Genomic DNA, 136,098 nt, shown 5'->3' with positions numbered 1-136,098 from the left:
ATATTTTCTTTATGGAGTCTTTCCTTCTTGCCCAATGTGGTGGGGGGGGGGGGGGGAGGTTGGATGGGGGTGAGAAGGAGGGGAATGGCGGGTGGTGAGAGGATAGGAGGAGGGAAAAGGATAAGAGGGTGGGGAGGATGAGGGAAGGAGTGGATTAGGTGGCTCCCAGAGTGGGGGTGGTGTGTTAGGCACCTGCATGCGTACTCCTTATGTGTTCCTGCCTTAACTCCAACCTGTGTCTTCTGCTTCCTTCCCAAAGCCCTTCCATGAGTTTAGCAAAAAATCTGGGGGAGTGTCAGTCTGGGGGGTCAGGGCAGTAGAGACACTGAAGTAGTAAATCCTGTGGGTTACACCTGCCCCCAACCCCCGCCACCTACTGTCAATCCTACACGTGTTAGCCACCCTCGGGGCGGAGCCCGGTGAAAGCTAAAGAGGGTATGCAAGCCCTTCCCGGAGCTAGGGAGACCCAGTAGACCGGCGGGGGAGGGGGAGGGGCCGCTCCGAGTGGCCTATAGACCGCACACCTGAGGTGGGTTATGTCGACTCCTCCCCCGCGACGGCTTGGAAAACGGGACCCGGCTTCTCCCGAAGATCGGTACCGATGGCGGGGGAATTGTCCGGCCCCGATTTTTCCCTCCTCCGGGAACTCCTGGAGCTGCCCCGTCTGGATGCGGATCGGGGGCTCAGAGGTGCCCACTCCCCCTGTGCCGCTCCATCACTGAACCCCGGTGCAAGGACTCCGGTTTCCGCGGCCCAGCTCCGGAGTGAAAGTGGTACAAGGTGGGTGAGGGGTCTCCCAGGCGGGACTCTCACCCGCCTCCCGCCGCCCCGCACGGGGACGGGAAGGTGCCGGAAAGCGAATCCCCTCATTACTTTGATTTCGCCCCGGAGGTGGGGGGGTTGCTTAGGATCAGGCCTCTCCCACTCGGGCGGAAAGGATGTCTTGCTCCCCCGACGGGCCTAAGCGGCCGGAGCTGGTGCCATTTCACTCTCCACTTTGGCCTGCTTTGGGGCGTCCCACCCGGGTTAGGCTTCTGCGGTCCTGGGCGCCAGGGAGAGGGAAGATGGCCGGGCATGCCAAGCCGTCCATCACCCCTTTCAGGTCCATGGCTTCGTCGCCCGTGCCCCTTGCCCTCCGCTTCCTCCAGGAGACAGCCGAGCTGCTGCCGAAGCCACCGGGCCCGGCCGCCCCGGGGACCAGCGACCCTCCGCCCGCCCTCCCCGGCGACCCCCTGACCCTCCTAACCCTCGAGTGCCGCAGCCTGGCCGTGCCAGGGGGGCCCAGGCCCTGCTACGGCCGGGCCGTCGACCCCCCGGCCCAGGGACGGGGGGCAGGCCGGGCTCCCCGAAAGCAGTCGCGACCCACCAAGGGAGCGGTGGGCCTGGACCCCGGCTTCGAGGGCGTGGCGGTGCGGATTCGCCTGGCTTTGGTGTGCGAGGAGCCGCGGCTGCTCATCACGTCGAACTACAGGTGGAAGGCGGGGGGCTTGCCACCGGGGCGGGGCGGGGACCGATTTAGGATTCACAGGAAGGATCCTAAACTCCCCTCCCTTTCTACTCCCCGGCTTTTCCCCTGCTTTACAGTAAGGGACGACGACAGCCGGGAGCCGGGCCCGACCCTCTCCGGAGATCCGAGGCCTATGAAGGGGGATCTGGAGCCCCTCGAGGTACGAGAGAAAGGGGTAGGGTAGCCCCTTCTAGACTGTGAGCCTACTGTTGGGTAGGGACCGTCTCTATACGTTGCCAACTTGGACTTCCCAAGCGCTCAGTCCAGTGCTCTGCACACAGTAAGCGCTCCGTAAATACGATTGAATGAATGAGGGGTCCGGGCCGGGGGTGGGGGGCTCCCCTTCCACCGTCATCGTCTGATTCTCGCCGTCGCCTCCTCCTCCCCCTCCTGCCCCCTCCGGGGTGGCCTTGGCTGCAGGGGGAAAGCGCTGCGCCTCCTGCCAGACCCAACGCACCCCGCTCTGGAGAGAAGCCCAGGACGGGACCCTTCTGTGCAATGCCTGCGGTATCAGGTGCTGGGGACTGGGACAATCGGAGGGGAGGGGAAGGGAGGGGAGGTCTCCAAAAAGCCGGCTATACACGCTCCCTCCCCCTCAGCAGCCGGGCCTGGGGTGGCGGGGAGAACGGAGGTGGAGTTCCCCACGTGCGTCTCTCCGGGCGCTGCCCCCGTTCCCCAGGTACAGGAAATACAAGATCCGCTGTGCCCGCTGCTGCTCCGTTCCCCGCCGAGGCCTCCGGGCACCAACCGTGTGTGCCAGCTGCGGGGGGGTCCTCTGCCCCCCCCGACCCCCGCTCGGAGCTCCCAGCCCGTGAGTGTCCAGGGGGATCGGCGACAGAGGGCCTCCCCCGGCCCAGGTGAAGGGTTACTGTAGTGGGGGGGTAGGGAATCAATCAATCAATCGTATTTATTGAGCGCTTACTGTGTGCAGAGCACTGTACTAAGCGCTTGGGAAGTACAAGTCGGCAACATATATATCCCTCCTTGCCCCGGCCCCCTGAGGCGCCGGGCTAAGTGCCCACCACTGCCCAAAACAATCACTCCAAGCTCCCTTCCCCCTAGAGAGCAGCAGGCTCTTAATCAATCAATCGTATTTATCGAGCGCTTACTGTGTGCAGAGCGCTATACTAAGCGCTTGGGAAGTACAAGTTGGCAACATATAGAGCCAGTCCCTACCCAACAGTGGGCTCACAGTCTAGAAGGGGGAGACAGAGAACTTCCTCCCCTCGCTACCCCGCTCTTCCTTCCCCGCCGAACCCAACTGCGCTGGCAGGGGTGGACAGCCAGGACCACCCCACGATTGGAGTAGTCGGTAGGAGCCTGGGTTCCCCTTCCCTCCCGTGTTGACCCCCCAGTGACCTGCTCCCCACAGCTCGTCCCCTCGGCTTAAGATCACGCTGTTTCGGCAGGTTGGGGTGGAGGGAGATGAAATTCTTCCACTTTTTGCTTTCTGCCTCCCCAGTCCAAGGTCAGGTCCAGTTGACTGCGGAGTTGCCAGTAAGTGCCGAACGAGAACTAGCCAGCCGTCAAACAGCAACGAGCCTACCTCCCTCCCTCTGCCAGCTATGGGAGAACAAGAGAGAGCTGAATAAAGCCCTCCCTGCCTCTTGGGAGCCCAGACAAGTCGGGGAGGCGTGTAAGCACGTGCGCGCACACACACACACACCCACACACTTATCAACATTGATACCATCAGATTGCACCTCTGGACAATCAGCCACAAACCATAGGGTTGTACGGGTGTGTGTCTGCCTGTGCCACTACGTGTCTCAGGGCCGGCAGGATGCGGGAATTTTGACCGACTAGGGTATCGGGCTGGGCTGATGGAGAAGTTGGAGTTTACTTGAGTTGGAGTTTGATCAGAGGAGGAGCCAGACCATGGGGCTGGTGTTTGAGGTGAAAATGAAAGGCTCTGTTCGTGTTTCTCTTGCATTTTCATTAAAGTGGCCATTTTGGAGCTTCGTTGGAGTTGTATCAGTGGGTGAGCAGAGAAATTGTATCCATGGGTGGGAGTCTTGCTTCCTGGGAAGCAGTGGGGCCTAACAGAAAGTCAGAGGACCTGGGTTCTAATCCCGGCTCTGCCACTTGCCTGCTCTGTGACCTTGGGTAAGTCACTTTGCTTCTCTGGGCCTCAGTTACCTCATCTGTAAAATGGGGGTTAAGACTGTGAGCCCCATGTGGGACATAGACTGTGTCCAACCTGATCAGCTTGTATCTACCCCTGCGCTTAGTACAGGGCCTGGCACAGAGTAAGCTCTTAACAAATACCATAAAAAAAAATGTCCCACATGGGGCTCACAGTCTTAATCCCCATTTTACAGATGAGTTAACAGGCCCAGAGAAGCAAAGTGACTTGCCCACCATCAAACAGTCAAGTGGCAGGGCCGGGATTAAAACCGAGGTCCTTTTGACTCCCGGGCCTATGTTCTAGTCACTAGGGCGTGTATTTTCTCTCATTTAGTGTGTGTGTGTGTGTGTGTGTGTTGGGGGTGGGCAGGAGCATGGACATGAATGCACACCCAACACATACCCACATGAACACTAACACCTAGCATGCCCCCATGGATGCTCATTCTTGTGAACACTCATGCAGCCCACACAATCAGGCACCTGTCAATCAATCAATCAATCAATCGTATTTATTGAGCGCTTAGTGTGTGCAGAGCACTGTACTAAGCGCTTGGGAAGTACAAGCTGACAACATATAGAGACAGTCCCTACCCAACAGTGGGCTCACAGTCTGGAAGGGGAAGACAGAGAACAAAACCAACCATACTAACAAAATAAAATAAATAGAATAGATAGGTACAAGTAAAATAAAGAAATAGAGTAATAAATATGTACAAACACATGTACATATATACAGGTGCTGTGTCCACAGTTCATGTGGACCTACGCCCATGTAGATGGGCACACCCCCAGAAGGACACACATGCACACATATACATAAACACTAACACACACACACACACACACACACACACCCTTGACAATTAATACAGACTCTTCCCTCTGGACACTCACTCAGTGTAAACCCCCCACCCCGGCCGACATTCAGTGCACGCAGCCCCTTCTCACAGACACGCCAATACTTAGACCCAGTGTTCCTGGACACAGACACCCACCAGGATACCCATGCATATGGACGCCCACCTAAACACATGCATGCTAATGTACACAGCATGTATAGATAATAGCAACAACAATTATGGTATTGGTTAAGCACTTACTATGTGCCAGGCACTGTACTAAACGCTAGATCCTTGCACACATCCTGTATGGACTCACATGCAAACAGCCGGTACAGACTCTCTCACAAACATATGGGAGGGTCTGGGAGAAGTCAGCTCAGCAGTGGGAGAGGGGAAAGGAAGAACTGGAGTGAGGGGAACTGGGAGAAGTAGAGGGGTGTGTACGAGAGAGATTAGGTTCCTGGCTCTACTCCAGGAAAGGAAGCCTCCAACCCTCACCCTGCCGGCCTTTGTGTCCCTCCTTTCCCACTTCCTAAAAATCAGAGGTGAGTTGGGAGCTAGGTCCCAGAGTATATGGTGGTGGGGCTGAAATTCCAAGCTGGAATTGGAGAGGGAAGGAGGAGGTCTGGGGTCGGGGGAGGAATGAAGGGAAGAGTCTGGCAACACAAAAATCAGGATTAGTAGAGTGGGAGGTGGTGGTCCGTGCTGCCTAGCCCCAAGAGAAGGTGGGCAGGAGGGACCGGCAAGGGTGGGGTGGGGGGGAGGAAATGATCACTGAGGAGTGTCAGTCCTTGGTCAGCAGCAGAAAAAGTCCCAGTAAGGCTGGGGCCAGGGGGGGGGGGGGGGGGGGGAAGCTCTGAGTCTGTTTTTCCATCTGGAAAATGGATCCAGGCACTCTCATTAATACTCCCCTCTCCTGCCAGCACTGAAAGCCAGAGGCGAAGCCACCCCCGCACCAGAAAAGCTCATCCTGGCCCCATCCTGAAGGGACCCTGGGGGAAGGGGGATGGGGCGAGGCTGTGACTAAGTGTATCGCTAGGGTCACTTTGCTGTAGTTCCCAGTACCTTGAGGAAGTTGGGGGGGAGGAAGAGGGGTGGAAGCCTGGCCAGAAAAGATAACGGAAGAGAGAGGATAGGCCCGGTGCCCAGACCACGGCAGCTCGTCCTGTTGCGTGCGCCCCCACCCCACACCCCGAATCAGATTGTTAGGATGGGGAGAGGAAGGTTGGGCCCCCTGCCTACCCTCCCTCCAGGAATAAGAGAAGGACCCTGCCCGCTGCAGTGATTTACCCATCCCTCTCTTGGACTGAGGGTCAGTGAAGTCCAGTCTGGCCCTTACCCCCATCCCTTAAGATGGAGTCAGAGGCTCTAGTCTTGTTTATTATGAAAAGTCTTTCACTGGAGTGGTTGCTCAAGGTTCACAGACAGATGAGGGTGAGGCGAGGGTCCTCTCCGCCCCCTCCCCTTCCCTGGATGGAATAGAAATGACCAAACGGTGAAACGAAGAAATGAACCGAAGTTCTGGTGAAGGGTAAGGATCCGCGGCCGGCCGACCCTCTCTCTCACTTGGCAGTGAGCTGGATGGCGTAGATCTCGTCCCCTGCCTCAGTCCCCGCCCCCACGGCCTGGCCGGCGCTCTCGGCCTCCTGCACGCTGTACTCCCCCGTCTTGCAGGCCGCCGACTTGATGTACCAGACTAGGGCAGCCAGGCCAGCCAGCAGGGCTGCACCTCCCGCTGCCCCGCCCCCAGCAACCCATGGCCATGGTCCTGGGAGTTGGGGGAGAAGAGGGAGAGAGGTCACTCTCTCTATTATACACACACACACACCTCCCACGCCCCTACCCCCCTACTAGCCCAGCCAGCCCTCCATCCCACTGGCCTAAGCACTAGAGCCCAGGCGGTGCAAGGCCTTCTGTGCACCTGCTCTTTCCTCTCTCCTCTCCTCTCTTTTCCTACTTCCCCACCCCCTCTTCTCTTCTTCTTATTCCCTCTACCTCCACCTCCCCCTCCTTTTCTCCCTCCTCCCTCCCCTCCCCTCTTTCTCTTCCCCCTCCTTCCCCATCCTTCCCTCCCTCCTTTCCTCCCCCTCACTCTCCCCTCACCATCAATCGTATTTATTGAGCCACTCACCAGCCACTCGCACGGTGATGCGCCGCACGTGGTGGCCGTGGGCATTTGTAGCCATGCACTCATAGACACCTCCGTGGCGACTGTGAGCCCCAGCCACGCTCAGGGTCCCGTTGTCCCCGGACAAGGAGAGGCTGGAGCCTCTGGCCCCCGGCGGGGTGTGCCAGCTTAGTTGGGCAGGTGGGGACCCATCGGCGCGGCACGTCAATGTGAAGTTGCCCCCAGGCTCCACTCTGCCCGTGGGGGTGGCCGCCAGCAACGCCACCACTGGCTTGTCTGGTGGAGGGGGAATGGGAGGAGGTGGGCACGTTACCCCCGCTTTCTCCAACCACTCAGGGCAGTCCACCCGTGACAGAGGAGCGAGGGCCTTCTCTCAGTAGCCCTCCCCAGCCTGAGGAGGGAGTGCTCCGTGGCCATCTGCCCCTGAGCCCCCCACCCCCCCGAACCTTGGTCACTCACACTCCACCCCTACAGTGACCGTCCTGGCGTCCGAGCCACGTGCGTTCGTGGCCTCGCAGCGGTAGGTACCGGCATCTTCCCTAGACACGCTACGACCCCTCTCCAGCCATTCTGGATCCTCCAGACCCTCCAGCCGCTTCAGATCACCGTCCCGGGCACACTGGACCCGAGGGGGTGGGCTACCCCACGCCCCGCAGGTCAACGCCGGCCCACGCGCCCCCTCCAGCCACGTCTGGTGGCTGGGGCAGCTGGACTCGTCCATCCACGGTGGGGCTGAAAGAAGGGAAACAAGAGGGCGGGTCAGGGCCCTACCCCGTGCCCCCCCCCACCTCCCGATAACCTGCCCCCCACCGTACACCTTTCCGCCTCTCTTCCCCACTCACGCTCGGCACTGCCGGTGAAGGTCCTGCCCACGGACCCATGCTGGTTGGTCGCGTTGCAATAATGGACGCCCATGACATTGGGTTGGGGGCTGGAGACAGGAGGGGCTGGGGGTGTGGGGATCCCAACCGTGGGATCCCCGGGCCCCCCCTCCCAGGTCCAACACATACCACGGCTGGAGCCGGGTCTCCCTCGGCCTCACGGGTGAGCAGCCGTCCTGTTCGCTCCACCCAAGCCCGGGCACTAGGGCTGCCAGACTTGGTCAGACTTTGGCCCGTTTGGGAGGTGCGGGGGTGGCGGGGGTGCACGCGGAAAAGAAGAGGAAGACGAAAGAGGATGGGGTGGGCGGCTTCGGGATTGCCTCTCGTTCCCCCTTTCTCTACCTCCTCCTGTACCTTCCACTCCCGCTCCCTGGAGGCCGAGCCACACGCGTTCACGGCGTCGCGGCCGTGTGTGCCTATGTGTCCCCGGCTAGCCCGCGGTGGTTCCATAAGGCAGGTAGAGAGCTTGTGCTGCCCCAGACCGAACACTGTCCCCAACGGGTGGCACGACCCCACCGGATGGACGTGGGGGGAAAGGAAGACTTAGAAGGGGAGGACTGAGGGAGAGATTCAGGTAAAGCAGAGGAGAGGGGCATTTCGGGCCCCCAGACCCTCTGCCCTCACTCACAGTCCACGGTCACGACCACGTCCCTGGCCTCGGTGCCCAGATGACTGCTGGCTGTGCAGCGGTAGGTGCCGGCGTGGGCTCGGGTGACCCGCAGCGGGGTCTCGGGGAGGAACGGGCCCTCGATCCCAGCGTGGACACACTGCACAGTCGGGGGCGGGTTCCCCCGGGCCCGGCAACGTAGAACCTGCTCCGTCCCCTCCAGCCACGTCCAGTTCCCCGGACAGTCCGAGGCATTCATCCGCGGTCCATCTGGGGGGATAGGTAATAGGGGGATTCAGGTCTGTGGCCAGTGGTGTCCTATGACCCCACTCTCCCCTCACCCATTGAGCAACCCAAGCCAGATCAGGACTAGAAGGGAAGTGAGAGGAGCTTAGGGATCACCGAAGGGTCAGGGGTTGAATGAAGGCGGGACCAAGGGGCGGGGGATCAGATATGAGAAGTCAACAGAAGGGGGCACGGGGGAGGCCATTTGGGGGTCATAAATCAAACAGGATTATCATCCGCTTTTATTGGGCAACTACTATGTGCAGAGCAGGGTCATCTAGATGTCGGAGTTCATACAGGATAATAATGTTGGCATTTGTAAAGCGCTTACTCTGTGCAAAGCACTGTTCTAAGTGCCGGGGAGGGTACAAGGTGATCAGGCTGTCCCACGTGGGGCTCACAGTCTTAATCCCCATTTTACAGGTGAGGGAACTGAGGCCCAGAGAAGTTAAGTGACTTGCCCAAAGTCACACAGCTGACGAGCGGCAGGGCTAGGATTAGAACCCATGACCTCTGACTCCCAAGCCCGTGATCTTTCCACCGAGCCACGCTGCTTCCCTTAAGGATCTCCCTTAAGGATCTCCCCAGGGTCAGGGTCTTCATGGAGTCAAGCAGAGTCAGGGGTGTCGGGGCTACCTTGCGGGCAGAGATGGGGGCAAGGTCATTATGAGGTTAGAGTTCAGAGAGATCAGGGGCCAGGCATCACAAGGGACTTATAAATTCCACATCAGAGAAAGAGACTCTCACGGAGGACATGGAGCTGGACGATCTGGCGCTTGACGAGCTGCACAGATTTCAGCGACAAAGTGGCCTCACAGGACAACAGGCGCCCGTCGTCCTCCTCCCGGGCGATCAGCTGAAGATGGGCAGGCTGTCCAGGGGGCTGCTCTGGTTGCCCCTCCAGTTTCACTGAGGCGCCGGGCCGGGCCCTACAGCTCACATTCACGGGGGTCTTCTCCACGGGGCTGCGCTCGCTAAGAGTCAGCTCGGGAGGGGGGAAGTCTGAGGACACAGATACACACACGCACACACACACACGCGCACACAAACACACGCACACACACCCCTGAGGGAGCCCCCTCCCAGGACCCACGGATCCCCCCTCCCTCCGTCTCCCCAATCCCCACTTACTGTAAAAAGTCAAGGTCTTGCGGGCTGTTCGGCTCTCGCTCCCCACGGCCACGGTGCAGTTCAGGTCCAGCTCCCGCTCGGGCCCCTCCGCAGCCTGAACCGTGGCCTCAGCCGTGAGCCGGTCTCCGTGCTGGGTGACTGTGGGGTTCCGCTCCTGGCCCCCCAGGGACAAGTGGACCTGGGCTTCCCCGGCCGGGAACACCTCGGCCTCGCAGCTCACGGATGTCGCAGCCCCGACCTCCAGGAGCCAGGAGTCACTGAGTGCAGAGGAGCTGAACCACGGGAGTCGCTTGAATTCTTCAACCAAAACAGATGGAGAAAAGAAGTCAAACATCCACGGACCACAAAGACAGATGCAGTCAGAGAAGGTGACCGCAGAAAGTTAATGAAAGTCCGAAAAACTCCCAAAGACTAATTCAGATACAGAGAGACACGAGAGGACAGATAGAGTACAAGTTCCTTGTGGCAGGGAATATAATAGTAATAATAGTATTTGTTAAGCACTCTATGTGCCAGGCTCTGTACTAAGCGCTGACTTCCCAAGTGCTTAGTACAGTGCACTACACCAAGAGGATGCTCAATACAATCTAACAGTGATCACTGCAGCATCTGTTCAGTGCTTCTTTTTATTCATTCATTCAATCGTATTTCTTGAGCGCTTACTGTGTGCAGAGCACTGTACTTAGGCGCTTGGAAAGTACAATTCGGCAACGGATAGAGACGATCCCTACCCAACAACGGGCTCACAGTCTAGAAGGGGGAGACGGACAACCAAACAAAACAAGTAGACAGAGTGTGTTAAGTGCTGGGGCAGGTACAGGAGAGTCAAATTGAACAGCCCCTGTCCCACATGGGTCTCCCCACTACTGCTATTATTTTTCCTTCTAAAGAAGCAGCCTGGCCTTATGGAAGGAGCCCGGGCCTGGGTTCTCAGCCTGGCTCCACTACTTGCCAGCGATGTGACCTTGGGCAAATCGTTTAACTTCCCTGGGCCTCAGTTTCCTCGTCTGTAAAATGGGGATTCAATACCTGTTCTCCTTTCTACTGGACTGTGACCTCCCCAAGCAGGACGGGGTCTGTTTCGGACCTGATTATCTCGTGTAAGCATTTAGTACAGTGCATAATACCAAAATGTATTATTACTACCATCACTACTACTAGGGAGCTCCAGGTGAGCAGGAAGCCCATCTGGGTCCTCATCCTGGGCCTGGATCCTTCCTGCTCCTTCATCCCATAGTAACACTGACCGAGCACCGGCTTGGCGTGGCGCACTGTACTAGATGCTTGGGGAGTCCAGAATCCATACCCACGAGTCACTTAGACCCTCCTTACACATCTCTCCCCAGCCCGGCCCGGCCCGGCCCGGCCCACCGGTGCTCACGGAAGGTACGAAGCCGCGCGGAGGCCGAGCGACCACGGAAGAGGTCCAGCCCAAGCCTCCGCAGGTCCAGTTCGGCCTGGCAGGACACGTTGGTCCCATGGTCCTCCCTGCGAGCCAGGACCGTGAACGTGGCGGTGGCGTTTTGGGTGCCCGGCGGCTTCCCGGGGAAGCCCTGGCGCCCCAGCTCCCGGCTGCCCTGGAGCAATGCCACTGTGAGGTTCTCCAGGGGCATTGCCTCCGGGACCCGGCAGTCCACGGTGTAGTTCTCGCCAACGGGCACCCAGGCTGGCGGTGGGGTCAGCTCCACTTGCTCTGGGGGCACTGCGGGGAGAAGGGAGGGCCGGGGATGGTTGGCGGGCTGGCGGTTCCCCACTTCCCTCCAGAGGAACTGGTGGGGGAGTTGGGCCTCCCCCCACCTCCCATCCCCCAGGGTTTCTTTCCACCAGTCCTCCCCGCAGCCCCCCAACCTCCCTCCCCTCCCCGCTAGGACCCTCACGGAAGGTGCGGATGAGGGCCCGGGCCTGCAGCACGCGGGGGCCACAGTGGAAGAAGCAGACCGGGCGGCTCTCGGGCTCTCGGATGTCCACGAGTTCGCGGGAGAGCCAGCGCGGCCCCCGCTGCCCCCGGGCCCGCCGCAGGGAAGTGTCCAGCCCTCCGCGCTTGGGCCGCGGGCAGTTGGTGCTGCAGTTGAGCCACAGGGCCCCGCCGCGCTCCACCAACGCCGCCCGAGGCTGCAGATCGGCCCAGTACGGCTCCCTCTCCGTCCCTGCCGGGGCAGAGGGAGGGCGGCTCGGCTCCGGCGGCCCCACCGGGGGACGAAGCGGGGTCGGGGAATCGAGCGACCGCCTCGGCCTCCGCCTCCCCTCTCCCCGCGCCCCGGAGGTTACCGAGCCCGGCGACGAGCCCCAGGACGAGGGCGCCCCACGAGACGAGCCGGGCCCAGCGGGGGCGAGGCGGGAAGCGGCTCATGGCCCGCCGCTGGAACCGGAGACACGGCAACCGACCGGAGGAGCCTGGACCCAAGCGCGCTTGGAGATGGGTTGAACGCTGGGAGCTCGGTATCCAAGGCGGGGGCGGAGGATGGGGTGCGGAGCCGGGGACGGGGGCGGCACGCTTCCCCGCAATCATCATCATCATCAATCGTATTTATTGAGCGCTTACTATGTGCAGAGCACTGTACTGAGCGCTTGGCATCTTCCCACGGCGAGACCCGAGTGGCCACTGCCCGCCCTTCTGACTCTCGTGGGTGGCCCGGAGGGTGCGGGGCCGATCCACGCCAAAGTACCGGACCTCCCCCAGACGGCGAGTTTCGTGCGGGGGGGGAGGGGGGCTCTGCGGGCTGAGCCATGTCCCGGACAAGAGCCTTCTCTGCAGCCCGCTTTCCCCGCCGGCCCATCCAGTTTGGGCAGAAGAGCTGGGAATGGAAAGGGGACACCGGGATCTGGCGGGGCAGGAACGTCCCAGCTCGTGGCCCCGGGTCCTGGCTGGGACCGGAGGCTTGTTATTCATCAATCGTATTTATTGAGCGCTTACTATGTGCTAAGCGCTGGGGAAGTACAGATTGGCAACATATAGAGACGGTCCCTACCCAACAGTGGGCCCACAGTCGGAAAGTTTATTCCTAAACTGCCCCTGCTCTCGGGGCGTTTTCGACCCGCTCTGGATGTGACAGGTGTGTGTGTGCGTGCGGGTGCTCGCATGCCGGGGCCGGGGGGCAGCGTTTCTCCAAACTCACCGTCCCTTTCCGCCAACTCCCCAGCAGCAGGAGGGGAACGATAGGAGGAATAGCCGGGGCGGGGGCGGGCTGCCAAAGCGCCCAGGCACCTCAGGAGACAGACACATGGGACTGGGACTCCGCGTGCTGCCGTGTGTTTGCACAGGCCGTGGGTGGCTGGAGGCGGAGCCGCTCCAGGCCGTGCGGGGGGCGGGGGGGGGGGGGCTCCAGACGGCAAGCACGTGTTTGGCCGTGTGTGTGTGTGTGTGTGTGTGTGTGTGTGTGTGTGTGTGCGCGTGTGCTCAATTTAGATCTCAATAGCAAGGTGTGCTTTTGTGGTGACCGCTCTCTGGCTATCGCGCCGGGGTGTCGAGTTCGTGTGTACGTGAATGTGACCGTCTGCGGTGTGTGTGTGTGTGCGTGCGTGCGGGTGGAGAACAAAGAACGAGAGGGAAAGAATAAGAGCGAGAATGAGAAAGAACGAGAGAGGGGGGGGATATGCCCACGTGCCAGGCACTGATCCCAACACCCCGGGAAGCCGCTATTCTCCGCTCGAGAGGGGACCAATTAAAGGGGCCGCGCTCCCGGAGCGGAACCAATCCGGAAAGCCCGCCCTGTCGGTCCCCCGGCTCCCCGCCCCCTCGCCGCCTTCTGCTCCCCGTAGATAAGGCGGGAGGGAACGTCAGGTCCATCCACGAAAGGTCCAGCCCCGTGCAGCCCTCTTTCCCATCCTCACCGTCCGTCCCCTCGGCTGACCGAGACCGCCTTGCGCTCCCCTCTCCCCCCCGGACCCCCGCGGCGGCGGGGACTGGGATTGGACCAGGTGAAGGGAAGTCGAGGCCCCAAACTGCTTTATTGGTATTGCAGCCCTCCAGAATACGGCAGGCCCGGGCTGTGTTTGGAGGGATCCCCTTCCCCACTCAGAGGTCCTTGAGCCAGGTGCCGTCCGGACAGAAACATGCAGCCGAGGAGCAGGAGGGTGACCAGAGCACCGATCGATGCCCAGGACACCAACTTAGCCTTCCGGCTCCCTGCATGGAGGAGGGAGGAAGGTCGGACCTTCTCCGGTGGGGAGTCCTCCCCACGATCCCCGGAGCCCCCCTCCCTACACACACGTTTGTCCTCCGGACCCTCTGGTCTGGCCCGCCCCGGGGCCGGGTCTCCGTGGACAAAGCGATTCCCCGGCTCCTGCACCCCCTTGGTCAGTGGAGGGGGACCGGTTTGGAAATTCCTAGAGGCAGGATTCCCACTCCCCGGGGCCCGACCTCACCTTGGACCCGCAACACCACGGGCTCTGAGCTGCGGCCCACCACCTGGCCGCCGAGGTCCAGCCGGGCATGGCAGGTGACGGGTAGGCCGTGGTCCCGGAGCCGAGCCCGGAGCTCGTGGGTCACTGTCACGTTGGCGGGCTCCGGGCGGCGGTGGTCCACCAGGTGGTCCACAAACAGGGAGCGCCCCCCGGCCCGCAGAATCACGGTCAGGAACCCCACGGGAAATACTCGCGTCACGTGGCAGCGCAGCCTGAACTTGGCGCCGTCTTCGAAGGGGGACGGCGGCTCCAAGAGCACGTGGCGTGGGGCCTCTGTTGGGGGGCGGAAAAGGGGGGAGCCACTTGGGGTGTCGAGGCTTAAAGGGGTGGGAGGAAGGACGTCTGGGGAGCAGTGGCCATCTGCTGCGAGGGCGGGGCCTGGGGCTGTAATCTGTGCGGGATTTGGGGTGGGGCAGGAACCCGCACCGAGCGCCTCTGCCTCGGAGGCTCCCGACCCTCCCCGATCTTTTTATTTTTGGGGGATGGGGGGGCCCTCCCTCTCCCCCGATTCTCCCCGGCCTCACGGTAAGTGTAGACCCTGGCCACGGCCTCCCGGGTCACCCCGGCGCAGCGGAAGGTGCAGCGGGGCTCGGAGCTCCAGGCCCTCACGTCCTGCAGCTGGAAGGCCAGCCAGCCGGGGCCCCGCTCTGTCCGGCCCCGGGACAGCTCCGTCCGGACCTCCCCACCGTCTGGCCGTGGACAGCTCGTGCTACAGTTGAGCCACACGGAACCTCCTGGCTGCACGGACACCTGCTGGGGCCGAACCTGCACCCGGAACGAACCTGGGGACCCTGAGGAGGGTCGGGGGAAGGAGGAGGAGGAGCGGGCTGAAGGGCAGGCAGCCCACCCCTCTGCCCCTCAATTCCCGGGGCTCAATTGTGGATCCTCCGGGGTTCAGCCAGGGCTGGAAGAGCGAAAATAATAATGATAACGACGGCGTTTGTTAAGCGCTTACTACGTGCCAAGCACTGCTCTAAGCGCTGGGGGTAGTTACAAGGTAATGAGGTTGTCCCACCTGGGGCTCACAGTCTTAATCCCCGTTTTACAGGTGAGGTACCTGAGGCACAGAGAAGTTAAGTGACTTGCCAAAGTTGCACAGCTGACAAGTGGTGGGGCGGGGATTAGAACCCACGACCTCTGACTCCCAAGCCCGGGCTCTTTCCACTAAGCCACGCTGTTTCTAAAATAGGAGGGCGGTGGGGGGGGGCGGGGGTATTCCCACCCACCTCTCCTTTCATTCATTCACGCAATCGTATTTATTGAGAGCTTACGGTGTGCAGAGCACTGTACTAAGCGCTTGGGAGAATACAAAGATAAAGACACATTCCCTGCCCACAAGGACCTTTCACTGGCCTCCATCCCGCCACTCCACTGTCTAATTGCCCCATCCTTCCCTTCCCAGCCGGCCTCTCACTGCACGTGTTGCGTTCCCCCTCTTCCTCCCTAGCATAACAACGGGGACCCGGGGGCAGAAGGGGCATCTCACTGGTGGAGCCGGAGGCAGCGGCAACGGTGGCGGCGGCAGCGAGCAGAGCGAGGGGGAGCGGTGGCCCCATGGCGCGGAGCCCGGGGCCAAGGCCAGTGACTACTGGGGCCCCAGGCAGCCAGGGAGTGGGAGGGAAGATAAAGACGCCCCGCCCCCCTCCCTTATCAGTCTCGGCCCCCCCTGCCCCCCACCCCACCCCCTGGGGCCCTAGAGGGAGGTGTCCAAGGACCTGGATTTACACTCGGTCCATAGTATTTATTAATAATAATAACAATGATGGCATTTGTTAAGCGCTTACTATGTGCCAAGCACTGTTCTAAGCGCTGGAGGTAATCAGGTTGTCCCACGTGGGACTCGCAGTCTTAATCTCCATTTTACAGAGATGTTAAGTTGAGCGCTTACTCAGTGCAGAGCACTGTACTAAGTGCTTGGGACAGTACCGACACACTCCTTTACCTTGCCTGCTCTTACCTCACGTCGTTTCTCTCCTTCTACTACCCAGCCGGCACATTTTGCTCCTCCAGTGCTAACCTCCTCACTGTACCTCGATCTCACCTGTCTCACAGCTAGCTGACCCCTAGCCCCAGTCCTGCCTGTGGCCTGGAACGCCCGCCCTCCTTTAAGCCGACAATTACTCTCCCCCGGCACCCGGCCTTCAATTATTGAAGGCATATCTCCTCCAAGAGGCCTCCCAGACTATGCCCCACTTTCTTCATCTCCCACTCATTCACTCATTCAGTCGTATTTATTGAGCCCTTACTGTGTGCAGAGCGCTTCTGCGTTGCCCTGACTTGCTCCCTTTGCTCTCCCCCCCCCCCCCCCCGGCCCCACAGCACTTATGTACATATCTGTAGTTTTATTTATTTGTATTGATGCCTGCCTCCCCCCCTCTAGACTTAGAACAGTGCTTGGCACATAGTAAGCACTTAACAAATACCATTGTTATTATTATTATTGTTAAACTGCAACCTCGTTGTGGGCAAGGAATGTCATTGTTTATTGTTGCATTGTACTTTCCCGAAGTGCTCAGTACAGTGCTCTGCACAAAATAAGCGCTCAATAAATATGATTGAATGAATGAATACAATACAACAGAGTTGGTTGGCACATTTGGTAGAGAGAAAGACAGCCATTAAAATAAATTACGGAAACTGGAGCTGAGGGTGGGTTGAATATCAAGTGCTTAAAGGTCCAAGTGCTTTGATGATGCAGAAGGGAGAGGGATAGAGGAAATGGACGCTTAGTCAAGGAAGGCCTCTTGGAGAAAACGTGATTTTAATGGTAGTGATAATAATAATAACAGCAACAACGTATTTGTTAAGCACTTACTATATGCCAAGCATTGTACTAAGCACAGGTTAATCAGGTCCCACATAATAATAATAATGATGGCATTTGTTAAGCGCTTACTATGTGCAAAGCACATAGAAGCACTGTTCTAAGCGCTGAGCTTATATAATAAGTTGGAGGGAAAGCAGGTATTGAATCCCCATTTGGCTGATTTGGGAGCTGAGGTACAGAGAAGTGAAGTGTCTTGCCCAAGATCACACAGCAGGTAAGTGGCTGAGTTGGGGGATTAGAACACGGGCCCACTGATTCCCAGGCCTGTGCTCTTTCCACTAGGCAACCCCGTGGTGGGCTGGCGTACGTGAAGGGGGAGCTCCAGGCCTGTGGGATAATCACACGGGCAAGGAGTCGGCAGTGAGATAGGCGAGATCGAGGTACAGGGAGTAGGTTGGTGTTAGAGGAGCAAACCTTGCAGGCTGGGTTGAACTAGGAAATCAGCAAGATAAGGTAGGAGGGGGTGAGCCGATCGAGTGCTTTAAAGGCACTGATGAGGAGTTTCTATTTGACGGAATGGGAAGCAACGCATCCTCGTGGAAAGAGCACAGGCCTGGTGGACCTGGGTTCTAATCCTGCTTCTGTCACTTGGCTGCCGTGAGACCTGGGGAAAATCACTTACTTTTCTCTGCCTTAGTTTCCTCATCTGTAAAATGGGGATTCAATCCTACTCCCTCTACTTAGACTGTGAGCCCCATGTGGGACAGGAACTGTTTCCAACATGAATATTTTGTTTCTACCTCAGCGCTTAGTACAGTGCTCGGCACCTAGTAAGCACTTAACAAATATCATTATTATCACGTGAAGGTGGATGGGCAGCCAGTGAAGGTTCTTAAGAAGCGGAGAAACACAAACTGAACTTTTTTTAGAAAAATAATCGGAGCAATGCAGGCCAAGATTTCCACCCCACGCTGAGTAATGGACCTGTGGAGGATCAGGACTGGGTCGGTCCCTTCCAGATCACTGGGGGCGGGGAAGGGAATTTAGCAAGAATCACTCATCCTTCAACCACTTCACTGGCCTGGGACAGGAAGTGGGACACCTGCCCAAGAAGAACTGAGCTCCCTGTCCACTGCAGCCCAGAATGGTGCCCCACTCACCCCGATCTCTCTCCCTTGCATTTCCTCTTGCCTTCAACCCATCTCTACTTGGATGTCCTCCTGTCACCTCAAACTTAATATGTCTAAAATGAAACGTCTTGTTTTCCCACCCAAACCCTGCCCTCCCCTTGACTTTCCCACCGCTACAGACGGCACCACTCATCCTTCCCGTCTCACAAGCCCATAACCTTGGCGTTATCCTTGACTCCTCGCCCTCATTCAACCCTCATATTCAATCCATCACGAGATCCTGTCGGTTCGATCTTCACAGCATCGCTAAAAATCCACCCTTTCCTCTCCATCCAAACTACCACATTAATCCGGTCACTTATCCCATCCCATCCTGATTACCGTCTCAGCCTCCTTGCCGATCTCCCTGCCTTCTGTCTCTCCCCGCTCCAGTCCATACTTCCTGGATCATTTTTCTCCAAAGACATTGAGGCCACGGTTTCCCCACTCCTCAAGAACCTCCAGTGATTGCCCATCTGCCTCCGCATCAAACAGAAACTCCTTACCATTGGTTTTAAAGCACTCAATCATCCTGCCCCCTCCTATTTCAGCTCGCTACTCTCCTACTCCAACCCAGCCTGCACACTTTGCTCCTCTAATGCCGACCTACTCACTGTACCTCGATCTCATCTGTCTCGCTTCCGACCTCTCGACCACATCCTGCCTCTGGCCTGGAACGCCTCCCTCTTCATATCCAACAGACAATTACTCTCCCCACCTTCAAAGTCTTATCGAAGGCACATCTCCTCCAAGAAGTCTTCCTTGAATAAGCCATCACTTCCTCTTCTCCCATCCCCTTCTGCGTCGGCCATGACTTGCTCCCTTTATTCACCACCCACCCTCCCCAGCCCTACAGCACTTATTTGTTTATATGAATGTCTGTCTTCCCCTCTAGGCTGTAACTCCTTGTGGGCAGGAAAGGTCTGTTATATTGTTATGTTGTATTTTCCCAAGCGCTTGGTAGACTATCCTGTATACAGTAAGCGCTCAATCAACACGACTGATTGATTGATTGCCAATAAGAGAGCCTGAAACAAGATATACATTCATGTTTTTTAATTGAGAAAATAGGCATAGGGGGCCTACGAGGTGAGTGATCTGTCCCATTACCAGGATGAATGGGTACCTACGTAGTCCTTAGGCCCAATATAGTCCAGTCCAACACGATACCATGTTGGGGCCTACAGTTCTCAACCTGAAATAGGGAGCAGCTCCTCTATCCCAAATCTGTAAGCTGCTGGTTTCGTCTACATTACTGTGTTACTGCGTGCGTGGTGTCAGTCTATGCCAGGGTGGGTGTCATGATTTATGTGTGTGCGTGTGCGTGTGTGTGTGTGTGTGTTTGTGGAGTATCAGGATGGCCCCTGGTGTACTATTGTGTCCCTGAGTGACCATGTCCATGTCTGCACCTGCAGCTCCCCAGACCCATTAAGTCCTTTGGGTCATTTCTCACTCCCCCTGACCTGACCTGGCTGGTTCCCAGTCCCCTGCTTCCAGCTCCTTGGACCATCCAGTCTAGCGTGATGTGAGGCTCTGGTTCTGGAGCCCCTGGATCTGGGGCTGTTGAAAGCCCCCATGGTCCCAGAGTTGCTGTTTTCTCCTGCTGGTCTGACCTTGGAGGTGGAAAAACGACCCCATCCAATCATTTCACCTCCACCTTCTGTTTGGTAGCCGCTGAAGGAGCAGCCGGCCCCCTCCCCAACCACCTGCCAGTCTGGTCCATCTTCTCAGGACCATGGGGACAGGGAGGGGAGGGTATACACCCATCTAGGAGATGGGCCTGAACTGGTGAAGAATCTGGCCACCTACTCCCCTTTCCCAACACCAACCCCATCCCCACCCATAGTCCTGCCCCTGGATTACTCTTTGGCTGAGTCCAGGGGCTCAGGGCCTGAGTCCCTGAAGGGTGGAACTCCTCAAGGCTGCCTGCTCCTGTGCCTTCTTTAGCTCATAGCGGCGGATGCGCTGCTGTCGGTAGTACAGGTAGCCAGCAACCCCCAGTCCGGCTGTCACGGCCGCAAACATCAGAACCAAGACAGTGATGAGAGTCACGTTCAGCTCGTGGACTGTCGGAGAGAGGATTGAGGGAAAAGATGGTGGGTGGTGGCAGAAGTTAGGTGGGAGGGGAGCCTGTGGGGGGGGCGGGGGGGAAGAAGGAATGGAAGGAGAAAGAGAGGAGCAACCCACACCCTTTGCCCTCACTCACAGTCCACCTTCACGATCACGTCCCTGGCCACGGTGCCCAGTTGACTGCTGGCTGTGCAGCGGTAGGTGCCGGTGTGGGCTCGGGTGACCCGCAGTGGGGTCTCGGGGAGGAACGTGTCCTTGATCCCAGCGTGGACACACTGCACAGTCGGGGGCGGGTTCCCCCGGGCCCGGCAATGTAGAACCTGCTCCGTCCCCTCCAGCCACGTCCAGTTCCCCGGGCAGTCCGAGGCATTCATCCGCGGTCCATCTGGGGGAGCACAAAACCGGGAGGGAGGAGGTCAGCTCTGGGGCCAGTGGTGCCCCGTGAACGCCCCCCCCCCCCCCCCCCCATCCAGCCTGAACTGGGTCTGGCCACTCACACGGCTTCATCAGCTACTACTTCTACGAGGCTGCTGACTCCAATCTATTTCACTAGCCCTTCTCTGCAATCTTGCATTTCCTCTTGTTTCACAGACAGTTCCACATGGATGTCCTGTCAGCTCCTCAAGCTCAATTTATTTCAAACCAAACTACTCACCTTCCCTTCCAAACCCACCCCTCCGCCTAATTTTTCCATCACAGTCAGCAACAACATCTTCCTGATCCCAGAAGCCCGTAACCTTGGTCTTTTCCTTGACTCTTCATGTGTTTCAGTTTCCCCACTCTGTCTGTCACTAACTTGCTGTCCTTTCCTCCACAACATTTCCACCCCTCCCGCTCCATCCAAACAACTACCATCTGGGTCCAGGGGCTCGTCATATCCTGACTTGACTTTGCTGTATCAGCCTCTTCACTGACCTCCCTCCCTCCAGTCTCTTGCCAGTATTCGTTAAGTGCTTATTGTGTGCCGGGCTCTGTACTAAATGCTGAGGTAGACACAAGCTAATTAGGTTGGACACAGTCCCTGTCCCACAGTCTTAATCGCCCTTTTACAGGTCACTGAAGCATACAGAAATGAAGTGACTTGCCCAAGGTCACACAGCAGACAAGTGATGGAGCCAGGATCAGCGCCCAGGTCCTCTGACTCCCAAGCCTGTGCTTTATCCATTAGAGTTAAGGTAAGGCTACTTCACTCTGCTTCCTGTATCGTTGTTCTTCAGTGTTGTTTGTACTGCTCCTCAAAAACCTCAAAGGGTTGCTCATTCCTCTCCGATCTAGCAGAAATTCCTGACCACTGGCTTTAAGGCACTCCAGCGGATCTCTCCGTCTTATCAACTGTCTTCTCCCACTCTACCCCAGCTTGCACTCATCCTCCCTCCAAAGCTCATCTTCTTATTGCATTTTGGTTTTGACCCTCCCATCTCCATCCCCCTTCAAATCTGCCCGACCACGGTTCTCTCTATCTTCAAAGTTCGCCTCAGAACCTACCTCCTCCAGAGGCACTTCCTGATTAAATTTCACCTTCCCAGGTCAGGTCCAATCAAACAGCCACCCTTAACATTCATTCATTCCAAAGTATTTATTGAGCGCTTACTGTGTGCAAAGCACCATACTAAGTGCTTGGGAGAGTACAATATGACAGCAGACACACTCCCTGCCCACAGCGAGCTCACTTATGCATAGTCTCGGCTCAGATTAACTGACATATTTTTCCTTTTGGACTTCCACACATTTGCTAGAAACAGCCGGAGCTTTTGTGAATGGCTTGGGGCTGTTGGTCCCCCAAGTTAAGACTGTAAGCTCCTTAAGAGCACTGTCCGCGTATCTTGCTCAGTTGTATTCCCCCAAACGTTGAGTGCAGTGCTCTGCACATGGTGGGCACTCAGTAGAGTAACAGCGATTGAATGATTAGAACCCAGTGTGGGAACGGGCTGCAGGGGAGACCGTGGGGACAGGCATTATTGCAGGATCAGATGAAGCAGGGGCTAGAGGGCAGGTGGGGGGTATGATCAAGCAAAGTCAGGGCCCATCAAAGGGTCATAATGGTCCATGGCCACCTCAAGGTCTGAGATTGGGCAGGGTCAGGTGACTGGAAAGGGGGAAGGGGATGATTTGTGAAATCTGCACCTGAGACAGTCAGAGAAAGAGACACTCACAGAGGACATGGAGCTGGACGTTCTGGTGCTTGACGAGCTGCTCAGATCCCAGGGACAAGGTGGCCTCACAGGACAAGATGCGCCCATCGTCCTCCTCCCGGGCGATCAGCTGGACAGGCTCTCCAGGGAGCTTCTCTGGATGTCCCTCCAGTTTCACTGAGGCTCCAGGCTGGGCCCTACAGCTCACATTCACAGGGGTCTTCTCCACGGGGTTTTGCTCGCTGAGGATCAGCTCGGGAGGGGGGAAGTCTAAGGACACAGATATACACACACGGCTGAGGGAGCCCCCTTCTCTTCCCAGGACTCACAGACTCCCCCCTCCCTCCATCTCCCGAGCGCTCCCCCTCCCGCCGCCCGCTTACTGTAGATGATCAGGTTTTTGTGGACCGTTCGGCTCTCGTCCCCCACGGCCACGGTGCAGTTCAGGTCCAGCTCCCGTTCGGGTCCCTCCTCAGCCCAAACCGTGGCCTCAGCCTTGAGCCGGTCTCCGTTCCCGGTGACTGTGAGATTCAGCTTCTGGCCCCCCAGGGACAAGTGGAACTGGGCCTCCCCAGCCGGGAACACTTCAGCCTCACAGCTCACGGACTTTGCAGTCCCAGCCTCCAGGAGCCAGGAGTCGTTGAGCACGGTGGAGTTGAACCAGTGGAGGCTCTTGAATTCTTTAACCAAAACAGATGGAGAAAAAGAGTCAGACATCCACAGACCACAAAGACAGATGCAGTCAGAGAAGGAGACCACAGAAAGGCAAAGAAAGTCAGAAAGGCGCTCAAAGACTGATTCAGATCCAGAGAGACACAAAAAGACAGATACAGAGCGTAGGTTCCTTGTGGCAGGGGATGTACTTCCCAAGTGCTTAGTACAGTGCATTACACCCAGTGGATGCTCAATAAAATCTAATAGTAATCGTAGCATTTGTTCAGTGCTTCCTATGTACCAAGCAGTGTGTTAAGTGCTGGGGTAGGTACAGGAGAGCTTAGAACAGTGCTCCAGTGCTTAGAACAGTGCTTGGCACATAGCAAGCGCTTAGCAAATACCATCATTATTATTATAAATTGAACAGCCCCTGTCCCACATGGGTCTCACTATCACTGCTATTACTTTTCCTTCTAAAGAAGCAGCATGGCCTTGTGGTAGGAGCACACTACCCTGGGAGTCAGGGGACCTGGGTTCTCATCCTGGCTCCACTACGTGCCAGCTATGTGACCTTGGGCAAATCGTTTAACTTCCCTGGGCCTCAGTTTCCTCACCTGTAAAACAGGGATTCAAAACCTGTTCTCCTTTCTACTAGACTGTGACCCCCAAGCAGGACAGGGACTGTTTCTGACCTAATTATCTTGTATCTACCCCAGAGTTTAAGTACAGTTCTTGTCAGTAATTGGTGCTCAATACCACAATTCTTATCATCATCATCATTATTATTATTACTACTACTACAAGAGAGTTCCAGGTGAGGAGGAAGCTGGGGGAGCCATTCATTCATTCATTCAATCGTATGTATTGAGCGCTTACTGTGTGCAGAGCACTGTACTCAGAATGCTGAGTCCTCCTCCTGGGCCTGAATCCTTCCTGCTCCTTCATCCAGTACTAACACTGACTGAACACCCACTTAATGCACTGTATTAGATGCTTGGGAAGTACAGAATCACAAAAGATAATATGTTTCACACCCACAAGTCACTCACATGCTCCTTACACATCTCTCCCCAAGTCCAGCCCAGCCCAGCCCACCGGTGCTCACGGAAGGTACGAAGCTGCACAGAGGCCGAGTGACGATAGAAGGGGTTCAGCCCAAGCCTCCGCAGGTCCAGTTCGGCCTGGCAGGATACATTGGCCCCATGGTCCTCCCTGCGAGCCGTGAAGGTGAACGTGGCGGTGGCGATTTGGGTGTCAGGTGGCTTTCCCAGGAAGTCCTGGTGCCCCAGTTCCTGAGTGCCCTGGAACAGTGTCACTGTAAGGTTCTCCAGAGGCATTACGCCCAGGACCTGGCAGTCCAAAGTGTAGTTCTTGCCAACGGGCACCCAGGCTGGCGGTGGCATCAGCTCCACGTGCTCTGGAGGCGCTGAGGAGGAAAAGAGGACAATGAGAGGGGCTGGGGGGTGGGCTGAGAGCTTCACGGTCCCTTTCCCACTGCTTCCCAGATCGCAGCGTGGCTCAGTGAAAAGAGCACGGGCTTGGGAGTCAGAGGTCATGGGTTCAAATCCCGGCTCCGCCAACTGTCAGCTGGGTGACTTTGGGCAAGTCATTTAACTTCTCTGTGCCTCAGTTACCTCATCTGTAAAATGGGGATTAAGACTGTGAGCCCCACGTGGGACAACCTGATCACCTTGTAACCTCCCCGGTGCTTTGCACATAGTAAGCGCTTAATAAATGCCATTATTATTATTATTATTATTATTCTCTGGGCCTCAATTACCTCATCTGTAAAACGGGGATTAAGACTGAGCCCCACGTGGGACAACCTGATCACCTTGTATCCTCCCCAGCGCTTAGAACAGTGCTTTGCACATAGTAAGTGCTGAACAAATGCCACCATTATTATTATTCTGGGGGGCAGCGACAGGGACGGCATAGGGCTGTATATCAGTAAAAAATGGGGATTAATAATAATAATAGTAATAATAATGATGGAATTTGTTAAGTACTTACTATGCGCCAAGCAGTGTTCTAAGTGCTGTGGGTGATACATGGTTATCAGGTTGTCCCAGGTGGGGCTCACCGTCTTAATCCCCATTTTACAGATGCGGTAACTGAGGCACAGAGAAGTGAAGTGGCTTGCCCAAAGTCACATAACTGAGAAGTGGCAGAGCCGGGATTAGAACCCATGACCTCTGACTCCCAAGCCCGTCCTCTTTCCACTAAGCCACGAAGAATGTGTGACCCGTGGGGGACAGGGACTGTGTCCAACTTGATTTGTTTGTATCCACTCCAGCGCTTAGTACAGTGCTTTGCACGTAGTAAGCCCTTAACAAATGCTATTATTATCATTATTACCCAGTGTATTTTAATTGATTTTATGGTCTATCTCCACCTCTAGTCTGTAAGCTCCTCGTGGGCTGGGAACATGTCTACCAACTCTGTGGTACTGTACTCTCCCAAACATTTATTACAGTGCTCTGCACGCAGTAAATGCTCAACAAATACCATTGATTGAAAGCATGTTTCGTATGGAATAGGGGAGTCTTCCAGCTTCGGAGTCTGGATCACCTTCCTGAGTTCAGCAACTGGTCAAGGGTCCTATTTCCCCTCAATCATCATCATCACCATCGTCAGTGGTATTTATTGGGTGCTAAATCAAAGGGTTTCTGCTTCTGCAGTGGCTGAGATAGGCTATGCCCTCTTTGGGCCTGGGTTCTGCACTGGCGGTGCAGGAAGGAGCAATGGCTCTAGAGCTTAAGGCAGTAATTTGTGGTTGTGTGGTTGAGGGGTTGGGGGTGAAGTATGGCTAACGATTTATCCGACCTCCATCTCCACCATACCCTTTACCTCTCCCCGACCCCACAACTCCTCACCATACACGGTGATATTCCTCGTGCTCGAGGTCTGGGTCCCATTGCAGTTAGCCCAGCAGTGTACCGAGCCTGAACGTTCAGGAGTCACGTAGAAGACCATCCAGTAATTGCCGGGTAGCTCCTGCTTATTCAGCCTCTGCTTTTGCAAAGATGTCTCCAGCCCTAGGCTCTCGTTTGCGTAGGGGCAGAGGGAGCTGCAGTTGATGTTCAGGCTGGTTCCGAGTTTGACCACGGGATCCTTTAGGTCGATCTGAACGCTAGGCAGCCCCTCCTCAGCTCCTGGGACAGCAGGACGACAGCTTGTGAGGGAGAGCTGGGGTGGGGGGTGGCCCCCAGCTTCCCCTGAAGATCGACTCTCCATCATCATCATCATCATCAATCGTATTTATTGAGCGCTTACTGTGTGCAGAGCACTGTACCAAGCGCTTGGCAACATATAGAGACTCCCTAGCCAACAGTGGGCTCACAGTCTAAAAGGGGGAGACAGAGAACAAAACCAAACATACTAACAAAATAAAATAAATAGAATAGGTATGTACAAGATAAATAAATAGAGTAATAACTCTCCACCCCCACTTCGGTGGCCACAGCAGAAATTCCCCAAGCCGTGGAAGGGGCTGAACTGTGGACTTTCCCTTTTGGTAGGGGGAAGCACTCGGACGTTTAGGGGAACAGATACTGGGGCTGATTTGCCCTCCCTTCCCCCCGGCCTTCCCCCAGTCGAGCCCCCTGGTCCCCATCCGATCCCTTCCCATCCCCTAAGCCGCGACGTCCCCCTTCCACCCCCCAATCAACCTGCTTCCAGTACGGGACCGGAGCCCGCGAGTGGGCGAAGAAAGTCCGGGCCCCCGGGCCTCCTTTCCGTCGAGGATCTCACCTGAGGTCAGGAGTAGGGGCAGGAGCAGAAGGAGCTGGGGGAGCGGCATGATCGGGCTGGACCAGGCGAGGAGGCGACGAGAGGAGTGACGGAGTTTGGACTCCGGGGAGGGAGGTTATAGCTGCGGGGGAGGCGGCGCTACTTTCTCGGAAACCCGGTGCCAGCCCCCACCTCCCACGGGAGCATTTCCGGACCGGACTGCGAGGCGAGGGGACGTGGAAGGCCCCGGGGGCTCGAGCTATCGCTTTTACACATCTCCCCCTCCCGCCCCCTCTTTTCTGGGACTTTCCCAGCTTAGAGGAGCCAAGCCCAAACTGTTAGGTTCACCCAGCTAGTAGAATTAGAGCCGCCCTCCTCCGATCTTCTTTACTTCACCCTCTCAGGGAACGGAATTAGAACCCAGGACCGGGGGCGTCCGTCGCCCCGCACCCCCAGGGCTGGAAGGCAGGACGAAAGTCCGGAGTCGCAATTCTGGTCCTGCCCCGCTCGAGGTTGGAGGGGACCGATTTAGTGGCGGGGAGAGTCATCCCAAGCGCTTAGGACAGTGCTCTGCACATAGTAAGCGCTCAATAAATACGATTGATGATGATCAAGGCACTTCGGAAGGGTCATTCGAGACAGCCACATAGGCTGATGGGACTGTGAGCCCACTGTTGGGTAGGCACCGTCTCTATATGTTGCCAACTTGTACTTCCCAAGCGCTCAGTACAGTGCTCTGCACACAGTAAGCGCTCAATAAATACAATTGATTGATTGATCGACGTGCACACAGTAGCCATAACCGGCTCCGTGGAAAGAGCCTGGGCTTGGGAGTCAGAGGCCGTGGGTTCTGATCCCGGCTCCGCCACTTGTCCGCGGTGTGACTTTGGGCAAGTCGCTTAAACTTCTCTGTGCCTCAGTTACCTCATCTGGAAAATGGGGATTGAGACTGTGAGCCCCACAGGGGACAACCTGATCTCCTTGTATCTCCCCAGCGCTTAGAATAGTGCTCGGCACATAGTAAGCGCTTAACAAATGCCATTATTATTATTATAACCGCCCCCGCAGCTCGGCAAAGTGCTGACCTCTCCAGGGTGGGGCACCCCTTTTCTAGTCGGAGCTGGGCAATCCAGAGAAGCGGCGTGATTTACTGGAAAGAGACAAGGTTTGGGAATCAGCGGACGTGGGTTCTAATCCCGGCTCCGCCTCTAATCTGCTGTGTGACCTCAGGCAAGCCACTTCACTTCTCCGTGCCTCGGTTACCTCATCCTTAAAATGGGGAATAAGACTGTGAGCCCTATGCGGGACAGGGACCGTGTCCAACCCGATTTGCTTGCAGCCACCCCAGCCCTAAGGGGTGTACGGAGTACAGCGCCTGGGACCTAGTAAGAGTTTAACAAATCCCATAATTACTAGTTATGAGAAGCAGCGAAAAGAGCACGGGTTTGGGAGAGGTCGTGGATTCTAATTCGGTCTCCGCCCCTTGTCTGCTGTGTGACCTTGGGCAAGCCACTTAACTTCTCTGTACCTGTTACCTTATCTGTAAAATAGGAATTAAGACTGCAAGCCCCACATGGGACAACTTGATCACCTTGTATCTTTCTACCACAGCGCTTAGCACATAGCAGAGCTCCTGGGGTCGGCGTGACATCATACTCGCAAAACCCCTGACGCCCCGGGGAATATCCCCTACGGGTGAAAATGGGGGAGGGGGGCGGCTGGAAATGCCGAGGTGAAGCAGCCGTGTGCTTCCCCGTTTCCAGCGCTCCTCCCCGTCTCAGTGACTCGCTACGGAGTAGCAGCGTGGTTTAGTGGAAAGAGCACGGGCTTTGGAGTCAGGGGTCATGGGTCCAAATCCCCGCTCCGCCAATCGTCAGCTGTGTGACTTTGGGCAAGTCACTTCACTTCTCTGTGCCTCAGTTACCTCATCTGGAAAATGGGGATGAAGACTGTGAGCCCCCGATCACCTGGTAACCTCCCCAGCGCTTTGCACATAGTAAGCGCTTAATAAATGCCATCGTTATTACAGCTTCCATCACCTCCGCGGGATGCACAGGTAGGGCCTTCAGGGCTTTCCTCCCTTTCTCTCCGTCCCCGAGCCGCTTCCAGCCCCGTTTTTCTTCAGGAAGCGGAACTCTGGCCATGAGGAAGCAGTACCCCCGCCCCGGTGACACAACAGCTACCCGAGGGCTGGGATCCCTGTCGGGCGGGACGGGACTCCGGCTGCCCAAGGCGCCTACTCCCATCCCCCCGTTTCCCGTTTGGGGGGCCACAGTCGCCATGGAGATGATCCTTCTAGCCCCTTTCTGGGAAACCCCGGCAGGGGCTCGGAACAGAAAGGGGAAGTTAGGGCGAGCCCTTCCACTAGGGAAGGGGGGCCCCTGCTTCCTTCCCTGAGGCTTCAACGTTTCGTAATCGGAGCACGCACCCCTTCCACCGAAGAATGTGGCTCCCGCCCTTGGGGTGGAGGGAAAGGAAATAATAAAATCCTGACTGTTTTCCTCTCTCCACTTCTGAGGAATTTCCAGCGGAGGGGGAGGGGACAGGCGAAACCAGATTGAAACAGAAAGGAATGCCACACTTAAGGAGAACAGGGTAAGGCAGGGAGGGGGTTGTGCAGCCCAAGTGGCCTGCACTTACTAAACAGGACGGCGAAGCAGCTGGCAAAATCTGGAGAATGTCAAGGGGCACGTGAGTGTTTGTGTTTGTTTCCATTTTGGCTTTTCGGCCAGAGTTGGCCTTTGCCCCTACGGGAGGCACAGGGATACCGAGTCCCTGACTTTGGCCCCCGGCCCTATTGGGGAGATCATAACCAATTTCCCAGGGAGAGGCCGTTAGAGGGGCACAGGAGAGCAGGGACTTTGGGAGCCACGCTGATTCGCGCAGCAGATTCTAGGACCAGTTTAATTCAAACTCACATTCCCCTTAGCCACAGAACCCAGCGGGTGTCCACCCTCTACTTCCAGGGGGCCAGGCCCTAATCCTAGGCTCAGCTGTTCCTGGTCAGGGGACACTACAGTGGGAAAATGGAAGTGGTAGAATGACTGTCCCCCGAAGGAAACTTCATGGGTAGGGCCTGAATTCCCTTTCCCCTCCCAATCCCCATGAACCATGATCACAGCAACTCCTAGCAGGAGGGGGCAGGGTACAGAGGCTTTGAGCGGGAGAGGTCCCTCCCCATCCCTGGGACACCCCTCTTCCGGAACGACCCAGCACTTCAGACCTAGCCAGACAAGCACAGGGGGCCAGGGAGGGGACTGGGCCTGAGAGATGAGGCGGTGGGCAAGGTAGAACAAATAAGAAGGGAGCGGGCAGGGGAATCTGGGAAGCACTGGAGAGGGGGCGGCCTTCCTAAGAGCAAAAGCAAAAGGGTTAGCCAGGAAAGACCCAACCCACAAAACTTCCTCCTGAGGTTGGCCGCTTCCCCCCTCTTCCCCCCATGGGACCTTCTGGGGTTGCGGGGAGACGGGCTGTAGGGAATTTACCATGGAAAACGGCTAAGAGAAGGAAGGAGTACAGACATTGACTTTAAGGTGTGGGTGAGGGAGGGTTTGCTTTGTAACACGGTGGTGGAAATCAGACCAGTTCATCCATCCTGCATCTCCTCTCCCCCTCCCTATGTGGGCTGAGTCCATAAGGGACGGAGGAATGGGGCTTAAGGCATGTCGCTGTAGGGCAGGTGGAAGGGGTAGAGGGGGCTGTAGCGGAAGTCGTGCCACAGCAGTTTCTCCTCCAGGAAAGAGACGGTGTCCAGTGTGAGGACCAGGGTCTGGAAACGGAGGATGCTGTAGACATTCAGGCCTGTGATGGGAGAGGGGGAAGAGTGTCATAAGAAGAGAGTACCAGAGGAGGGTGAGTCAGGGAATCAGGGACCGAAGCCTCCCACCCCAGGACTGACCCCAGTGACCCTGCCGGTCTGTAGGCCGTTTACACTGTCTACCGACAGCCCAGGCCCTGCCCGCCCTTGGGCTTCCACTCCTCCAGAGTGAGAGCCAAATTCCTCCCCCAACCCCACAGGGCCTGCCCCTCTCACCAAGGACATGCATCAAGTTGATCTTCTTCAGGCTGGAGACTGCGGAGACAATATTCTGGGGCATCTGCTCCTCCCTAGGGCGTGAAATGGGAGTGTGTAAACTTCAGCCCCTTCCATAGAAACCATCACCTCTTTTCTCCACTGTCCCCAGCGATTGGGGCAGAGATTCATTCATTCAATCGTATTTATTGAGCGCTGTGTGCAGAGCACTGTACTAAACGCTTTGGGAAGTACAAGTTGGTAACATATAGAGATGGTCCCTACCCAACAGCGGGCTCACAGTCTAGAAGATCCCTCATCACCCAGCCCCACCCCCAGGGCGAAGACACTCACACATCCACAATGAGCACCGAATCGCCCCAGTGTCGATACTGGACCAAGTCCATCAGGTACTGAGGATCTGACGTTGGCAGCTCCAGAGAGTCTACAATATGAAGGTTGTCCTGGGGAGGAGAGAAAGGTGGTAATGAGGTTGGCGTCCCTTCAATCGTATTTATTGAGTGCTTCCTGTGTGCAGAGCACTGTACTAAGCACTTGGGAGAGTACAACACAACAATAAAGACCCATTCCCTGCCCACAAGGGGCGGGGGGAGAGACAGACATTAATATAAATAAGTAAATTACAGATACGTACATAAGTGCTGTGGGGCTAGGAGGGGAGAAGAGCAGAAGGAGCAAGTCAGGGTGACACAGAAGCGAGTGGGAGGAGAGGAAGTGTGTGTGTGTGGGGGGGGGGGTGAGAGTAATTGCCTGTCGGATTTGGGGAGGGAGGGCGTTCCAGGCCACAGGCAGAATGTGAGCAAAGGGTCAGCGATGAGAAAAGTGAGATCGAGGCACAGTGAAAAAGTTAGCATTAGAGGAGCAAAGTGGGCAGGCTGGTTGTAGTAAGGGAGAAGCGAAGTGCAGTGTAGGAGGGGGAAGAGTGATGGAGTGTTTTCAAGCCAATGGTGAGGAAAGTGCCCCGATGCGCTCCTCAAATTAAGGACCCCAGGTAATCTACCTAGAGATTACAGTCTACAGCCCTAAACCCCAGCGTGAGCCCAGGTGTGGTAAAGGGGCAGGAAGGAGGGGGCTAAGAGAAAGCCCAGCAATAAGCAGCGTGGCTTAGTGGAAAGAGCATGGGCTTGGGAATCAGAGGCCATGGGTTCTAATCCTGGCTCCGCCACTCGTCAGCTGTGTGACTTTGGGCAAGTCACTTAACTTCTCTGTGCCTCAGTTACCTCATCCGTAAAATGGGGATTAAGACTGTGAGCCCCACGTGGGACAACCTCATCACCTTGTAAACTCCCCAGTGCTTAGACCAGTGCTTTGCACATAGTAAGCGCTTAATAAATGCCATTATTATTATTATTATTATTATTATTATTATTAATCATTACTATTACCTGTGCCAGCTTGGTTGTCAGCGCCACCTTGAGGCCAAGGACGCGGATTTTCATAGGCAACATATAGTAGTAGCTAGTAGGACCCCGGGGACCGTGGGCCACGCCACCTGAAACAGGTTCAGAGATTAATGATCAGCACAACCCCCTTCCTGCCCTAAGACTCCCTCCCTTCACTTGACCTCTGACTACAACCAAGGAGACACTGACCTCCACGCCACAGGGGCGAGCGGATACTGCCATGACGGGCCCGGCCGCTGCCCTTCTGCCGCCAGGGCTTCCTGCCGCCACCCCGCACTTCCGCCCGCGTCTTGGTTTTGGCGTAGCTCTGCAGGGGAGAGGAGGCACACGGCCGAGGGCCTGGGGTCCTAAATCTTCATTTCGACCAAAGGGGCAAACTTAAAAGAGGGGTTTGGGACGCTGTGAGATGCAAAAAGACACCTATAGGATCAGGGAAGAGGATGGGCAGACATCCACGCGAAGCTAGGGCAACACACGTGGAAGACGGATGAGGCTTAACAGGGAGCCTATTGCCAGTTCAAGACTGAGTTGGGAGTAAGCCACAGCTTTTAGCTTCCAGCCTATCTTCTTCCTGAGCTATGGGGCCCCTATCACTCTTCCTGGAGTGTAATGATGAACAAGGGGAGGTGGGAGAAAGTGAGAAAAATAGGGAAGGGGGCAAACCTGCCTTCCCTCTCTCCCCAGGGGCCCCGAATCACGCTTCACCCCATTCACCGAGACTCTCTCCCATTCCCTCCAGGACCCCAGGGTCTTAGTGGAGTTGGAACGGATGCAAACAGCTGGGCGCCTTCCTGTGTGGCTGCTGAACACTCACAATTCTCTTGAAATTCCTCTGCCACGTGACCACCTGGTGTAAAATATCCAGCCTGGTTGGGGGAGCAAAGAGAATTTGGATGGAGCAGGGCGGGAGATGAGGAGGGTTGGAGGAGCAATCGGATGGTCTGCAAAATTGTTTTTATGGTACTTGTTAAATGCTTACCGTGTGCCAGGCACTGTATTAAGCACTAGAATATCTTGGATTGCACCTTTACGCACCCCTCCCTCAGGCCCACCGCACTTAGGTACACATCCATACTTAATATATATCAATGTCTTAAAATCTCCAAATCATAATCTCCCTCAAAACCGTAAACTCGTTGTGGGCAGGAAACGTGTTCTACCACCTCTGTTTATTGTGCTCTTCCAAGTGCTCCGCACACTAAGTGCCCAATAAATAAAACTGATTGGCAAAGATAGAAGACAAACGGGTTGGACACGGTCCCTGTCCCACACGGGACTCGGAGTCTTAATCCCCATTTTACAGATGGGGTAACAATCAATCAATCAATCGTATTTATTGAGCGCTTACTGTGTGCAGAGCACTGTACTAAGCGCTTGGGAAGTCCAAGTTGGCAACATATAGAGACAGTCCCTACCCAACAGTGGGCTCACAGTCTAAAAGGCAGAGAGAAGTGGGGTGACGTGCCCGAGGTCACCCAGCAGACAAACGGCAGGGAGACAATTAGCAGCCAGGTCCCGACTCCCGGGCCCCTGCTCTTTCCAATAACCTCCCCAGCGCTTAGAACAGTGCTTTGCACATAGTAAGCGCTTAATAAATGCCATCATCATCATCATCATCATCATCCAATAGGCCACGCCGTTTCTCTGGTCACGGCTCGTGTTCTTATGGGCAGGGATCGTGTCCACCCTATCTTTGGCACTGTTTCCTCCCAAGTGCCTGGTTTCGTGCTGTGCACACGGGGACTGTCAGTCTTTATTGCTGTACTGTACTCTCCCCAACAATTAGCACAGTGCTTAGTACTGTATTAGTAAGTGCTTAATAAATACGAACGAATGAAGGCACACGGTAAGGGCTCAATAAATACCACTGATTGTTTGACCGGGGGAGCCGGGGTGGGGGGCGTTTCCTCTCCCAACCCGGACCCCCCGACCTGGGAGCTACGGCGAACACGTCCGGGTGAAGGTCGACCAGGCCCAGTCGCACGTCCGTGGGTTTTCGCAACGACTCCAGCCAGGCCTGCACCGGGGCGCGGTGGGCGGGGACCGGGAGGCTGCACGGCCGCAGGATGGGGCGATCCGGGGGGGGTTCTCCCGGAGGGGGCCGGGCTGGAGGAGTCCAACTCGAGGGCACCGGCCAGGGCCTGGAGGGGAGGAAGGTCGGGGTGGGGAGCGGCCGGGTGGGGAGCGGCCGGGAGGGGATCGGCCGGGAGGGGATCAGCCCCCGCCCCCGCCCCGGCTCCGGCTCGCTCGCTCACCCGCCGGCTGGGGCCCGCGCCCGCGCCCCAGGCCCGCAGTCCGCCCCGGAGGAGGAGCGACATGGCCACGGGTCCGGGCCGGGGAGGCTGCGGCGAGGTGGGCGAGCCCCCGCCCCGCGTGAGCGACGACGGGCTGGGGGGCGCCCGCTGATGACGCCACCGGCCGGGGCCCGCCTGCCGCCTTGAATTCTGAGCGGGAAAAACCGAGGCCGGCGCCGTTTCGAGGGCCCCACCCCGGAACGGCCCTTTTGGCAGCCGGATCCCGGGCCCCTCCCACGTGTGCGTGAGCAGACGGGCCGCTCCGGACTCCTGCCCTCTTTACTTTCTCCTTCCTTCCTCCTTTCCCTTCTCCTTCCCCATCTCCTTCCCTCCTCCTTTCCCATCTCCTTCCTTTCTCCTTCCCTCCTCCTTTCCCATCTCTTTTAGACCGTGAGCCCACTGTTGGGTAGGGACCGTCTCTATACGTTGCCAACTTGGACTTCCCAAGCGCTTAGTCCAGTGCTCTGCACACAGTAAGCGCTCAATAAATACGATTGATGATGATTGTGACCTCCCGGTCTTGGGAGCCGCTCCAGCCCCGCGCCCCCTTCCCCCCGTTTTCGTAAGGCCGCCAGGGGGCGCCACGGCCTCGGCCCACTCAGCCGCGGCCGGGTCTTCTCCGCTCTCGGCCTTCCCCCTCAGCCCCTCCAAACTCCTCTTCTCCGCTCTCGGCCTTCTTCCCCCTTCCCCCTCAGCCCCTCCAACTCCGACTGCGTGGGCGAGCGGTTGCCACCTGGATGGGTATGAGGGGGCCGGGAGTGGATTTGGGGGGGCAGACAGGACCCCAACTAACACACACCTGGGCGCTGGGGGGGGAAGGGACCCTGCCCCCCTCTTCCTCTGGAAGAGGCAGGACACAGACACACACCCACACAACGTGCTGGGCGCCGGTGGGAGGCAGGGCGAGCTGACAAAAAGGCTTATTGTTCCAAAGGCCGGTCCCGGAACAGGGTCGGAATCGCCCCATGAAAGTTTAGCATCCCTGTGGCTTGGGGGTCAAAGGTCGGTTTGTTCAGTTAGCTCTCCAGTGGGGTGGGTCAAAGACACAAAGCTTCAACCCTCACTCTCCCCATGCTCGGGGAGTTCCTGCCATGGGGGGAGGGCTTTCGGGGCCACAGGTCATCATCTCCAGCAGCGGCATTTACTGAGCGTCTGCCGTGTGCAGAGCACTGGACTAAGCGCTTGGGAGAGCACAACTGGAGCCTGTAGACGTGATTCCCCCCCTGAAGGAGCCCCGGGCCTGAGGTTGGAGAGGGCGGGGAGACAGATGCTAAAATCAACTACAGGTGTTGTGGGGGGGGGGGGGGAACAATAGACTATAAAGATTTGTACATGCGATATGGGTGGAGGGAGGGAGGGGCCTATCCAAGTAGTGGGATGACGTAGAAGTGCTGATGTGGCAGCGGGCGGAAAGTAAATTGGAGAGGAGAGAGATTAATCGGGGATTAATTAAAATCGTTGACGGCAGGGATTACATCTACCAACTCTATTGTATTATGCTTTCCCAATCAATAAATGCCTGTGATGGATTGAGAAGAATAAAGCAGGGAGAGGAGACTGGTGACAGACGCTTTTCATTCAGTCAGGCGTATTTATTGAGTGGTTACTGTGGGCAGGTCACTGTGCTAAACGCTTGGGAGAGTACAGTACGACAATAAACGGACGCATTCCCTGCCTAAAAGGAGTTTACAGTTTAGGCGGGGGCGGGGGGGGGCGCGCACACAATAAATAAAAACAATACAAATAAGTAAAGTACAGATACGTACATAAGTGCTTTGGGGCTGGGGGGGAAGAGCAAAGGGAGCGAGTTTGGGCGATGCAGAAGGGAGAGGAGATGAGGAAAGGGGGGGCTTCATTCATTCATTCATTCAATCGTATTTATTGAATGCTTACTGTGTGTAGAGCACTGTAGTAAGCGCTTGGGAAGTACAAGTTGGCAGCATATAGAGACGGTCCTTACCCAACAGTGGGCTCTCTTAATCTGGGAAGGGGATGTGCCTTCAATAAGGCTTTGAAGGGGGGAGATTAATTGTCTGTCAGACACGTGAGAGATGAAACAAAACACTAAAACAGCATAAAAGTCAAGGCCAAATACATGGTACATTTTTAAAAAGAAGTAGGGTGCTACTACTAGTAGTATTTATTAAGAATTTACTTTCTGCAAAGCTCTGGGAAGGAAAACATAGGTGAGAATTAGACAGGGTCCCTGACCTTCAAGGGACTCATAAACTAAGAATCGATCAATCAATGGTATTTACTGACTGCTTCCTATTTGCAGAGCACTGTACTGAGTGCTTAGGAGAGTACAATACAGTGGAGTTGGTAGGCATGTTCTCTGCCCACAATGAACTGTGAGAAACAGCGAGACCAAGTAGGAAGAGCACGAGGACCTGGGTTCTAATCTTGAATCTGCCACTTGTCTGCTGTGTGACCTTGGGCAAGCTACTTAACTTCCCTGTGCCTCAGTTACCTCATTTGTCAAATGGGGATTAAGACTGTGAGCCCAGCGTGGGTCATGGACTGTGTCCAACCTGATTAGCTTTTATCTACCCCAGCATTTAGTACAGTGCCTGGCACATAGTAAGCACATAACAAATACCATCAAAAAACAAACAAACATGAGCCTACGGTCTAGAGGGGGAGACCGACATTAATAGAAATGCTTTGTACTACATAATTTAAAAATATGTACGCAAGTGCTGTGGGGCCGAGAGTGGGGCGAATACCAAATGGTCACAGATCCGAGTACATAGACGCAGAAGGGAGAGAGAGCTGGGGATAAGATGTGACCTTAAACTGGCTTTGAAGTTGGGGAGAGTGGTGGACTGGTGTATATGGAGGGGGAAAGAGTTCCAGGCAGGGGGAAGGATGTGGGAAAGGGGTCGGCAGGGAGATAGACGAGATCTGGGCCCAATGATCTGGTCAGCAGAGTGAAGTATGGACCGGAGTGGGGAGAGGCAGGAAGCTGGGAGGTCAGTGAGGAGGCAGATACAATGGTCAAGGAGGGAGAGGATTAGTGCTTGGATCGGTGTAGTAGTGATTTGGATGGAGGGGACAGGGTAGATTTTTGCGACATCGTTTAGCTTGAACCGACAGGATTTGGTGGCAGCTTGACTGTGGGTTGAAATGAGAGAGATGAGTCAGGGACAACACCAAGGTTACAGGTTCGTGAGATAGGGAGGATAGTGGTATTGTCTACAGTGATGGGAAAGATGGGGAGGACAGGGTTTGGGTGGAAAGATAAGGAATTCTCTTTTGGACATGTTTAGTTTGAGTTGTCGGTGGGACATCCAGGTAGAGAGTTCCCAAAGGCAGGAGGAGATGCAAGGCTGCAGAGAAGGACAGGGCTGAAGATGTAGATTTGGGAATCGTCTGCATGGAGATGGTAGTTGAAGCCTTGGTAGCGAATGAGTTCTCCAAGGGAGTGGGTGTAGATGGAGAATAGAAGGAGACCAAGAGCTGAGTCTTGAGGGATTCCCTACTGTCAGAGGTAGAGGAGGAGCCAGCAAGAGACTGAGAAGGAGCAGTCAGAGAGATAGGAGGAGAACCAAGAGAAGCCAGTGAAGTCAGTGAAGCCAAGGTTAAGATAATGTTTCCAGGAGAAAGGGGGTGAGCCACCGTGTTGAAGGCAGTTGAGAGGTCTAGGAGGATGAGGATGGAGTAGAGGCCGTTGGATTTGGCAAGAAGGAGATCATTAGTGACCTTTGAGAAGGCGGTTTCTGTGGAGTGAAGGGGACAGAAACCAGATTGGAGGGGATCAAGTGGCGAACTGGAGGAGAGGAAGTGGAGAAAGCCGGTGTAAACAACTCTCAAGGAGTTTGGAGAGGAATGTTAGGAGGGAGACAGGGCGATAGCTGGAGAGAGGCATGGGGTGGAGGGAGGGGTTTTTTTAAGGACAGGGGATCCGTAAGCATGTTTGAAAGCAGTGGGGAAGAAGCCGTCGGAAAGAATAAATGGGGGGGTGCTGGTGATGGACACATAAAGAGAAAATAAAAACAAAATCAACATAAGATGAAGACAGGGATGGAGATGGTTCTGGGCAGGGAGGTCAGCAGCAGGGGAGATGAAAATGAGGCCTAGAGGGCGGGTATGGGGATAGTGATCCACAAATTCAATCAATAGTATTTATTGAATGCTTATCGTGTGCAGAGCAATCAATCAAAAGTATTTATTGAGTGCTCTCTCTGTTCTACCACTCCTCTTCAGCATCTAGAAGCTGTGGGCCTTCAGGCCCTTGGACTTCACAGTGCAGGCCCCCAGCCCCTCCCTGTAATCACCCCTCACGGTGGGTCCTTTCCCACCATCGCTTCAAACCCTCTGCCACCAGTGTCACACCCGCTAACTCACCATGCATGGCTCGTGGAACCCCCATTCCATCAGCCTGCTTTTGACCACCTAGTCATTGATCTTCCTAGCCATCACGGTAACCTGCCTCTCTCTCTCTCTCTCTCTCTCTCTCTCTCTCTCTCTCTCTCTGGGGTCTCATCTTCGCCTATTCCCAGAGATTCACTAGGAAAGGGGGAGGAGTTGACCTACTTCTTGCCCCCAATGTCACTTTTGCCCCATCCCACCCCCTCCTTCCCTCTCTTTCTCCTCCTTTGGAGCTCATGGCATCCGCTCCTACCACCCACTTTAACTATTAGTCGCCATCGATTACCGCCCTCAAGATCTGCCTCCAATTTTCTGAGTGATTTCGTGGTCTTTCTCAGCTTCCTTCTTTCTTTCTCCATCCCTACCCTGATTCTCGGGGGCTTCAATTGCCATGTGGATGTCCCGCTCCACTCTATCAACTCCGCTGACCGCCCCCTGCCCCCACCCACCTCACCCAGTCACCAACTTGGACACTCGCTCAATCTCATCATCTCGAGTCACTGTTTAATCACCAACCACACCAACTCTGAATTCCTACTGTCCAACCACAACTTTCTTATCTGCCTTCCCTTCCAAATATTCACTCCCCCTCACGGAGATCTCTGATCTCTTGGCCCCCTGCTGCCTCATTTGGTCTCCTTACCCAACCTACTTTCTCTTGACAGAAGACCTCCACTCCACCCTCTCCTCTGAACTCAGCTCCCTTGCATCCCTGTCCCTCTGTCGATCACTTACCATCAACCTGCAGCTCTGGATCACCTCTACGGTCTGCTTTCTCTGCTCTTGTGCTCGTGGCAGATGTCCAGGCATCAGGCCGACCTTGTCCTTCTGAAAACTCATCCTCATTTGCTTTAACTCTGCCCTCTCTTCCACCCAGAAACAATGCTCCTCCAGCCTTATCGACTCTCGTGCCCATTGCCCGTGCCAACTATTTCTGACTTCTAACCGCCTCCTTAAATCCTCAGTGCCCCCACCTCTCCTCTCTCTCACCTCTAATGACCTCGCCAACTACTTTGATAACAATATGGAAACGATTGGGTGTGAACACCCCCAAAATCTCCCCTTCATCTCCCTAACTCCCTCACACCACCCCATCCATTCTCATTTTTCTCAGCTGTCTCTCAGATCTCCTGCCACCTTTCTAAATCTACTCCTTTCCACCTGCACCTCTAAGCCCATCCCTTCACATCTTATTAGAACACTTGCACCCATCTTTCTTCCCTTCCTGACCACTCTTTCAACTGCTCGCTCCCAGAGAGTTCCTTCCCCTCTGCTTTTAAGTACATCCATGTGTCTCCTTTCCTAAAAAAAACCCAAAAAACTCCCTCAACCCCACTGCACCTCCCAGTTATTGCTCCTTTCTCCCACTTGGTATTCCTATCCAAACTCCTTAAACAAGCTGTTTACACCCACTGCCTCCACTTCCTCTCCTCCAACTCCGTCGTGGACCTTCCATAATCCAGCTTCCGCCCTCTCTGCTCCACTAAAACTGCTCTCTCCAAGGTCACCAATGACTTCCTCCTTGCCAAATCCAGTGACCTCTACTCCATTCGAATCCTCTTTGACCTCTCAGCTGCTTTTGATATTGTGGACCACCCACTTCTCCTGGAAACACTATCAAACTTTGGTTTTGCTGACACCGTTCTCTCCCGGTTCTCTTCCTACGTCTCTGGCCGATCCTGAGAAGCAGCATGGTTTAGAGGCCAGAGCGCGGGCCTGGGAGTCAGAAGGACCTGGGTCCTAATCCCGGCTCCGCCACTTGTCTGCTGTGTGACCTCGGGCAAGTCACTTCACTTCTCTGGGCCTCAGTTACCTCACCTGGAAAATGGGGATTAAAACGGTGAGGCCTTTCCTGACTGAGCCCCCCCTTTTTTCCTCTCCTCCTCCTCCTCCCCTCCCCATCACCCCCCCCACCCTACCCCCTTCCCCTCCCCACAGCACTTGTCTATTTGTACATATTTATTACTCTATTTTAAATGTACATATTTACTATATTTTATTAATGATGGGTATATAGCTATAATTCTATTTATTCTGATGGTATTGACACCTATCTACTTGTTTTGGTTTTTTTGTCTGTCTCCCCCCTTTTAGACTGTGAGCCCATTGTTGGGTAGGGACCGTCTCTATGTGTTGCCAATTTGTACTTCCCAAGCGCTTAGTCCAGTGCTCTGCACACAGTAAGCACTCAATAAATACAATTGAATAAATGAATGAGTCTGAGAAACATGTAAGACAGGGACTGTGTCCAACCTGATTAACTTGTATCTACTCCAGTGCTTAGAACAGTGCTTGACACATAGTAAGTGCTTAACAAATACCATATTATTATTCTCTGTCTCTTTCACCAACTCTCCCTCTGCCACCTCCCCCCTATGGTGGGGGGCCCTCTGCTCCCACCCCCATCTGTTGGGTGGGGGGGCTCTCAAGCCTGAGTTCTGGGTCTCCTTCGTTTCTCCATTTACACCCACTCCCTTGAGGACCTCATCTACTCCCAAGACTTCAACTACCATCTCTACACAGATGACTTCCAAATCTACCTCTCCAATAGCAATAATAATAATAATAATAATAATAATAGTTGTGGTATTTGTTAAGTGTTTACTATGTGCCAAGCACTATACTAAATGCTGGGGTAGATACAAGATAATCGGGTTGGACACAGTCCCTGTCCCACATGGGGCTCACAGGCTAAGGGAGAAGGAGAACAGGTATTGAACCCCCATTTGACAGGTGAGGAAACTGAGGCACAGAGAAGTTAAGTGACTTGCTTAAGGGAAGTGGCAGAGCCAAATTAGAATACCGGTCCTCTGATTCCCAGTCTTGGGCTCTTTCTACTAGGTCACACTGCTTCTCTCCAGCCCCAACCTCTCTACTATGCAATCTCGCATTTCCCCCCTCCATCGCTTCAAACTCATGTCCATGTTCAAAACTGAACTCATCACCTTCCCTACCCTTTCCTCCCCTCGATTTTCCCATCATCTTTAATAACAATGATAGCATTTATTAAGCGCTTACTATGTGCAAAGCACTGTTCTAAGCGCTTTGACACCACCACCAACCTCTCTGTTTCACAAGCCTGCAACCTTGGCTTCTTTCAGTCTAGATATTCAGTCAGTCCCCAGATCCTGTCAGTTCTGTCTTCAAAACAGCTCCAGAATCTGCCCCTTCCTCTCTATTCGAACTGCCACCACACTCATCCCACCCCTTCTCCCCTCAGCACTCATGTACCTAGCTTTGTTCTTGGCTGCTTCCCCTACCTGTTATCTATTGTAGTATCTGTCTCCCCATACTGTAAGCTCCTTGAGGGCAGGGATCATGTCTACTACCTCTATTGTATTCTCCCAAATGCTCAGTAATGGGCTCTACTAGCTCTAGCCAGGGAGGCCAACACTAAAATGAATTACAGGTAGAAGGAAGTGGGGTGGAAGAGGAAGGGGGCGGAGTTGAAAGTGAGAGGAAGCAGGCAGGTCTGAGGTCATCAGGCACATCCACGTGGGTACTTAAGTCCCATACGGGAGGAGGAGGGAGGAAAGGTGAGAAAGGCATCTAAGTCTCACAGAAAATTTGAGGTGAGATGTAGGGGATGGTAGATTAAGGCAAGGCGACTAGCAGTTGTTGTGGCTGGTAGAAGTTGGAGACTGTGGGCTTCAAAGGAAGAGGAGGTGAGCGATGGAGCGGGTGAGATGGGGTGATAGCCGCGGGGGGGAGGGGGTAAGAAGTAGGTCGACTCCTCCCTCTTCCCCATGAGATGGGGACAATGGGTGGTGAGGTCCCCTCAGGAGAGAGCAGCAGGGGGTACAGTGTCGAGTCTGTCCCCACTCCTCAAGAACCTCCAGTGGCTGCCTGTCCACCACCACATCAAACAAAAACCCCTCACCATTGGCTTTAAAGCCCTCAGTCACCTTGCTACTTCACCTACCTCACCTTCCTACTCTCCTACCACAACCCAGCCAGCATACTTCGGCTCCTCTAGTGCTAACCTTCTTACTGTGCCTCGATCGATCTAGCTCACTTCCCAAGTCCTGCTTCTGGCCTCCGGGCAGACACCCTCCCTCCTCATATCCGACAATGACCCTCCCCACCTTCAAAGCCTTATTGAAGGCCCATCTCCTCCAAGAGGCCTTCCCTGACCAAGCCCTCTTTTCCTCTTCTCCCACTCCCTTCTGTGTAGCCCTGACTTCATCCCCCCTCCCAGCCCCACAGCACTTATGTACATATCTGTAATTTATTTATATTAATGCCTGTCTGCCCCGCTAGACTGTAAGCTCATTGTGGACTGGGAACGTGTCTGTTTATGGTTGTATTGTACTGCCCCACGCTCTTAGTACAGTGGTCTGCACACAGTAAATGCTCAATAAATGCGATTGAATGAATGAATGAGTGAATCTCAGAAGCAGTGTGACCTAGTGAAAAGAACTCCAGGCCTGGGAGTCAGAAGACTTGGGTTTTAATCCTGGCTCTGCCACTTGCCTGCTGTGTGACTTTGGGCGAGTCATTTAGTTGTTCTGGGCCTCAGTTCCCACATCGCTAGAATGAGGATTCAAAACCTGTTCTCCCTGCCCGCTAGACTGTGAGTTCCATGTGGGACAGGAAATGCCTCTGATCTGATTGTCTTGTATCTACCCCTGTGCTTAGTACAGTGCTTGGCGCTTAGAACACACTTAACAAATACCACAATGATTATTATGAGGATGATGAATGATTGGAGTGAGCCAAAGGTGTGCATTGCAGAATACTGCATTCAGCACTGGAGAGAGTACATCAGAGAGAGTAGACAGGATCCCTGCCCTTGAAATCAATCAATGGTATTTATTGAGCACTTACTGTGTGCAGAGAGAGCACTGTACTAAGCCCTTGGGAGAGAACAATAGAACAGAGTTGGTGGAGGTGCTCACAATCAGGCGGAGGAGACAGGCCGTAGTCTAATTTACAGGTAGGAAGAAGGAAAGTGGATTTGTTGGTGAGTGAGTGCTTAAGTAATAGGGGATGTATGAAAGTGCTACGGGTGGTTGCATATGAGGGAGTGATTGGAAAAATGGGTAAAAATAAGCAGGGAAAGGAGACAGCTTAGAGATAGTTGGAGCGGCAAGGGGAGTCAGAGATGGAGAACAAAACAGAGCCCTTATCCATCCATTACTGATTTATTCCCTTGTGCTTATTGGTTAGCAAGCTCTTCTGTCTCCTCCATTGATCTGTGACCTCCCCAAGGGCGGCCGAAACTACATATTTGACTTCTGTCTTCTCAGCCCCCAGGATAGTGCCCTGCTAATTCAGGCACACGTCTGTAACAACTACAGACATGCCTGAACACGCACATTCAAATGTGCACTGTATAAAAGCACAGATCCAAGCACATTTACCCATGCACACACATGTGCACACATATAGCCGTGCCCTCATCCAGGCATACACATGCATGTGCACCTGGACGCTGTTACACTAAGACACCCCCCCATGTACAAACTCATAGACCCACACACAGCCACACAAAGGCTTACTGCTCAGCAGGGCACTGGGTGAAAGAGGGAAATTAAGAAGTTTCCCTTCCCTTTTCCCGTCCCCGCACTTTCCTTCTCTTCTTCTACTGTCCTATTCCGTGTTGGCACTGTTGTAAGCTGGCAGAGGTTGTTCGTGTAGGTTGCTGCTTGCAGCTTCCCCCCTGTGCCGGAGACCCTTAGCACCGGGAGTCCGGAAGTTACACGTAACATGGCGGCGGTGGCAGCAACGGGTTGGGGGTTGGTGGTCAGGAAGAAACTCATCTCTGTCTGGCAGTGCATATGTGCGGGTGTGTGTGTGTGTGTGTGTGTGCGTGCGTGCATGCGTTACGTGTCTGTCCATCTGACCCTAGGTCTCCTTGTCTGCCTCTGTGTTTCTCTGCTTCTTTGAGTCTCCCTCTTTCTCACTCTCTCTGTCTCTCACTCTCTCCCCTTCCCTTTTTCTATCTGCCGTTTCCCTCAGTCTGTCCCTGACTCTGAGTCTCTGTCTGTCTGTCTCTCTCTCTCTCCCACTCTCCCACTGTTATCATCACTTCCATTCCCTGGCTGGAAATTGGGAGGCGGTTTAAGGGGAAGGGTCCCAGCAGGGATTGAGGGGGATGGGGAAGAGAGAGGCAGGACGGGGAACTGAACTTGATGCCTTTCTGATGATCACACTCCCTGGGCTGATATTTTGGCGGGCAGGAGCTGAGTCCTTCCTGCTCCAGTACTTCCCCCCAGACAGGGAAACCCCCGGATCCAGACTCCTTCCTTCCCCTACCCTGGCAGTTCTCCAACATCGGAGCCCCCCTATCTGGGACCCACCTAGATCTCCCAGACTGCTGTCTCTCCCCTCTCCAGTCCGTACTTCACTCCGCTGCCCGGATTGTTTTTCTACAAAAATGTTCAGGACATGTCACCCCGCTCCTCAAAAACCTCCAGTGGTCGCCCATCCACCTCTGCATCAAACAAAAACTCTTCACCTTTGGCTTTAAAACACTACACCGCCTTACCCCCTCCTACCTTCTACAACCAGCCCACACACATCACACCGCTCCTCTAGTGCTAACCTTCTCACTGTGCCTTGGTCTCGCCTGTCTTGCTATCTACCCCTAGCCCACGTCCCTGCCTCTGGCCTACAGAAGCCCTCCCTCCTCAAATCCGACAATTAGTCTCTCCCTTCAAAGCCGTATTGAAGGCCTATCTCCTCCAAGAGGCCTTTCCAGACTAAGCCCCCCTTTCCTCTTCTCCCACTCCCTTCTGGGTCGCCCTGATTTGCTCCCTTTGCTCTTCCCCCCTCCCAGCCCTAGAGCACTTATGTACCTATCTGTAATTTATTTATTTGTAGTGATGTCTGGCTCCCCCCCTAGACTGTAAGCTCATTGTGGACCGAGAGTGTGTCTGTTTATTGGTGTATTGCACTCTCCCAAGTGCTTAATACAGTGCTCTGCACACAATAAGCGCTCAATAAATATGATTGAATGAATGAGTGAATTCTGCCTAGCCCAGGTCCTTAGTGAGAGAGTGGAGAAATGACCGACTTCTGTAGCTCTGGAAACGGGACCAGATGTGAGTGACTGTCTCCCTCTGTGGCAGGGTGCACATGTATGTGGATGTCTTTGGGGGTGTCTATGTGTCCATCTGGCAGGATGTTCGTGTGCGTTTGTGTGTCTACGTCTGTCTGTCTGTGGGCCTATTACCCTGAGTTCCTTTTGCGTGTATGTGTGCGTGTGTGAACTCGTTGTTGTCTGTGTGTACTCCTGGGTCCATGTGTGTGTGTGTGAGAAAGCGGTCCTTTGTGTGTCTGAGAAAGCGGTCCTTTGTGTGTCTGAATGTGTGTGCATGTGTGTGTCTGACCCCCTGGGTGTGTCCAGGTTTGTCCACGTGTGTCTGTCTTTATCTGTGGGTGTCCGAGACACTACTTGGAGGTCTGAGTCTGTAAGTTTGGGTCTGGGCCCGTTTCTCCCTTTCTGTCTGTCTGTGTCTCTGCTCCTCTGGCTCCTGGCTGTGCCCTCCTGGCAGGGGCGTGATAGGGGGCATCCACCCATGGCAGATCAGGACTCCTCCACCCGTTCAACTGGGTTGCGGGGGGCGGGGAAGAGACTGGGACAGAGATCAGGAGCTCCCCACAGTCCCCCCGCCCCACTCCTCCCTGTTCTTCTCCGAGGGGCCCGATGGAGGGGTGCTGAGGAGCAGGCCACGCAGCCGATCTAGTGGAAGTAGAGACGAGGCAGAGCTGCCTCGGCTCTGGCTCCTGGCCCGGTTTTCCCCTCCCCCCCACCCCAGCTGGGGTCCTGGGTGGGGGTGGGGGTCCCCAGAGAGTAGAGCAGAAAGGGTTAACAGGTCCGGGACTTGTCTGAGACTCGTCCAAGCATGACGCCCAGCGAGGGGGCCCGTGTGACATCACCGGTCGGTTCCCCCCAGAGACCTCCCCCCCCCCCCCGCCCCGCCTTCCCGCAGCCCCTCCTCCCCCGGCCCCGGGCGGCTCCTCCAGCTGTTCCAGACTTGAGCACATCTGGAATTGCAACGCCTGGAAAGGGGGAAGGGGCGGGGCGGGCGGGCGGGGGCGGCTGCTCCCCGCCTCCCGCTTCGGGCTCCAAAGCGGCCCCGACTCCAGTCCGAGCTGCGGGAGGCAACAGGCGGAGAGTGGCGGGGAGGGAGCGGAGCAGCACAAGTCGCAGCAGCAGCAGCAGCGGCGGCCCCTCTCCCCCATCCGACCCGATCCGGCCCGGCCCGCGGAGTTTGGGGGTCGGGACCGGTAAGCGCGGAAAGGAGGAGGCGCCGGTGAGTGTGCGGGGCAGTTGCGAAAGGGACAGAGAGAGAGTGTGTGGGTGTGGGTGTGTGTGGGTGGATGGGGGGCGTTTAGGACCCGGGAAACCACCTCCCCCTCTGCCCCGCATCGCCACACACGCACACAGAGACACGCACGCAGAGGCATGCACCCCCTCCCACTCCTTCCCGCAGTTTGCCGGGACGGAAGGGGTTAACGAGGCCCCTTTCACGGCCGCCCCCCAACTCGGGCTGAGGAACCAACCCGCCCCCACCCCCCCCCTCCTCTGCCGGCTCGCAGGAAGTTTCGGCGCGGCTTCAGTGCAGGGCCGGGCCAGGGCCATGCGGATCCCGTGGGACCTACGCGGCTGCGGAGGCGGAGGGGCTGGGAGGAGGAGGAGAAGGAGGAGGGGCGGCTAGGCGCTTGGAGATCCGCGGGGGAAGAGGCGGGGACGGGCCGCCGGGATCCGTCCATCCGGCTCCCTCCTGCGCTCCGAGGCCCCGCTCATCCCGCCCGAGCTGTTGGGTGAATATGTGTGGGTATGTGTGTGGGGGGGGTGGGGGCTTTCAATGTGGTTACAAATCAGGCTGTAGACGTCTTTAGGTGAGACTATAACATCAGCGTGGGTGCCCGGGTTGGGCCCGAGTGTGTACGTGGGTGGTCTGCAACTGGGTTTGCATGTCGGAATCTGTGGATTTCGGCATTGAGGTCAGCCGCGGCGTGTCGGTCTGAAAGTGTCTGCCCGCGCCCCCCCGGGAAGCAGCGTGTGTGCGTGTGTGTGTGTGTGTGGGTGTGTACCGGGGTGCCGGTGTCAGCATCTGTATGTGCGTCAGCGACTACACGGGGATCGGTGGGTCTGTGTGTCAGTTTTTGCCTTTGTCCCCGTACTCATGTGTTGCCCTCCGAGTAGCAGAGTGTTTGCGTTTGCATTGGCGAGCGTGGGGGAGTCCGGGGGTAGCCGGGCCGATATCACCGTCGCCGTATACCTGCATGTCAACGGACGAGGGTGTCTCGGTACTTGCGTACCGCCCCCCCCCCCCATTAAGATTGCCAGCTCCTGGAGAACAGGGACCCCATCCCTTCCCCAGTTGTACTCTCCCCAGTGCGTAGTTCAGTGCTCTGGACTCAGGTGCTCAATAAATACTCTTGATCAATTGTATGTGTCAGAGTGTATGTGAGTGCTGGCGTATGCCATGTACCCGTGTGAGTGTCAGTGTGTAACCGTGTCTCCGTATCTGTGCCTGCCGCCGTGTGACAGAATAGATGAGTGATCGTGCCTCTTTCCGGCTAAGTGCCGACCCTCCTTTTCCGGGGTCGTCTCTGCCCCGCCCCCACCTCTTTCGGGAGGACAAGGACCGGCCTGCCCCAGCTGCTCCTGCCCCCCTAGCAACCCAGGACCGACAGCTGCCCCGGTCCTTGAGGTGGCGTGGGCACACAAGATAAGTGGGACCAGGTTGTGCGGATACCATACATTCCAATGTTCTGATAAGGCGCCCAGGGAAGCGGGGGGGACACCATTTCCATGGAAACGCTCCCGGGTCCGACACTCGACTCCGGTCGGGACCCGTGGGGTGTGTGGGGAAGGGGGCAGGGGAGCCGGCCCGAGAGAGAACACGGGGCTCCCCCGCCCCGCTCGGCCTTCACTTTCTCCATCCGTGCCCAGAGATGGGCAGCGAGGCGCGGCCTAGAACACAGTGGGCCTTGGGCATCTTCGTGTCTGGCCATCTGCCTCCTCCCACAGCCCCGGGCCGCTTGGAAAGCCCCGGGCCACTTCACCCTCCCACCCCCCCTCAGTCCTAGCCTTGGCTTCCCTGGCAGCTGTAAATCCCTTCGGCCACCCGCCCCCGGATCACCCTTCCAAACCCGACCCTTGGGCCTCACCAGTCAGACCCTCCAGGAGCCTGATCCCCGGCCCAGTCCCCAGTGAACTCAGACCTATGGGCCCTGCCTGACCCTTGACCCCAGAAACACTCCCCCCCGCCCCAGCCCGAGCTTGCAAAGGGAGGACCCGTGGGGGTTATAGAAAGACGGTCATCGAATTGGGGGTGGGAGCGGAGCGAGGCGGAACGATTGGTCAGGCTGTGAGCCCTGCTCGGTACCATGGTGGTCGGACGGGGTAGGGTGCCCCCCTCCAAGGGCCAGGTCCCAGCCCAGCGATAATTATAAGCACTTACTAGGTGCCAAGCACTGTGCTAAACACTGGGGTAGCTACAAGATAATCAGATCGGACACAGTCCCTGTACTACGGGGGGGGGGGGGGGGGGGGGCTCTCAATAAGGAGGAGGGAGAACAGGTATCGAATCTGTGTTTAACGGATGAGGAAACCGAAGCAGAGATAAGTGACTTGCCCAAGGTCACACAGCAGGCAAGTGGCAGAGCTGGGATTAGAACCTGGGTCTCCTGACTCCCATCCCAAGCACTTAGTACAGTGCTCTGCACACAGTAAGCGCTCAATAAATACGATTAAATGAATCCCTGTGCTCTTTCCATCAGGCCACTCCGAATCTCACCTGGGCCATCTCCTGAAACCCCTCCTGCCTTGGCCCTGTTGCTGCCACTCCCTCCGCACTCCCCCACGTGGCTTCCACCCGAACCTCGAGCGAAGTGGGAAACTTCTGCCAGCCTTGTGGAAAATTGGGGTGCGGCAAACAGACCAACTGGGGGAGGCAGAAGGAGTTACTGGGAATCAATCAATCAAAGGTATTTATTGAGCGCTTATTGGGTGCAGAGCACTGTACGAAGCACTTGGGAGAGTAAAGTACAATCGAGTTGGGTAGACTCGACCCTCCCCTCAAGGAGCTTACAGCCTAGAGTGGGAGACAGACATTAAAAGAAACTACAGAGAGGGGAAATGGCAGAGTGTAAGGATATGGACGTAAGTGCTTCAGGACTGGGGGTGGGGTGAGTTTCAAGGTGCTTAAAGGGCACAGCACGACGCAGAAGGGAGGGAGAAATGGGCGGGGAAATGAGGGGTTAGTCAGGGAAGGCTTCCTAGAGGAGCTATGATTTTAGTAGGGCTTTGAAGATGGGGAGAGTGGTGGTCTGTCAGATAGGAAGGGGGAGGGAGTTCCAGGCCGGAGAGAAAATGAGAGCATGGGGTTGATGGTGAGAGAGACGAGAGAGAACGAGGCACAGTGAGTGAGCAGGTTGGTGTTAGAAGAGCAAAGCGTGCGGGCCGGGTTGTAGTGGGAGAGGAGCGAGGCTAGGTAGGAGCGGGAGAGGAAAGGTGTCAATTGGTCCAGATTGCCATCGGGCCAATCACAGGCCTGTCCATCTTTGTTTCTCACCCCCCCACACACACCCCCCCACCCCCCCGGTCCCGATCCGTCCTCCCCCCAACTCTCCTGGGAGCGGAGTCCGTGGATCGTGGAATTGGGGGGAACAAGAGGCCTCTGTGGCCCGAGCTGGGCAAGGCGACGGTCCCCGGGGAGCTGGGGGCCGGGGAGCAGCACAAACCCTCCTCTGTTCTCGGTCTGGAGCGGATGTGCCCCCACCCCTGGCCCCCAGCCCCCGCGTCGTGCAGCTGTTCCCGCCGGCAGAGGAGTCACGCGGACCGGCTGCGCTCGTCCGTAGGAGCCACCGACAGGTAGGGAGGGAGTGCGGGGGGAGCGCCGGGGGGACCCTGGAAAGGGATCTTGTCTCCATGGGCCCAGGCAAGCCGGGAACAGGGTCCACCACCTCCCCATTGCCCCCCTCTTTCCTCCAACGGGCCCACGTGCAGGAGCTGGGACCGGCTGAACCAGCCTGGGCTGCTGGGGCCGGGTCTCCATCCGTCCCCCCTCCCCCCCCCGCCCCACTTCCTTTCTTTGGGATGGGAGAGAAGTGTTGGGGCTTCCCCTGGCCTCTAGCCATGAGGGGAGCTGATGGGAGTGCCTGCGGGCTTGTCACATAAAGATCCTGAAGTGGGGGTTGGGGAATCCCGGCAGGGCTGGGGTAGGGGGTGAGGGGGGTGGGTCTATTAGTCTGGGTGGTGATGGGGATGGGGTTATCACTAGCTAAAGCTGATATCTGCACTCTCTGCCCCAACCCCTCTTTTCTCCACGTCCCTTGAATTCCTGGTTCCTCCACACCTGGGGCCAAGAGAGGCTCGGCAGCCCGTGGCCTTTTCCACACTCCACCCTGGCCCCCGGCTACCTTCCCCTGGCCGGGTTCCCTGGGCCCCTTGGTTATAACTGGAGGCCAGATCCCGGGGCTGTGCATATCTGGAATGAAGCTCAGCCACGGAGGCGAGAGGCCCAGCTTGCTCCTCCTGCCTAGAGACCCCGTCTGAACTCACCCGGTGGCTGCTGGGAAAGGGCGGCGTCTGACCCACTCCTTGGCTCTGGATCTCTGCCCCGGCTCTGTGTTGCTCTCCGTCTCTGTCTGTCTCTCCGCCTATTTCTGCTCCAGCTCTGTGGGCCTCACTGCATCTCCTGATGTCTCTCTGTCTCAGTGTCTCTCTATTTCTGCCTATTTCTGCTTCAGCTCTGTTTGTTTATCTCTGTGTTTTAGTCTTGCCTGTCTCAGAGGGTATCTTTGGGTTTTTGCCCGTAGTCTCTCAGCACTATCTCTGCTGTGTGTGTGTCTCGGGGTCTCGCTCCGTTTTAAAGTCTCTGTCTCCCTCTCCGTCAGTCTATTTCTCTGTCTTCCTGGCTCTGTCTCTGCTCTGTCTCTCCAGGATAGCTAGGATGACCCCGGCGCCTCAGCCGGGACAGAGTCCGGGACCCTGTTTTATGCTGCACTTGGCCCGGCTGGCTCTGGCCTGCACCCTGGTCCCCAACCCCCCCGGCTCATTTCCCCCGCCCCCAGGTTCCCTCACCAGCCAAACCCTAACCCTGGCTTCCTTCCCCATCTCCTGCGTTCACCTCCTCCCGCCCTCGCCTCATCGTCCTCTCCATCTCTCTGCCCTTCCCAGCTGTGACCCCCGGGATGGATCCACCCCATGACTGAGCCCCTTCCCGGGGCGGGGGAGTCCCGGAGCCCGACCTCCTTCCGCCCTCCGCTCCGTGAGCCGCAGCGATGAGCAGCATCTACAAGGACTACCTGAGCCACGGCAAGGTGCAGGAGCACTACAACTACACCAAGGGGATTCCCGAGTCACAGCTGACCCCGTCCCGCCAGGCGGCCCAGGCCGTGATCTTGGCCATCTGCGTGGCCAGCGTCTTGGAGAACCTACTGGTGCTGGGGGCCGTGGCCCGGAACCGCCGGTTGCACTCAGCCATGTACCTTTTCCTGGGGAACCTGGCCCTGTCGGACCTGCTGGCCGGGGCCACGTTCATGGCCAACGTCCTCCTCTCGGGCCCCCGGACGTTCCAGCTGACCCCCGTGGCCTGGCTGGCCCGGGAGGGGTCGGCCTTTACCGCCCTGTCGGCCTCGGTCTTCAGCCTGTTGGCCATCGCCGTGGAGCGCCACGTGGCTGTGGCCCGGGTCCGGGTGTACGGCGCCGTCGGCGGCGGGGGGCGGCGGGTCCTGGGGCTCCTGGGGGCGTGCTGGGTCGTGGCTCTGGCCATCGGCGGCCTGCCCATCCTGGGCTGGAACTGCCTGGGGCGGCTGGAGGCCTGCTCCACCGTCCTGCCCCTCTACGCCAAACCCTACGTGGTCCTGGTGGCCTCCGCCTTCATGGTCATCCTGGCGGCCATCGCGGGGCTCTACGCCCGGATCTACTGCGTGGCCCGGGCCAGCCACGCCGAGCTGGCCGGACCCCGGGCCCTGGCCCTGCTCCGGACGGTGGCCATCGTTCTGGGCGTTTTCGTGGCTTGCTGGCTGCCCACCTTTGCCATCCTGCTCCTGGACGCGTCCTGCCCCCACCGGGCCTGCCCCATCCTGGCCCAGGCCCACTACTTCTTCAGCTTCGCCACCCTGAACTCGCTGCTCAACCCCATCATCTACACGTGGAGGAGCCGGGAGCTGCGGGGGGAAGTGCTGCGGATGCTGGGCTGCCGGCAGGGCAGGAGGCCGCCCGTGGGGCGGGCGCCAGGGGGCCGGAGCACCTCGGGACCCCCGCGCCCCTCCGGCCCCTCCTCGCCCACCCTGCTGGAGGGACAGACCATGGTCTGATGTCTGGGCCGCGGAGCCCCCTGCCATCAGCGGGCCACGGGTGGGGGGGGGGCGGGGGGCACGATGGCGGCCGAACTGGAGCCTGGAGAGAAGCTCCTCCTCGGGTCCAGTCGGACTTCATGCACTCTGCTGAAGTGACACGCCGGGCTCTGAGCCTGAGGTCGGGGACGGAAGACGCCATGACAGTATCCCCCCCGGGGATTGGCTCGGCGCTGAACCCGGACACTTCCTTCTTCACTTTTCATCCCCTCTCCTCCCCCACAACCCAACCCGTCGTTTTCCCTCTTCTTCTCTTGCCACGTCCGTCTTGGCTCTGCGTTCTCACAACTTCCTAAATCCGAGCACTGGTGGAGGGAGTCCAGTTTGGCTTCTTCTGCCCTTTTTGTCCTCCCCTCCACCCCCGGCTTCTCCAGTTCCTTCCCACTCCTCAGCAGCGTGTCCCAGACTGGACAGATCGGCTTAGGACTGGGGCTGCACCCATGGGGATCTGGAGGGGGCCGGGGAGGAGGGGCTGGGTCTTCCCTCTCCCCACACCCAACTGAGCTGTTACCCTTCAAGTTTTATTGAAGGATGAGGTGGTTTTCCCATCACCCCTACCCAGGAGGTGTTGTTGCTGAGCCCCGGGGGCTGGAGAATTGGTATGGACAATCAAGTGGGAAATCTTTTTGTGTTTGCGTGGGCCTGTCCCGTGAGGTTGGTGGGGAGGGCCACGTGGGTCCAGTCATGTGTGCCCCTCCGGGATGGATGCATCTGCGGGTCTGGAAACCAGAATGCCCTTATGTGTTTGTTCCGGCTTGTGGGCCTGTTTGCGTGTCTTTTGGGGGCTCTGCAGGGGCCTCCGTGTGCACCTGGGCACAGGGCCTGATCAGTGACTGTACCTGTGCCTCGTGGGTCCTGACATGGGGCCGCGCGGCCACCTCTCTGCGTGGTGTCCCCCACGGCCGGTGGGCTGCAGCAGCAGTGGACACGTCCTTGCTCGTCTGGGAAGCCTGGTGTGACCACGGTCGGTCCGGCAGAGCGCTCCCGCTTGCCCCAGTGTTTCTCAAAGCTGCTTGCTGCATCCTGTCCCTCTCACCCTGGGGCAAAGCCTTAAAGAAGGGGCTGGACCTGCCCCTTTTCTCTGCACTTCTTGCCCCTCAACAAGCCCACCACTCCACAACTGGAAAACCCAGGTGGGGCCCAGGAACCTCAGACTGCTGGTACTACACTTTGCCCACCCTTCAATGCCCACTGCTGGGGCGGTTGAGGGGGACGGTAATATCCTGGAGGGGGGAGACTTTTTGCCAAAAATAATAATGAACAGGAGAGGGAGCTTGGGGGGGATGGAGGTGTCCAGGACCCTCCCCTCCCACTGGCCCCTCCCTGCCCAGACCCATGTGAATTAAATAGTTTTTGACTTCTGTTATTAACACTGGCTCTTCCCGCTCCTTTTGCTCTGCATTTGGGGTGGGGGCTGGAGAGACAGAGGACTCGTCTTTGAGGCTGCAGAATGGAACTGGGTTTAGGGGACCGGATTCTAGGATTCTTCCTGGGGGAGAGGGCGAAGAGGATCTGGAGGATTGGGGAATGGGCCTGGAATGGAAGGTTTCCAGAGAGGGGGCCTTGGAGACCCAGCAGCCCCGGCCCAGCCTAGGGTGATCAGCCGTAGTGGTCCAGGCTAGTTCAAGCCCTAGAAGCCCATTCCACGGGGGCCGTGGCCCCCCCAGCTCTTTCAGCTGGACTCCCAGGCTTGCTCATCCCAGGTCTCTTATGAGGCCAAAAGTCTCCAAATGGAGGCTTTCTGGCCTGTTGGCTCTTTGAAGCCTGTCCCCTTTTTACCCCCACACTCACTCACATTGAAAGATTGGCCCCTACGATTCAGGGCAGAGAGTCACAAGGTTGGGGTTTTCCCAGAAAGCAGGCTATGGACACTGTCCCATCAGTGGACAACTCCAGGCCTCGAGTGATGGTTGAGGGGAGGAGAAGGGGCATTTTTTCTCTAGGGCGACTGGGATGTCCATGGAGACTACCCCTCCTCATCTGAGGGGGACCTAGGCTCTGCCTCTGACTTGGGAGAGGCACCTCCTCAACTCCAGGATTCCCCCCCCCGCCATGCCCCATCACACCCTCCCTGAGGATCCCCAACTCTTGAGAAACTAACCCTTCCCCTCCTTCCCGGACCCCCAGACTCCACCTCCTCCCAACACTTCCGATCTGCCTTTCCCAACTAACTCTTCTCTTCCCTGATATATACTCTCTCGTTCAAACCCACGACCTGACATCTTCCAGCCCCTATTCAGCAACGGTTCGGGTAGCCAACTGTTGCCCACCCTGATAATGATTAAATAATAACCATGGCATTTATTAAGCACTTAATATGTGCTAAGCTCTGAGATAGATACAAGGTGACCATATTAGACACACAGTCCCTGTTCCACGGAGGGCTCCCAACCTCTTTTATTCCCATTTTACAGATGAGGAAACTGAGGCCCAGAGAAGAGAACTGACTTGCCCAAGGTTACCCAGCAGGCCCTGGTCTCCTGGCTTCCAGGCCTGCACTCCCCCCGCCGCCCCAGGCCACATCACCTCTCCATCTAGTATATGGGTATGAGATACACATATTGGCATTTACACACAGAGTGTGACGGACACACTCACACCCTCACCCACGAGAACCACACAGACACATCAACACACACACAGAGACCACACACAGAGAGGGACGGATCTCCTCTCTTGGCTCCCTATGCCTCACTGCTCTCCTTCCTGTCCCTGGCTGACTCCTACCAGGTGGAGACTTGGAAACTGGAGTCGAGGATGCCCCTTGGTGATGGGGGAATTTGGGAAGGGAAGGCAGATAAGGGGGCTCCCGTTGTTTCCACGGGGACCCCCATTTGTGGCTCTGGTCTGGGCAGAACAGAATGGAGCAGGGACAGAGAAGGGCAACCTGCATGATCAGGAGGATGGAGAAATGGACTAAGACCCTGCAGTCTGAACAGACACAGCCTTAGAGGGGTCAGGGTCATAGTTTACAAAACTAGGTAACTGGGGGGATGGGGGGGCGGTGGTGGTGGTGGCAGAGTCAAAGCAAACAAAAGGAAACACTTATTTGCCCACCGGGTGGAAAGCACATGGAATTCATTTCCCCAGAAAGCTGTGGAGTGGGAAATACCAGCAAGTATAAGGAGGGATTGGATAGATCCAAGGACAAGTGGTCCATAGTGGATTAGGGGAGTAGTAGTAATAGTATTCATTAAGTGTTTACTATGTGCAATGCACTGTACTGAGCCCTGGGAAAAAGTATACGGATTGTGTGACAAGTAGTGGGGTGGCAAGCCAGAAGAGATCCAAGGTCACCCAGATGGAAACCCAAAGCAAACCCCCCAAATTGGTACAAGGACTACCACACATTCCCTCAGCACCACTGAGCAGAGGTGGTTCATCCTCATCAGGGAAAGTTACAACTACTGGATGACCCATCCCTCACGGTCGGGGCGGGGAGGGGGCCGGGGGGGGGGGCGGGGTCCAGGACCTGATGAACAGGTTGGGGTGTCTGACCCTGTTCAGAGTGGGCAGGGGCACTGTACTGGGCACTTGGGAAACATACGAGTCAAAGATGCGATCCCTGTCCTCGAGGAACTCACGGCCCAATGGAGACAGGAGGCATTTATGGAGGAATATTCCACAGTTAAGAGTGAGAGACTGGATAAACAATAGACTCATGGGGATGAATGAAATCAATAGCAAATCAACAGCAGATCAATCTAACCCTTAGAGCAGTGCTTGGCACATAGTAAGCGCTTAACAAATACCATCATTATTATTATTATGGCTGGGGGGATTGATCAGGGAAAGGTCTGCAGGTGGTGGTCTTGGAAGGGGGAGAGGGAAATTGGGGATGACTGACGGGTAGAATTTGGATAGGATGGAAAAGCCTCATGCCTCCAACCCATTAATAATAATTGTAGTTATTTGTTAGGTACTCACTATATAATAATAATTATGGTATTTGGTAAGCACTTACTAAGTACCAGGCACTGCACTAAGCACTGGGGTGGATACAAGCAAATTGGGCTGGACACAGTCCTGTCCCACGTGGGGCTCACAGCCTCAATCCCCATTTTCCAGATGAGGTAACTGAGGCCCAGAGAAGTGAAGCGACTTGCCCAAGGTCACACAGCAGACAAGTGGCAGAGCCAGAATTAGAACCCATGACTCTCTGACTCCCAGGCCCGTGCTCGGCCACTATGCCACGCTCCTTCTGCTATGCACTGTACTAGGGGCCGGGAGAGGTACAAGATTATCAAACTGGACATAGTCCCTGCCCCATGTGGGGCTCAGAGGGTGGGGAGAACAGGTACTGAATCCCCATTTTATAGATGAAGAAACTGAGGCCCAAAGAAGTGAAGTGACTTGCCCAAGTTAACACAGAAGGCAAGTGGCAGAGCCGGGATTCAAATGCAGGCCCTCTAACTCCCAGGCCTGGGCTCTTTCTGCTAGGTCGTGCTACATCTCCTCATTCCATGTGAAGCAGCGTGGCTCAGTGGAAAGAGCCCGGGCTTTGGAGTCAGAGGTCAGGGGTTCAAATCCCGGCTCCGCCACTTGTCAGCTGTGTGACTTTGGGCAAGTCACTTAACTTCTCTGTGCCTCAGTTCCCTCATCTGTAAAATGGGGATTAAGACTGTGTGCCCCGTGGGACAACCTGATCATCTTGTAACCTCCCCAGCGCTTACAACAGTGCTTTGCACATAGTAAGCGCTTAATAAATGCTATTATTATTATTATTATTCCACAGACCCCTTCCCCGTTACTCCTAACTCTTGGAATAGCTGCTGTTCCTAGTGGACCCTAAGAACCCTCCAGAGACCATGAGGTAAAGATTCAATCTCCCCCTCAGCCTTCTCTCCTCCAGGCTGGACTGCCCCCCCACCCCCACCCCACCCCATCCCAGCCATTTCTGTCACTCTCTGCTCTGGACCACCTCCCGTGATTCTGCTTCCTATTTGAAGGTCAGGGCTCAGGACTGGGCTTATCTAGGACATCAATAAAGACTCTCATTCTGTGGTCCCAAGCACCTACTGCACCCAAAAGATATGCTCAATACTGATGATGATGACGTTTGGTGATGTCAGTTTCCTGGACCATAAAGTTGAAGAATACCCCAGAACAAATGGAAAGGTGTCAGAACACTCTGTTAGACCTGGCTCTACCCACAGACACCACATCCTACCAGTGTTCTTACCAAATTCATTTTCAGGGGGCAAGATAGAATCTTGTGTGACAGGGTTCCACCATGAAGTCAGACTCCTGGCATTGAAACTGTTCCCCTGAATCCAGCTTTGTGGGGGCGGCATGAAAGAAAGGTGGACAATGGTTGGCTACCCAAACACCTGTTGGACAGCAGTCTAGGCAGGGGCTACTAAAGGTAAGGGAACATTTGCAAGCACAGTCGCAAACGATGTGGCATCTCAGCCCAAATCTGGGTGATAATGGCAAAGGGCAAATTAGCCTGTTGGTCAGTCAGTCGTGTTTATTGAGCGCATATTGTGTGCAGAACACTGTACTGAGCACTTGGGAGAGTACAACGTAACAATAAACAGACACATTCCCCACCCACATAAGGCTTATAGTCTAGTGGGGGAGGCAGGCATTCATAGAAAAAAATAAAGTACAGATATGTACATAAGTGCTGTGTGGCTGGAAGGAGAGATGAATAAAGGGAGCAAGTCAGGAAGACACAGAGGAAGTGGAAGAAGAGATGCCACAGACTGGAAAGGAATGGTTCTTTTTGAGAAGAAGCTCCGAGTGGATCAAGGAGTGGGGAGATAAAAGTGAAAAGTGTTTTTCCCTTTTCCTTGCATGGAACTCCCTCTTAATACATGTAGAAACAATTTTGAAATCCAAAATTCTGAGGAAAGGAGGTAGAGAGGGCCTAGGGGAAAGAAAATGAACTTTATGACAGCAAAAGCTAGCAGGCTGTGGACACCGATGGGAAGGCAAGCCCAAGGTGTAAAGGAATCCAGGCAAGAGAGCTGTTCTTCAAGCTGACGGTTTTACAGGTTCAGGAACAAACCCTCCCGTGGCATCCACAGGCCCAGGATTGAGATTTGCCCCTCGGGGAGCAGCCTGGTATTCCAGGTCTAGTCAACCTCTATATTGATGTCTTGGATAATCAGGCCCATTCATTCATTCATTTAATCGTACTTATCGAGTGCTTACTGTGTACAGAGCACTGTACTAAGCGCTTGGGAAATACAATTCAGCAACAGAGACAATCCCTGCCCACAACGGGCTCACAGTCCAGAAGGGGGGAGATGGACTTCAAAACAAGTGAACAGGCGCAGTCCTGAGCCCTGCCTTCAAAGGACTTACAATTCTAATTGAGGGAGTTTGGGTTTGGAGGATTTGAAGGGGGACTTCACTGTGCCTTAGTTCCCTCACCTGCACACTGGGGGTTCCATATCTGTCCTCCCTTCTACTTAGAAGTGAGCTCCATGTGGGACCTGATTATCTTGAATAATAATAATAATGATGGCATTTGTTAGGCGCTTACTGTGTGCAAAGCACAGCGCTTAGTACTAGCAAGTGCTTAACAAATACCATAATTACTATTATATAATAATGGCATTTATTAAGTGCTATGTGCAAATCACAGCGCTTAGTACTAGTAAGTGCTTAACAAATACCATAATTGCTATTATATAATAATGGCATTTATTAAGCACTTACTATGTGCAAATCACAGCGCTTAGTACTAGTAAGTGCTTAACAAATACCATAATTGCTATTATATAATGACACGTATTAAGCGCTTACTATGTGCAAATCACAGCGCTTAGTACTAGTAAGTGCTTAACAAATACCATAATTACCATTATATAATAATGGCATTTATTAAGCGCTATGTGCAAATCACAGCGCTTAGTACTAGTAAGTACTTAACAAATACCATAATTACTATTATATAATAATGGCATTTATTAAGCGCTTACTATGTGCAAATCACAGCGCTTAGTACTAGTAAGTACTTAACAAATACCATAATTACTATTATATAATAATGGCATTTATTAAGCGCTTACTATGTGCAAATCACAGCGCTTAGTACTAGTAAGTGCTTAACAAATACCATAATTGCTACTATATAATAATGGCATTTATTAAGCGCTTACCATGTGCAAAGCACTGTTCTAAGCGCTGGGGAGGTTCCAAGGTGATCAGGTTCTCCCACGGGGGGCTCGCAGTCTGCAGTCTTAAATCCCCATTTTCCAGATGAGGTAACTGAGGCCCAGAGAAGTGACTTGCCCCGAGTCACCCAGCTGACAAGTGGCAGAGCCGGGATTCGAACCCCTGACCTCTGCCTCCAAAGCCCGTGCTTTTTCCACCGAGCCACGCCGCTTCTTTGTTTAGGGAGTACTTAACAAATAACCACAGTTACTATTAACGGGTGGGGGGCGTGAGGCTGGAGCTCAGTTTGGGGGGGCTCCAAATCTGATGGGCGACACCAGATTCGCTCCCGACTTCCAGCATCCCTTTTCCCCCCTTCCCAGAGTCCGATTCTGGAGTGTGTGTGCTGGGGGGGGGGGGGCGGATGGGCCTCGGACCCTTCGGCTGCTCCCCAAGCGGGCAGCATTAATGCGCTGGACCGGGCGGACGGTCGATCCACAGATACCTCCACAACGGCTGCCATTGTGCACATCCCGCCCCCTCCACCTCCAGCGAGGGGCCGTTGAAGCGGTTCAGCGTCCCCCCCCCCCCCGGCATGGTACAGTCCACCTCCCCACCTCGGGGTCGCCAAACCACCTCCCCGAGTGGAACAACGGAAAAGCCGCCCTCGTGCTACCTTCCGTTTCCTTCCGTTCCCCCCCGCGCGGGCCCGTGCGAATGGTTCATGCCTTCGCCGCCTCGCTCGGGCCGTCCGCTCCCACCCCACCTCCTCTCCTCGGATGGTCCACTCCGCTCCCCGCACCGATCCGCCCCCCTCCCCGTTTCCCACCCCTTCCCCCTCCCCTCGCGCCGGGGTCTGGTTTCCGCGCGAAAAGCCGGCGGCCCGCGCGTTCATCTCCGCCGAGGCGAAGACGGAGCCGAGCCCCGGAGTCCTGGTCCCCGCCTCCCCCGCGATGCCAGCCCGCACCGCCCCGACCGCGGTCCCTACGCTCCCGCTGCCGGAGGAGGTTCGGAGGCGGTAGGTGTCCGTGTGGTTGCCCTTTATCATCACTCTCAGTCCCCCCCGACCCCCCCGCCCCGTTCCGCGGAGGAGGGGGCTGCTCGGGCCGGGAGGCGTGGGGGATACTCGCAGAGCCCCAATGTGGCGGGGGGAGGTCGGTCGGGCTTCGCTCGGTCGCTCCGCACTGACAGCGGGAAGGTGTGTGGGGGGAGTTGTCGAGAAGGGGTGCCTGGGGTGGGTGTGTGTGTGTGTGAGGGGATTCCCGTGCACGCGGGCCTCCGCCGCGGCTCCCGGTCCCCCCGCGTCCCTTGGTCCCGCCTCCCCGCGGACCGTTTGGCGCCAAAACCCCCGGTGGAGGCTCCGAGGGGCCTGGGGTTGGTGGCCGAAAGCGGCCTCCCCTAACCCCAAGCCACGAGGAAGGTGCGGGACCCCGTGGGGATGAGGGCTGGTGGGGGGCCCGGACGGAGTCCACAGCATTTCGGGGAGGGGGCGAGAAAGAGCGGCAGGAAGTGGGTTTGGGGCTCCCCTCTTCCCCCGCCCTCCACGGTGGCCCTTTCCTCACCCTTTCCGGCACCAGGCCGGCCTGGGCCGTAGCGCCCGCCCTAGGGCTTTGTGCGCTGGGGCCTTAGGCCGCCCGGGCAGGCTAGACCTCCCCTAGATCCGACATTCCCAGTCCCTCCAATCCGTAGAGAATTTCCCTCGGACTGGACCCCGGGCGACCTTTTTGGGATCCCCGACCCCTCCACCCTTCCCCCTCTCGAACGGTGGGCCGGGCCAAACCAGGGCATGTGGTAAAATTCAATTTCGAGGTAGGTTTTGGCATCAGGTGAAACGGGAAGGCCCGGGGTCAACTAAAACACTGCGTCTTATCCTCCCCTCGCCTCTGAATCCCCTCCTCCCCCGCATTCAATCTGCCTGGCCCTGGTCCTCCGCCCCCTGAAAATCACCTCAAGCGACATGGGCCAAAACGCTTCATTGAGTCGCTTTTGTCGTCCAGTTGAAACACTTTGTATCACGTATCCACATTCGTCTTCGGGAAGGAATGGGAAAGCGAGGGTCGTTGCCAGGGTGGATACTTCCTGTGCCAAGCCTACTGTTGCCTGGCATTCTTTTCCTTAGGGAGCCCGCGGGCTCTTATTCAGGCCGCTGGGTTTGGGTTGTGCTGGAGAAGTTATGCCGTCACGTGCTAGGGAGAATCATTTTTAGCTACTTGGGTCGTTGTCGGAACTTGGAACTTTCGTTTGCCCGGGATCCAACCTCGGCAAGATGTTGGCGAAGAAATTCAGATAACTGTAAATAGCCCTCTCTCGGGGACTCCTGTGAAAAGAGGCCGCCCCATCTGTCTTCAGGCAGGGGGTGGTGAAGAGAGTTTTCTTATGACGCCATCATCATCTTACTTTGAAATTGACCAGGGGTGTAACTTCAGACGAACACCGGGAAAGAAAAATGGCTTGGCCACAAGTCTAAATCTATAGTCTGGAGGTTAGAGCTAGGGGTGTGTCTCAAGGCCTGTTTTAGCTGGCTGACTGACTCTCTGTGGCCGGGAGCAAGACGGCCTGTTTTCTCATCTGGGAAATGGGATAATACCTACCTCAGGAAACTGGCCCGATTAATTAGTTGTTGATGGCCACCGCTTTTCATCTGCCGTGTGCTAAATGCAGGCCCTTGATGGCTTTGACTACTTTCCCAGCTGATTATTTGAAAGAACGCCCTCAAAATACACAATACCAAAGTTCTAATGCCGCGAGTTCTAACGTATAACAGAGTTAGGTTGGAACTGGAAGCACATTTAAAATACTTTCGTACAAGTCGCCTGGGTCATGACACCAGAAAGGACAAACGATGTCTAGTTGTTGTTATAGCGTGGAAAGCATGAATGGATTTTGTATTTTAGAAGGTTTCGTGTTGGAGAATCTTTTGTTTCTCCACCCTGTGGAAGATGGGGTATCAACAGCCAGCTTTGCAGTTTGTGTGCCCGGAGAAGTGAATCCGATGCTCAGAGTTTGAGAGTTTAAAGAATTAGCCGGCAGGGTCAGGGCATTTGTAGTCTCCACTAGGTAAACGCTTTAAAAAAAAACAAACAATGGGGGAGAATTTGGGCAAATCCAGGAACCCACCCCCATTTTCCAAAGTGCTTCAGGATGACCTAATGGAAGGGGCATGAGTGTACTGAGGGGAAGGCAGTCTGGCTTGTAGTTCCAGCTTTGCCATTGGCCTGCTGCGTGACCACTGGCTAGTTACTTCTTTGTGCCTCAGTGTCTTCGTCTGTAAAATAGGCACAAAATAATTGCGCTTTCTCTGTCCCTCAGATTGTGAACCCCTTGCGGGACAGGGATTGGGTCTGATCTGATTATCTTTTTCCTGCCCCAGCACTGAGTACAATGCTTTAGCACATAATAGTTGCCTAGAAGATATTATTATTATTGCTATCGTTATTATTATTGTTGCTATTAATGACCTCATCTGTCTACAAAACAGCAGTGAAGAGATACTGATTCAGATTTTGGCGGGGACACCTAGGGAAGAGCCTTCATTTCCAACTTGGGTTCCTCTTCTGACTAGGAGGGCATGTTAGGCCCCTGTCTCGGAAATGGAAACACATGAAGTACTTTGAGCTTCTTGGAGGAACAAAGTATCATTATGAAAACATAGGCCCGGGGAGGATATTCCCTCTCCTCCCCTCCCCCCGGGACATCTTGCTAAATATGCAAATCGGCACACTCACCCTCAGGAGTTTCAAATAGCTTAGGACAGGAAATTACTGAATCTAAGAGCAAGTTGCTAAACTTGCTGCCCTTGCCAGGTAGAAAAGAAGACAAATGAGAAGCTTATATGCACCGGTTGATTTGGTTGAAATGAGCAGAGCTTTAATTTCTGGAGGCTAGAGAAAGTGCTACGTTTCAAAATAAGAAGTTTTTGTTTAGAGTTATTTAGAATGTGTAAGTGAATGATTAAGGCCGTATCCTTGAACATCTAGGAGCGTATCCAAAACATTTCAAAAAGCGTAAATTTCTTCTTTAGGGACCAGTTGGTACATGTGAAAAGGATGTATTGATTTTGAAATTATTAAAGTCAGTTTTTAACTATTTCCTGGGGTGAAAAGAGTAATCAACTGGTACTTTACTGGTAATCAAACAATGCCCCTTTTTTATTTTGGGGGTTTCTCAACCTGATAATCCACCCAAATTATAGCTCTCCCAGGATTTGGTGCTTCTGTATGTTTGTTGAAACTTACATGTGGTTGCTAGCAACTGCGCTGTGCAGCATTTATCCAGGACAACTTGAAGGGGATTTGGTTAATGTTTTCCTAGTCTTTTTGCTGGCCCTCCGAGTGGATCCCAAACGTATCTAGATGGTAGAGAGCTGTAGCCTGCAACTACGTGCTCTTTTCAGTGACTTTCCGTTGCTTCTCGTTTGTGCGGCTTGTCCGTGTATCCAACAATTGCTGAATATTTTATGGTTGCTTGTGAGAAGGAACTGCAAGTGCGCTTCTCTCCTTTAACCAGGAGATGGGGAGAGACTTCCCGGAGAAGCAGCAGGGAGAATATTTTGTTTAGTATTTTGGTGTTCAGATTCTACCTTTCGGGTGAATTTGAATGCCGATTTCACACTTCATGGGAGTTTCACTTCTGTTATTGATTTTAGCTGGCAGGCTCAGGTAAACTGAACCATCCAGATGTGTTTTCCCTTAGCAGAAGCTTAAGATGAAATTGATCTTCATGGGCGTGGAAGAAAGTTGCTTAAATGGATTTAGGTAATGTTTTTCGAAGTTCCCAGACTTTCTGGAGCTTTGTCATGTTGGATTAGTAACGACCAACAAATTTCATATCATTGCTCCCCCCCCCCCCCCCCCCAGCATCACTACCACCAGAGGATAATAGTAGTATGGAGTAACCACGTGCTGTGTGGTGCAGTAGGCCCTTTGGAAGCGGGGGAGGCCAGGGGAAGATCCCACAATATATATATATTTTTTAATGGTATTTGTTAAGCGCTAACTGTTTGCCAGGCACTGTACTAAGCTCTGGGGTAGGTACAAGCTAATCAGGTTGGACACAGTCCTTGTCCCACATAGGGCTCACAGTCTTAATTCCCATTTTACAGATGAGGCACAGAGGAAATTAAGCAACTTGCCCAAAGTCACCTAACAGACAAGTGGCAAAGGCGGGATTAGAATCCAGGTCCTTCTGTCTCTCAGGCCCATGCTCTATCCACTAGACCACACTGTTTCTCACTAGCGGAAGAATGTGTGTTGGTTTTCAGTAGTGCTGATGAGTCGCCCTAAGCCGGGCATGCTGGCATCACCTTTTGAGTTCAGAAGACAGAGACTTAACTGAGATGTTTATCCCTCTGTTCGAGTTGATTTGTTGTTTTAATTGAAAACGTACATAAATATACATATATGTGGTTGCCCTTCGTACCTGAAGAAAATGCCACTGATGGTGAAGAGTGTGTACGTGTGTGTTTTGTTTTGCTGAAAAGACCGCTGTGGGATTCTCCGGCCTCTGGAGAATTTGTGGGGAATGGGGATTGGTGGTTTGGGTCACCTCTCCAAAGGGTGTCTCCCATTTTGGGTAGATCCAGCTCCCAAATGTGATACGTTAAAAATTCATTTCCATTTTCTTCCTTGACTATAGAGGCACAGACTCATTTTGCAGTCGTGCTAACAAGAAAAAAAAGGAAAGATAGTTTTTTAAACAAACATTTATTTCCTTTCAGGCTTAAAGACTTGGAAGAAGATGGGGATAGTCGGACTGAAAAGGTAATAATAGTCGAATAGTCTAATAATAGTCTGAATAGGTAATAATATAGAGCCAAGTTTTTTGGTTTTATACTTTAAAGTTGATTTATTACATATGTTGATGTCTGATTAGCTCTTTCTCATCGATGAGAACTTCTGTTCCAGAGGGAACACTATTGAGAATTTGGGCACTTGTCTGAATGTTCTGGCATTAATTGTGATTTCAGGAAATTCTTATTTTCTGAAATGAATTTGACTTCCCCGGGTCAACTAACCTAACCCACTAAGTCTTCACATGCAGATTTTTGTTCAGGAATTTCCGCAGTCTTTGTCTCATTCTCTCCTTCCCTCCCCCCCACTGCCCGCAGAATGTCTGCTTCCAGAAGTTTGTCCGGTTTCCCAGAGAATTTTGTTCCTTTCTGAACGGATAGGCTCTCATACCACTATACATTGCTGTCGTATGGCAGATAGTAGCATTATGGTTCTTGAGTGTTAATTTGCCTAAGGATTTCTTCAGTTTATTAAGTCGCTAAGGTGTTTTTTTTTTCATGCTGTTGTTACCCATTTGCAACTGTGCCCTGAAAGGCCCATGCTCTAAATCAGCGCATTTCTCCCCCTTCCTTAGGAGTGCGTGAAGGAGAAATTGAGCCTATTGCACGGTTTTCTGCAAGCAGATGTACAGAATCAGTTGAATGCTCTGGAGGCCAAGCTGCATAAAGAGGAGCTTTCTGAGGTAGGTCATTTTTCCAGAATTCAACCTTTCTTCCCGAGTTGTGGCGTGTGGGCCCTGGGTTCCCATGCTCCTCCCCTCGTGGCCTGTTACTGGCTCGTTTATGGGGAGGGAGAGGGGAGAAGGATAGTCTTTTGGTCTGGTGAGCTGCTTTCCCAGCTACGGGTCGTTTCTTCCACAGGAAGGATACCTGGCCAGAGTGAAAGCCCTGCTCCATAATGAACTGTCAGTGGAAAATGGCGATCATGCCCACAATCAGAAATTGAACGGCTGGTCAGAAAATGGCGCCTATGTCAGCGACGAGGATTTGGAGAAAAGCGCCCTTGACGTGGAAGACGATAGTACAGTGGATATGGAGGAAGCGGCCGTATCACCTTCGACATCTGGGTCCAAACCCCGCAAACCCAGAAGAAGCAAATCCAATGGAGAAAATAAAAGTAATAATGCTTAAAAATTCACGTTACTTAAAAAAAAAATTGTACCTGTTCGGCATTTACTATGTGCCAACCACTGTACCAAGTACTGGGGCAGATACGAGACAATCAGGTTGGACATTGTCTGTGTCCCAAACGGAGTTCACAGTCTTTAAGTGGGAGAGAGTAGGATTTAATCCCCGTTTTACAGACGAAGTTTAATGACGAGCCCACGGTCACATAGCAGACAGGTGGCAGAGTCAGGATTAGAACCCAGGTCTCTGATTCATTCATTCATTCAATCATATTTATTGAGCGCTTACTGTGTGCAGAGCACTGTATACGCACTTGGAAAGTACAATTCAGCAACAAAGACAATCCCTGCCCACAAAGGGCTCACAGCCTGTAAGGGGGGAGACAGACATCGAAACAAGTAAACAGGCATCAATAGCATCAATATAAATAAATAGAATTATAGATAATTACATAATTATCACCTCATTAATAAAATAAATGGAATTGCAAATATGTACATATATACACACACAAAAACACGGCGGGGAGGGGGGTAGAGCAGAGGGAGTGAGTGGGGGCAATGGGGAGGGGGAGCAGAGGAAAAGGGGGGCTTAGTCTGGGAAGGCCTCCTGGAGGGAGGTGAGTTTCAGTAGGGCTTTGAAGGGGGGAGGTGTGCTAGTTTGGCAGATTTGAGGAGGGAGGGCGTTCCAGGCCAGAGGTAGGATATGGGCCAGGGGTCGACGAGAACGAGGCCCAGTGAGAAGGTTAGCGCCAGAGGAGCAGAGTGTGCGGGCTGGGCTGTAGAAGGTGAGAAGGGAGGTGAGGTAGGAGGGGGCAAGATAGTGGAGAGCTTTGAAGCCGAGAATGAGGAGTTTTTGCTTGATACGGAGGTTGTTAGGCAACCACTGGAGATTTTTGAGGAGAGGGGTGACATGCCCAGAACGTTTCTGTAGAAAGATAATCCGGGCAGCAGAATGGAGTATAGACTGAAGTGGGGAGAGGCAGGAGGTTGGGAGATCAGACGCCCAGGCTCTTTTCATTAGGCCATGCTGCTTCCCTGTGGGAAACATCCCCGAGTTTCAGTCATTTGGGATGAGTCGTTTTAGGAAGGAATTGTGAAGACCCAGAAAGCTCTATCTAAAACATGTATTCCAGAGTCTTGATTTGTGGTGGAGGGCAGTTTAATTCTGTTTTAGCATCAAGTTGCGCAAATATGAGAAATCCCAGGCTCTTGCTAGAACCAAGAGCAGTCCGAATAGACTTGACTGACCAAGTCCGTGTTTGTGTGCGTTTTGGACGGAGGGAGATTTACTGTTATCCAGCGACCATTTAGAATTTGCATCCAACTGTTTAGGTGGAGTCTAAATTGGATATCTGCATTTCGATTTTGAAGAGTGTTCTGCCACCCGTGTGATAGTGTGACACAAGTGATCACTCCATTTTACGAAGTCAGAACCGGAGAGGAGGCTTCCTTCACCTTAAGAGTTTTTTAAAAATTTGCTTCTGCTTCCTTTTTCTGTAAAACGGTGAGCTGAGTGGACAAAGGATTTCTAACCTAAGGAGTGACAAGAGAACATCAGGCTCTGAGTAAGACAGTCATCATAGGTCAGACAGTGGGTCGCTCCAGTCCAGGACTTCTCCGATAGTGGTACCAGGGTGCTTGGAGGAAGCCTGTCAGGGCTACCCTCTAGGATATCCATCTTCATGGCTAATGAGTGGATCCCCTAGTATGTTCAGTTTTTCCCGAGTATCAAGCTCTTCCCTCTTTATTATTTGTTACGGTTTCCTCATTCAAGACTAAGTTCTCCTTCAGCTAGTAGTTAGCTATGAGGTCGCTCTCACTGTTCTAGTCATGGTTTTTATATTTTAAGAACTGCTCAACCAAATTAAATGTTTTTTCACCGGTAATGAAATATACATATATATATATATATATATTTTTCTTTCACATAGAATCTCCAGCAAGCTCAAGGGTTACAAGGAGTTCGGGCAAGCAGCCTACCATCCTATCCCTGTTTTCTAAAGGGTCAGTATGTTCTGTGACACAATTTTTCTTCCACCAGTGACATTACTTTTTATTCTTTTATCATTTCCTTTCGTTTTTGTGAACATGGGTAAAAGCATAAATGCCAAAAGGAGGGTGAAGGGGTGGGTGGGTGGGTAATTTTTAGAGAGGGGTGGGGACAGGGAAGGGGGTAGGCCTCAAAGAGTGAACAGGCCAGAAAGCTGCCATTTCAGATCTTGGTCAGTCTTTGATCTCGTAAGAGACCTGGGGGTGAGTGAGGTTTGGGGGGTCCAGCTCAAAAAGTCCCGGGGCCAGCCCTCCTCCTTGCTCCCATGGAGTTGGGACCTATTGGTGGAAGGCATTTCAGTGTTTATTTTGATTTTTTTTCCCCCTCCAGGGATCCTTTTGATTCTGAGTTGAATATGTAGGAACTAGCGGCATCTGGCATTTGGTCTCAATTTCCTTCTAATTTGTGGGGGCTGGTCTCAGCAGCTATTGGGAATGGAGGGCCGGGGGACGAGCGGGGGGCGATCCCCTGCCTCCAGATTTTTTTGTTCCCCTTCCTGCTGCCCTTCCCTCCCAGATTTGAGGTAACGCAGGAAGCCAGGGTCTCTCCCCTCAGTACCGTCACAGTCTCGAGTGATGCTGTAGCTGGACCCGATCTGGCAGTGACTGTCGGTCTTTTGGCGCTAGGGAAGGCAAGTTATGAAATGACTCTTCATCCGGCTGAATGGGAGGGCAGTCAACTATCAAATGAGTGGAGCTCGTTTTGCCAAGTGCTCAGTGGCAGCTACTGAACTTTTGACTTCTCTTGAGCTTTTGGGTCATCTTGTTGGTGAAGTCTTGAAGAAGTTGGTTCCATCTAAAGTAAAGGCATGTTTTGTTTCACTTTGAATGTATTAGAACAAATAAAAGGAAGTCAGAGGAGGTGAATGGTGAAATAAAGCAGGAAGTTAATCTGGAAAAGGAGGAAGAGAATACTGAAGAGAAGGTGAGCTATCAAAATATCTCGACTGCTATGTTCTTTTCATACACACTTTTGGGGGAAGAGGTAGACTGAGCTGGAGGTTCACTTTTGACATTAGGAACTGAACACGCACTGTCTTTTTGAATAGTGGGCTCCACCATTTGACCCTGAGCTGCATCTTTTCTTTTTAATTTTTTGGCTTGGAAACTGTCCTCTTTGACAGGTTTTTGGGAAACAGCTACTTGTTTTCCCTTGAAAATATTTCAAGCCAGTTGCCCAAAAGTCCCATCCATCCCTTATAGCTGATGTCACTGGTCCTCCAGGAGCAAACACGTCCTGCTGTGGTGCTTTGGCTGTTGTTCTGGCAGTAGGGTTGGCAGTGTGGGAGGTGAAGGGGTGTGGCACAGTCAATAACACTTTGGCGGGTGGGGGACAGAGGTGCAGCAGAGAGGTCTGAATGGAGGTTAACTGGGAGTGTGCTGAAGGAGACCACCTGTATCCAACCATGAGATTTGGCTATTGGGTCCTCCAATATAATGGCTGGAACTAATCGGCAAGAGACCTAGAGTTAATGCGGTGGTTTAGTCATTGACGAATATCAGTTCTCAAGACCTGTCCTACTGACCAGACATGCAAGTTAATATTCACCGTTGAGGTAATGGTGGTTAAATGAGAACTATTCTAGAGAGCCTAACTGTTGAGTCACTGAATCTCCCCATTGCAGTAGCTGTAGTATTAATATCTTTAGGTAGCTGGTTTGTTGCCGGCTCGAGCAAAGCACAAAATCTGGCCCCTCCTCTCTATTCCGACAGCCACCATACCGGTCCAGGCCCTTGTCGTATCCCATCTGGACTACTTCAACAGCCTCCTCGCTGGCCTCCCTGCCCCTAGTCTCTCCTCCCTCCGATCCATACTCCACTCCGCTGCTTGGATCATCTGTATAAAACACCATTCTGCACTGTACATGTCTTCTGCTCCTCAAAAACCTCCAGTGGGTGCCCACTCCTTGCTGCGGCAAGCAGAAACTCATGACTGTTTATTTTTTTTTTTTTTAAGCCAGTCAGATTCTCCCTCTCCCCCATTTATTCCCTCTCTTCTCACACTGCACTCCAGCTTGCAATCTTTGTTTCTCCCAAGCCAGCCTACTCACCGTGTCCCACTCTTATCTCTTCCACTGCTGACCATTTGGTCCATGCCTGGAACTCCCTCCCATTTCGTGTCTGACAGACCACTGCTCTCTCCCCATCTTCTAAGCCCTCTGAAATCACATCGGGGGTCCTGCTTCGATTAATTACTCATTTCTCCTTTTCTGATCCCCCCCCCGAGATTGCCATTTCAGTACCACCTGAGCTCTTGGGCACTTGCACCCTCTTCATGCTCTTCATGCTCTAATGCATCCTCCTATCTGTGATTTATTTGTGTCTATCTCCCCTGCTAGATTGTAAGCTCCTTGAGGGCAGGGACTGTGTATCCTAAGTCATTTGAACTCCCTCAAGCACTTAGTACAGTGCTCTGCATACGGTAGGTGCTCAATAAATACTTTTGATTATTAAATATTCTCTTGGTGCAATGCACTGTACCAGGCGCTCTGGAAGTTCAGAACCAAGAAGTGACGCATTCCCTGTTCACAGGAAGCTTCCACTCCAGTGGGGGAGACAACAGATGTAGAAATACTTAAACAGCTAGAGTATCATCAAAGTGAATAATTAAATGCCCAGTTGAAAAAAACAGCTGAGGATGGATGTATGCCATAAGTCTTAGAAATGGCTGGTGGGTTTGAACGGTTTTTGGGGTGTTGGGGATTAAGCGGGGAAGGCCTGTTGAAGGTGGGATTTTAGGGAGGACTTTGAGTGTGGGGAGGGCTGGCGATCTGACACATTTGGGGAGGGAGGAAGTTCCAGGCAAGCCAAAGTAGGATTTTGAGGAGTGAGGAGAGATGTATGCTGAATGAGGCTTCAAGAAGGTGAAGTGTGCCACAGTGTGAAATATGGGTTGGAGGGGGAGAGGGGCTGGGAGAAGGCCGATACAATATGACGAGAGATTGGACTGGCCGTTTAGGTAGAGAGGAAGGGGCGGATCCGGGAAGTGCGTAGGAAGTATTGGCAGGATTTGGCGGTAGAGCGAATGTGGGTTGCAGGCTTCTGGGACATGGAGGATGGTGGCGTTCTTGACAGAGATGGGAAAGTGGAGGAGGAGGAAGAATGGATTTGGGGTCCAGGATGACCAGGTCAGCTTTAGCAACCACGTTGAGTTTGAGGTGGCGGCCGACATCCAAACGGAATGTCCCGGAGACAGGAGGAGGTGAGGGATCGCAGGTCAGATGAGAAGTCCGGGCTCAGGAGGTAGATCTCCGAGTCATTCGCGTAGAGGTGGTCCTGGCTTTTTTTGTGTTTGCAAATCAAGAATTTCCTGGAATGGCCTTCCTTGAGGTGGATCTCAAACTTGCAGCACTGAGCGGGGGCTAACTTGAGGATTGAGCAAAGCTGTGCAGTGCCTTATGTCAAAAAGCAGGGTGTTACCAATTTGAGAGAGTGATTATGACGTTGGAACTGGACCCTTTCTGAAGAGGATTTCTATTCTGGATTGCCACTTTGGTGGTGGTAATGGGAGGAGGGGAGGGTGGCCTCTGGTGCCACAAACAAATGACCCTTAATAAATGTTTTTGATGATGGCTCTGGCTTCAATCTTTTGTTCTTATTGAGTTTGCCATTTTCAGTTTTAGTGATTCTTGGTTTTTTTTTTGTTTTTGTTTTTTTTTTTTTCCTTTAAGGAGCAAGAGGAAAAGAGAATTAAAATTGAAGCCAAAGAAGGGTAGGGATATTGAATGTTTTGTGTTGTCATGGGTAGTTAATGAAATGACTCTGGGTGCTTTGGTCTTGCGCAAAGGGTGGTGATAAAGTGATTTATTACGGTGTCCACACATCAGCTCTGTGTGAGCCAGAATTGAATAGGGAGTCAGTGGAAATTACCTCTCTTGTTCTGTTCCAGACTCTTGGGCCAGACTCTTATTTCTAATGCTTGGGGGTGAATCCTCGTAAAGCTGAGTAGAGTGAGACTTTGCCTCGAACCAGGTTGAGATGAACACAATGGCTATTATGCTTGCTGGTTCCTTTCAAAAATGTGATTTTTCTCGCCTCTGTCCCCCCTACGAAAGTGATTTTTTTTTTTTTTTTTTTTTACAAAGCACTTCTCCCATTGGATCAAACTAAAGTGGGGGCAGGTCTTCCAGTTTACTCATGACCTGCAAGGGTGCAACATGGAGCAGTTGAGAGACTTGCCACCCAGCAAGTCCCTGGCAGAGCTGGGGTTAGAACTGAAACCCGAGCCCTGTTTCAGGCTCTGCAGCTACATGGCTTTGCAGAGGTTGATTGTGGTCTCAAGGTTTTGCAGGAGACCATTGCTGTAGGGTTTCATTGCTTTTCTTCATGTGCTTTTTGCCTAGGTCGGAAATGAAAGAAGAGGAGACTCGGGCTAAGATGGTCCCGCCTGCAAAGGTAAGTTGTGCAGTCTTCCCTTAGAGCGTGCTTTTACAGCTTTCAGACTTTTTTTTTAAATCAATCAATCAATCAATCGTATTTATTGAGCGCTTACTGTGTGCAGAGCACTGTACTAAGCGCTTGGGAAGTACAAGTTGGCAACATATAGAGACAGTCCCTACCCAACAGTGGGCTCACAGTCTATAAGGGGGAGACAGAGAACAAAGCCAAACATATTAACAAAATAAAATACATAGAATAGATATGTACAAGTAAAATCAATCAATCGAGTAATAAATATGTACAAACATATATACATATATACAGGTGCTGTGAGGAAGGGAAGGAGGTAAGACGGGGGGATGGAGAGGGGGACGAGGGGGAGAGGAAGAAGGGGGCTCAGTCTGGGAAGGCCTCTTTCCACTGAGCCACATTGCTTCCCAATGCTGAACAGAGGAGTGGAATTGCACGTCAGTCATTCTAGTTTCAATGCTGTAGCCGTCACTGCTGTTTATAGATCCTAGTGTAGGAGCTCAAACAGTAGGTCCCCCTGTCAGCGTTATGGGGCCATCATCTCAAAATCTCATCATCTCCATGAATGGTGGCCGGTGGGAGAGAGGGGAGGTGTCGATGGTTGGGCGGTAAATGACTTAAACATTATCCCTCTTGCCTCAGGAACCGGAGGCATCGCCTAAATAATTGTTCTACCAGGATTCACTGGGCCCAGATTTCCAAAGCTCACCCCCAAACTCCCCTATGCCATCTGCATGCGGCTTTGTCCAGTGGCAGGCCGCAAATTGCGGGCATGATTTTTCCCGGGGCCCATGAGCTGCCGCTTGAAGAAGAGGGCCCCTTTTAGCTTAGGAGGGTTTGTTTGATGGTGCTTGGTTTCTGATGTAGCGCTTCCTGAAAACTGACTCTTCTGGTGCTTCTTGCAGACCACTCCTCCCAAGTGTATGGATTGCAGGCAGTATCTGGATGACCCTGACCTGAAGTATTTTCAGGGGGATCCCGATGATGCAGTAAGTTTCACGACCCCTCATTCATTTGTTCCTCCCCCTGTTCAGTTTCTTGGGCCATGCAAATAACTCTTAAATGTCCCCCAGCTGGATGAACCAGAGATGCTGACAGATGAACGGCTATCCATTTTTGACGCCAATGAAGATGGCTTTGAAAGTTATGAAGATCTCCCCCAACACAAAGTAACGTCCTTCAGGTAACGCAGACTGCTTGGGGGAATTGGGGTGGATTGTGTCTTGTGTGAGTTTTGAGGTTCATTGAGATGCAGATGAAAGGCTGTAAGTATTGGAAAGAAGAGCTCCAAGATGGACGTTAACTGGATATCAATTTAAATACACTGGGTTTTCCTATCTATGAGGAGTGATACGCTGCCATTCTGTGGGTGACGCTCTTAATTGGGTCCGTGAAACCAGGTTTAAGGCGAAGAGTGCCAAATGAAGTGTGGTCTCACATAATACAAAGATAGTTGCTGTGTTCTCAAGGTCCAGAAAAAATTCAATCAATAGTCTTCATGGAGTGCCTACTGTGGGCAGAGCACGGTACTAAGCACTTGAGAGAGGACAGTAGAATGAATAGACACAGCCCCAGCTCCCAAGGAACTCTCAGTCTAGCCGGGGGAAGCAGACACTAAAATAAATTACAGATAGGAGGAAGTAAGAATGTATAGGGATGTACCACGGCGGGTTGTGAGTACACGAGAGTTTCGGTGATGTGGAAATGCTGAAATGGCAGTTGAGGAAATTAGCGAGAAATTGGGGAAGGAGGTATGATTCAGAAAGGCTTTGAAGGTGAGCAGAGCAGTGGTTTGTCAGAGATGAAAGGGGAGGAAGATGCAGGCAAGCTCACAGTAAGTGTTCAATAAATACGATTGAATGAATGAAGAATGATCTGGGCAGCAGAACGAAGGACGTCAGTGAGGAGGCTGATGCAGTCAGTAGTTGAGTCGGGATGTGACAAGTGCCTGGTTCATCGGTGTGAAGACTAGATGGAGAGGAAGGGGTGGATTCTAGAAATGTGGAGAACCAACAAGTGTTGAGAGAGGGAGGGATCAAGGACAATGCCAAGATTTGGGGCTGGGGAGATGGGAAAGATGGTGGTGTGTCACTTGATGGAAAGGTGAGGCGGAGGAAAGGATTTGGGAGTCTGGTTTGGGACAGATAATAATAATAATAATAATTGAGCTTGAGGTGCTGGCAGGATATCCCTATAGAGATGTCCTGAAGGCAGGAGGAAATGTGAAATTGCAGAGAAGGAGAGAGGTCCGGGTTGTGAGGGAGATGTTGGGAGTCAACCTCATAGAGATAGAAGTTGAAGCTGTTTGAGTGGATGAGCACCCCGAAGGAGTAAGTGAGAAGAGAAGGGGAGTCAGAACAGAGTCTTGAGGGATACTCACAGAGGGAGTGGAAGGCAGAGGAAGAGCTGGTGAAAGAGACTGAGGACTGGCAAAGAGGGAGGAGAGCCAGGAGAGAAACCAAGATTAGGTGGTGTGTCCAGGAAAAGTTGGGGTCCACAAAGTCAGAGGCAGCCAAGAGGGTCAAGGGAGATTAGGATGGAGTAGAATCTGTTGTATTTGGCGAGAGGGTGGTCTTCGGGGCCCTTGAAGAGAGCGGTTCTGGGGTGAATGAAGCCGGTTGGAGAAGGCCAGGGAGGGAGACGGGGCAATAGCTGGATCATGCAGCGGGGTCCAGAGGAGGTTTCTTTAGGCTGAGCTGAACCGAGCGTGTTTGAAGGCAGAGAAGTAGCTGTCAGAGAGTGAGCAGTTGAAGTTGAAGATGGCCTTCGGGGAAGGATTCATTTTCGACAAAGCGTTTTTAGAAGTGAGACAGGATGGAGTCGGAGGTAAAGGTGGAATGGGGAGATTGTGAAAGCAGGTGTGCGATCTCTTCTTGAGATCACCGTTGAAAAGGATGAGACAGTGGATGTTGGGGTGGGAGGGAGCTGGGGAGGTGAGGGAGAGATTTCAGGGAGCTCCTGTCGGGTGGTTGCAACTTTGTCAGAATAGTTGGCAGATTCATCAGGGGCAGAGGTTGGGGCACTGAGGGTTTCAGGAAGGAGTTAAAAGCCCGGATCAGTTTGGGGGGGGGGCAGTGGGAGTGAGAGTCAGTGAGGGAGGAGAAGTAAATGGACAAAAACAACATAAATCTATTTTAAAACGGTGCTTAAAAAGCATAATAGTTACATGTTCAAATAGTGCCGTCTTATATGTACCAATAATAACCTATTTTGATGGAGATTTTTTCGTGTACCTTTGTAACCTCCTAATTTTCCAAGTGTTATTTAAAGATCTGGCATTATGAAATGCTCATTTGAAGTGGACTTTAATCAGTCTGTTCAAGGCCATCGGACAAACCGCTTTAAAGGTTGTGAAGGAAGACGTTTAAAGCCCAAGTAAGCTTTGCAGCTTTACCTCAAAGCCAGCGGACATTTAACATTCAATAGGACTCTCTCCAAAGAAGAAGAGTTGTAGCTGATTGAACACAATGACTGCAGGAATTTATGGGAACCTGATGTGTTATGGGGGAGAATCCAGTTCTAAGATTTGATGCAATTGAAGGCATCGGCCCCAGCTAACCTCTTCCTGTCCACTGCATGTGACCCTCCCCTGCCTCAGGCCCATTACTTGGGCCCCCTTTAGACCGGAAGCTCCTTGTGGGCAGGGAGTGTGTCTGCCCACTCTGTTGTATTGTACTCTCCCAAGCGCTGAGTACAGTGCTCTGCACACAGTAAGCACTCAATAAATACCGTTGATTTACTGGGGTACCCATATCTGCTGCTTTGCCCTGTCCTCCTTAAGCGATTTCCCAAAAGCCCACCTCCAGCACGATGCTTTCCCTAATTAGCCTTTCCTCGACCCCACTCACGTAACTTGCTGCAACCATCCGAGTGTACGCGTCGCTCCTGATAAACAATTAAGTTCTTATATTGTAAGTAGCTTCCTGTGTTCGTGTCGATATTTTCCTCATCTTTGCGTTTCATTGTAAGTCCGTCATCTTTGCCGCCTTTGGGAAACTCCTTCAAGGCCCAGTGGAGTACAACCTGTAGCTGGCACTCGATGAATACGGGGATGAGGAGGTTAGGATAGTTATTTGAAAATAATCCATCTAGTACGCTACATTTTCTTCCCTCTCCGCTACAGCGTTTACGATAAGCGGGGCCATCTGTGCCCGTTTGATACCGGCCTCATTGAGAAGAATATAGAGCTCTACTTCAGTGGCGCGGTGAAGCCGATCTATGATGACAATCCTTGTCTGGATGGTAAGAGTTTATAGACGGTTTTTCCCAGTTATTTACATATCTAGTCACTGGGTTTCCATGATTTAGAATTCAAAGACCTGGTGACGCTTTGCCGGATCGTTAGGAGTTCTGATCGCCAGTTTGGAATTTTATTCCGTTTAGTAAGTGGCTCAGCAGAATGGCTGTCCTTTTTTGGGTTTGTGTGCTAAATTACTGCAGACTGTGTTTGCATAGCGATGATTGAATTTAACCTGAATTGGGAATAACCGGTCTTCCACTGGACTCAGGGGACCTTGCACAACTCCCGTTGTGCACAGTTGCACAGTGGCACAAGCCACAGTTGTGTGTTGCCTTTTCTTGCCCCTAAAAGGAAAAACAAGGAAATGCTGTAAATGTGTTTACTTCACTCTTACATTTTTGTTCTTTCTTTTAGGTGGGGTTAGAGCCAAAAAGTTGGGCCCCATAAATGCGTGGTGGATCACTGGCTTTGATGGGGGAGAGAAAGCCTTGATTGGCTTCACTACAGGTGAGTCTCTCCCGTTTAATTGTGAACTCAAGATGAGGGCGAGGGGGGTGTATTTATTTTTTTTTCTTCTACTGCCTATTTCCCAAGCACCCAATATGGCACTTTGCACAGAATAGGCACTTAGTTAATACAGTTGATGTCGATGATGAGTGTTTTAAGTGGAGGGCGAGAGACATGGAGGTTGGTAAATTTGACTTTTAGCTACTGACCATTGAAGAGTCATATTAGTCATCCGAAACCTTTCACCAAGTCCTCCTTCTAGGTCTGGCTCATCTCGAAGGATGGTTTCGAAATAGTCAATGTGTTTTCTGGACGTTTAGCATTATTCCTGTTCTCCAGCAAACAATGAGATGTATCGGTATCCACTTATATTTTTGCTGAGCGACTCATTCCTCGGGGCCTCTTTTCCAACTGAATAATGACGGGCAGAAGACGAACCCTCCTCTTCTCTAAATGGTATTGTGAAGATGGCCTGCAGGGGAGGAGAAGGCCACATCTTCATTCAGTTCAAATTAGAAACCAAACTCAAAATAGAAGCGAATCCCATCGTATACTGGGTTGAAGCCTTCTCCACCCACACGCCTGTCCTCCGGGATCTATTTAGAGGCTTCACCTCGGAGTGAAAGCTCTTCCTGAATTATTGAGTTCCCGCTCGTGCACCTAGCTACTTTTGTAATCCTTTTAACGGAACTCCTCACCTTCCCTCACAAATCCTTTCCTCCCCCTAACTTTTCCATCCCAGCTGGCAGTATGGCCACCCTCCCTGTCTCTCTAGCCCGAAACCTCGGCATGAGCCGTGATTTCTCCCTCTCTTTCAGTCCCGGTATTCGGTCTGGTGCCAAGTCCTGCTGGTTCGTCCTCTACTACATTTCCAGAACCCTCCCCTTCCGCTCCATCCGAAACGGCCACCACGCCGGTCCAGGCTCTTGTCATATGCCAGGTTGACTACCGTATTGGCCTCCTCGCCGGTCCCTCTCCTCTTTCCAGTCCTTACTCCACTCTGATGCCCAGGTCGTCTTTCTAAAACGTCCTGTCCACGTCCCTCCACCCCTCAAAACCTCCACTTGTTGCCCATTCCTCTCTGCATCGAGTAGAAACTCTTGACCGTCGCCTTTAAGGGACACGATCAGCTCTCGTGTTTAGAAGCAGGGTGGTCTAGGGGAAAGAGCCCGGGCCTGGGAGTCGGAGGATCTGGGTTCTAATTCTGGCTCTGCCGCTCAGCTGAGGTCTCATCTGGGGCAAGTCACATCACTGGGCCTCAGTTCCCTCATCTGCAAAATGGGGATTCGGCCTCTGTTCTCCCTCCTACTTAGACTGTGAGCCCCGCGTGGGACCTGACTAATCTTGTATCTACCCCAGGGCTTGGCACGTAGTAAGCGCTTAACAGTTGCCACAATTATTTTTCCACTCTCTTCCCACCTCACCCCAGCTCGCATGATTCATTCCTCCCGGGCTGACCTATTCATCGGGCTCTGCTCTCCTCCCTTCCACCACATCCCTCTTGCTCATGCCCTCCCCGCTGCCTGGATCTCGCTCCCCATCCACCAGACCCCTTCTCTGCACATTCTCAAAGACTTTCTGAAATCCCATCTCCTCCAAAAAGCTTCCCTGATGAATTTCTCTTCTTCCCCACTCTATCTCCCCGCCAACTATTTCAGCACTTCGCTGTTACCAAAACCCTTGAGTTCCCCCCTCCCCCCACGCACACCATAGCATGTAGATCCATATCTTTGTACTCTCATTTCCTCCTCTCTGTGAGAAGCAGCATGGCTCAGTAGAAAGAGCCCGGGCTTTGGAGTCAGAGGTCAGGGGTTCAAATCCCAGCTCTGCCAATTGTCAGCTGTGTAACTTCGGGCAAGTCACTTCACTTCTCTGTGCCTCAGTTACCTCATCTGGAAAATGGGGATTGACTGTGAGCCCCCCGTGGGACAACTTGATCACCTTGTAACCTCCTCAGTGCTTAGAACAGTGCTTTGCACATAGTAAGCGCTTAATAAATGCCATTATTATTATTATTATTTTAGGGTCTTTCCTCGCTAGATTATAAGATTCTTGAGGGCAGAGATCATGCCTATTCTATGGTCCTTTCCTGAGGGCTTAGTACGGTGCTGTGCACACAGTGGGTGCTCAGTGAATACTGTTGATTAACTGATGAGATTTTGGCCCATCCCTTTGCCGTTGTTCATTTTTTAGGATATTTCCTAGCCCAGAAGTGTTGATTTTGTATTTAAGCAGCATTTTGGGTTGTAACTTTTTTTTTATACATATAAGCATAGCTACAGTTGTGACCGTCTGTCTTTCCGTTACAACTTCCCGTCTTCCCTTTCAGCATTTGCTGACTACATTCTGATGGACCCCAGTGAAGAATATGCTCCCATCTTTGCGCTAATGCAGGAGAAGATCTATATGAGCAAAATAGTTGTTGAATTTCTTCAGAATAATCCTGACGTCAGCTACGAGGACCTGCTGAACAAGATTGAGGTGAGAAGCTTTCTGGATTGTTCACGCTATTTGCCCCTGGCGCTCTCAAAACATTTTGGCAATCATAAAACCACCTCAGGGCAGCTTGGGAGTCTGACCATGTTTTATGAACGGGTCAGTGAAGAGAGAAGGTAGTAGGCTTGATTTGGGAGTAGCCATTTTAGGAGTAACGTGAAGAGTGGGCAGTCCCCACACTGAGTCTAAATTTAGTTTGGCCGGTCGCCTTAGGAGCCAGGATCCCAAATGTATTCATTGTTTGGCATGAAAAATGTTTTTTTTCCTTCTTTGAAAAGACCACAGTTCCTCCTGCTGGATTGAACTTCAATCGATTCACAGAAGATTCTCTCCTTCGGCATGCCCAGTTTGTGGTGGAACAGGTCGAGAGTTACGATGAGGCAGGAGACAGTGATGAGCAGCCGGTTATCATTACCCCCTGCATGAGGGATTTGATTAAACTGGCTGGTGTCACCTTAGGAAAAAGGTAAAGAGCAGTCATTTCTGACTCATTACTCCAGCCTTAGTAGGTAGGCACATCAATCAGTGGTATCTATTGGGTGCTTATTGGGTGCAGAGCACGTACTAAGCACTTGGGAGAGAACAATATAACAGAGGTGGTAGACATGTTCCCCGCCCACAACGAGCTTACAGTCTAGCAGGAAGCTGAACAGAGTCTTATAGTCTAGCAGGAAGCTGAACAGAGTCGACGCTTCTCAACAGTCCACATGGCAGAATCGACGAGGTGGCAATGACTCTGTAATGGTGGTTCAGTGTGTTTTTGACCCCCACTCTGCTGGCAACCACTTAATATACAGATACATAAGCATAGCTACAATTGCAACCATCTGTCTTTCTGTTACAACTTCCTGTCTTTCAGCATTTTGCTGACTCCATTTGCTGACTCCTAGGTTCTTGGAGGCTGGTTTCTGGGGCTGCACGGGGGTCAGATCTGGGGCGGGCAATCATCTGCCCAGCAAGGCTGTCTTCTCAGTCCCCCGGGGCCACGAGCCACCAACAAGTTAGATCCGTTTCAGGCTTTCCTTAGTCTCGGAAGCTGCTTCTCTCGGTTCTGATGTATTTCTCTGTGCGCACCCCCAGGCGAGCAGCAAGACGCCAAGCTATCCGGCACCCCACCAAAATAGACAAGGACAAAGGCCCCACCAAAGCCACTACCACCAAACTGGTGTACCTGATCTTTGACAAGTTCTTCTCCGAGCAAATCGAAAAGAATGAAAGGGAAGAGGACAAGGAGAATGCCATGAAGCGGCGTCGCTGTGGCGTCTGTGAGGTAATTTGGGTCACCCGGGGCGCGGTTGGCGTTGATTCGGTGTTCTGAGCATCCTTCCGGCTCCGAGCCTATGCCGTGTTTAGAAACATGTCCCTTGTGGAACAGGTTTCCCCTCTTCCTTGGAGCCGGGCCTCGTTTTTATTGCCTGTGAATTGCCGCCTTCTGAAGAGAAGTTGGGATTTGCATTTTGGCTACCTGATCAATTATCCCAAGGAAATTGGGGACATTGGTAGTTGCTGTAGGATGAGGTGGTTCTTATCCTTTGGCTCTAGCAATTTGAATGCTCTGGAAAGAAGAAAGGAAAAGCCATGGATAATGCTTCACATGATTCCTTAGTGCAGTGGATTGTTATTATTATTATACACACTGTAATAATGATGACATTTGTTAAGCGCTTACTATGTGCCAAGCACTGTTCTAAGTGCTGGGGTAGATACAAGGTAATCAGGTTGTCCCACGTGGGGCACACAATCTTAATCCCCATTTTACGGATGAGGTAACTGAGGCACAGAGAAGTTAAGTGACTTGCCCAAAGTCACACAGCTGACAAGTGCGGAGCTGGGATTAGAATCCACGGCCTCTGACTCCCAAACCCGTGCTTTTTCCACAAAGCCACGCTGCTTCACTGTATTAAGCACTGGGGTAGGTACAGGAAAATCAGGTTGGACTCAGTCCATGTCCCACAGGAGGCTCACAGTCTTTATCCCCGTTTTATAGATGAGGTAACTGAGGCACAGAGAAGTAAAGTGACTTGTCCAAGGTCACACAGCAGACAAGTGGTAGAACCGGGATTAGAACCCAGGTCCTTCTGACTCCTAGGCCCTGCTGCTTTTCATGATTTTGTGCAGGGAATAGCCAAAAAATATTTTAAGACACTCCCTTGCCCCCCTAGGGGCTCACAGTTAAGGAACGGGAAGTGGGGAAGAAGATGACAAAACACACAAAATGACTTAACTTTTAAATACAAAGTAACCGTTATCTTCGCTTCCCCCAGCCCCAGTCCAGAAACAGTAAACTCCCCAACAGCCTACATCTTTTCCAAAGCTGGGCTCCACACTTCCCCTGACTTCCACCAAAGAGGAAGGGTGGGCTTGGGCACCTTGAGGGCAGTCCTCCCAAGAGGGGTCCCAAGGTCCCGAGCCCCAAAACAGTCCAGTTCCATTGGTGAAGGGTTCAAGCCATTGTCCGCCCAAATGGAATATTCTCCCAAAGGTTCTGCGCACACTTCTCAACAGCGCAGTTTCTCCAGAATCAGCCCATGCTGCCATTTGGTGAGTCTCCAGGAGGAAGGAGAAAAAATATTCATCGAATCACATGAAATTGTTCCTGTTTCTCTAGGAACGTTGGCATGCCTGGCAGTCTCCCCCTAGCTTATGTTTATTACTGTTATTATTATTGTAGTGTTAAGCACTGGGGTAGATACAAATTAATCAGGTTGGACACAGTCCCCGTCCCACATGGGACTTCACAGTCTAGGAGGGAGGATAGGTATCGAAACTCCGTTTTACAGATGAGGCGACTGAGGCACTGAGATGTTAAGCGGTTTGTCCAGGGTCACACAGCAGGAAGCTAGCAGATCCGGGAGTTAGAAGCCAGGTCTCTGAGGCCTGTGCTGTTGACACTAGGCCGGCTGTAAGCCTTTTTCAGGCCCCCAGTTTTCCATTTCATTTTCCTCCCGCAACCTCAGTGATTCCTATGGGGGAAGGCAGGGAGAGGGGATCCTTTGCCCCCGGCCACAGACAATGAATACCTTATTTCTTTCAGGTTTGCCAGCAGCCCGAGTGTGGGAAATGCAAAGCCTGCCAGGATATGGTGAAATTTGGTGGGAGTGGACGAAGCAAGCAGGCTTGCCAGCAGAGGAGGTGAATATGAGCCAATGGAGGAATGTTGCATTGCAGAACCCGAATTGGGGGCTGGAGTGGGCTCGTTTTCTTGGTTCCCATGTTTTCACTTCTGACAGGCCCAGTGAGGGAGCCATTGGTCTAAACCTCGGCCCTGTTCTGCCATCTAAGGAAGAAGCGATTACATTTCTTTCTGGATGGGACATCTGTGCTATCTCCAATTAGGGATGTCACCACAGAGTCCTGTGTTCAAAGGAAAAAAAGACCATTTTTAATTTGATTTTTTCTTTCTTTTTTAATTCTTCCCCATTCCCCCAATGATCAGAGTGGTCCCTGACTTCAGGAGCTATTCTGAAAGCCTATAGTGAATGCTGGTGGTTTTCTAGGTGCCCAAATTTGGCTGTGAAAGAAGCCGATGAAGACGAAGAAGTGGATGATAACATCCCCGAAATGCCATCACCCAAAAAAATGCTTCAAGGTCGGAAAAAGAAACAAAACAAGACCAGGATCTCCTGGGTTGGGGATCCAGTGAAGGTAAGATTCAGAAAAGTTTCTGCAGCATGGCTCTCCCAAGTTTCCCGGGTTGGCCAACCATAAATGAGCTGGTTATCCCGAGTCTCTTAATTGGCCAGCTCATTTCCAGCTGACTTAACAGGGGAGCTGCCTAACCAGCTTGTCAGCTTTTCTGAGAAGAGCTGGAACAGCTGAAAGTCCGCAGAGCACTTTCTTCATGGCCTGTGCTCGTTCTTTTGAAATAGTCTTGGCAAACGCTGCCCCCCTTCCTGTCCCTGATCTCTTAGTGGCTCTGTCAACATAACCATTGCTTTATATACCTTTGCAGATCTATAATTATGGTCTCCAACACCAGCTAAAATTTACTGGATTCTGCCAGGGAGGTTGCATGAGCGCTGAGTTCATTTTGTAAATCTGTATTTGTCTCTGGTCTCGCAGTCTTTTGAGTTTTGCCGGCAAAAACGTTTAGCTTTGGAATGGGAGCTGGCAAAATGACTGTCGGGAGAACGTATTCCGTTTTCTCCCTTTCATTAAGGAGGTGAAGACAAAGGCAGTACAGGGTATTTCGCCTTCAGAGCCACTCGGTAACCCAGATCAAGGGGGAGCCAGCTCCGTAGTATTTTTAGCACCCGGTGTAGTGGCAATGCTGTTACTGCTGTCGATACTGGAAGGGTAAACGCGAGTGGCAGGGAGGGACTGTGGAATTTGGGGCAAGGTTCTGTGGAAGCAGCCGGGTCAGCGGGACGTCCCGCTGCCGCCCAGGGAGATAACAAGCCTGTTTGTCTCCAGAGTGATGGGAAGAAGGATTTCTACCAGAAGGTGTGCATTGACTCTGAAACCCTGCAAGTGGGCGATTGTGTGTCTGTCAGTCCCGATGACCCTACAAAGCCCCTGTATTTGGCAAGGTAACAACAAGTCCCTGACAGTACTGGAGGCGGGGAGGATTTTCCAAGATTGGGGGGATAAAGAAGAGAAGATCTTAGTGCTTAGTACAGGGCTCTACACACAGTAAGCACTCAGTAAATACGATTGAATGAAAGATCATTTTTGATTCATCTTAGAGGAAGAAAATGATCGTTTCAATGAATGTCATAGACCCTCTTTAAAAAAAAAAAAAGCCTTCACCTCAGAGAAGTGAACATGACCATTTTCTCCGGTTCTAGAATCACCGCGTTGTGGGAAGACAGCAGCGGGCAGATGTTCCATGCCCACTGGTTCTGTGCAGGCACAGACACTGTTCTCGGGGCCACGTCCGATCCTCTAGAGCTCTTCCTGGTGGATGAGTGTGAAGACATGCAGCTCTCCTACATTCATGGCAAAGTGAATGTTATTTATAAAGCACCTTCAGACAACTGGTCGATGGAGGTGAGTAGCCCTTGGGTGGACCAACTTGGCTTCCCTCCCAGACAGTGGCTAGCAGCAGTTTTACAATTGGCAGGGAGTGGGCAGTTGGTTCTGCCATAGTGTGGGTTTCTTTATGCCATTTGGATTGAACAGAGTGCGGCCCAGAGCGCCTTAACTGGGGAAGGAAACCAATTTTAACCTGATGCTGTGGTGCCTGGAGTGGAAATTGCAAAGGGAACTGAGTGGATTGATGTGGCTAATTTTTTTTTTTTTTAAGTAGTACAGACATGGCAGAAAAACAAGTTAGCCACATAACTTGAAACAAGCTTTGCGAGGCTTTTTTCTGCAGTAATAACGATAATTTTTAAGTTCTGTGTGTCAAGCACTGTTCTAAGCGCTGGGGAAGATGCAAGGTAATCAAGACAGACACAGTTCCTGTCCCACACAGGGCTCGCAATCTGAGCAGGAGAGAGAACCGGTATTATATCTCCATTTTAAAGATGAGGGAACTGAAACACAGAAGAAGTGAAGGGGCTTGCCCAGGGTCATGAAACAGACAGTGGCGGAGTCAGGATTAGAACCCAGATCCTCCGACTCCCAGGTCCACACTCTTTCCACTAGGCCACAGTGCTCTGCCACCCTTGTGAATTACCCCTGGGATATCAGAAGTCACCTACTAGTTCAGTTGTCTTCCGATCATCTTCCTCTCTCTCCTTATTTCCCATTGAAATGGTGGTTGTCATAACACGGTTTTGGGATGACATGGAGATCGGAGGGCACACACCTACGGTGAGGTAGAACAGTCACCTGTGTGTAACAACCTTTTCCTCCTCTCCCACCTTCTCTCGTGCCTCTTTCCTCTCCCCCTCCTTTGAATCCCTAAAGGGCGGCTTGGATATGGAGATCAAAATGGTGGAAGACGATGGCAGGACCTATTTCTACCAGATGTGGTACGACCAGGACTACGCAAGGTTTGAATCGCCTCCCAAGACCCAGCCCACGGAGGACAACAAGTACAAGTACGTGTGCCTCAGCTGTCATCCGGGAGAGACAGTCGGTGCCATTGATTGTTCCTTTGTGACATCCTCTTCCAGTTGTTACAGAAAGCAGAAAGCACATCAGCTTTCTCTAAGCAATGGTACACGGGTGGGACCTCGGTGGGACCGACCTGGCACTCTGTGATGTCAGTAGCATGATCACATCACCAGTACTCATGGAATGTCTGTTGTGTGCAGAGCCCTGTCCTGGGCACTTGAATGTACAATGGAAGTAGAAGACCTAGTCCCTGCCCTCAAGGAGTTTACAGTGTAATGATCGTAGCAGTGGAATCTGAGCGGGGCTGGACTGGCTCAGGAAGTATTACCAGGAAAGCATTAGACTGGCTAGTCTACTCCCTTCATGAATGCTTGCTTGAGAGCAGAGTGGGAGGGGTCTTGAGGAATGGCGCCCCACCACCGGGTCCGTGTCCCCCTGTCCCCTGCCCCTTCACTCACCACTCACACGTCCCGTGACTGGCTCTTAGCGGCACCCTATCATCGCCGACGGTCGGCGGCTCATTCCCGGGGCCCAGACCCGACTCGGGCGGGCCGTCTCCCTGCAGGTGGATACTGGGCGGGAAAGACAACTGGTCTGACCCTCCTCCATCAGCCTCATCCTCATCCTCCTCATTGCCATTATCTGTTGGGCCCCTACTGGGTCCAGAGCACTGTACTAGGGGCTTGGGAGCAGCCCAAAGTTGAGGGCACCATCTCTGTTGACAATCTAATGACCCAGGGTGGCATTGCCTGTTCCCTTGCACCGTCCAAACGGGAATCGGTCAGGTCAGCGACTCTCTTAGCCCTGAGTCACAGAGCTCTCCCTTTTCTATGTCCAAAAAGACAGTTCTGAAACCCCCAGAAAGAGGTGAAAGAGAAAGGCAGGCCCTTTCTTCATCCTGGTTCCTCGTGGCTTCAATCTTCCTCCTTCCTTCCAGCATTCAGCCCTCCTGTGAGCTTTGCTTTTCTTCACTGCCCTCCAGGTTCTGTGGAAGCTGCTCACGCTTGGCTGAGATGAGGCAAAAGGAAATTCCTAAAGTGCTAGAGCCCCTGGAGGAACTGGAGAACAAGGTGCTTTATGCCGGGGCGACCAAGAATGGAGTCCAGTACAGGATAGGAGATGGAGTCTTCCTCCTGCCGGAGGCTTTCTCGTTCAAGTTAGTATTGCTCCTTCAGTACCGTAGGTAGGGGGTGCAGATGATTTGCCCCTCCTAGAAGAGACCTCCCCGATCAATTGCCCGGCAGGGCTTACCTCCTTCCAAGCTGTGCATTCGCCGGCTGTGAGGCTGCTGCGGTCGGCTCGCTTTCCATTGTGGGGGGAATCTTGTCGAGGCCATCTTGACAGGAGGGTCACAACAACTCGCTACCAAAGACCGCCGCCTGTCTCTCCTTTTGGCTGAGGGTCGTCGGCCACAGGAGTGGGGTGGGGTGCACCTCTTGCGGCTGGCCAAAGAAGAGGTTAAGTTGAGGATCAGGAGGAGGCTGCCCTTATAATCCAGATGTCATCTGCCCCTGCTCCCCGGCAAAAGGACATCAGGTTACCGCCTCTCCACGGAGACAAATAAGTGACGAGGGCAGAAGAGCCTTTGAAGCCACATTAAGTGAGGGCCCGCTGGGTTGTGCAGAGGCCCTGGGGGTCCTTGGGCATGTGGGAACCTGCAATAGAAGTAGAAGACCTGGACCCTGCCTTGGAGGAGCTTACACCAAATGAGGGAGGGAGGCAGGCTGGCAAGCACAGATAAAATGAAAATAAGGGGAAAGATAATATGCAACTGATAACCACAAACAATAAGAAACTAAGAAGTCACTGAAATAATAAACCAAAATCCACCCAAGTGCTATAGGTGGCTGATGGACAGATGTGATCAGGCAGGTGGCTGTGTACCACAAAATCAATCAGTGCTATTTACTGAACACTTGCAGTCTGTGGAGCACTGTCCTAAATGCTTGGGAGAGTACAATGCAACGGGTTTTTTGTTGTTGGGTTTTTTTATGGCATTTAAGCGCTTACTATGTGCCTGGAACTGTACTAAGCGCTGGGGTAGTTTCAAGCTAAATTAGGTCCATGTCCCACGTGGGGATCACAGTCTTAATCCCCATTTTACAGATGAGGTAACTGAGACCCAGAGAAGTGAAGTGACGTGCCCAAGGTCACACAGCAGACAAGTGGTGGAACCAGGATTAGAACCCGATCGGTTTAGAGTTGGTAGGTGGGGTCCCTGCCAATCACAAGGGGCATATTGGGTTTGAGAGAGAATTTGGGCTAGTCTTCAAATATGAAAAATCATCTTTTAGGTGTGACTTGGAAAAAGTTTTCTTCTTCTGTTTTGTGTCTCCAGCATGAAGTTAGCCAGCCCAGGAAAGCGGTCGAAGAAAGATTCTGTGGATGAAGAGCTCTACCCAGAACATTACCGAAAGTACTCAGAATACATTAAAGGCAGCAACCAGGATGCCCCTGACCCATATCGTATCGGCCGTATCAAGGAGATCTTCTGCCATAAGCGCAGCAATGGCAAGCCCAACGAAGCAGATATCAAACTGAGAATTAATAAATTCTATAGGTAGGCAGGAGCGGTCGATAACCACGAGCCTCATCAGGGGCAAAAAGTGAAAACAGTGAAGCTCAAGAAGAGTGATACTGAATGTTGTCCCTGCCTCTTTTTTTTTTTTAAAAATTGAACCAATGCTATTAAACTTTTAAGCTCCCATTCCCTAGGGTTCTAGAGTCAGTAGGGTGGAATTAAACGGCAATAGGGATAAGAAAGTGACCCTAAAGAACCAAAATTGTATTCAATATCTCACCTCCTTCATGAGAAAATGCTCTCTAAACCCACGCAGGGAGCTGTAGTAAGGGCTATTTCTCTTGATCTCAGTCAGTCAGTCGTATTTATCATTTACTGTGTGCAGAGCACTGTACTTAGTGCTTGGGAGAGTGCAGTATAACAGACACGTTCCCTGCCCACAACGAACTTACAAGTCTAGTCTTAGTATTTCCGTCAGCCATAAAGGAGCACTTGTCTGCAGCATATCTGTACCTTCTCCCCTTAGACCCGAGAACACCCACAAGTCAATTAAAGCAAGTTACCATGCTGATATCAACCTGCTGTACTGGAGCGACGAGGAAGCAATTGTGGAGTTCAAAGCCGTGCAAGGCCGCTGTACTGTCGAGTACGGAGAAGACTTAACCGAATGTATCCAGGATTACTCTGCGGGTGGCTCAGATCGCTTCTACTTCCTCGAGGTGAGGTTTTTCCCCTCGCCGTGCGACCTGAGGGAGGGTGGTCGTCGCATGGTTGGGTTTTGTGGTGACTCTGGGCTGATAGTTCCCCACAGACTGGTTAATTGGTAGGAGCCACACGGTGACTTCTCTAAAGCACTTACTCTGTTCCAAGCTCTGGGCTAACGTGCTGGGGCAGGTACAAGATTAGCAGGTCAGACAGTCGGCGGTTTGGGTTAGAGGATGCGGTATTTTGGTTGGGCTTGGGCACTTCTTTCGCAGATGGTGTCGGGCTTCATTCAGGAGGAAAAAGAAAACTTTTGGGGTGCTTTTTTTTGTTTTGTTTCTTTCATTCTCCCCCCCACCCCCCCAAACCCATCCCAAGGACACCTGTTCTTAAGGTAATGATTATTCATGTCAGTCTGAATAGCCAGACATGGGCACCGATAACTGGCCAGGGAAACTTCTTGAATGGGAATCCTGGCTCAGTCTTGACCCTTCTGTAGAAACTGAGCTCTCTCAATCTCTGGTGTTTTAATCGATACAGGGCTTGCATGTGGAGAAGGGCTCACAGCATCAATAATGGTCTTGTGGTGGTATTGCCACTTCCCTTTCCCCCTGAAATTTAGAGTATGAGACTTCCAGAAATATCTTCTTTGGGAGAGATTTTGTTTTCAGCCAAACCCGTAGACCTTGCTCCTTCTACCTCCTGATTTGCTGATTCTATGGTTTTCCCACCTAGGATGATCTTCGATTTTTTTTTTTTTCTTCCATCTTTTCAGGCTTACAGTGCGAAAAGCAAAAGCTTTGAAGACCCTCCAAATCACGCCCGCAGCTCTGGGAATCGAGGGAAGGGAAAAGGGAAAGGAAAAGGTGAGCCGTGGGTTGGGTTTGCTTTACTTTCCCAAGACTTTGCCGCTCATGGGCTCAGTAAAAGGGAACTTCTGAAGTTGACTTTCAGTTCATGGGGCTCTTGGATGGGAGTTCTGCTCTGATTCAGTTTGCAGGGAATTAGCTGCCGGTTCCTCTTCCCGGTTTGGAGGGGGCATGTGCAGAGTGGAATCATTCATGCAGAGCAAGGGAGAAGGAGTTCTTGTTCTCTGTGGGAGGGACTTTGAATCGGGTGGGGCCGAGGCAGCGTGACCTAGAGGAAAGAGCCCGGGGCTTTGGAGTTGAGACCCAGTTTCTAGCCTCCACTCTGTCCTGCCGGGTGAAGACTCCTAACTTCTCAGGTTCTCGGTTTCCTCTTCGGTCAAATAAGGATATTGTCCTCCCAACCTCACGGAGATGGTGTGAGGATAAAATGTGAGGATCCGGTAAGGACGTTGTGAGGTGATTGATAGGAAAGTGCTTTGGCTGGTGATGGTAATTACTAAGTACTTTCTACGTGCTCAGCACCGAGCTAAGGTAGAGTTGGGATAATCAGATGTGGGCCCCATCTCTCAGGGAGCTTACCTTCTTAAGAGGCAGGGAGAGCAGGTATCTTAAAACAGTGCTTGGTACATAGTAAGCGCTTAACAAATACCATCAGTATTATTATTATCCCCACTTTTCAGATGAGGAAGCTGAGGCGCGGAGCGGTGAAGCGGCCTGCTTGAGGCCGTGTGAGAGGCCAGTGGCAGAGCTGGGCCCCAAACCGAAGTCTCTTGACTCCCAAGTCCCGTGCTCTTTCCATGGAGCCGCGCTCCCTAGGTGGCTTTGGGAACGTTAGGCGCTTTATTCAGTCTTAAGGAACAATTATCATTATGAGTTGGACTAAGTGGCTGCTGCTTCTTCCCGTGCCCCCTCCCTACCCTCTCTTCTCCCCCCCGCCCCCCAGGGAAGGGCAAGGGCAAAGCTCCAGTGGCCTCCGAGAAAAGTGAGCAGGAGACGGTGGGTGTGAAGCTGCCCAAACTGCGCACGCTGGATGTCTTTTCAGGCTGTGGAGGGCTGTCCGAAGGGTTCCACCAAGCAGGTAGGTGAGGGTTCGGCTGCCTTCTGATCGCTGGGAAGAAAAGGCCCACCCAGGCCTGCTGGTTGAGTCTTCCTTTAACCCTCCTTTCTGCCTGTAGAAACCCAGGGCTTAGCATATGGCTGAGAAACTTCACCCATTCTGAAAGCCCTTCTTGCCCTCCTTCCCCTGCCTTTCCCTTCCCTCCCCTCCCCGTGTTTCCCAGAAATCTCAGAGACTCTGTGGGCTATTGAGATGTGGGAACCGGCTGCCCAGGCCTTCCGTCTGAATAACCCCGGGACCACAGTATTCACGGAGGATTGCAACGTCCTCCTGAAGCTGGTGATGTCTGGGGAGAAGACCAATTCCCTGGGCCAGAAGCTCCCTCAGAAAGGAGACGTGGAGATGCTGTGTGGGGGGCCGCCGTGCCAAGGCTTCAGTGGGATGAACCGTTTCAATTCTCGCACGTACTCCAAGTTCAAAAACTCCTTGGTGGTCTCCTTTCTCAGGTGAGCCAGTGGGGGAGGGCATGACGGGGGAGGGGAGGCGTCCGTCAAACCACAGACCAGGTTCAGCCAAGGCCTTAGGCCCGGTCGGTTGGGACCAGCCCACGAGCCGGCCACGGAGGCGAGTCACCGCTTCCTGGGACACAGAGAGCCTCCCTGAGGGGGCTGCCGGAGGCTTCTGTAGCCGTCCCCAAATTGGGAAGGAGACTCCTCAGGTGGCAGTGGCTGTAATTCCCAAAATCCCCCCCGCCCACCCCCCCCACTGTGGGTTGGCCCTGCGGCCCCTTGGAAAATGTGGTCTCCGATGATCACCCTCCCTCGGTTTGGAGGGTTGGCATTCACAGGATCCTGAAATCTCAGAAGGTTGCTTTGTGACCCAGCTTGGGTGCTCTCTCTGGTTCTGCAGTCTTGCTTCTGGACTCTTTGTTCTCTCTCACCTCAAGAGGATGTGTCGGGGGGGGGGAGAGGTTTGAGAGAGAGAGAAGGGTGTGTGTGTGATGAGCTCTCACAAGGGAGTGGCTGTGGGAAAAATTCCCAAAAAAGAAGAATGGATTAAGCCTCGGATGTCTTGGGGTGGGAATCAAAGTCGGTGATGTTCTTCCATTCTGAAAGGGGTCGAAAAACTGTTCTAATCTTTTACACTTAATCTTTTCCGCCTAGATGGTGAGCCCCTTGTGGGCGAGGGATTTGATCTTGGCAGTTCCCCCAGCACTTGGTACAGGGCTTTTCCCGTTGTGAGCACTGGAAGAAATGTTCGTAGTAACAACCATCACCTTCTCTTTTTGCAGCTACTGTGACTACTACCGACCGAGGTATTTCCTCCTGGAAAACGTCAGGAATTTTGTCTCATTCAAGCGCTCTATGGTGCTGAAGCTTACCCTTCGATGTCTTGTGCGCATGGGGTATCAGTGCACCTTTGGAGTGTTACAGGTAGGGTCTTAACCACAGCCGGGGGGGCGAGATGAGGCCAACCCCCAGCCATTCGGGTCCCAAGAAGTGGTTCTTGGCTTTTTCACCCCATGTCCCGCCCAAAGTCTCCATCGGGGCCCTTCCGAACTAGATCCGGGGCTGGCCATCTTGGCTCAGACTGGATCCGGTCCTCTTGTGGAGTAACAAATTGGGATCAGATGAGACAAGATGAGATGGGGAGGTCAGGAGAATCAGCTTTTACCTTTTCCCCCAAGGGAAAGACCTGAAGTTTATTTAGGCCACTTGGAAATTCTTACCACCTGCTAGATAAGAGGTGCTTGCTGAGCCGGTCAGGGGTTTGTTTGGGTGCCTCGGACCTGTAGATCTGGGTCTCTTCCCTTGCTGCTGGACCCACTGAAACGTGGGCGTGACAGAGGATCGATTGCCCAAGCCCGGGGAGAAAAGAAGGGTCAGCTGGCTGACCGGGAACTTAGAGGGGAAGTTACTGACTAGAGAGTGAGCCATCGTGGTGAGGAGTGAGTGGGTGATTTGGGGGGTTTTGAGTAGGGGCTTGTGGTCAGCACTGCAAGCAGACATGTAATTCAAGAGCTCCTTACTGTGGCTTGTAGTTAGGTGACCCAGCAACTAATTCTGAGTGAGATTTTTTTGGTTCCTGAGGCAAATGCTGGGAATTCTGTCCCAGCCTCATGAACCGGAACGATTAATCCAGTGATTCACCGACTGCAGAAATTTGGTTCCCACACGAACATCTCCCTCATCGTGCTTGCTGGTGGTCTCTCCGGAAACCCTAGTTGGTTTCTTTTCCCCTGCCATCACAAACCCAAGAGTCACACGGCCGGTTTGATTAAATGGGGAGGGAAAGGGGGGCTGGCATTTGGGTAGCAGGGTTTGAGCTTTCTCCCTTTTGCCAGGCTGGGCAGTACGGCATTGCCCAAACTCGCCGAAGGGCCATCGTCCTGGCCGCAGCTCCCGGCGAGAAGCTGCCCATGTTTCCAGAACCCCTGCATGTGTTTGCTCCCCGAGCCTGCCAGCTCAGTGTGGTGGTGGACGACAAGAAGTTTGTGAGCAACATAACAAGGTAGCCACGTCCCAGAAACCATTCCCCTCCTCTAGACTGTAAGCTTGTGTGGGCAGGGTTCAGCACACAGTAAGTGCTCGATAAATACGACTGACTGACTGTCCTCACCCCCACCTCTCCTGGGAGCCTGCCTCTAGCCGGCCAGCAGAGTTAAATCTCGGGTCGATGGGTTTGGTCCTGCTGATTTTTGGGGCGGGGGTGCCTAGGGGAACAGTTTTGGGAGGGAGAGAAATGCACAGGTATTTAGAAGTGGTCAACAGATTTTAGTGGAAAGGTTTGCGATGTGAATTCATTTGGATGAATGAAAGAACTCCCAGATCTGATCTGGTACCAAATGCGATATGGTCCGGTTATCTGGCTGGAGTCATCAGTCTAATGAGCACCGTGCTTTAGAAAGTGCGGTGCTGTTATATTTAGGAAGCGGAGAGTGGAGTAGTTAGTCCTAATGACGAAAATCCACTTTTTAAAGTCAGATCAGACTTGGGGGTGAGGGGGCTTCGCGTGGCATTCACTGTCATAGAAAACTGGGCTGAATTTGGCTAATTCGGGGTGTTGGGGGGGCAACACCAGGGCAACCCTTCCACGGTTCCTTCCAGCATTCTGAGTGGACTAGGGAACTGATTTAAGACGATGCAGCTTGGCCTGGTGGAATAAGGGTCAGGAGACCCGGGGTCTGTTCCGGGATCCGCCTTTGCGCCTGCTGGGTGACCTTGGGCGAGTCACTTGATTGCTCTGGGCCTCAGTTTTCTCAACTGGAAAATGAGGATTCAACACCCGTTCGTCCCCCACCCTTAGACCGGAAGCCCCCCGTGGGTCAGGGACCGCATCTGAGTTAATTGTCTCGTACCTAAGCGCTTAACTGCCCTCGTTCTTCTTGTTGCAGTTATTATCGGCACTATTGTGGTCTCGCAATCGAGTGGGCGCTCAGAAGGAGGAGCTGCCTCGTAACCAGTTGTTGCTCGTTTCAGGATGAACTCCGGTCCCTTCCGAACCATCACAGTGCGGGACACGATGTCGGATCTTCCGGAGATCAGAAATGGAGCTTCTGCCTTGGAGATCTCCTACAACGGAGAGCCCCAGTCCTGGTTCCAGAGGCAGATCAGAGGCTCCCAGTATCAGCCTATTCTCCGGGATCATATCTGCAAGGTATCTCCTCCTCCATTCCTCATCACCGCCTCTCCCCCACTCAAACCACCTGAAGGAATCATTGCCTGGACTGTGCCCCCATCCTCTGAGCATAGCTTGTCTCCAAAAGGTCAACCCTCCGTCTTTAGAGATGATCCCACAGACCTCAGCCACCGTTTTAAGCACCGACGCACCCCCCCAGTGCCCGGGGCAGAGGCGAGAAGTGGGTCCGACGGTCGTTCCCCTCCTGGTTCACAGGATATGAGCGCGTTAGTGGCCGGCCGGATGAGACACATACCCCTTGCTCCCGGCTCAGACTGGCGCGACCTGCCCAACATTGAGGTCCGCCTCTCGGATGGCACCACCACCAGGAAACTCCGCTACACCCACCATGAGAAGAAAAATGGGCGTAGCAGCACCGGGGCCCTCCGAGGGGTCTGCTCCTGCGCAGAAGGTAGACCCTCCCCTCCCCCTCCAAACCCCCAGCCTCCTCTCTGCTAGCGGATGAGGTTTTACCCGCTGAGAGCCGGTTTATCCCAGGAACGCCCCCCGGCCTTTTGAGACCAGTGTCTCGTCATGGTGTGGAACGTGGGGTCAAGATGAGCTCTTGCCAAGCTCCTCCCGCCCGACCCCCTTCTCTCTCTCTCTTTCTCTCTTTCTCTCTACCCCCGTTTTCCATGGGCTTGCCCCTTATCTCGGCTTATCTTTCCCGGTAGGGAAACCTTGCGACCCCGCGGATCGGCAGTTCAACACGCTGATTCCGTGGTGCCTGCCCCACACGGGGAACCGGCATAACCACTGGGCAGGGCTGTACGGAAGACTCGAATGGGACGGCTTCTTCAGCACCACGGTTACCAATCCTGAGCCCATGGGCAAGCAGGTACGAGGCGGGCTCGGAGCGGAGAGGGGAAGGGGTGGGAGGCAGGCGGAAGAGAATGGCAGAGGCTGCAGCAGAGGCACCTCGCAAGAAGGGACGTCGGGGGGTGGGTGCTGCCGTAGGGTTGTGGGCCCCGGGACGGACTAATGGCGGCAGAGGGTCGCGTGCACGGGCGGGTGTGCATACGTGTGCTCTCTTCTGGAACGCAGGGTCGCGTGCTTCATCCAGAACAACACCGGGTCGTGAGCGTTCGGGAGTGCGCCCGGTCCCAGGGGTTCCCGGACACCTACCGCCTGTTCGGCAACGTCCTTGACAAACACCGCCAGGTCAGTATCTGCCGTGTCGGATGGGCGGCTCGCTCGTCGGAGGCCCCGCTGGCAGAGTGGGGGCCAGGGAGGGCAGGGAGAGGGGAGGAGAGTTTTGACTTAGGTTACGGGACTGAGAAGAGAGGTCTCGGAGCAGCCACTTAAGTAGCTTCTAATGAGGCAGTTTGCTAATCTGGGGGAAATGGGAAGTAATGGGGATTCCCATGCTCCGAGAGGGGATCGGGGTCACCTTCACGGCCTCTATGAACCAGCAACCTAACGAAGGGGCGGGGAACTCTGGGTGATTTTGGTCCGTGTCCCGTCCCCACAGACGGCTGTTAGACTGGTTCTAAGGATAAACTTCAGGAAGGCCTCAAAAGTGAGCGGGTGGGCGGGAAAGTGCCAGGTGATGCCCTCCGGGAAACCAGATCCGAACTGGAGCAGCTGGATGGGTGGGCTTGGAGTGCCTGGTAGAGCGCCCTGTCCACAGTAGGAGCTCAACAAATGCGGTCGACGATGCGATGGGGAGAGCAGCGAGGCCGAGGAAGGGGGGAATAAAGCTGGGGCGGGGGCAGAGGCAAAACTTTCTTCTTCTAGACTTGGATCTTGTGACCTTGGGGCATTTGATGTCCGCCCCACCCTCAACCCCTCCACACTTGTGTACATATCTATAGAATATAAATTCTTCGCTTATATCAGTGTCCCCCTCCAGACTGTAAACTCATTATTGGCAGGGAACATGTCTGCTGATTCTGTTGGAAGGTGCCTTCCCGAGTGCTTAGTACAGTGCTCTGCACATAGTGCTCAATAAATACCATTGATTGATTGACGGGCTGTCACTTCCTTGTGGGCAGGGGGCATGTCTTCCAACTCTGTCGTACCATATTCCCCAACTGCTTAGTACAGTGTTCTGCAGACAGTAGGCTCTCAGTACCACTGATGGATTAACTGAAGATAGACCGAAAGGATCCCAACAGGGCTTTCGGTCTGCCGGGACCCAGGCTGAGGCGACAGAATCGACAGACAGTTGCAAAAGACTGAACCGGGACGAAGGCTTCTGGGGCCGACTGAGGCGCCTCGGTCGTAGGCTAGGCCCGCTAGACCGTAAGCCCCTTGGGGACGGGGAGAGTGTCTGCAAGACGCTCTCCCAAGCGTTCAGTACAGGCCTCTGTGTTCAATAAGTACCCTTGCGCCGAGCTGACTTGGGACAGGTGGAACCGGACTGCTGGCGCGTACATCTGTGTATATATCTGTAATTTATTTATGTATTTATATTAACGTCTGTCTCCCCCTCTAGACTGTGAGCTCATTGTGGGCAGGAGTGCGTCCGTTGTTATATTGTACTCTCTCAAGCACTTAGTGCAGTGCTTTGCACACAGTAAGCGCTCAATAAATGTGATTGAATGAATGAATGAATGGCATCGGGCCTGGCCCCCACAGGGTTTCACCGGGGAGAAGGGAGGCAGAGGGCCTTCCCACAGGGTCGAGTCCTTGTGCAAAACCGCTCCGCCTTCCATCCTTCCCCACCTCCCGCAGGTCGGCAACGCAGTGCCTCCGCCTCTTGCAAAATCCATCGGCCTGGAGATCCGATTGTGTGTGCTGGCCAAACTGAAAGAAAACTCCCTAGGTGCGTTGCTGCCCCGTGACTGGCGTGGTTTTCACATTCCCGGTTTAAGCGGCTCGGTGTCTCTCGGGAAGCCGGGCCACGCGTGATACCGGCTCCGCCGGCCCCGGGTTTCTTTTCCCATCACCGACCCGCTGATTTGCTCTGTCCCACCTGGTCGTGGGCTCCGGGGGACTTTTGAGGGGGTGGGAGTGTCAAGTATTTGAATAAAGACCTAGCTGCGGGGACACCCAAGCCCTGGCAGGTGGCCCCATCTGAACAGGTGCCAGCCTCTCTCCCCCTCGCCCCCCTGCCAGGGCCAGGGCAAGTCAAGCAGCCCAATATCCGGCAGCTCCGGATTGACCCGGGGTCTCTCGCTGGGTAACTTTTGGCCCCTCCCTTCCAGCACCAAAACCATTTGTTTGCATCTGGGGTCCCTCACAGATGGTTTCATTTCTCCACAGACAACATCAAACTGGAGAAGATGGAGACGACAGATTAGTCCTTGCCTCTTCCGCCCTCGCTCGCCCAATCCCCACCACCTGCCCCCCCTCCCTCCCCAGGACCCCTAAACGTGTGCACTGACTGATTTTTTTTTTTCTTTTTTCATTTTTTTCCTCTTTTTTTTTGGGACATGCTGAACTATGTACTCGTAAACAGTGTTTGTCTCCGTGGCTGGCGTGGAGCTGTTGTGTGATGTCCTCTCAACTAATAATCATCTAGTGATCCGACTGCAGTGCTCTCTGGATTTTAAAAAGAAACTTTTTATTATGCCCCGTATCAAGAATAATCTGCCACTTTGTATAAGTGGAAATTAATACTTTATGTAGTTTTTATATGTTGTAATATTTCTTCAAATAAATCTCTCCTATAAATTAGCTTGGGGTGTTGGGGTGGGGCTTTCTTCTGCTGGGTTCTGGCTGCGGCCACCTCTGCTCCTCGGATTACACCAAAGGGGAGTGGCGCCAAGCTGGACACGGAGACATTAGTCAATTGTATTTATTGAGCACTTACTGTGTACAGAGCACTGTACTAAGCACGCGGGAGAGTACAATATAACAAACAGATGCATTCCCTGCCCACAGCGAGCTTACAGGGGGAGACAGACATTAATAGAAATAAGTAAATGACAGATATGGACTTAAGTGCTGTGGAGGGAGGATGAATAAAGGGAGCAAGTTGGGATGTGGGATGGGAGAAGAGGAAAGTTGCATCCATCCTCTGTTCAGGTCTTGGGACGGGGCAGGCCGCCCTGAAGGCTGGTGGGAGTGAGCCGGGTGCTTATCTTGCCCCTCAGCCTTCATAATCATCATCCCCTGCCCCGGCAGCAGCCTGGGGAAAGAGACGGGCATTGGATTTCCAGAAGCAGTGGTGGCCATGGGAGCCAGTGACTTCTTCCACCGCCCCCACACCCGAACAGTAGCCGTACAGCATCCTCGTAGGCTAGGGCAGCCGAGTCCCTTAAGGTCTGAGCTTTGTCGGAATTCCCCCTCGCCGTCCCGGTGGAAGCTTTAGGCAGCCACTCTGTCATCGTGCCCCGTTTGGGCTCCCGACCCGATCCACATTTCTGATGCACGAATCTGCACCTTCAACTCTGCTCTCCCGACTGACCTAGGCTCCCTTGCGACCCTGTCTCTCAGACCACCAGCCCGTAGCCCTGGATCACCTCCACGCTCCGTGATTCAGACTCGGGGCCGACCTCGTCCATCTCAAATATATCGTCATCTGCTTGCTTTAACTCTTCCTTCTCCTCCGCCTGGCAACAGTTCTCCATCTTTGATTCCTATGCCTGTTGCCCGTGCCAGCTGTTTCTGACTTTAAACTCCCTCCTCAAACCCCAGTGCCTCTGTACCACCATCTCTCGGGCCCCAATGATCTTAACTGCTGCACTGAAAAAATTGAAGCCAACAGGTGTAATTAACCCAGTCCCCTCCTGCCCACAACGCACACTCAGCCTTCCCAGCTGTCTCTAGATCTCCCACCTGCTTCTGAAACCTACCGTTTGCACCCTACCAAAACACTTCAGCCTTTCCTGACTGCTCCTTCCTCTCCACTTTCAAACACATCCACTTATCTCCTACTGTAAGAGCAACGCTTCCATGACCCCATGGCACCCTCAGCATGAGCCAGGGAAAAGAACCCTAGCCTGGGACTCAGAGGTCTTGTATTCTAGTCCCGACTCTGCAGTTCGCCTGTAGTGTGACCTTGGGCAAGTCACTTCACTGGCCTTCAGTTACCTCCTCTGTAAAGTGGGGATTAAGACCGTGAGCCCCGCATTAACAAAGACGATTATCATTGTACTGTACCCCCCCAAGTGCTTACTATGTACAGAGCACTGTACTAAGCACTCAATAAATACCAATGATTGATTATTAGTTATTGCCCCATCTCTGTCCTACCATTTCTTTCCCAACTCCTTGAATTAGCTGCTTCCACTTCCTCTTCTCCAGTTCTCTCCTCGATGACTCGCAATCTGGCTTTCATCCCCTCCACTCCAGAGAAGAATGTTCTCCAAGAAATCCATGAGCTCCTCCTTATCGAACCCAATGGTCTCTACACCACCCTAATCCTCGTCCTCTCCGCTTTGGCCACTGTGGCCCACCCCCTTCTCCTGGAAACATCATCTAACCTTGACTTCACTAACACTGTCCTCTCCTGGTTCTATCTCTTTAACTGCTCATTCTCGGTCTCCTTCTCTGGCTCCTCTGCCTCGCACCTCCTAACCATGGGTGTTTTTGGGGGCTCGGTTCTAGGTCCCCTTCTGATCTCCAGCTACACTCACTCTCCTGGCCTTTGGGCAACCAGCAGTTGGGCTCTCTGCCCTCCAGTCACAGGCCCAACACCCAGCCTCTCCGGCTGAGCCTAGGACGGGCAGGGGGGCGTAGTGGATAAAGCCCAGGCCTCGGAGTCAGAAGGTCATGGGTTCTAATCCCAGCTCTGCCACATGTCTGCTGTGTGGCCTTGGGCAAGCCACTTCACTTCTCTGGGCCTCAGCTACTTTATCTGTAAAATGGGGCTTGATTCCACTTGCCAACTTGTACTTCCCAAGCGCTTAGTACAGTGCTCTGCACACAACAAGCGCTCAATAAATACAATTGATGATGATTCCACCCCAGCGTTTAACAAATACCGTAATAGAGAAGCAGCGTGGCTCAGTGGAAAGAGCCCGGGCTTGGGAGTCAGAGGCCCTGGGTTCTAATCCCGGCTCTGCCGCTTGCCATCTGGGTGACTTCGGGCAGGTTACTTCACTTCTCTGGGCCTCCGTTCCCTCCTCTGGAAAACGGGGATTAAGACTGTGAGCCGCACGTGGGACAACCTCCATCACCTTGTGTCTCCCCCAGCGCTTAGCATGTAGTAACTGCTTAACAAATGCCATCATTATTACTGTCGATTTGTTGCTGAATTGTACTTCCCAATCAATCAATCAATCGTATTTATTGAGCGCTTACTATGTGCAGAGCACTGTACTAAGCACTTGGGAAGTACAAATTGGCAACGTATAGAGACAGTCCCTACCCAACGGTGGGCTCACAGTCTAAAAGGGGGAGACAGAGAACAAAACCAAACATACTAACAAAATAAAATAGAGTAATAAATATGTACAAACATATATACAGGTGCTGTGGGGAAGGGAAGGAGGTAAGATGGGGGGGATGGAGAGGGAGACGAAGGAAGGGGCTCAGTCTGGGAAGGCCTCCTGGAGGAGGTGAGCTCTCGGCAGGGCCTCGAAGGGACCTCCCCAGGCGTTTAGTACAGTGCTCCGCCCGCGGTAAGCGCTCAGTCAATATGACGGGCGGCGGGCTCAGCGGCCTCCCGGGCCGTAGGGGTCGCTGTCTCGGCGTCTCCGAAGCGGAACCTCTCTGGACGGCGGCGGAAAGCGAGCCCTCTCGCTGTCCCGCCCCCTTCCCGATCTTTAGGCCCAGACCGCTGCTGCGTGGAGGAGCCGAAGCAATGCCGACCGGGGACTTCGAGTGAGGACGGGGAGGGCGCCGGCGGAAAAAAGCGGAGCCGAGCGGCTCGCGGGGCTCCGAGCCCGGACGCGCGCGGGAGGAGGAAGGGGCGCGCGGCCAGCGGAAGGGGCGCGCGGCACGGCGCGGCGCGGCGCGGCGCGGCGCAGCGGGGGGCGCGTGGCCGGAGGAAGGGCCGCGTGACGAGCGGAAGGAACGCGCCGCGGCGGGGAGGGTTGGAACTGAGCCTCCGCTCACCCTCCCCGCTTTCTCTCCACCAGTTCAAAGCCCAGTTGGGCCGACCAGGTGGAGGAGGAGGGGGACGACGGTGAGTCCCGGGCTTTGGCTGCGGCGGCTCGTTCCCCGGCTCGATCCCAAACTGAGCCCCTTCCTTCCTCTCCCCCCTCTTACCTCCTTCCCTTCCCCACAGCACCTGTATATATGTTTGTGCAGATTTGTTACTCTACTTGTCCATAGCTATTCTATTTATTTTATGAGTATGTTTGGTCTTGTTCTCTGTCTCCCCCCTTTTAGACTGCGAGCCCACTGTTGGGTAGGGGCTGTCTCTAGATGTTGCCAACTTGGACTTCCCAAGCGCTCTGCGCACACTAAGCGCTCAATAAATACGATTGATTGATTGATATACTGGAGTGGGGGAGGAAAAGGCCCCATCCGACCCGGTCACCGCTGACCGTTCGCCTTTGTCCTCTTCCCGCCTCTCACAACAGACAAGTGCATAACCAGCGAACTTCTCAAAGGGATCCCCCTCACCAACGGGCCCGACCTCAGCCTTGAACCGGAATTATTGCCGGGCGGTGAGTAGTGCGGTGCCTCCCCCCCCCCCCCCCCCCCCCGGATCCCGCCCCAGCCCCTCGCCCCCCGCCCGGCCTGAAGGGCAGGTTGGCCAAGATGTGACCGGGTTCCTTTCAGGAGAAGCATTCTGGCTCAGCGGAAAGGTCCCGGGCTTTGGAGGCGGAGGTCATGGGTTCTAATCCCGGCTCCGCCGGTTGTCAGCTGCGTGTCTTTGGGCGAGTCACGTCACTTCTCTGGGCCTCGGTTACCTCATCTGCAAAATGGGGATGAAGACTGTGAGCCCCGTGGGCCAACCTTATAACCCCCCCCCCCCCCCCCCCCCCCGGCGCTTAGAACAGTGCTTTGCACATAGTTAAGCGCCCAGTAAATGCCATTATTATCCCCCCCCTCACCCCCACAGCCCCACTCCCGCCTCCAAAGGAGGTGATCAACGGGAACATCAAGACCATTACGGAGTACAAAGTGGAGGAGGATGGCAAGAAGTTCAAGGTGATGTCCTGACCACAGGGCGATGGTAGTAGTCGGGGAGGGGGCGACACTGGTCCCTCAGATCCCCAACTCAATTTTCCTCTCTTGCAGATTGTCCGCACCTTCAAGATTGAAACTCGTAAGGCTTCCAAGGCTGTGGCAAGGAGGAAGGTGAGGACCTCCCCCCTCGCTTCCTTCCCGTGATTTTTTCCCCTCCCTGACTAGAAATTGGGAAGCAGCATGGACCTGGGAGTCGAGCTAGCCGCGCTAGCTCTCTTCCTCCCTTCAAGGCCCTACTGAGAGCTCACCTCCTCCAGGAGGCCTTCCCACCTCCCCATCCCCCCCCCGCCTTACCTCCTTCCCCTCCCCACAGCACCTGTATATATGTTTGCACGTATTTATTACTCTATTTGTACATGTTTATTCTATTTTATTTTGTTGATATGTTTTTTTTTGTTGTTGTCTGTCTTCCCCCTTCTAGACTGTGAGCCCACTGTTGGGTAGGGACCGTCTCTATATGTTGCCAGCTTGTACTTCCCAAGCGCTTAGTACAGTGCTCTGCACACAGTAAGCGCTCAAGAAATATGATTGAATGAATGAATGAATGAACTTCTCGGTGCCTCAGTTCCCTCAACTGTAAAATGGGGATTCAGTACCCTGCTCCCCGCCTCTGTGAGCCCCATGTTGTAAACGGTGTGACTTAGTGGATAGCGCGTGGGCCTGGGTTCTAATCCTGGCTCCACCACGTGCCTGCTGTGTGACCTTGGGCAAGTCACTTCATTTCTCTGGGCCTGTTACCTCATCTTCCCCCTTTTAGACTATGAGCCAACTGTGAGCCCACTGTTGGGTAGGGACTGTCTCTATATGTTGCCAATTTGTACTTCCCAAGCGCTTAGTACAGTGCTCTGCACACAGTAAGCACTCAATAAATACGATTGATGATGATGATGATGATCTGTAAAAACGGGGACAAGGGTGTGAATCCTCTGTGAGACAGGAACTGTGTCCAACCTGATTAACTTGTATCTACCCAAGCACTTAGTACAGTACTCTGCACACAGTAAGCGCTCAAGAAATATGATTGAATGAACTGCAAAATGGGGATTCAGTACCCTGCTCCCCGCCTCTGTGAGCCCCATGTTGTAAACGATGTGACTTAGTGGATAGCGCGTGGGCCTGGGTTCTAATCCTGGCTCCACCACGTGCCTGCTGTGTGACCTTGGGCAAGTCACTTCATTTCTCTGGGACTGTTACCTCATCTTCCCCCTTTTAGACTGTGAGCCCACTGTTGGGTAGGGACTGTCTCTATATGTTGCCAATTTGTACTTCCCAAGCGCTTAGTACAGTGCTGTGCACACAGTAAGCGCTCAATAAATACGATTGGTGATGATGATCTGTAAAAACGGGGACAAGGGTGTGAATCCTCTGAGAGACAGGAACCGTGTCCAACCTGATTAACTTGTATCTACCCTAGTGCTTAGAACAGTGCTTAGCACACAGCACTTAATATCATTATTATCATGTGGGACGGGGACTGGATCTGGCCTGATTTAACTTGTATCTGCCCCAGCGCTTAGGACACATAATAAGCACTTAAAATGTACCGTAATAACAATAACGGGACAAGCCTTCCCTCAAGTACCTGAAAAAGGCTCTTGTTTGTTTTTTTTTCCATCTCCAAACTACTATCACCTCCCTAGAACTGGAAGAAGTTTGGAAATTCTGAGTTTGATGCCCCAGGTCCCAATGTAGCCACCACCACAGTCAGTGATGATGTTTCCATGACCTTCATTACCAGCAAAGAGGTAATGTAGAGCTGGGGTGTGTGTGTGGAGGGGGGGGCGGTTTGCTAAGGTTCAGGTAACGGGGAAGTCCCAGAGCAGGGGACTGGGGAAGGAGGGGTGGCCCACGGCCCGGGTGTTGTCCCTCCAGGACCTCAACTGCCAGGAAGAGGAAGACCCCATGAACAAGCTGAAAGGCCAGAAAATCGTATCCTGCCGAATCTGCAAGGGCGACCACTGGACTACCCGCTGCCCCTATAAAGACACACTGGGCCCCATGCAGAAGGAGCTGGCTGAGCAGCTGGGGCTCAGCACTGGCGAGAAGGAGAAGTTGCCCGGAGGTGGGTGGGGGCCCGGGGATGAGGCCGTCTGGGGTTCTGGTCAGGTCAGTGGGGGAGCCGGGGGGATCCTGGCACTGTGTGGACCGGACTCGGGGGGAGCCACGCAGACCAGGGAGGGGAGGAGAGGCCGGCTTAGTGGCGAGAGCATGGGCTTGGGAGTCGGAGGAGGTGGGTTCTAATCCCAGCTCCGCCACTTGTCTGCTGCGTGACCTGGGGCGAGTCACCTCGCTTATCTGTGTCTGTTACCTCATCTGGAAAAATGGGGATGAAGACTGTGAGCCCCACATGGGACCACCTGATTATCTTGTATCTACCCCAGCGCTTAGAACAGTGCCTGGCACATAGTAAGCGCTTAACGCTTCCCATCATTATTATTCCCGACTTCCCGCTTTCCTTGCATCACCATCCACGTCCCACAGAGCTGGAGCCTGTGCAGGCAGCGCAGAACAAGACCGGGAAGTATGTCCCACCCAGCCTAAGGGATGGGGCCAGCCGCCGGGGAGAGTCCATGCAGCCGAACCGCCGAGGTATTTGGGGTTGGGAGACCCGGCTGTGGGATGGGCAGGTTCCGGAGGGTGTTTTTTTCTGACGGTGGCTTTCTCTCCCCACCCAAGCTGATGACAACGCCACCATCCGAGTGACCAATCTGTCGGAGGATACCCGCGAGACAGACCTGCAGGAGCTCTTCCGTCCGTTTGGCTCTATCTCCCGCATCTACCTGGCCAAGGATAAGACCACTGGCCAGTCCAAGGTGAGGGGCCTCGGGCAGCTGCTGGACTGCTTTCTGAAAGCGGGGTGGGGGGAGGGATTTTGCAGCCGGAGGGAAACGATGCACTATAACATTCTGCTTCTACCCTCCTCCCAGGGCTTTGCTTTTATCAGCTTCCACCGCAGGGAAGATGCAGCCCGGGCCATTGCAGGGGTGTCTGGCTTTGGTTACGACCACCTGATTCTCAACGTGGAATGGGCCAAGTGAGTGATTCCCCACCCACTGGGCTGTGTTTTGGGCTCCCAGCATTGCTGGTAGTTGTGGGTGGACAATGGATAAGGGATCTGAGTAGAAGGAGGCAGCTCCCAACTACCCTCTCCAGCTGCTAACCCACCTCTTTTTTCCCCACTACAGACCTTCAACCAACTGAGGCAGCTGCTCCCCGCCACCCATCCTTGGGAAGAACAAGTCACAAGAAAGAGACATCCTAGCGCCTCCCTTCCCCAGCCCCGAGGAATAAACTGTCAATCAACTATCAAATGCATCAAACTGCCTACATTTGTGTAGTCTTTGTCATTCCTCTGCAGGGGCCTAATGGCCATCCACCTACTTTCCTGTCTGGGGACTACCCACCTCAGCTGGGAAGAGGTGGGGCAAAGCTGGTGTTTCCATCCCACTGGGAGCCAAGGAGCAAATTGCCAGTGCTCCCATCTCTGGCATCCTGGCACCAGCCGCCAAGTCGGCTGGTTTCTGACAAGGGTTTTTTTTTTATGGCATTTATTAAGCACTTACTCTGTGCAAAGCACTGTTCTAAGTGCTGGAGAGGTTACAAGGTGATCAGGTTGTCCCACTGGGGGCTCACGGTCTTAATCCCCATTTTACAGAAGAGGTAACTGAGGCCCAGAGAAGTGAAGTGACTTGCCCAAAGTCACAGAGCTGACAACTGGCAGAGCTGGGATTTGAACCCATGACCTCTGACTCCCAAGCCCGTGCTCTTTCCACTGAGCCACGCTGCTGGATCTGCTGCAGTTTGATCCACTGCCACCTTCTCTGGGTTTAGGAGGGCTGGATGCAGCCTATCAATCATATTTATTGAGCGCTACCCCCACAGGTCACAGGGTGGGGCCAAGTACTGGGCCTCTACCTCCCCATCACACTTACTGTTCCAGGCCACCCCTGCTCCTAATCAGTGGCATTGATTGAACTCCTGTGTGCTTGGGAGAGTCCTTGCCTGCAAAAAACCTCACAAGCTAATGGACACAAGCATCTACAGGGAGTGGGAATGGGAAGAAGCACAAAGATTTCATTTGCAAGAGCAAGAACGAAGAGAGGTGAATAAAGAGTAATTGTGGTTAAGCACTTACCATGTGTACACATTTGTGCTAAGCACTGGGGTTGATACAAGAAAACCAGATCGGACAGTCCCAGTCCCATATGGGGCTCACAGTCAGGGGGAGGGAGAACAGGGATTGACTAAACTTGCTGTGGGGGGGCAGGGAGTGTGTCTTGTACTCTCCCAAGTGCTTAGCACAGTGCTCTGAACACAGTAAGCCCTCAATACAGTTCATTCTATTGTATTTGAGTGCTTACTGTGTGCAGAGCACTGTACTAAGTGCCTGGGAAGTACAAGTTGGCAACATAGAGACAGACCCTATCCAACAGCAGGCTCACAGTCTAGAAAGGGGAGACCGGCAACAAAACATTAACAAAATAAAATAAATAATAAATTATTCCTTAGTTTAGAGAAAGAAGCTTTCCAGGAATCAGTGGGTCTGTTTTTCCTTTTGCAATACAACATACTCACAGTTAACAGAAGTATGCTGCAGAGCATACACACAGATAGCTTTAATTCCTCATTTAGTTTCAGTGCCCTCCTACAAAAAAACCTTATCATATCAGTTAATAAATGTACATCCACTGGGACATGGCTGCTGCTTTCCAGATGAGGAAGCCAACCTGAGCTCACATAAGGAAAGTGGCAGGCTGCTGCTCTTTCCCTCAGGCTATGTGGCTGCTATAGATTCATAGCTAGAAGGGGTACCACCTATGACAAGGGGTACCTGGTGTGATATTTAATAATTGAATTTAAGCACTTACTCTGTGCCAGGCACTGTTCGACACAAGCAAAGCAGGTTGGACACCGTCCCCGTCCTGCATGGGACTCACCAGCTTAATCCCCATTTTACAGAGGTAATGGAGGGCCAGAGACATGACGTACCTTGCCCGAGGTCACACAGCAGGCAACTGGCAGAGCCGGGTTGAAACCCACAGCCCACACTGTAGCCCCTAAGCTGCGCCGGGGGAAGTAGGTCTACCAGGCAGGCTGCAAAGGAGAGAAAGCTGAGTATCACCAGTCCTCCCCAGCTGCTTTTGGGTCTTGGCTGGGGGGCTCTGGCAAAAAAAGGGGCAGAAGGCATCTGTGGGGCTGCTAGTACAGGCCCTCCCCACCCAGCTAAAGAGTAGTTCAGTTCTCCCTGGCCCAGTCCCGAAGTTCCACAGGGAGAGGCCTGTCATGCTCCCACCTACGTAACTTGGGGATCTGCTGCTGAGTGCTAAGCACTTAGTACAGAGTAAGCACTCAAATACCACTGCTTCATTTAGGCAGCCCTAGCCTGGGGCCAGTGTTGGCTGTAGGGGGGACAGAGTTGAGTCTGGAGCCCCAGCTTCCAGGGACCCACGTGGGCAGGAGGCAACGCAGGCACGGGGCCCCGTAGAGGGGACGGGCACGAGCCAACCCAAGCGGCGGAGGTGCCGCTTCCTCCTCCACCCCTTCATTTGGCTGCCGGACAGGGCTTGGAAGCCGCTCTAGGGCTCGGGGGGGCCGATGTCCACAGGGGGCAAGCTGACCCCCTTGTCGCCTGCCTGTCACTACCGTGCAAGTCAGCAGTAAAAATCCACTAGAGTCTTCCCAGCGGTGGCCGTCTGGGGCAGGATGCGTTGGCGGAGCCAGGCGTCGGGGAGCCCCGGTGGCTCCCCGCCCCCAGCTCCGGGCCACGTGGTAGCCCTCCATTTTCTGTTCATCCCCCACTCCCGCCAGGCCGAGGCTTGGCAGGCTCCGTGGAGAGAAGGGGGCGGGGGGAGCGAGACTGCAGTCGGCCTAGAGGAAACCAAGGCAGCTGGCGCACAAAACCCGTTGGAGGAGTTTGGAGTGGTAACAAGATGGGGTGTGCCGGCCCACATTACTTTAACAGGTTAGAGACTTCGGCGAAGGCGGGAGAGGGGCAGCTCAAGGCAAACTGCGTCCACTCCCCCGCCCACCCCCTTACTGTACTCTCCCGTACACTCAGAACAGCACTCTGTTCTGAGTGAAAGCAGAGAAGCAGCGTGGCTCGGTGGAAAGAGCACGAGTCAGAGGTCATGGGTTCAAATCCCAGCTCCGCCAACTGTCAGCTGTGTGACTTTGGGCAAGTCACTTCTCTGTGCCTCAGTAACCTCCTCTGAAAAATGGGGATTAAGACTGTGAGCCCCCCCGTGGGACCTGATCACCTTATAACCTCCCCAGCGCTGAGAACAGTGCTTTGCACATAGTAAGCGCTTAATGCCATCATCATCATCATCACTCTACACTGCAAGCGCTCAAATCCCATCAATGGACATTGTTCAAGGAATTCACCAAAGACCCTCGCCTGGACTTGGACATCCCCACCACGGCACGCAATGCACACCCTTTCAAAAGATGCGCACCCTCCACGTTCAGCAGTTAGGGAGAAAAGCAACTGGCGGGTAGTGAGAGCATATACACACACTCCCCCGACTACACAGACAAAAGCATCCAAGTCAGTCTTCTGTTTCCCTTAGAGGAAGTGAGTCAACGAATCAGCAACAGTAACATAGGCAACAGAAAGTGCAGACAAAAACAGTCTGGTTCTGCTCTTTAGTTTAATCTGGGTCATGCCCAAATTTAGCAACATCCATCTCGCTTCTTGTGGAAAGCTTTCTGGGCTTGAGAGCCAAAGCACTGACCTTTCTGCCATTTGAATCAGGGAGGCAGAGAGAAACAAGCCTGCCCTTGGTGTCCGGTTCACTTAACCCTTTTTTCTGACATCCCTTTGGCGTCAACTCCCTCTTCAGTCGTATTTATTGAGCGCTGTGTGCAGAGCACTGTACTAAGCGCTTCCAAGAGTATAACAAGCACATTCCCTGCCCACAACGAGCTTGTTTGACCTGACGGCTCCAACTAACGCCAAGCAGTTCGAGTTGGCCCAAGAACAACCAATCGACAATCAGTGGTATTTGAGCGCTTACTACGTACAAAGCACCACACTAAGCGCTTAGGGAGTACACTACAATAGATAAGGGATGCATATGGATTGTGGCCTAGTGGAAAGTGCACAGGACCGGGAATCAGGAGACCTGAGTTCTACTCCCTGCTGCCCTGTGCCCGCTGTGTGACCTCAGGGCAAGTTACTTCCCTGTGCCTGTTTCCCCATCTGGAAAATGGGGATTCAATACCTGTTCTCCCTCCCCCTTAGCCTGAGCCCCAGGTGGGGCAGAGATTTATACTTAATCCCTTCCCCACCCCAGCACCCACCCCACCCAAGTGCTTAACAAAGACCACATCATTATCATTACTATCATGAAACCTGGTGTCCAGTGGGGAATCTGGGCAGACAGACAGGAGATACAGGATGGAGAAAAGACATATGTAGCCGAAGAGACACGAGCTTGAGTCTTAGGGAAAAGGTAAGGGATGAGCAGAATCACTCATGCCCGGGTCTGGAGCCCAGAAAGGCATTGGTGGAAAAAGAGCAACATGAACCAGTATCATTTACTTCCATCTCTTCTTCCCTTACCTCTCTACCCCCAAATTCACCATGAAAGGTTGGCATCCCAGGGTGAGGAAACGAACAAGCGGTGGGAGGTCGGGCTCTTGTCAAAGTGGTTAAAGTTAAGGGAGAGAACACTGCCTGCTGGCAGGGGGAACAAGCCAGGCAGGGATCAGATCCTCACCGTGGATGCTGGAAGTCCCCAAGGAACAGTGGAGATGGGGATGAGAGTAAAGCAAACATTTCCAGAAATAGAGATGAGTGGTAAACCGACTCTTTCCTTGTGAAGTGGAAGGGGGAAAGTGGGAGGCGGTGAGGCTACCTTGGGAGAGAGGGGCAGAGGACACAGTAACATCTGGAAGTCAGAGTTTGGGAAGGAGAGAGTTGAAAATGAAGGGATATTCCTGTAGGGCAGGAGGTAGGAATACAGCAGGTGGGTAGGTGTGTACTGGCCGCACCCTAATTTAGCACAGCCTAGTGGATAGAGCACGGGTCCGGGAGTTGGGACCTAGGTTCTGAATCTCGGCTCTGCCGCTTACCTGCTGTGTGACCTCGGGCACACCACTTAAGTTTGCTGGGCCTCATATGCAAAACGGGGATTCCCTCCTACTTAGATCGTGAGCCCGACGTAGGACCTGATGATCTCCTACCTACCCCAGAGCTTAGTACAGTGCTTCGCACATAGTAAGCATTTAAACAGCACAATTAACAACTCATCCACTCTGGTCCCCTCCTCCCTACTTCAAGTTAGGCAAAGTCCAGTCTGTCCATCGTTTGTTACAATAGCCCCTGCCCCTTTATGAAAGGGGCAGGAGCAGGAAAGACTTGAGGTGTGGCTGCAGCCGCCTCCTCTCAGTCCATCTGTGTCTGTGTCCTCTTGCGGGAGGGTGGGGGAGGGGGCCGGGCAGGTGTCAATGTCTGGCTGGGGTCTTCTTCCTCGTCCGTCCGTGGGGGCCAGACCCCCTCTTCCAGAGCCGGGGACCGGTCGTGCCCTGTGCCAGGTTACGGGATCTAGAGGACTGTGGGTCCCTGTGGCAGCGGCTCTGGGGATGAGGCCGCTTGGACTTGGGACCGCCCGGGGGATCAGCCCGTCTAACCTTCTTCTGTGACCCAGTGGCCCGCTGACCTCGGCTCTGCCTCTTCCTCTGGCCAGATGGCCGGTATTTCGCCCCTGGGAACAGATCTGGGGGAGACAGCGGGTGTGGGTGGGACTGGAGCCAAGTCCAGTCTCTCCCCTCAACACCCCCAGCTGCTCCACCATCTAATCTTACCCTCATCTGGCTCCTCCCCGACGGCCTGACGAAAATACTCCGCCTCATCCTCCTCACTGTCTTCTGGCTGGGCTGCCTCCTGCTGCCCAGCGGTGGGGGGGCCGGGGTCCTCCGCATCACTGTCACCCTCCTCCGGCTGCCTCTTCCGCTTCATGCCGGCAAGGCTTCTCTTCCTACGGACACACGGGGAGAGCCCCCATCCCCCCGGTCAGGTTTCCCCCAGTGCCCCCCACAGAACCAGATCCCACTCGACTCGGCCCTTTCGGTACACACTTGTGAGCCTCCCGCTGCTCCTCCTTGCGCCGGATGTTGCTCTCCTGATGGCTCCGTCTCTCTGCCTTCAGCTGCAGTTTCTGCTCCTTGAGGGCCAGGGTAGCCTGGATCTCCTCCTCCGTTTTGTGGACTGGATTGTGGGGAGAAGGGAGAAAGGAGAGTCAAGTCAAAGGTCCTATCTCCCCACTCTCCCCCACCCACCCCTAAGGGGCTGACTGGACACCCACTGAAGCTGTGGTATAGCACGTTCCCCTGGCAAACGCCCTCCTGGATTTTGGTCAACTGAAGGGTCATCCTGGGGCCAATCTGTGGGAGAAAGGAGGGGAATAGGGACAGACAGGACACAAACAGACCAACTGTGTTACCTTCTGTCCCCGTCCCACGTGGGGGGCAGAGGGATCAGAACTTTTACTTTGAGCTCTCACCAGCTTCACATTTCCTGTACTTAGTTACCCTTTCCCCCAATCATACCTCAGTGAGCCGCACGGCACTCTGTTGGGCCTTCATGTTCCCACGCCCAGAGTACACCTGTGGCAATTCTGTCACATTATGGTCCCCGTCCTGCTCAGCCTCGCTGTCTGACAGGTTGGCACCCCTGCCAGAGAAAGAAGAGATTCAGGGGTCAGTTAGGGCCCGGACAAAGATCCCTGGTGGGGCTCCCCCGCTCCCCCGGCCCCATCCTCACTTGACGAGCAGCTCGCTGATGTCCTGCAGGCGCCGCATGTTGGGGAATTTCTCCTGCAGCAACTTCTTCAAACCTCGGCTGGCTCCCACCGGCACAACCTTCAGGCTGCTGTTGTGAGGAAGGGATGGTCAGGGTTGGGTTCAGGGTCACTACCTCCCCTCACGTGCACCCCTCCCCTCCTTTCTGGCCCTCAAGAGTCCTGTCAGGCCACAAACCCCAGGCTTTCCCCTAGGCCCCTCTCATGGCCGATCCCCTCGCTCACAGGTGCTTCCCACCTGTTACCCCTCAAGGACCGCCCCCTTCCCCTCCGCTGCATCAGCGCGTTTACTGAAACCAGTCACGGTGTTTCAGCCAGTAATTTTGTCATCATGGCAGCCGGGGTAGGGGTGGGGATGGAAGAGGACTCACTAATGCCGGAAGTCCAGGAGCTGTGTTTCAGGGTCGTAGCTGATGAGCAGGCAACGCTTGATGGTGTTGAGGCTGACCTGGGGGTAGGGGTGAAGAGGTTGGTGAGGTGCCCCTGCCCCCACCCTTCCATTTCCCCCATCCCTCGTTCTCTCCACGCTCACCTTGTGGACGTTGATAGATGGGAACATGTTCTGGAACATACTGGCCATGAGCTTCACCTGCATCCCCTCGAGGCCCAGGTTGTTGAGCACGAGAAGCGGATGATGGGTGAACTGCTGCTCGTGCATCCGGTGCCGCCGCAGTGCGGAGATCACGTCCTTGATCAGCGCATACTTTGGGGGGTAGGGAGAGTGTCAGAATGAATGGATGGGTGATTTCCCCCCACGGCCTGCAGCTACTAGGGCCTCTGGCCTCCTATCCCCACACCCCTGCACCCCACTGACCTCAGTGACTCGGAAGGTGAGCGTTGGGCCCCCGGGGAGCCGCACCAGTTTCTGTGAGAGAGAAGAAAAGATGCAATTGTTGAGGTAGGGAGGAAAGGTTTGGGGGCAGGGGACAGAAATCAGTCAAGCCCACCTCATTTAGAGCAGTGAGTGGCTGGATATCAGAGTTACCAAATGCCAAGAAACACTTTTTATGGTAATTATTATGCACTTATTTTGTACCAAGCACTGTACAACGTATTGGTATACACAGCTGGGTTCTAATATTTGCTCTGCCACTTTGGGTGACCTCGAGCAAGTCACTTAAATTTTTTGTCTCAGTTACTGCATCCATAAAATGGGGGTTAAGACTGGGAGCCCCACGTGGGACAGGGATTGTGCCCAACCTGAGTAGTTTATATTTACCACAGTGCTTAATATAGTGCCTGTCTTATAGTTAAGTGCTTAAATGCCCTTAAAAATATAGAAGATGGACAATCCTGATTCCAGACTGGGCTCACGACAAGTAGGAAGGAGCAGGATTTAATCCATTTCACGCATGTGGTGATTGAGGCACAGATAAGAAGCAACTTGCCCGAGGTCACACAACAGACAAGTAACAGGACCGGGATTACAACTCAGGTCCTCCCAAGCCACTCAAAAGCAGCGTGGCATAGTGGAAAGGGGGCCCGGGCTTGGGCGTCAGAGGGTGTGGATTCTAATCCTGGCTCCGCCGCTTGTCAGCTGGGTGACTTACTTCTCTGTGGTTCAGTTCCCTCATCTGTAAAATGGGGATGAAGGCTGTGAGCCCCACGTGGGACAACCTGATGACCTTGTATCCACCCGAGCGCTTAGAACAGTGCTCGGCACATAGTAAGCGCTTAGCAAATGCCATCATCATCGCAACTCTTTCCACTAGGCCATGCTGACTCTTTAGTTTGCCCTCCTCTCCTTTTCCCTTACTTTTAATTTGTCCACAAAGGAGTTTGAAAATCAGTAACTTCTATTCAGACTGTGTGTAATAGAAAAAAAAAAAGAAATGAAAACTATCTCTGGGCAGTTGGCAACCCTGTACAGGAGACCCTAAAGCGGTGATTCCCTAACCCCGGGCACATCAGAGCGTTTACTTTGTTAGTGAAGTCACCGCGTGGCTCAGCGGGAAATGGGTTCATCACATGTGCCTGCGGGGATGGGCTGGGGATGGGCCGAGGAACTTTACCAGGTGTATGTTGTTCTCGGTCTTGGTGAAGATGAGGAAATGGGTCACCCCTAGAGGACCGGCCACGGCCACGCAGTCTTTCAGCGAGTTCTTCTTCCGCACCTGGAGAAGGAGTTGGGGAGGGAGGTGAGGGGTTGCCCACTCCCACGAGGTGGCTGTTTCAGCCATCTCCAGGGGCCGATTTGAGAAGGGGAGGGTGGTACCTGAAGGGCGCTCGCCGTGTAGGGCTCCATAACTCGCCGCACATCCAGGCTGAGCTGGCGGACTGTCTTGCCCACGGTCCCGCGTGGGAACACGAACGAGTGGGGGGCCGAACCGAAGGCCTCCTGGGCTCGGAGGAGGGCGGCCGCGCGGCCCCGTTTCTGCCGCTGCGTCTGAAGGAAAGAGAGTAAGGTCACCGGGGAGACTGACCCGGCTCCCCTCCCGGGCTCTGAAGTCGGAGGTCATGGGTTCCAATCCCAGCTCCGCCAACTGTCAGCTGGGTGACTTGGGGCAGGTCACTTCACGTCTCTGGGCCTCAGTTCCCTCATCTGCAAAATGGGGACTAAGACTGTGAGCCCCACGTGGGCCAGCCGGCTCACCTCAATCAATCAATCGTATTTATTGAGCGCTTACTGTGTGCACAGCACTGTACTAAGCGCTTGGGAAGTCCAAGTTGGCAACATGTAGAGACGGGCCCTACCCGACAGCGGGCTCACAGTCTAAATGGGGGAGACGGAGAACAAAACCAAACATACTAACAAAATAAAATAGAATAGATATGTACAAGTAAAATAGAGTAATAAAAATGTACAAACATATATACAGGTGCTGTGGGGAAGGGAAGGAGGTAAGATGAGGGGGATGGGGAGGGGAACAGGAAGGAAGGGGCTCAGTCTGGGAAGGCCTCCTGGAGGAGGTGAGCACCTCGTAACCTCCCCAGCGCTTAGAACAGTGCTTTGCACAGAGTAAGCGCTTAATAAATGCCATCATCATTATTATCTCCCTCCACACACTCCCGGCCCCTACTTTTCCGCTGCGCCCCATAACTCCTGCCGAGGCCCCACGCGTCTCCTCAGGCGACTGACTTCCGGCGGCCACGCGAGGCTGGGCCCTGAAGCTCACTTCCGGGGCGGGACTTCCGGGAAGCGCGCTCGCCGGTTGGGCCTTTTCCGGCGGGGGCGGGAGATCGTGTGTCCGCCCGTGATTGGCTAGCGAGCCGGGGGGGGGGGCGGGAACGAAAGGGAGAACCGAGCCCCTGACCGGAGCGCTTTAATAATAATAATAATAATAATAATAATAATAATAATAATAAATAATAAATAATAATAATAATGACGTTGGTACTCGTTAGGCGCTTACTATGTTCCAAGCACTGTTCTAAGCGCGGGGGGGGGGGGGGGAAATACAAGGTGATCAGGTTAAAGCTAGATGCATATCATTAACAAAATAGAGTAGTAACCATGTACAAGTATAATAAAGTGATAAATCTGTACAAACATATATACAGGTGCCGTGGGGAGGGGAAGGAGGTAGGGCGGGAGGGGTTGGGAGGAGGAGAGGAAAAAGGGGGTGCAGTCTGGGAAGGCCTCCTGGAGGAGGTGAGCTCTCAGTAGCAGCGTGGCTCAGTGGCAAGAGCCCAGGCTTTGGAGTCAGAGGTCATGGGTTCGAATCCTGGCTCCGCCACTTAGCTGTGTGACTTTGGGCAAGTCGCTTCACCTCTCTGGGCCTCAGTTCCCTCATCTGTAAAATGGGGATTAAGACTGTGAGCCCCCCCGTGGGCCAACTTCATCACCTTGTGACCTCCCCAGCGCTTAGAACCGTGCTTTGCACATAGTAAGCGCTTAATAAATGCTATCATTATTATTATTATTATTATCAGGTTGTCCCACGTGGGGCCCCCAGTCTTCATTTCCTTCTCTGGGCCTCAGTTACCTCATCTGGAAAATGGGGGTTAAGACTGTGAGCCCCCCATGGGACAACTTGAATAACTTGTAACCTCCCCAGCACTTAGAACAGTGCTTTGCACATAGTAAGCGCTTAATAAAGGCCATCATTATAATAATAACAATACTATAATAATAATAATCCCTTCAAGGCCCTACTGAGAGCTCACCTCCTCCAGGAGGCCTTCCCAGACTGAGCCCCTTCCTTCCTCTCCCCCTCGTCCCCTCCCCATCCCCCTCATCTTACTTCCTTCCCTTCCCCACAGCACCTGTATATATGTCTGTACATATTTATTACTCTATTTATTTTACTTGTACATATCTATTCTATTTATTTTATTTTGTTAGTATGTTTGGTTTTGTTCTCTGTCTCCCCCCTTTTAGACTGTGAGCCCACTGTTGGGTAGGGACTGTCTCTAAATGTTGCCAACTTGTACTTCCCAAGCGCTTAGTATAGTGCTCTGCACACAGTAAGCACTCAATAAATACGATTGATTGATTGATTATTATTATTATTCCCATTTTCCAGATGAGGGAACTGAGGCCCAGAGAAGTAAAGTGACTTGCCCAAAGTCACCCGACTGACAAGTGGCGGAGCCGGGATTAGAACCTACGACCTCGGACTCCCAAGCCCAGGCTCTTGCCACTGAGCCACGCTGCTTCTCTAAAGCCACACTTTCACCTCACTGTGATTGGAATTTTGCTTATTTACAGTCTATTATTTATAATTGCCGTCTAGACTGTAAGCTCGTTGTGGGCAGGGAATGTGTCCGTTTATTGTTGTATTGCCCTCTCCCAAGCGCTTAGTACAGTGCTCGGCCCACAGCAAGCACGCAGTAAATACGATTGACTGACCCGACTGACTCCCCCGGGCTGATTGATTGACTGATTTATTCACTCGTATTTATTGAGCGCTTACTGTGTGCAGAGCACTGTACTAAGCGCTTGGGCAGTACAATTCAGCAACAAATAGAGACAATCCCTGCCCACAACGAGCTCACAGTCTAGAAGGGGGGAGACAGACATCAAAACAAGTAAACAGGCATCAATAGCATCAATATAAATAGTTATAGATATATACGCATCATTTGGTCAAAGTGGTGGCCTGGGCTCTGCTTACTCCCCTACTATTTGCCTGCTTTTCTACCTGCCCACATGGCCTGCTGTTCACCCCTCAGGGAGAAGGGAAAGGAGAGGGAGCGAGAACCGTGCCAGTGTTTTGTTTGCCACTTTCTCCCCAGGCCTGAGACCCATGGGTGCCTCCTCGTCCCCCTTTCCCCATCCTATCTCTTCTCCTGCTGCACGGACACTGGTGTTCGGCCCTGGGTGTCTGAGAGAGACAGACAGTGTATGTGTGTATGTATGTATCTGGGCTCGGGAATTGCTGGGTAAAGGATGTGCCTTTCCATGAGCTGTGGAACCTTGGTTAGGCTACTCGAAAAGCCCCCTCCGTAACTTCATCAGCTTCTCGACTGAGCTCACTGTGGGCAGGGAATCCCCCCTTCTAGGCTGTGAGCCCATTGTTGGGTAGGGGTTGTTTCTATTTGTGGCTGAATTGTACTTTCCAAGCACTTAGTACGGGGCTCTGCACGCAGTGAACCCTCCATAAATACAATTGAATGTCACTGTTTATTGTTGTAGTGTACTTTCCCAAGCACTTAGTACAGTGCCCTGCACAGAGTAAGCACTTAATAAATTATGATGGAATGAATGAATAAAATGGGGCAAAGATACCCTCCCTCCAATGGTTACCTCCACATCAATCAATGGTATTGAGGGTTTACTATGTAAGAGCACTTGGGAGAGTATAAGAGTACACTGTACTAAATGCTTGGGAGAGAAGCAGCATGGCCAGGTAGCTAGAGCATGGTCTCGAGGGTCAGAAGGACCTAGGTTCTAATACCAACTCTGCCACTTGTCTGCTATGTGACCCTGGGCAGGTCACTTCACTTCTCTGGGCCTCAGTTACCTCATCTGTAAAGTGGGGAACAAGATTGTGAGCCCACGTGGGGCAGGGACTCTGTCCAACCCAGTTTGCTTGTATCTATTCCAGCACTTAGTACAGTGTCTGGCACATAGTAAACACTTAAATACCACAGTTATTATTATTATTATTACAACAGCACTCTCAGACATTCCCTGCCCCAGGCATCAACCCAACAGCCCTGGGGAATGCTAGAGATCTGCAAATATTTCTGCCTTTAGCTAGGTGAGTATGTGTTAGCCAATAGAAGCAGCATGTTAATTAGGAATGGTGTATTTTTTTATGGTATTTGTAAGCATTTACAAATACTATTCATTCAGTCGTATTTATTGAGCGCTTACTGTGTGCAGAGCACTGTACTAAGCACTTGGGAAGTACAAATTGGCAACATAACTATGTTTACTATGAGCCAGGCAAGTGATTAAGCAATGGGGTAGATACAAGACGATCAGGTAGAACACATTCTAGGTCCCACATGGGGCTCACAGTCCCAATTTCCATTTTACAGATGGGGTAACTGAGGCACAGAGAAATTAAGTGACTTGCCCAAGATCACAAAGCAGAGCTGGAATTAGAACCCGACTCTCAAGCCCATGCTCTTTCCACTAGGCCATGCTGCTTCTACGTTAACTGGGAAGTTGGAAAGGAGTTAGCATGCTAAGCCTTGAGCCCGTAACAGTTAAAGCCCTCTGGCTAGCTGAGTCCCAAGGAACCCGTGGGGCTTTAATCCCTGTGGAAACTGTGGGTGTGGGGGCCCGACTAAAGGCTGTACTTCAAGCCTGTCTCAGAATTTGGAGACATTGGTGGGGGCGAGGGTTGAGCGGGGGCCCTGGGGCGAGGTCTTCTGGTTGCCCTCTCCGCCTCTGGGCCCGGTTCCTGCTGATGGGCAGGATATGTGTCCCTCGCTGGAAAGCATGAGAGCCCCACGCCCGATGCTGCAAGGTCAAAGATCCACACCCACCCACACACTCATCTGCGCATGCGAGAGGGGAAAAAAAAATCGCTGAAGGACAAAGTGCATACGCCCGTTGGTTGGGGCTGTCACGGTTTCTGGCACAGTCAAGATGTGGCTCTGGATCAGCCTGGGCTCATCTTTAAGCTTCTAAACCTCAACCGGCAAACAGAGCAGTCAGAAGTCACACCACAGCTGAGCCAGCAGATCCAAACAGTTGAGCAATGGGCCGGATTCCCGGCCAAGACACCATGCAGGCCGGGTGGCCCTGGCTCCCCCTCCACCCCCACTTTCCCCCACCCCTCGGCCTTCTCCACCCTCCCTTGGAGAATCAGCCCACTCCCTGGGGCCAGATCTGGCCCTCCTTGCTTCCTTCATTTTCCCTCTCTCCATGTTCGTTTACTCATCCTACTCTCCAACCCTCCCCTCCACCCCTTCCCTCTCCACAATAGTCATCATGATGCCGATGGCATTACTCTCCCCTCTTCAAAGCCTTCTTAAAGGCACCTCTCCTTCGAGAGGCCTTCCCTGACTAAGCCCTTAAGCTTTCCTCTTCTCCCACTCTCTTCTGCGTTGCCCTGACTTGCTCCTCTTATTCACCCCCTCTCCCAACCCCGCAGCATTGATGTACATATCTGTCATTTATTTATATTAATATCCATCTCCCCCTCTAGGCTGTAAGCTCTTTGTGGGCAGGGAATGTATGTGTTATATTGTACTGTCCCAGGCACTTAGTACAGTGCTCTGCACACAGTAAGTGCTCCGTAAATACGACTATTAGAGCTATGTACCACCCACTGTGCTAAGCACAGGGACCGATGTAACATAGATTGGACACAGTCCCTACTTCACATGGGGCTCAATCTAAGAGGGAGGGAGAACAGGTATTTCGTCCCCATTTTACTGATGGGGAAACCGAGGCACGGAGTGGTTAAGTGATTTGCCCCAAGATCACACGGCAAGAGTATGTGCTGGGACTAAAACCTCCCCCTCTAAATTGCAAACTTCCTGTGGGCAGGGAGCGGGTTTACCAACTCTGTTATAGTGTATTCTCCCACGTGCTTAGCACAGTGCTCTGCACACGGTATGCGTTCAATAAATTCCATTGAGTGATAGAATCCAGATCTCCTGAATCCTAGTCAGATATCCTGAATCCTAGTCCTATGCCTCTCTTCTGCCAGGTGTTGTGGCCACCCCAGAAGTGGCTGCATTTTGGGCTCAAGCTGGCTAGGCTGGCATGGCTTGGAAAGTGCTTGAGGTGGGGTGGTGAGAGTGGGCGAGACTCAATGCGGATGCCCATCTGCCTAATGCTGGGGAGCCTGGGAATTCAAGCAGGGCCTGGCACTCACTGTGCCAGGCTGGGTGGCCCAACCTCGACTGGCCCAGCTACTTGGCTGTGGTGAGGGGGACATGCAGGCCATCAGGGTTCTACCCAGAACTTCAGGCCTGTGCCAACTGAGGTAACTCAGGCCACTCTACAACATCATGGTCTACCAAGCACCGTGTTGGGCTGCCCAACAACATCCCGGGGCCCCTGACGCTGGTGCCCGGAGGTTTCCAGGGGCAGAGGCAAGCCACAGTGGCCCTGCATCCAAAGCTGCTGACTCCCTCGTCTCTGGGCATCAGGGCTACCAGGGGGATTGAGCTCACAGTCCAGCTCTGCAGTTTTGGGGCAAGGTGGGCAGCCATAGCTAGCCATGGGTGAGGAGCGCCGATAAATAAGTTGGAGAGGGCTACTGGAGAACCTTTAAGCTAATTCATTCAGTCGTATTTAGGGAGCGCTTACTGTGTGCAGAGCACTGTACTAAGCGCTTGGGAAGTACAATTGTAGGAGCCACGTCTTCAACTTACACTGGGTGCTCCCAAGTGCCTAGGGCGGTGTTCTGCAAATAGTAAGTGCCTGGTTCATCGCTCTGCGTGGGGTAGGCACTTAATAAATACTGAGGATGGAGGAGTTTGGGAGGTTGGGAGTCAGAAACCAGACTGTTTCAGCAATGAAGGAGGACTATGGGGACACTGAGTGGATGGAGCTGGGAATTACAAGGACTTTCAAAGGATTGAGAAATAAATCAATGGCATTTAAGTGAGCAAGAGAGCAAGGAAGAGCAGAAGAAAGACAGAAAGGGAAGTTAGCGGAAATCCAGACTCCAGGACGACCTCGTCCATCTCCAACTCATCCTCACCTGCTATAACCGTGCCTTCTCTTCCGCCCGGCAATATAATTTCTCCGTTTTTGTTGACTCCTATGCGCACTGCCTGTGCAAACTTTTTCACACTTAATTCCCTCCCCAAACAGACGTCCCTCTGCCTCTCCCAACTCTTGACCATGATGATCTTGCCATCTTTTTCGTCGAAAAAAATTAAAACCTTTATGTGTGAAACCCAAAATATCTCCCCTACTTATCTCCACTTCCTTTTCCTCCTAACCTCTCTTTGACTTCCTATTAGGCAGTATCTCAAGAGATCTTTCACCTCCTCTTAAAATCTACCCCCTCCACCTGCACCTCCAATCCCATCCTTTTCCACTTTATTAAAATATTTTACCCCCTCCCTTTTTCCCTCCCTGACTGCCACTTCCAATGACTCTTGCACTTCTTTCAAATGTGCCCATGTATCCCCCATCCTCCCCAAAAGATCCTTAGCCCCCACAACGCCTGGCAGTTCTTGCCTCATCTCCCTCCTATCTTTCCTTTCCAAACTCCTCTAGTGAGTTGTTTACCCCCACTGCCTCCATTTCCTCTCCTTGATCTCCGGCAATCTGGCTTCCAGCCCTTCACTCCACCAAAATTGCCCTCTTTAAGTTTAACAATGACCTCTTTGTTGCCAAATCCAATGACCTCTACTCCATCCTAATCCTTCTCGGCCTCTCGGTTGCCTTCGACACCGTCGACCGCCCCCTTCTCCTGGAAACGCTATTTAACCTTGGCTTCACTGATACTGTCCTCCCCTGGTTCTCCTCTTAGCTCCCTGGGTGCTTCTTCTCAGTCTCTTCTCCCCCTGCCTCCCACCCTCTAACCCTCAAGGCTCAGTTCTGGGTTCCCTGCTATTCTCCACCTCCACCCACTTCCTTGTAAAACTCACTCACACCCACAGCTTCAATTACCATCTCTACATGGATCATTCCCAGATCTACCCCTCCAGCCCTGACCTCTCTCCTCAGCATCCTCACGTTTCCTCCTGCCTTCAGGACATCTCGGCTTAAATGTCATTCATTCATTCAATCGTATTTATTGGGCGCTTACTGTGTGCAGAGCACTGTACTAAGCACTTGGGCGAGTACAAAGCAACCACAAACAGACGCATTCCCTGCCCACGACCAGCTTACTGCCATCTCAAACTTTAACATGTCCAAAACAGAACTCTTCATCTTCCCACCCAAACCCTCCCTGTCTCTCAAAACTGCAACTTTGGCATTATTGACTCATCTCTCTCATTCAACCCACATATTCAGTCTACCACCAAATCTTACCCGTTCTTCCTTTCCAACATCTTTAGGTTCTTCCCCCTCCTCTCCATCCAAAGTGCTACCACACTGGTCCAAGCACTTGTCCTATCGCGTCTCAACTACTACATCGGCCTCACTGACCTCCCTGCCTCCAGTCTCTTCTCACTCCAGCCCCAAGTTCAGTCTGCTGCTCTTTTTCTAAAAGAGTTTTGTATACAACTCCCCATTCCTCAAAACCTTCCAATGATAGCCCCTCCCTCTCTGCATCAAACAGAAACTCCTTACCGTCGGCTTTAAGGCATTCAGCTCTGCCCCTCCTACCTGACCTTGTTAATCTCCTTCTAGCCCCCAGCCTGCACCCTTCCCTCCGCTAATGCCAACCTACTCACTGTGTCTCGAGCTCGCTTATCTTGCTGCTGATCCCTTACTCACATCCTCCTTCTGACCTGGAACTTCCTCCCCCTTCACAAATGACAAGCCACCGCTTTCCCCGTCTTTAAAGCTGTCTTAAAATCACAGCTCCTCCAGGGAGCCTTCCTTAACTACTCTCTCATCTCCCCACTCTATTTGCCCTCCCTTTCTGCCTCACCTATGCACTTAGGTCTGTACCCTTGAGCACTTTAATACTCCACCCCACTGATGATCCCACAGAATTTATGTACGGATCATTATACTCTGTCTCCTCTGCTACCCGTAATTTACTATAATGTCTCCCCACTCTGCTGGATTGTAAGCTACTTGAAGGCAGGGTTCATCTTTGTGCTCTACACATGGTGAGTGCTCAATAAGTCCCATTGATTGATTAAACGCTACACTTTCCTGGCCACAGCTCCTCATGTGTACATCTGTCTTTTTCTTATTTATGCAATTGCTTATTCAATTATTTCATTTTGCTTTCATCACCTGTGTCTACATTCTAACTCTTGTTGGTCATGTTTGTGCCTGCTTGCCTTCCATGTGACCGGAAGCTCCTTAAGGGCAGGGACTATGTCTTTTTTTTTTCTTTATGGTAATTGTTGAGCACTTACTATGTGCCAGGCACTGTACTAAGCGCTGGGGTAGATACAAGCTAATCAGGTTGGACAAAGTCCCTGTCCCACGTGAGGCTCTCAGTCTTAATCCTCATTTTACAGATGAGCTAACTAGGATACGGAGAAGTTAAACGACTTGTCCAAGGTCACACAGCAGGCAAGTGGCAGAGCCAGTATTAGAATCCAGGTCCTTCTGACTCCCAGGACTGTTCTCTATAATAATAATAATTGTGATATTTGTTAAGTGCTTACTATGCGCCAGGCACTGTACTAGGCGCTGGGTTGCATACAAGCGAAACAAGTTGGACACAGTCCCTGTCCCATGTGGGGCTTACAGTCTCAATCCGCATTTTACAGATGAGTTAACTGAAGCCCGGAGAAGTGAAGTGACTTGCCCAAGGCCACCCAGCAGACAAGTGGCAGAGCTGGGATTACAACCCAGGTTCTTGTGACTCCCAGGACCATGCTCTATCCACTAGGCCATGCTGCTTCTCATGTCTCTTCCTCTTTCTACTCCTCCAGTGTCCCAGTTCAGCACTTTGCTCACTATAGGAGCACAGCGCAGAAGGATCCTGGGAAAGGCCTACCCACCTTCCACACCCCCCAGCCTCAGGGAGGGACTCGGCTCAGACTTCCACTATGACAGGCCAGCTGTTTTCCTCTAGTGGCAAGCAACTGAAGAGGCACACACACACACACACACACACACATGTAAACATAAACACCCCCCCACCCCCACCCCCACCCCCGAGTGCCATGGCGGGTGGTCCCTGTTCCATATCTCAGGCTTGTACTGACCTGATGAATCCTCCTGTCTGAGCCCCATCTCCTCTTGTGGGAGATTTTTCCCCTCAGCCACATCGAGCCTCTCCTCTCCCACCCGCAGCGATGGAAAGACCCACAAGTCCTGCAGGAGTCGGGCCCATCGCTCACTCTACTTGGGCAGAGGAGGAGTGATCCCTCCCCACCCCCTTCAGTGGGTCAGGCCAGGGGTCCTGCCTGGAAGAGACCAGACCAGCCAGGGTCCCATTCAACCCCATCCTCTTTTTTCCCTGAGGACTGATGGAGTCAGGGGGTTTGTAGGTGGAAGAGAGCAGGACAGGGGCCCAGCTTGGCATATACACATTTATTGCCTCTCTGATCCCACCACGATGGCCAGGAGTTGGAGGAAATGTCCAAACAGTGAGGATGAATGGCCTCGGCGTCCCGTCTGTCCCCCGCCCCTTTCCCCCTCCCCCCGCACCAACCACTCAGCTAGGCCTCACCATCATGGCCACCCGCTTCAGCGAATAAGCCCCGCCACGGAACGCGGCCCAATAGACGCCATCCTGGAAGCGGCTGCGGTAGTGGCCGCCCCGGTACCAAATGCCATTGAGGTTGGAGTGGGCGCACGTATGGTACCACCAGCCTCCCTTATGGTAGTGGGCACAGTTCCCTGTGAGAGGGTTGCGGGGCGAGAGAGAGAGAGAGAGCAAGAGCGAGAGATCGATCAGAGGTTGGAGGTCCCGTGCTGCTGACCCTCAGTCCCTTCCAGAGTCCAGGAAGCTCCAGTTCCTCCTCCTCCTCCTCTGGCACACTGTGACCCATCCCTCCTCCTCCTCCCAGGGGGTGCTCCCTTACCAGCATAGGCATCGTGGTCCCGGTCCTGGGTGGTGAACTGCTTGTCGCTGTGCCAAGAGAGCGAGTCGCCGGCATTGCCGTGATACCGCCCCAGCCGTAGGCGGTAGTGGTCGCTCTCAGGCTCCACGGAGAAGCCGCTGTAGCGGGCATGGGCCCACCGGCCCTGCCAGTCCTCCAGTAGCACCAGCAGCTCGTGGTCTCCCCGTTTGGTCAGCTGGTGCAGGGTCTCCAGCCCCAGCCAGTGCTCCCCTTCTGGGCTGCCAAAACCATGCTTGGCGAGGCAGGGGGGAGGGCATGTTTTCAGCTGGGCAGTCCCCAGAATCTCCCCCCTCACCTCCTCTGCAATTTCACATGTACCTGGTTCTACGGCGGAGGGCCGCCCCATCCCCATATGGTCTCTCCCCCGACCTCCTGACCCAACTGACCTTATACTCCTGCCAGGTGGTGAAGAAATTGACTGAGCCGTCCTGCCGCCGCTGGATCAGGGTCCAACCACCACCTTCGTGCTGCTGGTCACACCAGACTGGAACTGGACGATGTCCGGGGTGAGGATGGACCACATACACACCGCTGGACTCCTGACCACTCTGCTGAACCTCCAGACAGTCCCGCCGCGGGCCTGTGGGCCAGGGGAAGTGTGGGGAAGGGGGGATCGATGTCAGGGCAGTAGGATCCTCCATCTTCCCAATCGCTGCTCACGGCCCCACCTCCCTCGCTCCTTTCCAAGGGCTTAATGAGCTCTCCGCGGCCAGCTCCCCTAACTGCCCCCATGGAAAGCCCCTGTTATCTCTGATTCTGTCGGGGAGGAGGGGGTGGGGATGGAAAGCAGATACTCAGGGAGGGGGAAGAGGAAGGAGCGAATACTAACTCTTCAGCTCAGGGCTCTGCCCCCCCACCCCCCCCCCAAGTCTGATCAGGGGGTAAATCGCCTTGTTTCTCCAGCAGCTAGGGAAGAGAAAGGGTTGGAATCCCATTCCCCTCCCCACAGGCTCCACAGGCTTCTGGGAATAGGGCCAGAGCGCCTAAGTCTGGGGTCAAGACCTCTTGAGCCAGAACAGGAAGCAAAGGATGCAGGGTCCTCCCACCACTCTAGGGAACACTCAGCAGACACAGATCATGAGGAGGGTCCCTTGGGGGGCAATGAGAGCTTGAGAGCTGTTTCCCCTACCCTGGGTGGAGGGTGGTCTCAGGGGAAGGGATAGAGGATGAACAGGGTCCCTCAATCTTACCGGACTCCTTGGTGGGGGCCCCAGGGGGAGGCGTAGGAGAGAGTGGAGTGGAGGCCAAAGATCCATCACGTCTTTCATTCTGATCCTGCTGAGGTTCACCAGCAGTGCCCTGCTCTCCTTGGCCCTCAAGGGAGCCAGCTGCTGGGCTACTGGGCACCCCTGGCACCACAGGCGCAATGGGCAGGCCCTGTGGGGGCAGAGTCACAGCCAGGCTGGGTGTCCAGTGTCCAGCTACCCCCTTCCTCTGGTGTGCCAGATTGACCTCTCCCGCTGTCCCCAGGGCTTCTGAGCCCTTCCCCAGTTAGGATCGCCAGCTGTCCCGGAGTGGGAGTTGGTGAGGGGAGTCAGGACCTAGAGAGAGCAAAGGGTGGGGAGACTGGGCTTTCGGGGAGAGGCCCAACTCCAGAACCCTGTCAGCCACCCCCTCCTCTGGTAGGTGGGCAGATACACACCTCCCCCCTGCCCCCGCATCCCCCAACCCAACAGCTGGGTTGGGTTGAATCCTGGGGGCATGAAAACAAGCCCACCAATCAATCAATCAATCAATTGTATTTATTGAGCGCTTACTGTGTGCAGAGCACTGTACTAAGCGCTTGGGAAGTACAAGTTGGCAACATATAGAGGTGGTCCCTACCCAACAGTGGGCTCACAGTCTAGAAGGGGGTGACAGAGAACAAAACAAAATATATTAACAAAATAAAATAAATAGAATAGATATGTACAAGTAAAATAAATAGAGTAATAAATACGTACAAACATATATACATACATAAAGGTGTTGTGGGGAAGGGAAGGAGGTCAGGCGGGGGGGGGGGGGATGGAGAGGGGGAGGAGGGGGAGGGAGAGAGAGGAGGGGGAGGGCAGCACTAGCCAGAGCAGAGCCTTTTTAGTCCAGCTTCACATCCCCAGGGCAGGGCAGGGAGGGAGAGCATTGGTTGGAGGGGGCAGGCAGTTGGGAGCTAGGAGGGAATGGATTCTAGACTGTGAGCCCGCTGTTGGGTAGTGACCATCTCTACATGTTGCCAACTTGTACTTCTCAAGCGCTTAGTACAGTGCTCTGCACACAGTAAGCGCTCAATAAATACGATTGAATGAATGAATGAATGAGGCAGAAGGGGAGGAAAGGCTAGATGGTGGGGATAATTAATTAATTAATGATGGCATTTATTAAGCGCTTACTACGTGCAAAGCACTGTTCTAAGTGCTGGGGAGGTTACAAGGTGATCAGGTTGTCCCACAGGGGGCTCACAGTCTTAATCCCCATTTTACAGATGAGGTAACTGAGGCCCAGAGAAGTGAAGTGACTTGCCCAAAGTCACACAGCTGACAATTGGCAGAGCCGGGATTCGAACCCCTGACCCCTGACTCTAAAGCCCATGCTCTTTCCACTGAGCCACGCTGCTTCCCTGAGACCCTCAGGGGCCTACCACCCACACCCCTCCCTTCCCCAAAGACCTGGACTGGAAGTGCCCCCGGCCATAGTCCCCAGCCCACCTTCCCCTAGAGAAGCAGCGTGGCTCAGTGGAAAGAGCACGAGCTTGGGAGCCAGCGGTCATGGGTTCTAATCCTGGCTCCGCCACTTGTCAGCTATGTGACTTTGGGCAAATCACTTCACTTCTCTGGGCCTCGGTTACCTCATCTGGAAAATGGGGATTAAGACTGTGAGCCCCTCGTGGGACATCCTGATCACCATGTAGCCCCCCAGCACTTAGAACAGTGCTTCGCACATAGTAAGCGCTTAACAAATGCCATTATTATTATTATTATTATGATGATTATTATTCCCCCCAAGTACCTGTTCCTGGTTCCTCCGGCCCTCTGCTCCCTGGCACCTCCATTCCAGCCGGGCGATGGCCACACTCTGCTGCTTGACCAGCCCAGCCAGGGCCTGGTAGCGGCTCTCCAGCTGGCGGTACTGAGCAGCCACCCTCTGGGCCCAGCTCCCTGGCCCGGGCCCCTTCCCGGTCCCGGCCCGCCACTGCAGCTCCTCGATCTGCGCCTGCTGCCGCCCCACCTCGGCCCGCAGGGCCCGCAGCCCCTGCAGCTCGCTGGCATTCAGCCCCACCGGGGCCAGGTGGGGGGAGCCGATCCAGCAGGAGGCCCCCGTCCCTGACCCCGGCGGGACCACCAAAGCGTAGGTACAACGCGGACTGCCGGCCGAGGCCTCCCGCGCTCCTCGCCACCCCGCCAGAAGGGTGAATGTCAGCAGCAGCTGCCCCAGCGCTGCCACAGAGCCTGCTGCAGGAGATGAAGAGGGGGAAAAAAAAGGAGACGGGGGTGGGGGAAGGATGGTTGGGGTTCCAATTTCTCCAGTTCTGTCTTCCCCACAATACCACCCCAGGCTGGATTTGCTTCTTGGTCCACTGGGATGGGGTCTGTTCCTAGCCTCCGGTTCCACCACCTCAGCTTTAGGCCAGCATGGGGCTGGGCCCCATCCCCCAGCCAGCCCTCATCCTCCCTTCTCTGTCTTCCCCTCCTCCACTCCAGCCTATAGCCTGCTTTAGGGGACAAGCAAATTGTGAGGTAGGATGGGGGAAGGGGGCAAAATTTTTGTTTCTTCTTTCTTTCCTCCCCAAGCCCCCAGCACCCCTCCCCTCCTCACTGGCCTGAAACAGGGAGGGGGGAGAGTGAGGGGCCTTGAGGGAGTTGGGAATTGTGTAGAGATCAGGATCAATTAGCTGAACTCCAAGGGAGAGACTGGGCCCCTGGTTATGCTTGAAATTGACAGGGATGTGTTAGGGTTTGGCCATTCTAGCAACAAAGAGCCCCCTCCTCACTCCCCGCCTGATAGGGTCACCCTTACGTACACACACACACCACAGCCACACAGTCACATACACACAATGTCACAAAGTCTCACATTCAGTTACACGTGGCTACAGAGTTGCACACACACGGTTTGTGCTGGTACATGCAAGTATATCTGCAGACCCATAAAAGCATAAATACACACCCACACCCAGATACACAAATATGGATAAAGGCAGGCACACACAGGCTTATATGCGCAAGTACACCTAAAAACACATTTGATTTCTCCCACCAACTTAAGTACACACACACACACACACACACACGTAGAAACCCAGGCACAGACAGAATCTCTCCCTCTCTCGCTCTCTCCCCCCACCCACAAATGCCTCCACCTCAGCCGAAATTCCTTGATACAGTATGAAATGGAGGTGGGAGACTAACTAGAACCAAACAGCCCCCCTCAAACCTCTCCACCACCAGTTCTGTGGCTACAGACCACGGCACCCCCTGGCCCACAACATCAGATGAGATACTGCTAGTGAAACATAGTGCACAAGACAGTGAGGGGGCCTGGGGAGGGTGACCCCACCCTCCTGCCTCTGCCCTACAAGAACAATCCCTGGATGTATATCTGTGTGCTCCTGCCCCCACCCAGGACTAGGAACATTTCTCTTCTGCTCTGCAGATTCCCCCACCTCCTCTGGGTCCCCTCCTCCTCCTCTGTGCACAAATAACCCCATAATCCTCCGCCCACCCATCTTGAAAGCTTCCCTTCTGCCCTGCTTCGGGACCGAGATGGAGGCCCCCAGCCCTGTGACTCACAGTCCATGGTCTCAGTGCCGCCTGTTCTCTTGAGCACCGTTCCCTGCGGCTCCTCAATCCTGGCCACAGCCCAGAGAAGGGACTCAGAAGAAGGATGAGAGCCCCCAGGCCTGCCTCCCAGCCACCCCCTGTCCCCTCCCACCCAACTTCCCCCACCCAGATCCCTTACACAGTGGAGACAGGGCAATCACTTGTGCTGTAAACATCTGGAGACAGGGCAATCTGTGCTGTAAACATCTGGCAAGGAGGGGTGGTGGTTCCTGCAAATCTTCAATAGGGGTGTGTGGGGGGGGTATTTCCTCTGGATCCCCTCCCTCTGTCCCTCCCTGCCAGGGACTCAGCAAGATAAGCTAGGCCTCAGGGGGAGAGACTTGTGAGGAGCAAACAGGGAAGAAGCCAATTGGGAAGCTCCCCATCCCCTGCATCTCAGTCCCCACCTAGGTCCACTCCTGCTCCCCACAAATCCATGGAAATCTTATTCCTTCCACCCCCCACCCCCACCAACCAGTCTGATTCTGGGGTGCTGGCACAGAGTGGGGAAGGGGCATTTCATGCTTCTGCCATGGCTAGCTGGGTTCAGAGATGCCAGTTCTGTGGGATCTATACCAGGCAGGGTAGGCTGGAGCAGAAGGAGGGAGGGGCGCTAAACTGACTGAGGGTCAGAGTTTCTCCTCTTGGGATAGGGGTGGGGGACAAGGGGAAAGGGGAGAATCATTCAGGCCATAGGGGGAGGAGTCCAAGGGAGGGAAAGGGGATCAATCTGGCCCCTATCCCTTCTCCCACGCACCCCCTCACCCTCCTCCCACTCTCCCTAAAGACTTCCTCAGGCCGCATTTCACAGGGTCTATGTCCAGGCACAAAACGTCCTGTCTCCACTCCCCAGAGAGGCATTGATAGCTGGGGCTTTCGGTATAACAGATGAATTGAGAGAGAAAATGAGAACGCTTCAGCTGCAGAGGGGGTCTGAGCTTAGAGACAGGGGTGAACCACATGTTGGGTGTCTGAGCCTGAGAGCTGGAGCTATGGGAATTCAGGTGGAGAGCACCCTCCTCCTTGAAACAATTGATTGTATTTATTGAATGCCTACTGTGTGCAGAGCACTGTACTAAGCACTAAGGAGAGTATAATAAAGATTGGTAAACATGGCTCCAACTTCTCTCCCCAGTCTCTCTCCCTCCCTACTTACCCAGTCCCCAGTACAGTCAGGCTCCCCTTCCTCCTGTTCCCACGCCAGCTCGGACACTGTCTACCCTGTGAGAGTGAAACAGGAGAGGAGGAACAAGAGTAAAGCTGAGCAAACAGGGAGACAGCCAAAGTGCTCTGCGCCCGGTAAGCGCTCAATAAAATACGATTGATCGATCAATTGAAAGTAGTTAAAACCTATAAGATTCCACAGACCCAGCACCTGCTTTAGTCAGGGAGAACTGGGACAGCTCACATACCTGAAAGAAAGAGGGATAGACAGAGAGACAGGGAGAGAGAGTGTAACAAGAGAAGCAGTGTGGCTCAGTGAAAAGAGCGGGCTTTGGAGTCAGAGGTCATGGGTTCAAATCCCGGCTCCACCATTTGTCAGCTGTGTGACTTTGGGTAAGTCACTTCACTTCTCTGTGCCTCAGTTACCTCATCTGTAAAATGGGGATTGACTGTGAGCCCCCTGTGGGACAATCTGATCCCCTTGTAACCTCCCCAGCACTTAGAACAGTGCTTTGCACATAGTAAGCACTTAATAAATGCCATTATTATTATTATTATTGAGAGCTGTCCTTCATATTCAAAGAAACCACCGATGGTGACATTCGCTTTATAAGCGCTTGGTGGGGCGTGCATGAAAAGGCCAATGTGAGGCTCACAGTCCTGGTCACATTGAGCACAAAAAGGGGAGAATAGGAGGACCCAGAACTGAGCCTTGAGAGACCCCACAGTTAGTGTGTGGGAGGCAGAGGAGACGCCCGCAAAAGAGATCGAAAAGGTGTGGTCAGAGCGAAAGGAGAACCAGGAGAGGACAGTGTCAGTGAAACCAAGGTTAGATAATATTTCCCGGAGAAGAAGGTGGGCCACAGTGTTGAAGGCAGCTGAGTGGTCGAGGAGGATTAGGATGGAGTAGAGGCCAGTGGATTTGGCAAGAAGGAGATCATTGGTGACCTTACAGAGGACAGTTCCCTCGCAGTGGAGGGGGTAGAAGCTTGCTTGCAGGGGGACAAGGAGAGAATTGGAGGGAAGGAAGTGGAAGCAGTGGGTGTAGAAAACACTCAGAGTGTGGAAAGGAAAAGTAAGAGGGAGATGGGGCGATAACTGGAGAGAGCTGTGGGGGTCACGTTTTTTTTTTCTTTTTTAGGCTAGGGGATTCATGGGCACTTTGAAAGCAGTGGAAAAGAAGCCACTGGAGAGTGAGTGGTTGAAGATGGAGGCTAGAGAGGGCAGAAGGGAGGAGGCAAGTGTTTTAATAAAGAGCGAAGGGTGGATGGGGTAGATTTTGAGAGGATGTGGGAAATTTCTTGAGATACTGCTGGGAAGGATGGGAGTTGAAGTGGGCAGGAGGAAAGCGGGAGTGGGAAGGAGCAGGAGGGATTTTAGGAATTTCACTTCTGATGGCTTCAATTTTTTTGATGAAATAGGTAGCAAGATAATTAGGGGCATGGGAGAGGCAGAGGGACAGAGGCTTTGAGGAGGGAATTTAAGTTTAATAAAGGATGGAGAAATAGTGTTTCTGGGTGGAAAAAAGGGCAGAGCTATAGAGGAGGGTGAGTTTGAGATGGATAAGGTTGGCCTGGAGTCTGGATTTCTGCCAGCAGCACTCACTAGCTTGAGCACAAAAACAGAGGAAGCATACAGTGATGGCAGTCCAGGGCTGTGGGTTGGTGGTACAAGATTGACAGGGGAGTGAGGGAGTTGAGTTCAGTGGAAAGCGTTGAGGGAGATAAGTTGAACAGAGTTGAGGGCACGGATTGGTGTATCAAGAGAAGGTAGGTTGGGTATGGAGACCAAATGGATTACGACTGTGGAAAAGTGGCCGGGGGGGTGGGGGGTGGCGAGGGGTGGTAGAATTACTATGAATGATATGGGCTTCAAAGGAAGAGAAAGAGAGGATCGGGGGAGGTGGAATGGTGCAAAAGTGGCATTGGGGAGCGGGAAGGAAACCAACTTCTCCCCCTTTCCCAGTGACTCTTGGGGAGTGGGAGATGATGAGGCCCCTTCTAGAGAGAGCGACAGGGAAGACTGTGTCATTTGGGGGCAGCCAGGTTTCAATGATGGTAAGGAGGACAGTGACCAGTTCGGGAACAGGTCAAGGATAAAGGGAAGTTCTCCTGTGGTGATGATAATAATAATAATAATAATAATAATAATAATAATAATAGTGGTATTTATTAAGTGCTTACTATGTGCAAAGCACTGTTCTAAGCGCTGAGGAGGTTACAAGGTGATCAGGTTGTCCCACGGGGGGCTCACAGTCTTAATCCCCATTTTACAAATGAGGTAACTGAGGCCCAGAGAAGTGAAGTGACTTACCCAAAGTCACACAGCTGACAATTGGCAGAGCCGGGATTTGAACCCATGACCTCTGACTCCGAAGCCCGGGCTCTTTCCACTGAGTCACGCTGCTTCTCTGTGATGGAATGAGGGTTCCACGGGCTGCACTTGGTGAGGGCGAGGGGACGGTTTGAGGGGTGGGGAGGGGTTGTGACCACATGGGATGGCAGTGGGAAAGAAGGATAGGAAAGGGGTGATTAGAGGGAGGGGATTAAGGGGACATGGTGAGGTATGAGAGATATAAAAGTTTTAAGGAGGATGGTCTGCATCAGTGTTTCCGGAGATGAATTGCAGGTTCTTTGAGTGTGTCTCACACCCAGTCATGTGGATCCTTGGGTCCTTGTTTTCTGCCAAATCTCTGCCTCGGACTTGGAAAAAAAATCATTCAATCAAACCCAACTTGTTAGTGTGAAATCTGAACAAGCTCGGCTCCCTCTAGCCCCTGCAGAACCACGCCAGAAGACATCATAGATAGCCCAGGGGCCTTTTCAGCCACTGATAAACTCTCAGCGTTTGCACCTTGTTGCCTCCTTTTAAATCTTTAGAGACTGGGCTTTCACACACCCTGTATCTCCACTCCTGGAGATGGACAGGCCTGGCTCTTCCTCCAGGATCAGGGTCTTGAACTGGGTGGTCAGTCAATCAGTGAATCGTATTTACTGAGCGCTTACTGTGTGCAGAGCACTGTACTAAGCACTTGGGAGAGTACAGTATAACAATAAACAGATATATTCCCTGCCTACAATGAGCTTACAGTCTAGAGGGGAGACAGACATTAATATAAACAAATAAAATTACAGATATGCACATAAGTGCTGTGGGGCTGGGAGGGGGGATGAATAAAGGGAGCAAGTCAGGGTGACACAGAAGGGAGTCATGGGTCATGGGTTCAAACCCCGGCTCTGCCAATTGTCAGCTGTGGGACTTTGGGCAAGTCACTTAACTTCTCTGTGCCTCAGTTACCTCATCTGTATAATGGGGATTAAGACTGTGAGCCCCCTGAGGGACAATGTGATCACCTTGTAACCTCCCCAGTGCTTAGAAAAGTGCTTTGCACATAGTAAGCGCTTAATAAATGCCATTATTATTATTAAGGGAGTGGGAGAAGAGGGAAGGAGGGTTTAGTCAGGGCTGTAGTCTTTTCAGAGCTGATTGAGTCATCCACTCCCTGATGACTCTCAATTCCACCTTCTGCCCTTCACGGCTCACTGGGCCCCTCCTTGGGCTCTGGGCTGGTTTATTGAGGGCTTCACCAGGTGTTAAATGTCTTTCAGGGCCTCCACAAGCCAGGGTGCAACTCATCAACTGTCTTTTTTCTCCTCTTCCTGTCTATAAAGGGCAAACTGTCTCCAAGCCCACCCACATATACGCATTTGCAAGTTGTCCTCCATCAGGGCAGCTTAGAGGGCTGAGGTAACAGCCAGCCAAAAAAACTCCCTCGCTCTCATTCATTCATTCAATCGTATTTATTGAGCACTTACTGTGTGCAGAACACTGTACTAAGCGCTTGTACTAAGCCCTCATATCACCAATCCACAACCCT

General features: G+C 53.4%; 10 protein-coding genes across 14 annotated transcripts in view; 4 read left to right on the top strand and 6 right to left on the bottom strand.

Moving 5' to 3' along the window:
* The window catches only part of FDX2 (ferredoxin 2), a 1,671-nt gene extending 1,659 nt beyond the window's left edge, over positions 1 to 12 (top strand). The window contains exon 5 of the mRNA XM_038771412.1: positions 1 to 12. This exon is cut by the window's left edge and continues 220 nt beyond it. The gene's annotated coding sequence lies outside the window, so the exon portion shown is untranslated.
* A 5,826-nt stretch (positions 13 to 5,838) lies between these two features.
* On the bottom strand, positions 5,839 to 12,171 carry ICAM5 (intercellular adhesion molecule 5). Of its 2 annotated transcripts, XM_038771535.1 has the most exons (10): positions 11,780 to 12,171; positions 11,389 to 11,658; positions 10,893 to 11,213; positions 9,512 to 9,808; positions 9,128 to 9,382; positions 8,117 to 8,365; positions 7,450 to 7,554; positions 7,067 to 7,339; positions 6,611 to 6,883; positions 5,839 to 6,247 (listed from the first exon to the last, which is right to left on the bottom strand). In XM_038771535.1, exons 1-10 carry the CDS (start codon positions 12,027 to 12,029, stop codon positions 6,042 to 6,044), a joined length of 2,499 nt encoding a protein of 832 aa, XP_038627463.1. In that variant the 5' UTR covers positions 12,030 to 12,171; the 3' UTR covers positions 5,839 to 6,041. The 2 variants fall into 2 exon arrangements, with proteins under 2 accessions (XP_038627463.1, XP_038627464.1); XM_038771536.1 differs by lacking the exon at positions 7,450 to 7,554.
* Positions 12,172 to 13,147: 976 nt separating this feature from the next.
* ICAM4 (intercellular adhesion molecule 4 (Landsteiner-Wiener blood group)) lies at positions 13,148 to 15,471 on the bottom strand. The gene is made up of 6 exons (XM_038770704.1): positions 15,402 to 15,471; positions 14,440 to 14,706; positions 13,877 to 14,188; positions 13,527 to 13,637; positions 13,343 to 13,414; positions 13,148 to 13,257 (listed from the first exon to the last, which is right to left on the bottom strand). Exons 1-6 carry the CDS (start codon positions 15,469 to 15,471, stop codon positions 13,148 to 13,150), a joined length of 942 nt encoding a protein of 313 aa, XP_038626632.1.
* Positions 15,472 to 18,892: 3,421 nt separating this feature from the next.
* ICAM1 (intercellular adhesion molecule 1) lies at positions 18,893 to 26,576 on the bottom strand. Its single transcript, XM_038771597.1, has 7 exons — positions 26,461 to 26,576; positions 25,584 to 25,862; positions 23,813 to 24,133; positions 22,437 to 22,733; positions 22,075 to 22,323; positions 20,058 to 20,306; positions 18,893 to 19,917 (listed from the first exon to the last, which is right to left on the bottom strand). Exons 1-7 carry the CDS (start codon positions 26,507 to 26,509, stop codon positions 19,736 to 19,738), a joined length of 1,626 nt encoding a protein of 541 aa, XP_038627525.1. The 5' UTR covers positions 26,510 to 26,576; the 3' UTR covers positions 18,893 to 19,735.
* Positions 26,577 to 29,316: 2,740 nt separating this feature from the next.
* Positions 29,317 to 34,193, bottom strand: MRPL4 (mitochondrial ribosomal protein L4). Its single transcript, XM_038771042.1, is given in 8 exon segments — positions 29,317 to 30,240; positions 30,473 to 30,546; positions 30,806 to 30,915; positions 31,858 to 31,964; positions 32,065 to 32,182; positions 32,690 to 32,741; positions 33,807 to 33,964; positions 33,966 to 34,193. Coding segments are annotated over 8 exon segments (993 nt in total). The 3' UTR covers positions 29,317 to 30,094.
* Positions 34,194 to 50,234: 16,041 nt separating this feature from the next.
* S1PR2 (sphingosine-1-phosphate receptor 2) lies at positions 50,235 to 52,898 on the top strand. Its single transcript, XM_038771205.1, has 2 exons — positions 50,235 to 50,373; positions 51,682 to 52,898. The coding sequence occupies exon 2, from the start codon at positions 51,786 to 51,788 to the stop codon at positions 52,821 to 52,823; it is 1,038 nt and encodes a 345-aa protein (XP_038627133.1). The 5' UTR covers positions 50,235 to 50,373; positions 51,682 to 51,785; the 3' UTR covers positions 52,824 to 52,898.
* A 7,941-nt stretch (positions 52,899 to 60,839) lies between these two features.
* On the top strand, positions 60,840 to 99,019 carry DNMT1 (DNA methyltransferase 1). Of its 2 annotated transcripts, XM_038771118.1 has the most exons (34): positions 60,840 to 60,987; positions 65,686 to 65,728; positions 66,333 to 66,440; positions 66,619 to 66,874; positions 68,819 to 68,891; positions 69,774 to 69,861; positions 72,608 to 72,648; positions 73,280 to 73,331; positions 74,252 to 74,335; positions 74,420 to 74,529; positions 77,470 to 77,588; positions 78,001 to 78,093; positions 80,423 to 80,574; positions 80,868 to 81,055; positions 81,670 to 81,859; positions 83,624 to 83,721; positions 84,087 to 84,234; positions 85,003 to 85,118; positions 85,377 to 85,578; positions 86,443 to 86,576; positions 87,575 to 87,748; positions 88,931 to 89,152; positions 89,640 to 89,832; positions 90,591 to 90,681; positions 91,628 to 91,762; positions 91,965 to 92,247; positions 93,033 to 93,174; positions 94,086 to 94,252; positions 95,221 to 95,398; positions 95,636 to 95,831; positions 96,094 to 96,257; positions 96,464 to 96,580; positions 98,096 to 98,186; positions 98,627 to 99,019. In XM_038771118.1, the coding sequence occupies exons 1-34, from the start codon at positions 60,923 to 60,925 to the stop codon at positions 98,662 to 98,664; spliced, it is 4,551 nt and encodes a 1,516-aa protein (XP_038627046.1). In that variant the 5' UTR covers positions 60,840 to 60,922; the 3' UTR covers positions 98,665 to 99,019. The 2 variants fall into 2 exon arrangements, with proteins under 2 accessions (XP_038627046.1, XP_038627047.1); XM_038771119.1 differs by lacking the exons at positions 69,774 to 69,861; positions 72,608 to 72,648.
* A 3,026-nt stretch (positions 99,020 to 102,045) lies between these two features.
* EIF3G (eukaryotic translation initiation factor 3 subunit G) lies at positions 102,046 to 106,770 on the top strand. The gene is made up of 11 exons (XM_038770819.1): positions 102,046 to 102,133; positions 102,391 to 102,437; positions 102,838 to 102,924; positions 103,323 to 103,411; positions 103,502 to 103,561; positions 105,091 to 105,195; positions 105,323 to 105,512; positions 105,932 to 106,039; positions 106,127 to 106,263; positions 106,378 to 106,484; positions 106,636 to 106,770. The coding sequence occupies exons 1-11, from the start codon at positions 102,114 to 102,116 to the stop codon at positions 106,649 to 106,651; spliced, it is 966 nt and encodes a 321-aa protein (XP_038626747.1). The 5' UTR covers positions 102,046 to 102,113; the 3' UTR covers positions 106,652 to 106,770.
* On the bottom strand, positions 103,137 to 116,325 carry LOC119949228 (suppressor of SWI4 1 homolog). Of its 3 annotated transcripts, none has more exons than XM_038770818.1 (13): positions 116,274 to 116,325; positions 115,469 to 115,639; positions 115,266 to 115,367; positions 114,068 to 114,118; positions 113,786 to 113,956; positions 113,625 to 113,701; positions 113,217 to 113,324; positions 113,003 to 113,126; positions 112,759 to 112,837; positions 112,532 to 112,661; positions 112,259 to 112,431; positions 112,085 to 112,170; positions 103,137 to 103,175 (listed from the first exon to the last, which is right to left on the bottom strand). In XM_038770818.1, exons 1-13 carry the CDS (start codon positions 116,289 to 116,291, stop codon positions 103,167 to 103,169), a joined length of 1,299 nt encoding a protein of 432 aa, XP_038626746.1. In that variant the 5' UTR covers positions 116,292 to 116,325; the 3' UTR covers positions 103,137 to 103,166. The 3 variants fall into 3 exon arrangements, with proteins under 3 accessions (XP_038626746.1, XP_038626745.1, XP_038626744.1); XM_038770817.1 differs by lacking the exon at positions 103,137 to 103,175 and adding an exon at positions 108,043 to 108,544; XM_038770816.1 differs by lacking the exon at positions 103,137 to 103,175 and having other exon boundaries at positions 110,755 to 112,170.
* Positions 116,326 to 125,852: 9,527 nt separating this feature from the next.
* ANGPTL6 (angiopoietin like 6) lies at positions 125,853 to 131,078 on the bottom strand. Its single transcript, XM_038771424.1, has 6 exons — positions 131,028 to 131,078; positions 129,247 to 129,689; positions 127,452 to 127,638; positions 126,648 to 126,841; positions 126,223 to 126,493; positions 125,853 to 126,037 (listed from the first exon to the last, which is right to left on the bottom strand). Exons 1-6 carry the CDS (start codon positions 131,032 to 131,034, stop codon positions 125,853 to 125,855), a joined length of 1,287 nt encoding a protein of 428 aa, XP_038627352.1. The 5' UTR covers positions 131,035 to 131,078.
* Between the last annotated feature and the right edge of the window lie 5,020 nt (positions 131,079 to 136,098).

Source organism: Tachyglossus aculeatus, chromosome X2 (genome assembly GCF_015852505.1).
Source record: "Tachyglossus aculeatus isolate mTacAcu1 chromosome X2, mTacAcu1.pri, whole genome shotgun sequence".
NCBI classification, from domain to species: Eukaryota; Metazoa; Chordata; class Mammalia; order Monotremata; family Tachyglossidae; genus Tachyglossus; species Tachyglossus aculeatus.
Note: the sequence above shows the minus strand (reverse complement) of the source record. Positions and strands in the feature narration are given on the sequence as shown.

Bases quoted from the DNA above. Each gene is read 5' to 3' on its own strand.
- LOC119949228 (XM_038770816.1), bottom strand. The intron at 113,702-113,785 runs GTGAGCGTGGAG...CCCTACCCCCAG, and splicing joins CATCTATCAACGTCCACAAG to GTCAGCCTCAACACCATCAA. The intron at 112,662-112,758 runs GTGGGTGTCCAG...CCCACAATCCAG, and splicing joins CGTGCTATACCACAGCTTCA to TCCACAAAACGGAGGAGGAG.
- ICAM4 (XM_038770704.1), bottom strand. From the start codon at position 15,471: ATGGGGCCACCGCTCCCCCTCGCTCTGCTCGCTGCCGCCGCCACCGTT. The intron at 14,707-15,401 runs GTGAGATGCCCC...GACCCTCCTCAG, and splicing joins CGCTGCCTCCGGCTCCACCA to GGTCCCCAGGTTCGTTCCGG. The intron at 14,189-14,439 runs GTGAGGCCGGGG...GCCCCCCAACAG, and splicing joins GGCCAGGGTCTACACTTACC to AGGCCCCACGCCACGTGCTC.
- S1PR2 (XM_038771205.1), top strand. From the start codon at position 51,786: ATGAGCAGCATCTACAAGGACTACCTGAGCCACGGCAAGGTGCAGGAG.
- DNMT1 (XM_038771118.1), top strand. From the start codon at position 60,923: ATGCCAGCCCGCACCGCCCCGACCGCGGTCCCTACGCTCCCGCTGCCG. The intron at 68,892-69,773 runs GTCAGTATGTTC...TGAATGTATTAG, and splicing joins CTATCCCTGTTTTCTAAAGG to AACAAATAAAAGGAAGTCAG. The intron at 90,682-91,627 runs GTGAGCCGTGGG...CCCGCCCCCCAG, and splicing joins GGGAAAAGGGAAAGGAAAAG to GGAAGGGCAAGGGCAAAGCT.
- ICAM1 (XM_038771597.1), bottom strand. From the start codon at position 26,509: ATGCCGCTCCCCCAGCTCCTTCTGCTCCTGCCCCTACTCCTGACCTCA. The intron at 25,863-26,460 runs GTGAGATCCTCG...CTGCTGTCCCAG, and splicing joins GCCCCTACTCCTGACCTCAG to GAGCTGAGGAGGGGCTGCCT. The intron at 20,307-22,074 runs GTGAGTGTCTCT...GTGCTCCCCCAG, and splicing joins CGTCCAGCTCCATGTCCTCT to ATGGACCGCGGATGAATGCC.
- ANGPTL6 (XM_038771424.1), bottom strand. The intron at 127,639-129,246 runs GTACTTGGGGGG...CTGCCCCCACAG, and splicing joins GCCGGAGGAACCAGGAACAG to GGCCTGCCCATTGCGCCTGT. The intron at 126,038-126,222 runs GTAAGGGAGCAC...ACCCTCTCACAG, and splicing joins GGACCACGATGCCTATGCTG to GGAACTGTGCCCACTACCAT.
- ICAM5 (XM_038771535.1), bottom strand. From the start codon at position 12,029: ATGATGATGATGATTGCGGGGAAGCGTGCCGCCCCCGTCCCCGGCTCC. The intron at 11,214-11,388 runs GTGAGGGTCCTA...TTCTCCCCGCAG, and splicing joins GGCCCTCATCCGCACCTTCC to TGCCCCCAGAGCAAGTGGAG. The intron at 6,884-7,066 runs GTGAGTGACCAA...CCCCTCCACCAG, and splicing joins GGTCACTGTAGGGGTGGAGT to ACAAGCCAGTGGTGGCGTTG.
- EIF3G (XM_038770819.1), top strand. From the start codon at position 102,114: ATGCCGACCGGGGACTTCGA. The intron at 102,925-103,322 runs GTGAGTAGTGCG...TCACCCCCACAG, and splicing joins ACCGGAATTATTGCCGGGCG to CCCCACTCCCGCCTCCAAAG. The intron at 106,264-106,377 runs GTGAGGGGCCTC...CCCTCCTCCCAG, and splicing joins AGACCACTGGCCAGTCCAAG to GGCTTTGCTTTTATCAGCTT.